The sequence below is a fragment of the Megalopta genalis genome, chromosome 1, assembly GCF_051020955.1.
Source record: "Megalopta genalis isolate 19385.01 chromosome 1, iyMegGena1_principal, whole genome shotgun sequence".
NCBI classification, from domain to species: Eukaryota; Metazoa; Arthropoda; class Insecta; order Hymenoptera; family Halictidae; genus Megalopta; species Megalopta genalis.
The window spans coordinates 37,060,889-37,202,801 of NC_135013.1; the positions used below are offsets into that span (position 1 = coordinate 37,060,889).

Sequence of the window (141,913 nt, forward strand, 5' to 3'; positions counted from 1 at the left end):
TATAATAATGTTTTTAGAATCTCCATTAAAGTTCCTAGTACATTTGTTACTAACTGGCAGATCAAAATGCGTTTGTCAGAAGCTCGCTTTTCAACAGAGGATGTTATTTACCCGGTACAAAATTGATAAAAACAGAAAATAAAGTCTATACGTGACACCAGCGCCTCAAAATTCATTGATAAGACTGGGAATTTGCATAAACGATTGACAGAAATGAATTTTATTTATAGAGCTTTCGAAAATCGCGAATATTTCATCGAAGGGCTAGTCGGAGGGCGGTTTTTGCAAATTATTCGAACATTGTTGGGAACGTCGAAGGCGTCGAGGTCTCGGCAAATTTTTCCGGTTGTTATCTTTACGAAGAAAATTACGATTATCGCGACAGCTTTGGCGATCTCAATCTCCACCGAAATTTCGTAAGGGCCTGATGTCTGTAAGTGTCCTTACGATCTTTGCTTTACCCAATATCTTCTTGGCTCCGCGTTCACCGGGTCCTTTCCACTGCGACGTTCAGCCATGCCTGGTGGGGGTACTTTTATTAAAACTCCCGTCAATAGTGCGGCGAGGAGGAGCAGGGAGGCTCCTACTACAGGACGAGGCTTGCGCTTTATACAATGCTACAGCACAGGCTAGAGTCCAGGGACCGAAAGGGAATATACCCCGAAACTGTCTCACAGTTCACCCGAGAACCACCCTGCAGCCGTGGCAATTCCTGCTTTAATTTCTTCTCGAAATCCCAAAATCATTTGCTCAGATCTGACGCCTCAATTGTGCTTCGCACCTTCTTAAGGGAGCCGAAGATTTTGTCTACAAAATCTGCTGCAAAATTTTCTACAAAATTTTCTACAAAATTTTCTACAAAATTTGCTACAAAATTTTCTACAAGATTTTCTCGATTGTTTTAGTGATAGAATTGGTAATTCAAAATTATCAAGCAGTCGCAGCAATTTATTCGATGATTTAAGGAAAAGTCCAAAAACACTGTTTGTTGATAATAATATTTGATGGTTAATATTAAACACAAAAATTAAAGCATTAACACAAATTTTGACACGCATTAACAACCTCTATCATCGCGCTCACTTTTTATTTATCATTCGCTCATTTAATTATATCAATTTAATAAAAATAATCCCACACTCACCCCCATTTGGTTTTATTGATTTGTTTATACATATAATAATCTCATAACAAGTATGGCTAATCTAATATTCACACACTTTAACGAATAAAAATAATGTCACATTCACACCATGAACCCTAGCGGATCGATCGAATATTGTTCTAAAAAAGTTGCTTTATGGTCTCAGTGAATGAAAGGGTTATTTCCGAATCACCAAGCAGAGTCACAGACTGGAAAGAACCTCTCGCACCAGTCTCGCATGCTTTTTAATAACCAATTTTCATTTCCCAGCGACGTTGATGAACAAATATCACGCTTTTCACAAGATCAAAGCGAGATCACGCTCCTCTGAGCAAGGTTCGAGAATCTTCGGAAGCGAGGAGACCTTCGACTCGTCTATCAAACGTAGTCAATGCCGGTAAAACGGAAGTGGAATTTAACAATCGTGCAATTTGGCTTAATAGAGGGCAAAAAGCGAAGAATGTCGCGCAATAAAAATAGTCAGGCTATTAAACAGGAAATATTAATCGCGAGAGAACGCTCGGGACATCGGACATTCCAGCGAGACGAAAAACGAGAGACGGCAGCGGGTCGTTCTCCTTTTTTTTTTTGTCGCAAATAGAGAATTAATTGAGGAACGAACCGGAAACTGGAACGAATTATTTGAAATATCCTCCTTCGGGATTGATTCGTTCCTCGAAAGGATTGCAAATAGATTGCCTTGGACCGGAAGGCATCTTTTTTTTATTATCCTTCTTGGTCTCGATATTACTATGAATTCGCGTTAGAATATTCATGATTCGATCGGAATTAAGCGAATCCGTCTGAAATTCTCATTTAATATTTAGCTTGCCGATCGCAGGCTGCCCGTAGAACTTCCAATTGCTGCGTGGAAAAAGTTTAATTAACGAATAGAAACTACCAGCTTCGCCGGAAATTGAAAGATTTCGCATGTTTTCGGAGCAAAATTCAATCGAACGTCTCTCGGCGAATTTCTCAGAACAAACGCAAGTTTCGGCGTTGTTAATCCACGAAACGTTGTTGGATCCTTTTGACGTTTTTATAGATAGATCATGCTAGTGTAGCGCTGGTAACTTAAACTGTGCTTCATTAAAGAATTCTTAACTGTAAATTATAGCTCTTAAAAATTATGAAATCATCGATTGTAGATAATATGGTAATAAGAAATGAGAAATATTTGAGAGTTTTCATTCGCAGAAAGATCTTCGCGAGTTTCTAGCCACCCGCGGGCTTGTCGGCTACAAAATCCCGTATTTAATTTAATTGTCTCGGGGGTGGTAGAGCGAAGGGGCAACACTTCCTTAGAAATCGTAAGAATGTACGCACAGCTCGGTAGGGGGTGGCTCTCGGAGGGTGGTAGTTGGAAACGTACACGTGACCAACCACCGTGGACCTCACGCATGCCCCGTTTAATACCACAGCTTGACGGCTTGGTCGGTATGCGGGGGTGCGGGGGTGGCTAGGTATATTGGCGCCTGCCGTTAAGCTCATGTTGATCCCTTGTACCAGGCTAGAGTCGCTCGATACGCAGAGACCGCGGCCTCTGAACCGCTGACGCCATTTTTCCGCCCTCCGAATTCTGAACCTCTTTTCTTAATAGCAACATTGAGGCATCGATCAAATTTATCGCACCGCAATTTAAAATTAATAATCCTAGAAGAAATTTTTACACGACCGAATCTGTTTGCATTAGGTTGGTGCATATAAACTGTCGGGTTTTTGTTACTTGTAAATGAACCGCTTTTGCAGTTTTATCCTGTATTGCCAAAAAGAATATTATCTATTTTGAGTGTTGTATGAGTATGAATATTCTGCGGATATTGCAATAGTTGTGCGTCTGGCAGACGTCAAAGCCTTAAATTGCGTATGAAACAAGCCAAGTTCCTCGGAAATCCTTGTTAATCTGTTCTATTATCCAAATGTTGATGTTTTTCTCACTAGTTCGGATAACCGAGGTTCTAGTGTAACTTAAAGTAATAATAATTAAATTTATTAGTGGAATAATTATCTTCCACACGTGAACAGATGTTTTCCTGCTTAACACTGTTCTCTGTTTAATTTAATAATTCTGTTTAATTTCTCTTTGGTTCTCGTACATTTTAACATTGTAAATAAAAATCAGCTTGACAAAATCATAACCAATTATGCCTAGGATTATTTATTATTTTTATATATTTTAATATATTTTATATAGTTTTATATATTTTATTTATTATTTTTATAATATTATTCACCAACTCTTTTCAACATATTTTTAAAAATACTCCCATTAGACACGGTTTTCTATAGTTAATGAAATATGTTAAAATTTTAATTATATGTCAAAAACTAGACAGTTAAATAATAAGGTATTTATACTTTGGATCCAAATGGACCCGAGACCCGCCATCCGAGCGTTAAACAGTATTGCAAAGTTCAGCCGGCGAAGTTCACGTGTTATTCGAAACTAGATTTCCAGCACGACGATCTCTCCCCTTCGATTTTATTGCAGTCTCATTAATCCCGGCACCGTCGGGCATATGTTAATGTTTTCAGACCGATAACGTGTAATCGTCATAATATATTTCATCTCCTGAGAACAGGAAAGCTGTCCATACATCGTTATCGTTCGTTTCCCGATTCGAACACGTGATACCGGATCGCGGAAGTGTTAATTAAATCTGGCCCCGGGTGAAATATATTCGATTACGTTGTCTGAAACAAAACTTTATTGATTCATTCAAAAAACTTCATTCGTCAACAAAAGTTCATTATTCTTCCGTGATCTCCCCCGTCCCCACCAATAACAAAATCCATCTCTGTAGAGAATCTCTATCATCATTTCATGGTTATTTTTACAAGTTATTTTTACGTTATTTGTAGAAAATTGTATTACTGCAATGTAACATATTTGGAAGTTAAACTATTGAAACCGTACTTACGAATATAGATTAATCAGTTTTCACGTTGATTACAATTAGTAAAATTTTATGGCAAAACAATAATTCTCTGCGTCTCGATGTTACCTTTTAATGACTTTAATGTGATCATTTGTCATAGCTTGCATAAGAAAAATCTACACTTTGATTACAATTACAGACGTTCATTTTTGTAGTTAATTATACCTGCTAATAGATTTGTATTATTGCAAATTCGAACTTTCTGGTTCCTTCGACAAATTGATAATTTTATTTAATACTTCTACTTAATAATTTTAATAAATCAATCTCTTTCACTGATTCATATTATATCATTTATCATAGATGCACAAGAAGAATCTACAATCTAACTAAAATTGCAAACGTTTAATGATCGAATGGTGAACGAGAATTGATTTCCAATGGAGACTGTCATTTATCGGGTGTGCCAGAATATCGTGCGTGAGGTTCGTGCGAATATTTTAATTTCGTGTTTAATACGATCGATGAAATTTGATCACCAACAGGTTTGTACTATCGCAACTTCGAACTTTCCAGTTTCTTGGATAAATTGACTTTGGTTTCCGTAGAGATCTTTGGATGATAATTTGGCAGCGAACGCGTTAGGAGGCTGGAAGGGTAAACGATTGCAGCCTGGGCAAAATGGAGGTCAAGGGGGCGTCACGGGAACCCGTGTACGGTATAATAAAGTCGTCGACGATGATTCCTCGACGATCAGAAGGTGCAAAGGTGGCGGACCCGCTAAAAGCTTCGACACGCGTCGCGATCGTTACGTCTCGCCGCACATAAATAATTAATGACCGTTTGGAAGGCCGCCCTCGCGGTGGGAATATTTCACGGGGATGAAATCCCGTGCGGTGGCACACCAGGCTCGTAAAAAATTCGCCTGTTTCGGTCACCGTCCAAAGACAAACGCGCGGAAACCAGAACTCGTATGTAATTTGTCCGAGGAGTCGTCGAAGCCTGTTGATCCCGAGGAGCAACATCGAATCCTTCGGCTCCTTTCGTTTCCCGGGGTGTGGTCAATTTATTCTGCCGTCTTTCCCGGAACGCCGCGGGAACTGTGGTTTTTTTGATTTTATGGGGCCCATGGGGAACACCGCTGTCGGGAAACGGAATCCTCCCTTTCAGTTCTCGACGGATTCTTCGAGCAAATTCTCAGGAATTACGGGCGGGGCCTCTCTGTTTATGGTTATTTTCGAGATGCAAGGGTGCGCTCGGCCGTTCGTCCTGTAATTAAAAGTTCTTTGCTGTTTACGGTTGCGAAGTCGCCGACCTGGAACGCAGAATGAGTGAGAGTTTGACAGCGGAAGCACGCTAATTTTTCATTTTATGACTGGCAATTAGACTGCGGATTTTGTTATACTCTTTAGAGCATTTAATTAAATACATTCTTCGCAGGATTTTCAGAATAATGTCTCTGGCAGTCTCTCCACTCGTCAAATTCGTTGAACGAAGACATATCTTCCGTTTCTCGCGATTCATGCACTTTCGTATCTTGCATGAAAATCTGAATAATAAAGTTCTGATTAAAATTTGGTGTAATTTTTATTATGCTATAAAATCACTTTTATACTTGTCGCTTTAAAGTGCTTTTCGTTGTCATTCGAAGTGAGAGCAAAATTAAAAACAGAGTATACTATAGGTAAACTAGCCTCTCGAACGTCTTCAGAAAAATTCAAGTCGTTTAGTCCAGTTTTGTAAAAGTTATTGCGTTTTGAAAGGTGTAACACATAGCATGACATTTAAATAACTTGTAGCTTCTTTTTGACGACAATTTTATCATATTCTATGAAAGGATACGATGCATTTAATACTATAAATACGCGAGCGTACATCTCAATAACCATGCGGGATATTTAAAAATTTCAAAGGGCACTCGAAAGCAGGCGCGTTTCCTGCAATATACTTCAAAAGTTGTCGAAAGTATCAACGCCCCGGGGCGGATAAAAAGATTCCTAGAAGCCGCCGATGCGTAATGAAATTTCTGAAGCCGATCGCCGACGACAGGCTTAATTGAACGGAATATCGCCGGGTGTATTTATGAACTAGGGTATTTAAAGATGCACGCGACCCGGAGTCTCCTATTCGGCCATCATCCCTTCCCGAGCTCCGTATCCCGCTGCATAACCGAAACCGCCCTTCTGGTCGAAGGTGTACGCCGTGCGAGCCGCAGTCACGTGCGCGTCACGTGCCAGGGATTACTAATTATGCCCCGAGAACGGTCATAATATCCTGAGCCCGGTGGCCACTGCATAGATACAGTTAATATCTGGGCAGGGCAAACACCGCCGCCATTCACCGTTCGCGATTTATGAATAAAGTTCCTTGCCGAAGGGCGGCGTCGATATTTGATTTTCACACATGAGGATCGGTCGTCCCGACTTGTCCCTCGAGGACCTCGTTCGACTTTCGACTGACGTCGACTTCCTGTTTGCGACCCGTATTTGACCGGCGGCCCGATCGAGCATTAGTTCAACAATAAATTCGAACGTTCGGTTGTTTATCGAGGCCGCGAGAGCTTCAGATTCGACAATTTCTGAACTTACGTATACTCAGGTTTTATTACATTTTTACTCGGATTCGAAACAATTTCTTTTTGACGTAGTTCCGTGAAATCGTTTCAGGAAATACAGTATATCCTCTTTTCGTACAATCTGTCTGCTGTTAGTAGATTCTTTAGTCGTTGTGCTGTTTCGGGAAGAAGCTGGACAATTCTTCTGTAGACATCAGTGCTGGAAAAGTTGATTAAATTACGTTGTTTAAACTAGTTCGTTGATGTACGTATAAAACTGTTCTCACTATTGTATACGGATCTTAGTTGCCTCGATTTTAAAGAACAATTAATAAGTCACCATTGATTGGTGCTATGTTAAGAAAATAAATGTCGGTTGCTCATTGGACACTTCAATTGTAGATAAATTAGAAAATTGCATAAATATCCAGTATTTGCTAGCAGTAGTCAGTAAATTGAACAATAAATTGCCAATAAAGGTAGTCAATACGTTGAATATTAAATTACGAGCAGGAATAGATCTCTATCGACTGAGAGAAGTCAATAGATCGAATAAAATTACGAATAATTAAAAAATATTATATATATTATTATATATATATATATATATATATATATTAATATATATTATATATATTATTATATATATATATATATATATATTAATATATATTATTATATATATATATATATATATATTAATATATATTATATATATTATTATATATATATATATATATTAATATATATTATTATATATATATATATATATATATATATATATATATATATATATATATAATTTACGAATAATTAAATTAATTACGAATAAAAGTAGCCAATAGATTAAACAATAAATTACACCCAAAAATAGCCAATAAATTGATCGATATGTTAAAAATAGAAATTCTCTTCCGCCTCTAATCGCCCCAAACGACAGACGCAGATATTTTTGGCGGAAGCAACGATTCCGCGGAAAATTATAAAATCGCGGGAACGTAGGATCGCACGCGAGCGATTGTTACGAGGATAGAGATCAATTTTTTATCCGGTCGCGGCCGCGGCCGCGCGAAAGATACGTTACACCGTATAAAACGAAAAACAATCAGGACAAAAGCACACGGTGGCGTCGCCGGTTGTTTGTATCGCGACCGTGACCGGCCGGATATGAATCCGCCGCTTTGCTCATGTGATTTTCCCGAAGAACAATATTTATTCATTGCTGGCCCCGTGTTTGAGCGCCGCCTTTGAAAATCCCGATCGCCCAGGCGCGCCGCGTTCCCGGTTTTATTCGCATAATACGTATCCATTGGCACATCGGACACGTTATTCCCCTTTTTGCTGACTTTCCCCGACACAACGAACGGCTCCGCGTTTATCACGCAGCTCGGTAATTGTATAGAAATTACATGGCCAGCCGAACAAGATGGCCGTCCCCGTGCATTCCTCTACACACATATTAATGCCATCGTTTGATTTAAACATCTTCCGTCTGGTCGGTTTAATGCGGACATGCATTCTAGCCATTTGGAAATTTGCTTCTCTTCTATTTTCATGTAAATTATAAGATCATTTAGCTCTGCAATGGTACCTTGAGGCCTTTCACGACTTCAGAAGAATGTTCTGTACACTTGATTTCCGGTAATCTATTGCAAATGTAAAGTTTCTTTCATTTATTTTGCATATATCGATTTTGTAGATTTAATTCATATGCTTCAAAGTATTTTAGGAAATTTTGCACAGTATTTTTACGATCATTCCACTAAGATACTTTAGCCTAAGGGATTAGGGTACCAGTTTGAGGTACCATTTTAAATTGTATCTTCATCTAGAACAATAATAGTACCTTCAGGTCTTTCTCGACTCCAGAAAAATGTTCCGTACACTGATCTTTGATGATCTACTGCAAGACAATTGCAACTATAAAGTTTCTTCGACGTCTTTTGTATAATCAGACTCTGTAGTCTTGGTCTATTTCAGTAAACTACAGTAGTTTTGGGAAGATCACAACGGGTCCAAGAAGAGAGGTACCATTTCTTTAGAAGTGTCACAACCGCATAGAACCTGCAATCTAGCGAACTAGTTCGACAATTGATATCGATTCAATCGACGGTCATCGCTTCAAAACTGGACAGATCGTCGGAATCCTTTCGGAAGAACAGTTCCCAGGTTTCTAGCAAACCCCTTGTTTTCGTAACGCCGGCGGTGCAGGCAATTTCGGGAAAACCCGGTCACTTTGCAAATAGTTGCTCTCGTTTGCGAACGCTCCGAAGAGATCTCGGCCCGATCGTTCTTCCTATTCAGCAAGCGCTAGGGGGGGCCCCATGAATGTATCGTATTGACAGACGTCACGTGTCGCGAGCGCATCACGTGCTCGCCTACGCCCATGGGAAACTGGATACGAGGCCGGGAACACGCCGAGTTCCCCGTTCCAGAAGTCAAACTCGCCGGGAACTGCGAACTTCAAACGTTTTCGTTTAGATCGATCTTCGCGATATTATCATGGCTCGCGAACCTACGTACCATTGTAAATTGTTCTCAGGGGTCCGGAATGTTCGCGCCTCCAAATCATCCGCTTCGTAGATGTCCTGAAGCTTTTGAAAAATTTTACAGAACGTCCTGGCAGCGTCCTTCGCACCTTGGAATCATCGGCTTCGTAGACGTCTTGGAAGTGTTCGAAGTATATCTATGGCAAACGGGCGCCTGCAGAATTCAACTTTCATTAGATTCAGCAAATTACACGCGAGAAATTCAACTACAGTCGAGTTCTAACGATAAGACAGATTCTACAAAGATGCGCGAATGTTCCAAGTCAACAAAATCTAGCTTCTAACGAAGATATCGTTACAGATGATCATATTATGTCATTATCAACGAAAACTACAGCTTTCCGGTCTGATCCAAAAGATTCTAGTCTGCGATAAAGACGCCTACTGCCTACTAGCACCGCCTTCATCCCTTAAATCCTTCGTGAAGGTACCATTAACGGAAAATAGAGATTCTCAGTCAATTTCAACGCTGACAAAGTGATCCAAAAAATTCTAATCTACATGCGGACGCCTACTGGTAATTCCTCGCAGAGATAGTAGGGGTCCGTTGTCGATCGCCAGCGATTTGGATCGGTCGAAGGACAATCTAAAAAGCACGATCGGTGTCCCGTGACGGCGACAAGTTGTTCCAGCGATCGGCAGTTCTGCAATCGTGTAAGGTCGCACGAGGGCCACGCGCCGGCACGTGTATCGTGCTCAAGCGCGCGTAAAATCGGCCTTTGAACTTCTGAGTTCGCTGTTAATCGCGATCTAACGCTCACCTTCGCCAACAGCCGACACAGGGATCTATTTTTCGGGGCCGGAAGTCGGCCCTCCCCCTTCTCCGGAGGGTGAATTCCAATCGCGCGCGAATCAAAATCGCTTCTCGCGGGGATCCGAACGAAACCGAGCGGATCGGAGCGAGTGAACGAGATGGAGAAACGCCGCCGGAGGGCCGGTTACAAGGGCTGCTCGGGGAGGGGCTGGTTGTTTGCAGATTGGCTATATTGTAAGTCCGGCCCGACGTCGAAACGCCGACTCGAATCTGTCCCTCGGTTTTTATTTACCCCTTGTTTTTATTGCGACCTGCGAACAGCGAAGACGGTTATGGGCGAATGGAGGATCATGATAGACAGCCTGCAATAGAGCTCGGTTGTTAGATGATGGTTTTCTGATAACTACGATAGAAGATAATATGGTGTTCGGCACCTTGAAGAATGTCACGCTTCTAGGACGTTGATTGTTTCATTTGGAAGCCGTGGATTTTAAGCATTCGTGAGTAGTGTTTAAAATCGTTGGAAGATTCAATGGATTTAAGAACAGTAATGTAATATAGTGTAGTATTCATAAATCATTGTTTGTTAATGCTCTGCAGTAATATTGCATTAATAGGTGCTTACGTTGCTGATTTACATTATATTCATGAACAATGCCACAATAGCCACAGTGTCACAGTATGCAAGAACAATTTCAGTATTTCTTGAGTGGTCTAAATAAATTGTTAAATCACACATACGAATATGGTTGATTTATATGTATATAATGTTATCGTTACGTTACAGATTTTTATGCAAAATAGATATTATCTAAATTACTTGTAAGAAGCTTATTGACAAAAATCAAATGCTTTGCTAAACGATGCAATATTTATATATACTCCTAATTTAAGAGATTGATAAAGGAAAGAAGTGAGCAGTACAGACTTTGAATAAATTACGGACGCCGAGGTAAGATTGTAAAATGGCGGCGGCAGGAGAGGAGGCTCGCTCGAAATGTCCGGAGGAAAGAACGAAGGGAAAATGTAAAAGATTTCGCGTGGAGCACGATTTGACTTCCAAAGAGATGAGAATGTATTCATAAGGAATATGAATAATTAAATAGTAGCCTTTTTTGAGATTATTCAATTGACAGAATTCTTTGCTTCCTATTCAAATCGCGTATCATAATAGCTGCTTGCACTCAGTCTCTTCGTTTCATATTTGTCAGAAGTTATAAATTCCATTCGTTCAATTTGTTCATTTTCGTAAACTGATATATTCCAACTATTTTGTCCACATTCCTATCCAGCATTACACGAATCTGTGTTCGATTCAATTACATTTTTCAAAACAAGAGAATTTTTATTTTTTGTTCTATCGTACATTAAACATTCTTAAATTTTGTGTTCAATTCAATTTAATTTTTCAATGCAAGACAATTTTAACTTCTGTTTTACATACAAATTTTATAGTCTGTGTTCCAGGCTTTTTGTTTGGTACATTGTTTTCTGTTTAAATATGTTTCGTAGCTACCCGTAGATTTTTTGTAAATGTTAAACTCTCTTAAACTCTCGTTTTAGCCTCTACTCTTTAGCTTGAATGTTACATTTTCACTCTTGTATCGTTGTTTCCACGAGTCGCAAACGGCGCTGACATTTGATTTCCCGTGGGCAGCGGAAGAGGATTTTAAATACGCTCGCGTTTCTGCATCAGTAACGCTACTCCGCTGCGATCCTCAAAGAATTCCCCGGGAAACACGAGGCGCCGAAAGAAAAGAAAGTATCGAGTGAATCGGAATCGCTCCTCCCGCTCCTCCCGTTTCCACGGCGTGTCCTTTATCGAACGACAAAGAGGAGCAGGATCAGGAGACACTGCGGGGGAGCTTTGCAGGGGTGGTGTGCACCGAAAGTCACGGATATCCGCCACCCTATCGGGAAACATCGAAAAATCTGCGAAACGTTCCTCTCCTAAACTGTAAAACGAGATAAAAGACGTTAATTTATTTATTTCCAAAAATATCAGCTTGTGTATTAATAATCTCAAATTGTTCACACCTTTTTACTGTTACTCTCACGTTTGTCATAGACATATAAAACCACAATTTCCTAATTACTTTATCTACTAGTAGTCAGTTGAACCTACAGCTACTGCTGTCACTGCTACATTAATTGTCTGAAATTTAAATTCCAGAAGATATAGACAATTTATAGGAAATAGATTCGTGTCTTCTCTCTCAATATTCTTCAAAGTTTTCAGACTTGATTTCTTTAGAGTGAATATCGCCGTCCAGCGAGAAGCTTCCTGTTGATTGGAAAGATTCAACAGTTCTCGATCGAGATAAAGAGCATCCTGGGTCCCGGTTTGCCCGTGGCACAGCTGTTTCCATCGGAGCGTCCCGACGCCGTCGTCCCGCGTATGGGCGCCGCTGCGCATTCCTGACAAAGTAGTCATCACGCATTCCTGGGACGCAATCGTGAGCCTCCACCCTCGTTAACGAAAGATGGATTCGTACGCGGCAGCCTGAAGAGGACGCGTTATTACATTTTATCTAGGGTCGACGTCAGGAATGCCGCGAAGACCAGGGTGGAACAGGTCCGAGGACACGTGCCGTTCGGATGGGTTCCTTTGAGCAATTGGACCCCCGGATTAAATAAAAAAATGTCTCGAAATTTTTCGAATTTCCAGGCTCGCAGGCGTCGATGTTGCTTCAACGACCTTTTCAATGATCTCCGTATCCTTTTGGTCCTTCGAGAATTTTCTTGCTGCCTCTTCTGGCCTAGATTTGTTCCAACTTTTTTTCTACACATTTTTGAATCTAAAATACAAAATGCTATTTTTATAGAATAATTCAGAGAATGTAAGAATTGCGAGACTGTTCACAGAGGTTTCGTTAATTTCTTCATTTTCTACTTACTTCTCCAGGGTTGAGAAGTTCTGTGCTCTTTCGAGGGTCAATTGTGATGGGAGCTAGTCTAGGGTAGCTTTACTAGTCCAGTATTTACATTCTCTTTGTTCAGGCGAAAATCGGATAAAAATTACTAAAATAAAAATTACCTGCTTATCGGCTACCCTTGATCAAGTTGTACAGCTCGGATCCGACAATTTATAATGAATGACGGTAATTTTAAATACGGATCACCCTTCCGTGAATCTCCATGCCGCAACCGGCTCCGAGGATCCTCTCCGCGCGTATTATGATGCAGAGACACCCCTTTTATGCGTGACCGATGGGTGCACAGCCAGCCACGTGCAGACGATTGAGAAAAGAACCTGTAAAAAATTTACGGTTAAGTAACTGTAAATTGTGTAAATAAAGTAAATCTTGTTGCAGTTCTTAAACGTTAAAATTATAAGTATAATTTACAGTTTAAGAACTGCAACAAGAATTTACACAATGATTTGCAGTTAAAGTAAATTGTTGACGCTATATTACTGAAGATATGTAAACTGTAGATCTTTTTATGCAAGTTCTTATTTACGTACGTCATTGTACAACAATTAGAATCAAAGAGAAAAATGCTAGTAGACCTTGTTAGTCACGTGCTTTGACGAGTCTAACTCGTTGATCAGAAAAATATTTAGAATTAATTCTCAGTGACACTTACTTAAGAACTATCTTAAAAGCAGCTTTCTGGCCGAAAGGAATCTTTCCCTTATCCTAATGTTATATAGATTCGGTAATATGTAATTCGATACATGGTCTAATAATAATTATTGAAATTCCACCAACATTTCAGCGACTCACTTTCCAGGATACGAAAGCAATAGGATAGCCCCCGAAAAATCGTCAGCATGAATTAGGATGCAGCGTCACCCCCTCGATGCGTGACCAAAGGGTGTTTAGAGGGTTGCTCGTCCTCCCCGGTCACGAAACAACGTCTGGAACCGTATCGGCATAATTACACGGATGGCGTTAGTGTCACATATCCCGGACAATGCCTCGAACGGGATCGGAGCTGGATGCATGGGGTGGATGCACCTGCAAGGAGGACCATATTTCATCCGCCGTTCGAGCGACTTTTGTGCCTTTATGCGCCATGAAATCGCTAGGGTCACCGGGTTTCCCTAATTTCTATTATGCGCAGATAAGACCGTGTTAGGCCGCGGCCACTCGAGGCTGCAGGGGTTCGCGAGGATTTTTCGGTGCACAATGCTTCCCTCTCGTCCGGGTGTTCCGTAACTGCAGATTGTTCTTTGTTTCGTTGTGTCTTCGTAATTTCTCAGTTTAAGCTACCGTGAAACCTGGCCACTCGCGTGCTTGCCGAATCATGACGTTTTCTGTGATCTAAACAAAAATAGTTCATTGTGGTATAGTTCATATTATCATTGGACTTTATATGCGAAAAGAATATAAGAACATTAATATATTGTCGTCAACTTCTTAAAGCTATAAAAAGGAGAAACAAATTGTTTTTTGGTTTTAGTAAATGACAATTCACGTATAGAATTATTATCTTTTTTGATACAAATTCGCAGTTTAATTAAATTTGTTTGCAACTTGAGGCATGATTAAAAGCAAGTTGTACTCATTGCTCACTTACATACCATATCAGCAGAGTTTAAAAGATCGCTTATGGTAAATATAAAATAACAATACTATTCATTTCTGTTAATGTAAAAAAATCGGGCACCGATGGTGATGCAGAAACCATAAGTCTCGGCTTCAATAGCCGGCACAACGTGATAGCTAGTATGAGGCCAATCAGGCAACTGAACAGACGTGGATCTCGAAAAACTGGCATATTGAGTGCGTCGATGTTTGCCGGGTTCATTGTCTACGTAGGAATCATATTTGTCAAATAAAAACCCTCCGGTTTCTTTGTCTCTGTCCATCAATCCCTGACAATCTGCCAAGTACTTCAGAATCGACATGTCTACCGTTTAGTCTAGCACCGAGTCAAAAATTATATTGGCTAGCGTCTTCGAGTGTATCGTCCAGAGTAAAATTGAAATTCTACAAGCAAGAACTATGTGTGTACATTATGAAACATTAAACTCTATATTAAAATCCGTTTTATTTGACCTACCTCTTGATCCAAAAAATACAATACTATCTATTCCTTTAATTTTGATCAATTTCTTTGACTGAAATTGCTTGTCGTATAATTAATAAGTAACTTCTGTTTGAACAACTGTTTGAGTAAACATTTTTGACAAAAATATTACTTTAACGAGACGTTATCTTTTTTTGGATTCTCCTATATGATCATCACGATTTTTCACGCATTAGCGTGAAACAAAAAGTTGTTCGGGAATTATATAACGACGATTTGCGATAATGAAATTGGTAAGTAATTCTTTATTTAATAAAAAATAGATTACGATTATTTAAACCTTTTTCAGTAAAATTGTATGTTTTCGTTCATCAATTGATAGATCTCCACATGCTTTTTAAAAACGTATTAACAAGGGTCTTACTAATTCGAAAATGAAATACTTCGACTACTAATTTCGATTAATACTAATTTAGTAGTATTAAATTTTAATACTAATTACTAATTTCGATTTTGAACACCGTGGAAAGACTCGAATCGACAGTTTCGATAGACCCAAAATAGATCGCAATGGAAAGACGCAGTATTTCCAAGAACAAGAATTAAAGTGCAAGAAGTTCGACGTCTAAGAAAAGGAAGATTCTGGAGCCATCGAAGAGGAGCGCTCATCTAAGAAACGAAGAGCGCTCGGCACGAAGCAATATCGCGATAGCGGATGCCAGCGGGTCGTGTATTTTGTCGCGAAAGTCTCCGGCGCATCGGAGTATTTGGCCGTTTGTCGGACCGCGTAAATACGCGACAATGCCGTCCTTTGTGGGGCTCGTCTATCAGCGATGTTTGCCAAATAAAAGCCTATATACGGGCCTCTTTGTCTCTGTCGAGCTCGTGGCGGGCCGAGAGCCCACCCCCGGCGCCGCACCACCCCCGCACGCCAATGATACGCCTAGTTGCCTATGAAACCCGGTATGCCCCCTCGGTGCGTGTACAAAGGGGCATCAAGTTAGCGGTGACGGTGATGCAAAGTATTTCCAGGGTGGAGAACACGTGCGGACCCGAGGGGTTCTGACGACCGGTGCCCCCCTAAATCGGGGACGACAGCCAGCATACGTTGGGCGAGGGGGCGAGGGGTGGCCTATTTGTGGGCCGAATTTGTTCGAAACATTAGCTGTCACCTAAGAGAATGCCCAGTTCCTGGAGACTACATTAGCTTCTCTGTAGTGGTGACTCTGAGGCGCCTTTACAAATTGTTAATTTAAAAACTGTCAAAAGTGCAACTGCTGTACGAGTCGCTCTAAGTCATTCGAAGTGAAAATACTTAGGTCGGAAAACTATTTTGGATATCAACTCTACAAATACAATATCGCAGGCATTTAATTAACACTAAATCGAGTATTAGAAGATTGAATTTACTTGTACTTATACTTACTTGTACTATGCAGTATACAAAAGAGTCTTTATAGAGAGTTTCAACGATTTAAAAATAAATATATGAAATCGTTTATTTTGACCGGTTCGATAAGTTTAGTGTTAACGAAATCGAAACTAGAATGATAAAATTTACCATGGGAAATATTAGATTGACTCTGCTATATTTAGAAAATCCTAGCTACGTTCAATTTGTTCAACATATTGCAATATAAATGAGCTTGAAAACCTGGTTAAAAATTAGTGTCACCTATATGTGACCGACGCGACACTCTCCGTGTTAACTCTTGAAGCGGAGGGTCGAAGACATCTCAGACCCTGAAATTATAAAGAATTTTTGTAGAAACTGTACAAAGAATCAGTGTTTTGTATATGCAGGTATTGCAGTCTAACTTTATTCTACAATTGGTATTATTGGATAAAGCAACTCTCTCTCTCTCTCTAGGCGACTGGGAAAATCCAGTATCCCCTGGGTATTACCAGACAAATCTACTTAGCTCCCAAGCTGATAAGATCTGAAAGAATACAGGAGGGTGTAAGGTTGTTAATAGCTTAAACGGCAGTCAGACTGACATCAGTCAAAGTAAGCATGTTTCTACGCGTATCTCTATCATTTCTAGAAATTTCCGAAAAGTCATCCCGTTGGTTTCGGCAGATTTTTATGCATACCGAGCACACAGCATATGGTAGTTCAACCGCAACCTTCTATTTTTCAGATTTATATTGAAATGATCGAAACACTGAACCATATTACATAGGCGTTAAAGTGTCCTTCCCCCAAGGCCTCCAAAAATTCTAGATACATTTCCAAAACTATAATTTATATATATATATATATATATATATATATATATATATATATATATATATCCTCCAAAGCTTCTAGATTCATTTGCGAAGAACCCGACGGGCAATTGCGACGAGATGAAACCTACAAACGACCCTTTGTCCCGAAAAAAAGAGCGCCCTCGCCAGCCAGCCATCTCATATTCAACAGCGGGATCCGCAGGCGGTCTTGATCGCCGAAAAAATCCTCAGGAGGTGAAACCGAAAGAAATTCGCACCCTAAATCCGGTGTACGTCACTGGCGTCGGCGTGATATTGATCTCCTCGGTTGAAACACAACCGGTTGAGCACCGCGACGCCTTCGCATCCCCTCCATATAGCTGGTGTTCTAAGGGCGGGTCCGGACGCCGCCAATCCCCCGTCGTGATCCGCGACTTCCTCGTCAAGGGATGGAGCTCCCGCCCCCGTTCACTCTCGTCGATCGGTCGTCTATCTCGCGGCGCCTCGGTTTGGAGGGGGTGGAGGTCGGCGTCGTCGTCTGTAGGGGGGTTGATTTTCACTGTCGATGCGGTGGCTCCCGTCAAAAAAGCTTCAGAGTCCGGCCGGCCGACACAGGTTCGAGCTGTCACGTATCGTGTCACGATTCCCTCGGTGTTCCTCGCAGGGAAAACCACCCCCGTCAGCCCCCGCGAAAGAAATCGGTTTCGGTTTCCAACCCTCAGGATGCTAAACGCCCGGTCCGTGACGGCTCGTCGAACCTCGATGCTCGTCAGGATACCTGCAGACGATCGGATCTTCCCTTGAGACTGGTCACCGGGCTCGAAGAACCCGAACAGGGTGAACTACCCCTCGCCTGGAACAGTGGAGCGAGGAATTCTCGTGTTACGGACGCTTCGAGTGCCTCTTTCGTGATACCTTGTTTTGTGGCTGCTCTTCTTTTCATTGGACTGTGACTCTGGACGCCGGGGGGTGGAAGAGGGTTGACAGTGATCGGGGGTGGTTGCAGAGGTTGATCGAGACGGTTCTTACGGATTTCGAAGGATATCGCGGACGAGGGTTTTCGAAGTGAGTGGAACAGTGTGATAAGAACTGAAGTATCAAGAGTTTTCGGATACTTGCAACCATGTTGGAATTCTACCCGCCGCTTCCCGGTACCCTGAACCGGCAGGCTGAATCAGGTCCGCCGACGATGGGCTCCGCGGCGCCGCCGATGCCGTTTAGACCTACGAATGATAATAACAATGGAGGTAAAAAGTAGTTCTCAATTTGTAGAATCGTAAAACTTCAGTTTGATAGTGTTTACGTTTGATTGAGTTATTAATTTTGGAGGAATTGAAGCTTGAGTGTGCTTTCTAGTTAGACAGAAGTAGTGGTAGGAATTTTGTAGTTCGGTGTGTAGCGAATGTTTGGTTTTCATTATTGTTTCGGGAGAAAGTATTCTTCTTTACTGTATCTAAAATATTAAGAAACAAGTCGGTGGAAGTGCTTACTAGTAGATAAATAATTAACTTCGATTTTGAGATGCGTTTCTCTTTAATACAATCAACACGATTGAGAAACAAGATATTTGTTCCATTTATAAAATGTGAAGATCAGTTTCTTAGTATTAGCATATGCTTAAACACTATTCTTCGACGTTGTATATGATGACTAATAAATTTTCTGGAATATTTGGAATTCTTTGAGTAGGCTATTTTATGCATCAATAACAAAAGAGAATTGCTCTGTTAATGAACCACAGTCTATTATTCTGTAAATCTTAATTTCATGCGCACGATGTCGTGTACAATGGAATGCTTATTAAAATATCTGCTGAAGAATATACAGTGTAAAAGTAGCGGTAATCTTCTTGTAGCTGTAGCTGTTTAGGAATAGTTACAGCGAACCGATCAAACACGAGATGACTGTCACAGAGAAACTTATCATATTCCGTCGTAGCATCGCTTTATCACTATCGGCAATCGATAAGCGACGGAATAAATTTCATGGGCCTCGCGATATTGCTTCGCTCCCAGAACGCTATCACATTTCTCAGTCCGACAGCGATATCAGTCAGAATAACTCCCCATGCATTTATTTCTATCGCGGCGGAACTGTTTCGCGGTTTCAAAACTCGATAGAAAACTGTTGCAATTCTTCTGTGAATAAACGCAGCCTACGATTTACCATTGAACGACTTTTGTAGCATGCACAATTTTCATTTCATGTCGAAGATTTCAGAGAAAAATGATTGAAAGACCATTTCGCATATCACGGATTGTTTTACATCAAAGATTTCAGACAGAAATTACTTCAAGAGTAAAAGTAGATTTGTTTTGTATTTATACTGTTGCATCGGAGTTTCTATTTGGCTCCTGAACCTTGCGATCGACGCAGACAATGTTTATTTTGCATGAAACTCCGCAATATCATATTCTGAAAGATTGAAGTACTTCGTCTTCAGCTTTCAACAAAACAAGCAATCTACTGTTTATATCCCGCTTTTTGTTTGCTCAGTCTATCAATTGCAAGCGTACGCCTGTTAGATAAATATTTGGAACCGCTTCCAACTGTGGACAACTAGTTACTTCAACTACAAATGTAATAAGACAACGAAGCATCGACTTGAGAGTAGTTCTTTGGTTTCAGAGCCGTCGGTGTCTGTGAAAACGGAGTCCGGCCTCTTGGAGACGATCTGTGCGGGCTGCGACCGTACGATAGCCGATAAATACGTGATGCAGGTCGCCGGAAGAAACTACCACGAGGAATGTCTTTCCTGCGCCGTCTGTGCCGTTCCTCTCACGCAGTCCTGCTTCATTCGCGAGCTGAAGTTTTACTGCAGGTCCGACTACGAGAGGATCTTCAGCGTGAAGTGCGCCAGGTGCATGGAGAAGATCAGCTGCTCGGACTTCGTCCTCAAGGCGCCCGGTCTGGTCTTCCACGTCGAGTGTTTCGCGTGTTGCGTCTGCGGCCAGCCTCTTCCACCGGGCACCCAATACTTCCTGAGACAGGGCCAGCCGATCTGCAAAAGGGATTACGAGAATGAGCTTTACCTGAACAGCCCCCAAGGTTCGTCTCGATCGCTCAATTAATCGTCTCCCTCCCCTCTCTACGATCCTCATCTCACCTGTATTATGTTCTGTATCGTGCAGCTTGAAATATACTCTCCTTTAACCACTGCTTGCTTTCGTTGTGTCGAGTCATAGCCAATGGACTAATTGCATCTAGTTTACACAAATTTCAGTTAATTATTAGTATAACTTTTTTTATCTTTTATACTTTCTCTTGTCTACCTTGAAGCTTAAGATTTTCTTTTCCTCGGTTGCTTTTATGTTGGAGCTTCTAGTTATCTGCTTTTGTTTCGTCTATCTAGAGTAGAATAATAGAAAAGTGAGTTCAAAAGTTCGAAGAACGCTGTACAACTTGCTGCCCTCTGTGCCACCGATTCCTTTCAACACAACCCAATGATTATTGCAATACCGTTTCAAGATGTGTGTTTTGGATATTTCTCTCTGTTGCTGTGCTTTGTCCCTTGTTTCGTTCATTTCAGCTTATCGTTTCCTCGAGCCCCGATACTTCAATTCGAAGGACAAATTTGTCGAACGCTTGGAGAACTATTTTTGTTGACCCTTCTAGACCCGCGTTTCCGTAAATTGTTAGGTAGACAAGAATTAATCCTTAGCACTCAGAGCTTCGACAGCAAACTGCTCGACCATCGTCGTTCCTTTATCGTTGCGTTGTCTCGAAGGAAGATTGGCGATCCGTGCGAGATGATTAACGAAAGACCGTTCTAGCTTGAAGTTCGTTTTCTTTACCGCGACGCGATCAGGCTCCTTCGGTTCACGCTGAAACGGAACATTTATTAAGAAAATAAACGACCCACGTGCGAGAACGTATTGTACATACCTTGTTGCATTGTTCGCAGGTTGTACTACTACAATCTAAAGACATCCAATGTAAATACCTACAGGAATTTCATATCGAGGCTGTCTCTTTTCAAGGTAACTACACTTAAACCAACCGTAATTAGATGCGGTCCGAGAGTCGATTACTTTGTACGCCAATCTGCGAAGGGAACTATAAAGAGTCGAGATACTGCGTTCGTGGGTTTCCATTTTCTCTTTGACGTTAGATCATAGAAGAGCAGTTTGTTAGTCAGGACTCCGTGCAGACTCGGTCAAACAGTTTCTATTCAACAAGATCTCTTGGGTTCAACAGTCGGCGAAATATTCTCCCCTAAATTCACTTACTCGTCTGTCTACTTGGATTGTTCTTGGAGCTGGCGATTGTCTCTTTTGTCCTCCTAGTTCGTCTCGTTTCTCGAGCTTAACGTGTTCGGGCTTGCTATTCGGAAGTTACAGTGATCGTTGCGAGGATCAGCAACATCCTCGAATTTGATTGAATGGAAACATGTCTGATTTTCGCCAGAGCTCGTCGACGTTCGACTAACTCCGACGATGTTTCAGAGTGCTTAACGATTCATTGCTCGACAGACTATGACCTGCTGGACGAAAGTCGGCCCCGCGATGGTCGTCGAGGTCCGAAACGGCCCCGGACCATCCTCACCTCAGCGCAGAGGCGTCAGTTCAAGGCCTCGTTCGAGGTCTCCCCGAAACCCTGTCGGAAAGTCCGCGAAGCACTGGCGAAGGACACTGGTCTCAGTGTTCGCGTGGTGCAGGTCTGGTTCCAGAACCAGCGGGCCAAGATGAAGAAGCTGCAGAGGAAAGCGAAGACCGAGCCTGGATCGGACAAGGAACCAAAGGAAGAACGCCGACCGGAAAGCCCTCACAGCGATCACAGTAAGCCATGTTCTTTCTGTCTTCTTGCTCCCACAACTTCCTCGACTCTTCAAACATCTCCATTATTTAGTAACTTTCTACTGTCTCAACTACTTCCTGCTCTCTAAATCTACTCTTCATCAATCCAAACATCTTCGTTATTTTAATTTTACATTATTATTTCATAACTTCCTACTGCTTCAATTATTTCCTGTTCTCTAAGTCTCCACTTCATCAATCAAAACGTCTTCATTATCTTTATTTCATTATTATTTAGTAACTTCTTATTGATTCAACTTATTCCTGTATTCATATAATTGCAAGTATCCTCTTCATCAATCAAAACATTTTCATGAAAGAGCGATCTTCGCACGTGGTTTGGTAAAAGCACTTGTATCTTCAACATCCTCGTCAATTGTTTCAATTGTTGTCAATGTTCTTCGTTCCTGAAACGAGAATAATTTTATCAAACCATGTATCATTGCAATCTGGAGTTAACAGAAAGTTGATTCGTGCTTGAATCATTCACCTCGCTTGTCCGCAATCATTCTGAGTAGACGAAGACGTTGATTCCTGCTTTGATCCTAATCTTCTCGCATCGCACTCACGAATCCGCACACACTATCAGCGAAGACTGGTTAATGGGGCTCTGCAAAAAGACACACTCGGTGCAAAATGCCAATCGTTTGATCTCGTTCGCAGGTCATTATTTGAACGCCATGAACATGCGCGACGGGGAATCGTCTAGCTTCTCCTCAGCCACGCAACCGCTCAACCCCAATAACCCGTACTCGCCCGACGGTAAGTCTCTTTCTCGCCGTAGAAACAATAGAACCGGGTGCATCTCCAAATTGTATTGTTCTTTGACTACCTGTTCTTCTATGACACCCTCGAAAACCCAGAACAATAGCTCCCTCCTTGATCCAAAGAAAAATCCGTGCCTTCTAACATTATAATATCAAAAAGTTCAAGGATAGCTGATCTATCAAGCATTTTAGAGTCAAAGAAGTGTGTCTAAGACTAATGAAGACCTTGACAAGGACCTGAAGAAATTTGTATCTAAACCTCAATTAAAAGTTCCAGGTTTTCTATCAATATAATGTTAATTAATCCAGAAGTAGCTGATAAAGATTTTAAGCTCCAAGAAAAGTGTCTAGGATCATTGGTATTCTTCATAAAGATCTAATTAAATCCGAATCAGAAACCTTCTGACACAATATAATATTAATAAATAAAATATTTGTAAAATATTAACACGTTCCGTGCCACGTGTACCATCGATGGTACACGCTTGCATGTTTACTTAGTGAACTGAACAAATTGTTTACAAGAAATTTAGAACCGAAGAATCAATTTCCACCGCAAGAATGGGCGTTGATAAGTTTTTGTTACGTTGTTATGTGTACGAGAATTAATAATTGCACGTAATACATCAAGTTTTAGTAAAATATCAAAGTGTGAAGATTCGAGTAAAAAAAGCTCGGCACGGAACGTGTTAATGAAATATATTAATAAAAGTGTCTAGGGATAATCAAGATCTTGCTAAGACCTTGAATTTTTCACAATCTCAAGCTCATTGGAAGCCCGATTTGAAACAATGATCCGACACATTGTCGAATTAGTGGGCGCGTTAGTCGAATTAGCAGAATCTAGAGAACCTATTATCAATTTTCAGACACATATCCTGGACATTCGGGAGAGAGTTTCTGTAGCAGCGATTTGTCGCTGGACGGAACGGAAGCTGGCTTCGACATAGGCGAAAACGAGGGCGGCGGCGGCCAAGATGGCGGCCATCAAGGTGGAGGATCCCACCCCCATCACGGGCCAACATCGCACGAGGCGCCATCCTTGTCGCAAAGTTTGCACGCCGCGATTCACAACCCCATCGACAAACTGTTCATGATGCAGAGTAGTTACTTCAGTGGTGACCACGCGTAATCCGAAACCCGTTTCCCCCATTGTTTCCTTTCGTTTGGTGCCGGATCGGTTCTCCGGACCCCATGACGTAGCTGGTCCCTGCGTCGAACAGCGTGAACCCCCATTTTCAGTTCCTTTCTTTCATCTTCTTTCTTTCTTTTTCATACATCTGTCATTTCCCAAATTTTGTTAGTGTTCAACTGGTGGTGTGATTCATGGTGCACCGTAACTTCTTCAGATAGCAATATTTTGATATTGAAATGAATTGAACGCGTTCGTGAAGTTGAAACTGTGATGTTTTTCTTGCAATTAACGCATTTTCGTTTTATTTTATGTAAAGATCAGCCTTTTGGCGAATCTTTGAATTAGTACAGACGTAGGTGATATTTATTTAAATAAATGCACAAGGTCGCTCCACTGGTTGACGATCGAACGTTTTATTTGTTTAGCGCAGAGTATTTTATATTCGCGGAGAGTAATAATTTATTTAACAATTGCTTGATTGTACCGGTGATTGCGGGAATGTTAACGAGACACTTCGTTCAATATTTTATAGAGAGATAGGGAAACTGCCTGCGTTTATTTATGTAATATTGTTAAGTTGATAGAGCGAGGTTAGAGTAAGCTACAGTAGGATATGTACAAAACGTTATCGAATCCATTTCCTTTTCATTCTTCATCGAACCTACCAATTCAAGAGGATTTATTTTCCATATTTTCGATTCGATATTGTTATTAGACTGCGGACGTTTATGTAACGATAAAGCAAGCACGTGTTAATTATTTAACATGATCGAGAAAGTCTCAGAGATTGATAATGCACGTACGAGAAATATCGAAAATCCGTAGTCTAATTATTCTACAAATTTTTGTTTATCAACGGAGTATCATTCCGTTCATTCTGTGATTCGTTCTAATTATTTCCCGTCTCATTATCGCGCGATTCTCGTTCGTAGAGCAATCATTAATTTCAATGACGGTCTCGATGTACCAAAGACAGCGAGGACACGATATAGCGCAAAGAATACCGCGGTTCGATTTACTATTAAGCGATGTATCCTTCGGTTTACACGTATAAAAAGATAAAAAAAAACATATATTTAAGCACCGACGAACGTTCGTACCTTATTTCTGTCCCGAATGATGGTCATCGACAGAGGAATCGATCGCACAGATCAGAATCCCTTTGTTAAAAATGATCCCTGGACGAAGAAAAGATATTAAATTAACGTTGAATCGCTGCGAAAGATTTCTTCAATTTGCATACCGATTGAAAGCAGAACAGATAATTAATTTTCTCCAGGCTCTTAAAAGAATTATGAATCGATTGAAATAATTGCAGTGAATTTTAACAGACACAGAATTCTTAATTTTATGTCAAAGCCGCACAAGTGAAATTATTTGTTGCAGATTTAAATGAATTAATAACAAGCTGAAAACTGCAATGAATCCTGGCAATCATAAAATGTTCAATTCCCATTCTTTTAATCCTAGAGTAAATATATTTAAACGTTTGATGCGAAAATGTTCGTTTCTACCTATGTGAAAAATGTAAGAAATGTTTCGCAACGAATGAGCTACGAAAGGATCGTTTAGTAAATGTGAGGTAACTGAGAGAAAGGAATTTTACCAAGGAGATGGATGAATGAACAATGTAAATGAAAGTCAGTCCGAAGCACACCCTCGAGCTCTAGGAAGATGGATATTCAGGAAGCGTTGACGTGTTGAATCGTAGCGTTGCAATCCGATTTACAGAGGAATAATAGCCCGGCTATGTCCGACGAAGCGATTAACTAGAAACTACGAATTAGTGAGAATTACAATACATTATATAAAAAAAAGACCGTCATATATTCATTCATTTACCCTAGCGCGTCTTGATCTTCGTTGCCTTTAACTTGATTCCACTTTATCTCGCTGAAAGACGTTCAAATCAAATTGATTAAAATTTCGAAACGATGTGAAAATTAATATTCAATTTAATTGTCTTGAAGATCGATTGAGTACACTGCGGATTGTCATGCATTCTTATTTTACCTCGACAATTTTTAGTTTAATTCCACATGAAAATCCACAGTTTGTTAATGAGTATGCTGAAGATGAATACATACCTACTTACGTGACACAGACGATGGAAGTAGAACACGCCGGAATAAGTCAGACGGCGCAGGTAAGAATAGAGAGTTTATTATATCAGAGGTATAATGACAAAAAAAAAACGAGCTGAAATTCAAAACATATACACAAAAATGCAGATCCCGTAAGAAACATCGCTTAGAAACGTACAAAACTCGACGACTGATCTTGAATAAGTTTCCCGTTCGTCGTAAGTACGATCTTCGATATTCGGTCCGGAGATTCTGCGAAATTCATCGGGTTTCCTTAAGCATCTAATTGAAACGATCACGTTCCATTACTTTCATAGTTCATTGATTTTCTTATCGTATAATTATGCGTTCCGTTTAAATGAGCCATCTGTTTGACAGTAGAACATAGCAGAAACTTGAAAAATAGAAATTCCCTTCGAAACACGGTACACACAGTTTTCAACGAGTTTATGCTTTTCTATTCGGATAACACGAATCAAGCAACCGAGGAATTTTTGTCTGTCAGATTAAGGAACGTTTCGTTAATGGAGACAATGTGGACGTTTATGCGAATTGAATTTCTACGAAAATCGAAAAAAATTCGTGCGTAGTTCGAGCGAGAACGGAAAGATTGACGGCAGAATCCACGGAGATGGTTGTGCGATCGTCGAAAACGCAAAAACAGGAAGATGGCTGAGCGATCGTCGACGAGATCGTTATTTCCTCCCTCTACGCTCGATGCACCAATAAATAATCCAGTCTTAATCATCATCAGACAATCATCAACAAACTTACAAATGGAGATACAATTAAACTAGACTTTATATTAAATCATTGAAACCAAATTGATTTGTAAAATTGGCAACTGCGTTCAAAGTGAAAATTGATCGCCATGGATCATTCATGGATGCATCGAACGTATTTCATCAAGCTCTGCTTCTCCTCTTCTCCTCTTTCCTGCGCGATGATCCGAGCGATTTCCCGGCAGTGAAAACACGAAGCACCGATAAATCTCGATTTCATCGTGTACTTCGAACTTTGTCTGGTTTACCCTGCGTTGCTTTTGCGACAGCAAGAATCGTTGTACAAGCTTCTCGATAGAAAATAAGGCATAACAATGTACTACGTGTATTGCTGGCATCTGTCATAGACTTTCTTCTTCTAGTTCCTGATTTCCCTGCGTCCTGGTGCACGGTTCCGATGGGAACCAGGCGTTGGAGAATGTCTCTGGACCCTTTGATGCTCAAGAACGTCTTCGAAACTGTCCTGCGAGTTTGCTTGCTTTGAGTTTCTCCTAGATGGTGGTTGTTGAGCAATCAGTGCCGACTAGTCTTGGTGCATATCTATCTAAACCAAAGTATTTTTAATCTTCATTAACTTGTGTTGTTCAAATTCGACATCTATGTTGGGACTGTGGGAACATCTCTGAGCTTCTATCATTGTCCTGGTTCTACATTTTCCTAGATAAATTTTCGTAACGAATCTTGGTCATCAATAGAGCCACTCTTGGGAAATGTAGTTCTAGATCTAGATTAATTGAAACTGGATCAGCCTCCACTGCCAGCTGTGGGGTCGATTCTCTTAATTCTCCTAGCTTAGCTTTAACAATAATCAATTCCTTTCCTAAGTATCTTAAGTCCTACAGCTGTCTGTCAACGCCTGTACGTAGTACTCGTAAGTACTCGTGTCACCGAGACGAAGGGAATAGCCCTTTGAACGATTGCGGACATCCGATCCGGAAGTTGGAGAACAATTAACGTCCATATACATCTGCAACTGGTCCAACAATTCAATAGAAATGCATCGCTCATTCCTGTATAAAATCTTCGATCACAGATTTCAGGTTTGTCGATCATTTACTTTCTGTACATATAGCTTTTTCCCGTTTCTTCATTCCATTTATCGAACATCGTTGGTTGCCCAGTGTTGGGCCCGATTGTTCGCTTTCATTTAACATATGCTAGACGATTGCATCTTCTTTTTAAAATTATTGTTCACGAGTGGAGCTGCTTTATGATCATATTCCATTTGGAAATGGCTAGGGAGTTTAAGGCGTCAAAATGATGAACCTGCTCGTTGGTAATTTCCTAAGTCATAGATCTCGGGATCCTCGCATCTCTTTTGCTCTAATTGACTACAACTTAACAACTAAAAGGCTTCTTCCGTTCTAGACTCTTAATCTCTAAACTTTGAAGTTCGGCGTCATCGACTCAATTGATTTCTTAAACTCCGAAACTTCCATACAATTGCAGGATCTTCAGCCCCACTCGTGGATAGTATCATAAAGATCGACGCCTCTCGCCCAGCACCGCGCGACTCCCACCTACGTCTTAAGAATCTAAAACAAACGGCCTAAGTGAGCTAACGGTGGTGACGGGATCGAAGCGTTCGTCCCGAATGCTCTCTGGCTGCTCGCATTCCCTAAAGATCATTGTGCCACTGCATTTACGGGGCACTGTCTACCTAAAGCGCTGCTCTTTAAGCTAAACTGGGAGAAGCTGCGGCCCACACCCTATGCAAACCATGTGTTCCTATCGAGCATCTCTCTCCCTCTCTCCCTCTTTTCCGTTTCATCTCTCCTTGCTCTCCATGATGGATACCTGCTGATCATCTTCTTGCTTCACTTGAATGAGTCGACGATATCGACGATGCTGACGTAGGTGCCAACCACCAGACCAACCAGACCGAAGACGATCAGAAAGATGTTCTTCAACACCATGAACATACAGGGACCGAATTCTTTCTCTGGCCAGATCACGCAGATCTCGATGATCGCTGGAAATGCGATGCCCACCGCGGAGAGACATAAAGCGCCGAAGAGGGAGATGAAGAGGCCCAGTCTGGGTACTGTGATCGCCAACGTGACTGCGAGAAGAAATAGATTAATTGTTGAAATAGATCTTTGAACGGCATGAAAAGTTGTGAACGCTTACAAGTGGACAGAGTTATGATCGTTCGACAGACGTATTCCCAGAAGAGTTTTCTCTTTTGCACTTTGTGGTCGAGGTAAGTGTACCATATAATTTCAACCGGAACGTATCCTTGGAGGGCGTGAGTTATAAAGATGGCGATGGCGAACATTATCTTGATGCTCTGAGCCATGCTGAAAAGAAAAATTATTTACTGGATTTGTATTACTACGATTAACAATTAGTAGAAGAAATATGTAGATTATAATGGTCTGCTTACATTTGATCAGGAGGCAGGTTGAAGGTGACACTACCACCAGCTTTAGGACCATACTTTATATATCCGAAGAACCCCATCAGAATGTAGAGAGCCACAATCACCGTCATTCCGATGTTCAGGACACCGCAGTATCCTCCAAAATATTGTGGAGTCTTCATGTTATTTTCCAGCGCGATGATCTACAAGAAAATTAATTATTGATAAGTATAAGGTCTAATTAATTGTTATCGATGTATTGTCCCCTTCAATATTTTCTTAGGGATTGAAAATTGACTGTAATTTTTACTTTATGTTTGGAGGGAGTAGATTAGATAATCCACGCTTTGAGGGCCACTGAGGATTATTCTTCGGGCTGAGAACAGCTGGGAAATAATAGCAGGGACTGCACTCTGACGCACTGACACAATCTGACAACGGCAATCTCAAACTTGCCCGTAAGTGGTCAGTTATTTGTTTATTAACGATGCGGCGGCGCCGTTAATCTATTCTAGTCGCAGGCTACTCGCCACCGCCGACAGTTGCGATCGACGAGATCTAAAGATAGATCGATCGAGATACGCGACTATAATTGAAGACGATACAAACTCTGTGATTCGAAGTTATCTTGCAACAAAATTGCTGCTGTATATTAATGCGACAATCATTTTTTGGAATTGCACTTCTTGGATTTCTCGAGCGTTTTGGAAAAACTTCCCTTACAGTAAATATTATGTATTAATAATATTCATAATTCATTTCTAGATCTATTGTAAGAAAGACTAGACTTGTTTGGACTTAGTTGTATAACTTGGAGTGCTATATTAATAACTTGTTAATGATGCTAATTAATTGAATACTAATCTGAACATAATTAGCAGATAAAACATATTGAAGGATAATTTTCTTGTTCAGAAAGGAAGAAGAATTGGAAGAATGGAAACTGGAACACTCACCACGCCCACAGCTTCTAACGCGAACAACGTTGTACCAAAATAAAGGGCGAAGTTTCTCAAGGTACCAAACATCTCCCTCTCGCTAGGAGATGGAAGGTCCTCGAACATGTAGACTAGGATCATGGCAAGGCCGACGAATGTGATCGCGTTCGCCAGGGTGGAGAACGGCGCCAGTAGCTTCAGATTCCTTACGTAATTGATTAAAATCAACGGTAGCAATAAAATGAGCATGTGCGTTTTAACATCCAACGGTTCCCAGTACTCGTCTGCCACCTGCATTTAGCAACAGAAAAATGGACAATGTTTAAGTATATACATCCGAATGATCCGTTTTGTGATAGAGTTGTTTCATTTTCTTTTTCTTTTAATCTTTTTTTTATCATTACATTATTTTGTTTTGATTTGGCACTTTTTCCTCTGCTTTTTGGGGTGACGAAGAGGGTTGGTATCTCTACACCTGTTATTTACCTGCTTTATATTCGACGCTACAAATACGATATAAACGCAGCATATTCCCAATTGATACGCTATCATGAACCCGTCTACGAGTCCTCTGGAAATAATAGCAACTTTCATGTTACAATTGAAGGAGAACTATGACGCCGCTGTGTGATTGATGATTGTGCGTGCGTGTATGAGAGACAGAGATATAGACAAATGGATAGAGGCAGAGAGAGAGAGAGAGAAAGAAAGAGAGAAAGAGAAAGAGAGAGAGTGGGAGGAGAGTCGATTTTCTGATGTGAAATAGATTGTTCGAAGTTAGTCTATCATTAGCGATCTCTGATCCGAGTGAAATGATTGCTCTGGCAATTTTCCAATTCTGACCAAAATTTGTCTACTCATATATGTAATGTTTGAAATTATGCAAAGTTATTTTTATCTGTCATTTGTAATACCAAATATTGTTCCTTCTACACGAGAAGACTATGAACCCACTTGTTTGTCTTTGGTAGAAGCTGAAAATAGAAACCAAGGCATACAGGACGTAAGTAGAATCGATCAATCATAACCAGACTATGTCCGTTTCAAGAAAATTACGCTAAAACTTCACGAAGCTACGTAAACTAATCTAGGTCGAATGTTTCAGTGAAATCGAATCTGTTTGACACACAGGTAGACTGCTATGCAAATTAAGAGGGCGATACATCTCGAAAAAGCAATTAGACGACACGCTGATCTATCTACAAGAACTGAAAATATTGATTATGTCAATTTCTACATTATTCTTGCTTCTTGTGATTGATCTATCAATTAATTTTGTATTCTAACATTATTTAGTAGTTCCTTTTTTTTATTATTATGTAGAAGTTCCAATGACTAGACTGCGGACGTTTATGAAAACATTGTAATTTGTAATAGCAATTACTCAATTCGACATCTAATCGTATAAAACATGATTGTGTCTACTAATAGAAAGGCTCAGAGAATTTTCAATTATCATTGCCTTGCACAAACATAAAATCCGCAGATGTTTACCCAACAGGTGACTTTATGCAAAACAGAAACTGCTTGTATTAATTGCAAGTTAACTGAGCTGTATAGACATTCATCTCATTTTTTGATAGTTGTGACTAGTTGAAATTAATACAGAATCATTCTTAAATTCCTAGAATGTCTCCGCTGCGTTTGATCTACTGATTTTCGTCATAAAATCCGCAGTCGATTAGGTTACAGTTCAAGCAATGATAAGCAAGAAGAAGACGAATGTTCTGTGCGTGTCTATGTGGCCGTGTCGAGTGCTCTTACTTACGGTGCGTAAGGTGCGAACCATCGGACACACTCCGGCCCTTCCTGCAAAGCGTACTTCATGCTCATCGGGTAACTCAATATAGGAACTCTTAACCGTTTACACAGTTTGTACTGAGCCTTCACCAATACGTGAAGGCAATAAGTGCATAACACTCCGATAATCACTGTCGCTATCACACCAGTCACCAGTCCACTGTTGCAGAACGCGTTCGGCATCGCCAAGATCCCTGTACCGAGACTCCCTTTCAACAAGTGGATCAACGTTTCCGCATTTCTGAAAGCAACCAATCATTCGCATCAATGATCGTCATTAATTTCGTCGATAATGCTTCAGTATACAAAGGAGAAACAGAATAAGAATTTCGATTACTCACGAGGTTGGATTCGGCCTATTTCGATGCTTATGGGGGTCATAGTCTTCTGCGTCTGCAGCCGGCGATATTGGGACTTCCGACGCGTTCAGGCCACTTCCGGCGATTTCATTGTTAACCCTGCAATCGCATCAATTTGCAAATGTAATCGGTATTTCCGAGTTTTGTCAGTGGAACTCGGGATAGCCCATGTGTGTATATGCGTGCGTGTGTATACTTAGCGAGCAGCAATTTGTAAATATATGATAATGCCATAATGCATACACCATTCCCTTCTAGTATTATTAACAGTGATGGACCTACGGTTTGCTTAATCAATTTCAATCCCGTTTAATTGTAACCAAGTTAAGGGTGGAAAATCGAAGTAGAATAGAACCTACTTGTACGGACTGTCGGGGCCGATCAATTGCATATTTATCGTCTCTTCCTTCGCGTTCTCCATCTTCCTTCGTCGCTCCTAGACCGTCAACAGAGAAAGCAGAATTTAACATAATCTGCTCGTAATTGTTACGCACAGATAGTACAATCGTGTTACAGCGCAAGACTATAAATTAGACTATAATCTAATAGCATGTAGTTTAAGAATGATATGCTGCTTTTGATTTAAGTGGAAACAATTTTTAACGTGCGCGTACTTCTAACGCTTCGTAAGTCTTCTACAAGAAAATGACCGCTTATCCAATTACATTACTTCCATTAGCCTGAGGTCACTGCGAAGTAATTTATCAAAATCATCATAGATCCGTAGATTAATTTTATCCTCATTAACATTGTACTCAATAACTAGACCGCAGATTTAATGCTTTTATGACAGTCATGGTTAGATAAACTTTCAGAATATTTATGTTATTTGCAGCTCATTGAAATTCTTGAAAGAAGAAGACTAGAAGACACAGTCCATCGCTAGCTATCAGCAGTCTCTACCTTTACAAGAGGATGGCCTCTGCACTTAGCATTGCTGGTTAGCATTGAGAAAGCAGAAACCTGAACAGGAGTTACTCAAAACGATCAGAATTGGTAGGAGGCAATTCGTCATGTATGTTGGAGCAATTAAAGTAACATAATGTCCGTTGAAGGGGACGTTTCCTACAGCTTAATCGATCGCGCCCACGAAAGTGCTATCGGATTCACGAGTCCAAGACGGTGAACCCGGAGAGTCTTCCGGCTGGCATGATCGTTTAAGGATCAGAGAATCGACCTAGATCTGGCCACAGGCTCGTGCATTAAGCCTCCTAATCAATTGGCGGATATGGAGCAACGGCGATGGTGGAAAAAAATGCCAATTCATCGTTACGAATCTCTTTCTTGTTCTGGCCGGGATGCGGGCGCGACGCGACGCATCACGTCGCAGGCTTTAGCACATTCTTTCACGAACTGATTGCTCTTAATTATTGCATTGAGGTCAAATGTAGTTAACTTACTGAAGGTTACACGATCTGTATTCTCACTTCTCCGTCGCCAATTGATCCACGGTTATTCCGCCGAACGAAAAGGTCTCTGCCGCGGTTTGTTACGTCTACGAGCACGGATACCGCCGCCAAGTCGGGGCTATGGAGGAACTATTCTTTGATCGACCCAATATACTTTGTCGAATCTAGGTGATCGCCAGGTGAACAGTGTATCGCACATATCTTTTTCCCGCCGCCGAAAACAAAAGAACGTACGGCTTTTCGAGGGATTTCTAGTTTCCCGTGCTCGAGATCGTTAACGGTGCAGAAAATCGTTAAAAAAAACGAGGAAACGATTATCTAATTAGTCGAAGAATCACGGTGAATGGAAACTGTTGGAACGCTCGACCGCACTCGCGGCTTCAATTTGATTGAATAATGATCATCTGCGGAGACACAATCGCTGGAACGAATGCAAACGAACAGCTGTCTCCACGCGGCAATTTGAAGAAAAATGAACCGGCCACGCTGTAGCAACCGTTTCTACGATTCTTGTGGCAATAGCGAGCCTATTGATTGCTAACTGTATTGATGTCAATTCTAATAGCCGCAGTAATTCCGGCGATCGAATCAGAAGCGCTGCTTTTAGGACAACAAGATAAATATGGAAAAAGTCTGAACGGTTTCCATTCTGTTACTTTTAGTTGAATTTCGATCATTAAATCAACCATTCACGAATCTGTTAAACTTCTGATTTCTTGCTAACGATGAAACGCATCTCGACAACTCTTTACATTTATAATAAATTTTTTGAATGAAGTCTAATGTTCTTAAGAATAATAGATTTCGCGTAGAGGTATTCTTAATCAGAGAACTCATGTTTCCGGAAATATCCAGCCCAACGACAAGCGTTTGAATCATTCACACCGCACCGAATCCTTGACAAAGCCTCATCTCGCACGACAGGCTAAATTCGGAGCTCATTTGTCTATGTCAATGGTGCTTATTATATCGTACAAAGCCCCGTTTAACTCGATGTAACACGGCCACAACAAGCAGCTTAACAATTTCATTTGGTCGTTGACATTGCGCGCGCCGTTTACTAACGCAGGACCAGACGATACATTTTTGTGCTCATCGGTTGCTAGAAAAAACTGTCCTCTGATTTCCTAATCCTTCCAAACAATCATTTCGTCCGATCTGCTCATCTTCTCACCTCTTAACGCTACAAATCGACGCGTTTTTTCCTCAAGCGGCGGGCACGTTCGCTGGTTTTCTTCGACGGACGGTGTCTTCTCCTGCAAGACATGAAAATCGTTAGGAGAAATACATAAATTATGGTTTCTTAGCAATATTAGAATATATCAAAATATAAAATTTATACAATTTATATAAAGTTTATACAATGTTTATATAAAACTTGTATAATTAATAAGCCCCATTAGAAGCTAGAAATTTCGCTCAACAGTCAAAATACCATTAAAAGATAAAGCTTTAACTTCAAAATGACACGTTCATGATCTTTTTATGTTTTTACTATTTCATATTTTATTATTTGAAGAAATGACTGCAGGAATAATTTTAAATATCGTAAAAATAGGGACAAATCTTATTGTTATTCAAATTCAAGGTACAAAGCTCTGTAGCTGTGTTTCGAATAAAGTTTAGAGGTAAATCACTTCTGAGTAGTTCGATGGGAGGGTACCCACAAGTATAGTAATCGATCTCCTAATTCTTACTTCCTCAGAGCGAACCAGGGGGGACACGTCAAACGGCTCATCATCGCGCAAACCCGAAACAATGTCACCAGGAACATATATTTAAGCGTCTGCTAATTTTAGACGTCGAAACAATCCCGCCACCTGGTTTAAAGAAACACGCGAAGACGTAACGGAGTCTTGTAGATCATCGAATTCTAGGCATCTCGATCCCATGCGAGTAAAAAATTTACGGATATCAACTTGGAACTTGGGTTCGATGGATCAAAAATGAACAATAGAAATACAAACAAACGAGATGCTAAGATTCTTTCAGCTGAAAAATTATACAGAGGAACAGAGTTATATACTTGAAAGTTAAGCGACAAATAAAATATCTCGACTATCGATTAATCGTCCCCGATTTTTCTAAGGATTATTTAAAAAATAATACAGTAGAGTATTTTCTGAAAAATCGGAGCCTTGGATTTTTGAGTAAAAAAAAATTATGATTGTAAAGTTTTAATCGATTTATCGATGCACGAGATATGGAGTTGCACACTTCGATGTTGCATAACAAACAAAATGTCTCAACATTCAATGAACCATCCTGGATGTTTCTCAGGTCAATTAAAATAGTGATACACGCTCAAGGATTGTTCGTTAAGTCGGAGCTTTGGGTTCCAGAAAATTGTAAGTGGAAGATTTTAATTGATCTGAGTTCTAATTGATCTAGCTTCTAATTCTTTTATAGGTCTACAAGAAATAGTGTTGCAGATTCCAGGGTTGCGTAACGAATAAAATATCTCGATTTTTAATTAACCGTCCCCTATTTTTCTTGGGAGCCGTACAGAGCGTTATTAAGATCGATGAGGGGACTGTTATGCAATAGCTGAACCGCTTGTACATTCCAATTGGCGTGACATCGTATCGGCGACCTGTTACCCATCTTTGAATAATCGTGCCTTATGGTTTCAAGCCTTGTCGCGCGTATCGTTCGCAATAACCGTGAATGAATTGACCGACGCTGCCATTTTTAGACTCGATGGCGTCTCTATCATCCAACAGAATGACCGTTCTCTACATGGTTCGAAGGACTAGAGCCGTTCGCCGATAAAAATCCTATTCTACATTCCGATGAAATCATGCAATTAACTTTAGTTGACCGTCGAAAATCGACACTGCAAGCGCAGCGTAGATGCAGTCCAGCCTGCTCTTCACTGAAGCCAAAGAATGCAACAACCTGTTAGAACCACGCTCTTTACTGGTAAACACAGAATGATCTTGGCATGAGTCAAGAATCAGTATATACATATTCTGATATGTTACACAAAAGCAACCGTGAAACAATTTCCTATGAATCTCCAAAGCACCCTGCATTCCTCAGTTCGTAGACTTCACTATAGTCTGAAAATTAGTCTTCTAACGAGCGCAAAAGATGCAAACAGACATCAGAGATCTCGAAAAGTTCTTTGACACTCTAACTAAAACTGGAAGACTTTCCATCATTACTGTGGATCTCGATTGATTATTATAGAACCATAATCATCTAAGAATATCTAATATTCTTTTCAGATGTATCTTTACGAACGACCTATGATCTCGATCACGTCATATGATCTTGATCCGAATGATTCTGTAAACATTAACTATTAATTTTTATCATTATAATCGTACTTCGAAGACTTACTAGAGTAAGTAACTGAATATGATCACTTTCAACCTCAAGCAATCAATTATATAACCCAGCCATAATTATCCCAAAATGCCTATATTTTGATCAAATCAATTTGAATTCACTGATAAGATGACAGAATCTTGATTCGACTGAGAAGACCAGGGTGTAAGTGTCGAATCGATTAAGAAGGAGCAATCTGCGCGATCTATGCGATCCAGAAGGCCTAGGAAAGATTGCGACCAACTATAAGGAAGGACGGCTAGGTGTTTAGCGGTGTCTAGACTTACCAGATTAAACACATCCGCAGCTGGGGACACCGAAATTCGCTTGTGCGGCCAGACAGACGTAACACGGTCCTTAAGAGGGAACTTCCTAACGCTAATGTTGCCGCGACAGAGGATGTCTAGCGACTGGGCAGCGCTAAACCATGGAACATTTCAATTTCCAACGAGACACCAGCTCACGTGGTACATGCAAGTTAGGAGACTACGCCTCCAGTACAGCCATCAGCGAAGCTGCACGAGATGTAAAGCCTCTGCGGCTGCAGTGCGTTGGAGACTATGCTTGGGGAAGAAGTGCGACAGTTCAACGTCAACGAGGAGTGAATAAGGTAGGATTGAATATCTTTACTTGAACGTTCTACCAAAAACATCGTTGATTGTTCAGTGGTAAAGAGCTCGATTGCTAGAGCTTGAAGAAATCGTTACACTACCCTCTTTTTGATACTAGCTGTGGTAGTAAAGAATTTAATCAGATCGGATCCAAGCATTCGTCAATGTTTGGAGTTAATTAAAAATTGATTTCTCGTCCACGAAGTTTCTCATTGTCCTCAAGTTCTTCTGAAATGGTTCCTTATGTTTTACACATAATTTAAATGCGTAAAGTCTAAAATTAAAATATTCCCAGATGTATAGATCGTATTCATAATTTTATTTTAATATCATCTGCCAGAATTGTAAATCAGCTTGGTCAATTTTGTGGTGAGAAGAAATCGTTTCAATAATTTAATATTCTTCTAATCGCGAGCGAGTGCATGTGTAAATTCACTGGCAATCGAATTACATTAAAGGGAGAAGTTCAAGGTATGTATATTTGTCTAAATTCTTGGCTCTCCCGACCGATGATTTAGCTTGTTTATTCCGTCCAGTAATTTCCGAGGATATCCATAAAACAAGAGTGAGTACGATCATTTGGCAATGGAAGTCACACAACCATGTACTAGAGTCAAGTTTGGAAGGGAAGTTATCGATTGACCCACAAAGGGAATAGCAACCGTGCGAAAGATCAAATTGCAAGTATAGAAGGTCAGTATTTAGCAAGAGGTAAGCAGTGAAGAATCCAGAAATCTAAAAAATACGTCTATGTAACACGGTGTTCACATTATCTATTTCTATTCCATTATATCATGTTCTACAATTTATTTTTTAGGGTGGCACGAAAATCCATTAATCTTCAGGCGACGCTGTGTCTAGACTATGTGGAAACCAGCTATGTAGCATACTAGATAGAGTAAACTACTAGACTATATAGCATATAGCTCTATTTAAAAGTGCTGAACGAAGAACTAGATTAAACAAAATCACTTGCAAATGCTGCGAAGTATGACGAGAAGTTTCAACAATATGTCTCTTGAGTTTTTCTTTATTAAGCGTGCTAATTTATTACGAGCTTGGAAAAGTAATTTGAAAAGAGTGGAAATTGCATAATCGTCTGCTTATTAGATGAGATTACTGTCCATTAAACTAAATTAAAAGAAGTGTCGCTCACGCGTTGCAATATTTCTGAATGAAACGTTCTGAATGAAAAATATGCGGATTGCATTTCACCTGTCTCGATAAAACATTCAACTCGTCTGCGATTGATCACCGAGTAAATGATACGTAAGAGATTGTCATCGCCGTGTTGTCGTTCATACAGGTGAAAGGAATCGAGCACACCCCCGCACGCGTATCAGTGAACAAGTTTAAAAGGGAATATATCGATCGTGACGTGTAAGGGATAATACGGTCACCAGAAGGCGGATCAATTTCTAGCAGACACTAATAGTTCTTTCAAAGCCATTGCTATCATAATTCTAATTACTCCATTGTCAACCTTTGATGTTTCGTAATTTATTTTAGGCCGAAATTTAATTAACTTCGTCGCGTTCCGATACTTTTGCATTGATTAAGATTAACGAGGAATTTGGAGACAATAGTTATTGGAGACAATATAATTTTGGAGACAATAGTTATTGCAATCACAAGACTTGCAATCACTGTACACATTTTCGATTTCTGGGTTACTTAAAGATGTTGTTAATTTTTGTCGTCATTAAGAAATTTTTAGTGATAGTTCGCTTCAATTATAAACAAAATTGAGGTTCTAAATATCACTGAAAGGTCAACCGAGCAGTTGTTCTACATATAGAATGCTGTGATCGGAGATAATTTCAAGTATCATCATGTAAAAATAAACTTCACAGTGGCGTACTACTTTTCTAGGTACATTTGGTTGCTAACAATGTTTACACCCTTGCTTCTCTGTCATATGAAAGCACTTAAGAGAATTCCAATTATCTAAACTTTGCTAAATATTTATAAATATGGCATTGACGAAGAACTGAATAAGGATGAGACTTTAAATTTCTCAAAAAGAATCACTTCTCTGTGCAATCGAGATCCGTTCAATAGCACCCAGTGTTACATAATCATTCGTCACCCTATCAACACAAAAACATAGAATCAAAATCTATCATCTTGCTATTTCCTCTGCAAGCAGAATTAAATGTTATCAGAGAACAAAGTTCAAATAAATGTATTACGAAATTATTTTTTAACAATTTCATTTGCTACATCCTGACACCATTGCAAACAATCCTGTCACACTATCCAAAAGCTGAGAAACTTTACCTCATCCCATAAGAACAATTTAACCAGAAAGACTAAACCAGCTATCTTCTAACACATTGTAAAATAAAAACAGCAATATACACTTGACACTAAATGGTATATTCACTAATCATTTAATCCTCGACATCCTGTGGGGATGCAACCCCCAGGCATTGTGCTCGACAGAGAAGGATTGTCGAAGCTCCAGCGTTGGATCTACTACCAGGGAGCATGGATTCTATCTGTTTGGTGCGGCGGTCGGTACGCAACTTACGTTCACTGGCGAGCAAACTGGATGGACGTGAAAGGGAGAGGCTCACAGGGTGCGCTAAGCCGAAGAGGAACACGAGGACGCGTGTGCGAGATGCACACACACGGACAGAGAACCAGTCGACATGGGCTCGCTTGCACACGTGAGACTGAAACTGCGTAAACCGCGCTCGAGACTGTCTGCAATGGTAGGGAGGGTGCGCAAGGGTTGGTTCGAGGTATGCGGGGGCAGCCACCCCGGCTGCGATCCATAAGCCTCTACGAACCGGCGACATCTCATGGCATCCGTGCGAAAAACGCTACCTCTGAACTCTGACCTCTGCGCTGCTGATCAGAACTAATCAAAAGTTACCCTCTGCGTTTCCTTAAAGATCTAACCCTAACGCAATAATCTAGTTCAAGATTTTGGAACTTATAATTTCTGTATTTTCTTGAAGAATAGAGGTCTTCAAATTGTGTATTCAGTAAATTAATTAAATCCCCAACGTAATTGTCCAGTTCAAAAGTTTGGGGAAACGTTCTCTTTGCATTTTGTTAAATAGTAGAGTTCCTCAAGTTGCATTTCATAAATTTCGGAATATTGGCTCAGAGTAAATTGAAAACCCAATGTTTGAGAAAGTCCTGTTGTTGAGGGTGTTTACTTCTTTCCTGCTATTGTGAAAGGGTAGACTTACCAATACATCTAAGATAAAGTTAGGTGTTGAGAATGATAAGTTTGGAAAAATGTTTCATTCACAAGGACCGGCAGGATGTATTTGGATTCAGATGTTCGGGATTCTGGTGCAGTCACATTCGAGGTATCTATATAAAACACTGAACAGATCGTTTTATTAAAATGAACATAATGGTGATTGGTACTAGTTATCATGTTAAGTCGAAATAGTCTGCAAATATTCATCCTTTGTTCACGGTAAGAAATCATTCCATAATATATGTACGTAACGGATTGCCATAGGCAAACGAAAGCCTCGTGCGAGGGACAAAATGGATGTTATAATGTTAGAAATTATCATAAATAAAATTGAAACGCGTTCAGAAAGCACTCGCCACTCGATCAAACTACAATAATGTCTTCGGTGCTTTCAATCTATGTTATTCCACCGACTAATCTCAAGAATCTCGCGCGCGCGTCTCTCAATCATTAGTTCTATCGTCCGCGATTCGAAAAATAAAATACAGCGGTAACGAACAAATAAAAACAGTTTCTGGTCAATAGGCGAACTACATCCTATAAAAAGAACGTGCTGATAGAGTCCACCAATCACGACACCGCTGGGCGGGTCATCTTTTTCGTCCCTTCCACTCCTAGATGAGATCATTCATTCTCACATCCCATCAACGTATTTATAAAATACATCTCCAAGAAGGGGGGGTCATCCTCGTCCAGGCTCGACCGTTCGGTATTCTTTTAGTCGTCGAAACCTTGCGTTCCCACGTTCGTCCATTGCGGCCGAACAACGCGGTACCCTCCTCCTCCCTCCTCCTCCCTGCTGCCATTCGTTCATGGTCCTTCATCACAGACTGTGCTTCAAGAGAAGCTGTGGATGATGTCGCGGAGACTCGTGTACGTTCCTACCACGAAACCCAGGAGACCGAACAGCACCAAGGACATGTTCTTGGCTACCATCACCAGTTTCCCAGTCCTACCGTAAACGTTCCAGAGGGTGCAGGTCTGGATAATGGCGGGGAAGGCCAGTCCAAGACCGGAGAGGCACAAAGCACCGAATAGAGAGATGAATAAGTCAAGTTGGGGTATGGCTATGGCCAGTAGGACTAAAAACAGAAAATAAAAATAAAATTAACAAACTACTTTTAGTAGAAAGAAAAATATTTGGAAGCTACAGTAAGGCTTGAATCAGAGACTTCTAAAAATCAGCAATTGATGTTAGTTCTACATCTCCTAACACAATCAAATATTTCTCTTACATGTAAGGAGAACAAGCAGAGTTCTCACGACGTACTCCCAAAAGAGTTTATGCGAGTTCTTCTCCAACCTGGGAGCAATATACTCGTTCCAGACTATATCAATGGCAACGTAACACTGAATGGGGTGCGTGAAGAAGATGGCGATAGCCAGGAGGATTTGTACAGCCTTGGCCAAGAGTATAGGCTCGGTTAGACTGATCGTAATGCTGCCTCCAACTGTGGCGCCGTAACGGATGTACCCGAAGAATCCCAGAGCTGCGTAGAGCGTCACTATGAATCCCATGCCGATATTCAACACTCCGAAGGTCTTGATAAAGGTCTTGGGTTTCTTCATCTCGTTCTCCAAGGGCATGATCTGAAATTAGATGACCTTAAGATTTTCTGAACCCTTATCGTATTCTGAAGAGTTTATTATTTAGAATTTAGAATTTAGAGTACTCACCACACCGATAGCTTCCAGAGCAAAGAGCACGGTACCAAAGTAAAGTGGGAAGTCTTCGACTTTGCCAATTGGCTCGCGGTTCTCAAAAGACAGGGGTTCCCTGAAGATGTAGTACAATATTATACTGAAACTGACGAGCGTGATGCCGTTCGCGATGGTCGAACAGGGAGCCAAGAACTTCAGGTTCCTGATCCAGTTAACGAGGACCAAGGGAAGCAGGATCATCAGCATATACAGTCTCAGGTCGATATCCGGGAAGTAATCAGCTAAAGCCTGAAATTAAAAGAATACTTATCATCATTGATGTTCTTAAATCATTTTGTCTTAATTGATTCTAAAAATTGAACAGAGTATAAAGATATAGCAAAATATTCTGCAAGCTAATATTGGCGTTTAACTGAGCCCTTATCGACTTCGTGTGAAGATTATGTGTTTACATAGGCACGATAACACGCCATCGATCCCTTCCTCGACGCACGTGCAGCGGAGATTCAATCATTTCCCCACGTGCCATTTTACACGCTTATTTGCCGTACGATTTGAACTCGTAGTTCGAATTAATTTCATAGATGCCACGCAGTTATTTTCAGTAGCTACGAGGAAACATATTTTAAGGAAGATTGCATAATCGCCCATTAAGATCACGCATTTTTAATTCGTGGATTCTGCGTAGAGCAGATGTCCTTTCGGCGCACACTCACGACCATAAACTTTCTATGGTTTATCGCGGCGCCAATATCGTAAATTAACCGTTATCGTATCGATGCAAATCAGCTGTCGTCATCGCGGAACGCCGCGCAAACAATAGCCTATCGCTGTTGCAGTCTGGGATCGCCGATATCGACGGATTCAAGGGCAACCGGAAACGAGCCCAGACGCAGCCTAACGCGTACTATTTTCGCGATCTCGTTGCGTTCAGCCTTCGTCTTTACGTAAGCCGACGCCGGTGACGTAACCGTTAACGCACGCATTCTCTTTTTTTTTTTATTCCCCGATTCCCATTCGCACGAATCGAATTTCTCTATGTTTCACGGAAGAAAGAACCGTTCTGCGGCGAACGCGTTGCATAAGTGACCGACACAAAGACGCGCTTCATATAGTAATTAGCGAAACGGAAACACGAATCGCTTTTCCGCAGTGGTGGACCCACTTGGAGAATTATCTAGACACCCGCACCCGTACGTCCGCGTCGCGTCATGTCAACTGCTGCAACACCGTGATTTCGTTAATTGCGTGGAGCACTCAGGATCATGTAATGCGTTCCAATCGATGCAATTCCCTCGGCATTATGCTGATTAAGCGGCCCGCTCTCGGGATCGTCGACAGCGCGTCTTGCGGAACGCAAGAATTTACGTAACCGTGTTTCTATTAGATGCTAAGCTCATCCTTGCGTCTGACGGATAATTACGGCGCTACACGAAGAAAATTAATTAGATTCGGTGCGACGCTGGAATCGATTGATGTACGAATCTATCGATCGTAGGAATCGTTAATGTAGAACATTATTTCAATGGAAAGTAGGTCGCCGGGCGTAATAATACGTCCTTAAGAGTGCTGAAATATCTAACGGGATAGTTTAATGCAAATAGTATTTCATCGGATGTAATAACACGTTTAATCTGCTAACAGTTTTACGAGTGCAGCGGTATTCAACGCGACGATCGCTCATAGTAACGTAATATTACGTCAGTCGTGCGTTGAACGACGAATCGAGCCAGACGTGATGTTACGTCGGACATAACACATTGATGGCAACGATGTGTCATCGACACATAATCGTCCTAATAATTCGTTCTAATCGCAGCAAAAATTTCAAATGAACATGATGCTTTCTCATCAGCGTAACTGAAAGAGATCGCGGACCGAGGAATTTGTATGAAATTACGCGTTGAGTTTCGCACACGGTCGGCTAATCACTGTGATGACTAACAAAGCGAGTTTCATCGAACAACAAGAATCGGATAACGCCGACTAGGTGTAATAGTTGAGTCGCCAGCCAGTCTCGCATAAGGTCTGCATCGTCGTTAAAGACGACCAGAAAAAGAAACTTGCGCTTCGGCGATGCGAACCGCCTTGGGACGTTCCATTTTCACTCGATCAAGTGTTTTCAATTCTAGTTTAACAACCGCGGTTCGTTCTCTCTCAAGAGTAATAAGGCGAAACAAGATAATTCCATCAAAATTGACCGAGAAAACTTGACACCTGTAAATGAACGTCTAGATTTTGAGGTCCTATAAACTGTGCCCCAGTGTCCGGGACCTAGGACACAGGTCACCGCGAAGCCGGTCGAGTCTCGATCGAGCTGACATATTCGGAAAAATTAGCCAGGAACTCTAGAGTTTTTGCGCCCGGCAGAAAATTACACCTTAGTTCCGGTCGCAGCCGGACCGAACCGATTCCGATCGGCGTGCACCGCATTATGCAACGGTCCGAGGGATTATATCGACCGCTTATAAATTCCGTTCGCAAATAGGGATCTGTCTAATCTTTTTACTATCGAAAATTACACGGGGATCGAGCTAATCGACGATTAATCGTTCGGAGAACCTGGGAACCGTGCAACCGGACGAATTGAATACCTCGCGGCATTACCGTAAACTGCGTCTGGGTACCAATTATCACATTCTTGCTCGTTCATTTTATGCAACTATGCAATTTGCTCGTTTATCCTCTATCTTTGGGTCGCCGAACAACTCTGTTCAGAGGATACAGGAGCAAACTACTTTTACAGCTTTCAAGAAAGATCATTTTTGTTTAGCTTTGGTCTAATTCTATTGTCTAATTCTAGTTGACTTTTGTGAAGCGGAGAAACGTACAAGGAACAACAATCGTTCCATTGGATAATCTGTGTCGAATATTTCGTCTCGCGATTCAAATCGTGCTCGGTCGAAAGGTCGCCGCAGGCATCTTGCATTTCATCTTCGTGCTACTTGGTGGAGTTCAAAGAAAAATCGGCGGTTTGAATGGGACAGGTGTTCATCCACTGTCAAACGAGTCGATTAATCAAACAACATTGTCTGCGGGTCACGGTTCTCTCTTCGACGGAGGCTCGCTCGCGAGAATCGAATATGCTCCTTCTAGCGCGGCCAACCGCGACAAGACTCAAGTTTTCACCATCGGTGCCCGTTGCATCCACATTCTATCCAGTCGGTGTAATAACGTGTCGCAACCGTGCCGCTAACTATCCATTACATTGCGTAGTAAGCGACACGTTACGCACCCTAGCTAAACCAACACCGACACGCTCGCCGTTCAGTTTTTCTCAGCACACCACGAAATCGAATATTGAGTCTCTAGCGTTTTTTACAGAACTCGCTGACTAAGTTACAGAAGCCTGACTTGTAATCGTCTTTTACTTATTTCGTCTATTACGCGTTTGTGACAAAGTTCAGCGAGTGAAATTTAATAGTAGTAGGAAGATTAAGAAATAAAAATGTATGTATGCACATACAGATCCGCAGCTGAATCATAATATTGCACAAAGTGTATGCTCTCTATATCAGAATTCGTTATTAATTAAAGTATGTTAGAGATTGTGTCTGTCAAGTCAACAGCTTTGAGACAAGCTGTTTCTAAAGTCATAGATCATTTTTACCTATTTGATCCTTCTCTTTAGAAGGATCCTCAAAATCTGTTCTCACATCAAACTGCATTCAATAACTTCACGTAATTGCGTATGTGAAATATAGAATTTAAGATCCCGTTAAAACGAATACAAAGGAAGATTGCTCCAATTAAATCGATACTGTTAGACAACTTGGAACGAAGGTGGAATCGCGTATAATTAATCGGATCGAGTTTCAAGAACGCTATAGACCACCGACCTAGCATGTAACACGGTCAGCTGTTCTATTGCCAGACTCTGCCGCGTTTAAAGAAGCTAATGAACCCAGAGGAATTAACAAACGGGGCGATTGAAATTTTTACGACGCCAGTGAACGTGAGCGGAATCGACTCGCAGTTGCACGACAAAGTACAGTGAAACGGAATCAAACCAGACTATCCGATGACCTCTCACACCGGATTCATGATAGTTCAGAGCCGGTCTCTTCCGATCCTCCTACCACCAGAATGATCCTACAATCGTCGAGCGACGTGCTGAATCCTTAAGCACTCCGGGAAGTACCGGCACAACCCACGGAATTTTTAATCCGACGTTCATCAAAAGAATGATGAGTAATCCTGTCTCGGACCTGTTAACCCTAGCGGACGGGTTCACTGTTCGGTTCTCTTGCTGCGGAATTGTTTGAGACTGTCTTATGCGTCCAATGAGTCTTCTGTTAATCCAGACCTAGCTCTATTGCATTTGGCTAGGCATTTCTAACTTTCTATCATCTTTTCAGTTCTATCTACAATATGAATTTCTGTATGAATTAATTTACTCGTATAATTTAGTGTCTACTAAAAGTAGTCCTCCAGATCTCTGTTACCAACAACCATCCAAATAAAGGCGCATGACTCTTTATTGTTGTAACGAATCAAGGTCTGTTTCATATCCAACTCATAGGATCTTGGAAGAATGACTCCTCGAAGGACTCGAACATGCAACGATCACTTTTCATTCAATGAGTGAGAAATGGTTAGGCAGAAATGGAGAGTCGAGGAAGTGTAATGAAACAACGACTCACGGTCAGAGTTAACATTCACCGGTTCTTCGGCTCGAGGAGCTTCCTGATCGTGCAGAAACGGCTGTTGTCCTCGTAAATAAGCGTTTAAACGGCGGCCACATCCTCCCCATCGCGAAATGTCAACGAACCTGTCCGTGTGCACGCGCATTATCACCTTGACTCCGACGCTCATTACTCGCCCGGCACCGTCTAATCGTTTATTCCTCGCGCCGTGTTTCCCTGACCTACATGCTCCTTTTTCTCGCTGCCCACACAACCGTCTCTCTCTCTTGAGAGAGAGAGAGAGAGAGAGACTGGCTCTCCGCGCGTGCTCTTTACGGTAAAAGCTGGATCGACGTGTACGCTCGTTTCTGTATTTACTATTTCTATACCGGATCACTGTGGTTCTAACGCTCCGACGTCCACAATCACAGCTGCGTGACTTCTCTCTGTCAAATTATTGCTATAACAGCAAAATTCAGCGCCTTCGAGCAAGCTTTTGGAAAATGTGTGGCCATCAAAACGTTAGATCAAGCAACCTCCAAAAGCCTTCTTTTGGTAAATTGATTACTAGACTGCAGATCTTTATGCAGAATAAAACTGGCCTGCGTCAGTAGCAGAAACCATAAGTAAAGTAGAAAGTCGCGTCTTCTCTGGACCCGATGACAACAACGCAGTATTCTTCGATTTTTCTGCTACGTTTACTGTCTCCTGTTTCATCTACCAATCCTCGCCATCACTACATCGCAGTTTATTAATTACTCTTTAAAGAAGCATGTGCCTCGAGCTACACCTTGCTTCTCCTGTAACAGATTAATTGAAAGAATTACACTAACCGCTTTCAAATTCGTGCCGATGAACACCGTGTAGACGCAGCAGCTGCCCAGCTGATAGATCATCAGGAACAAATTTATGACATGTCTGCAAATAAGAATACCTGCGTGTGTATCTGTTGTTGAATTGATTAATCTTCTAAATTTTATTTATAGATTCGGTTGAACGGTGTGTAGAATGTAGAATGTGTACTCACACTGACGATTTCGATAGTGGCCTGAACAACGTTGGACCCACGGACAACGCAGCTTCTGCTGTCGCGGGATATGTCAGCGATGGCACCTTCTTCCTCTTACAGAGCTCATACTGCGAGGTGACGAGGATTCGTATACAGTAAGTACAAAGTAGACCAATGATGATTGTTGCCACTAGACCCACTGCGTAGCCTGAATGGTGAAAGGCCTTCGGCATCGCGAGGATTCCGGTTCCCAAGCTTCCCTTTAGCAAGTGCAGCAGAGTCTCCCAGCTCCTGAAATGGTCATCCAGCTGTTACCATTTTTCTTAATATAAATACTCAATTTCTTAAGACTTTGCACAATCGGTAGGGACTCTAAGATGATAAATAATATTAATGTGGGTAGTAGTAGCATTTTGAAAGGGTCGATAGTGTTTACGCTAACTAAAAGATTGCTTCCAGCGTAAAGAATTAAGTAGGTAGCTTCTGTGGATTTTGGAGGCGACGGGATAGACAGAATTATTTGCTTAATGAGGCCCATTTACGGAAACGAGAGCACAATTTTCGAAAACGTGGCCGACATTAACGCACGCGTTTGCCGTTAAACGCGAGAACAAGGCTAGCAGCGTTTCTGTGTTCCTCGAAGCAGTTTCGCAGAGGACAATCTTATTCTTCCGCTTCATGACTAATCGCCGCAACAAATTACTGGGTAATTTGTATCTAGAGAAACGCGGTCGGAATAAACGATAAGGCTACAGCATGTGCACTAAGCCCGGTATTATGCAAATCCTCGCGATTTCGTTCAGTTAACTATCGTATCGATTTGCAAATTATTCTTTTTCCTCATCGATAGGGAAAGGATGACGGAGAAAATCCTGGATAACGCTTGCTCTCTAAAATAGTGCGACAAAATCAGCGTGTAATAATTAGACGAAAGGGAATGCAATTAAGCAAAGAAGTTAGATAAAAGGACCTCGAAAACTTACGTTGTTGGATGCTGAACTACCCTGTGCTCGTACGGATTATAATCTTCCTCATACTCTTGCACACTCTTCTTCTTGTCCTCCAACTCCAAAACGTAGACGTTGCTCTTATTATGTCCCTGGTCATAACTGAAACGCAAGTGACATTATTAGAAGTTGAAAATGGCATGAAGAGAAATAATATTTTAAGATTAATTGATATTATTGAGTTGCAGCTTACCCATTTTGATTATTCTGTGAGGTCCACTTTTTGGCGTCCAGACCATCCTGAAAAAAGAAGAGAAAACTCTCATTAATTATGATTTCCAAGCTTGCACACATAATGCATACGCAAAAGTCTTCGTCTTTCAACAATTTAAGAATATGCAAATACGTAGGCAGTTGGGTTAATCACCGATGCAGACATTAATCAATTCGAATTCAGTATGTCCGGTTATTAATCACATCTATCGTCTTCTCCATTGATTAATAAATTACTGACTGGCCATTATTCACACATTATTGACCAGTCGATGCGTTACCAAACGTATTATAAAACGTTTTGTTTGTCTAATAAATCGATGTCCCACTCATTTGTCAATCAGTTAGCCAAGTTCCGGTTTATCTGAAGTCCATTAAAATGCTAAAGAGTTATTCGAAGATCGTCAATAAATGCAATCATGCCCGACAAGCACAATTCGCCAAGGATCTCGCGTTTCTCTTCGATCACTCGACTTAGCATTCACTGGCTGTCTCGCTGATCCAACGCACAATCGAATCAGCGTCGAATCAACGCGTGTTAAATTCGCCGCATCGCGTCGATCACTGCGCGTCCGCACATGGGCCGATAAAGATCTGTCGACGCTTCCCGGTATTAGATTTACGATGATGTAAATTCGAACCGCGTTGATTAGGAAACTCTTTGTCAACTGAAATTCACGGTCGGGGATGAATAGCCGGTTGCAGCGGAATTGCGGAAGACCAAACAAAACAGAGATTAAAGATAAGAGTGTTTTGTGTGCTGCGGCGCACATAAATCGTGCCGCTGAAGACAACTAACATTTGTTTTTCAACGGTCAGTAAGCAATTAATTTTCACGCGCGCATCCCGAAAATCGTTTCGCTCAGTTCTCCTGAATATTTCGGAGATTTCATTTTCAATGAAAAAAATCAGACTCGCGACTTCAAGAACATTTCGAATATTCAAGTAAATTTTTCGACTAAAATTTGATTCGCCTAATGTATCGTATAAATTCTTCTAATAAAATTTTATTGGAATAATACAGGAGCGTTTAACGTGTGACACAAAGAACTGCTATCGAGGTTGCACAGTTTCGTTAAGGTTTATTTCTTCGTTAAGGTTTCCGTTAAGGTTTTTTCGTTTCGGTTTGAAAATAGTTACAGATACATTAATTATTGGTCGTTTTTATTGACTTTTCTGCTAGACGATATTCAATTGAACGATCGTAACATAAAATTAAGAAACAATTTCGCCTGTGCTGTGAACTGTAAACAAGCTTGTCGCACCATTATCTCTAGTTCCTTCCAACACGAAAAATACCAAAGTATGACGTCATAATTTGTCAGGAATGTTTTACACCGAGCAACTGGTATCGGTTTTTTTCTTTTATCAGGAAACGATTAATCGAATCTGATCCTATTCCATTTCGATTAGTTTCACAAGAACTTAAATCTGGATTAAGATATCGTTCTTTGGATTACAAAAGCTAGATTACGATGTTTGCGCACGACTGTCCAAGTACTAAGAGTTACATATAAATAGAGAGTAGATGCGCGTGCAGGTACTCTTGTCGTCGTATCAGTAATGACTATTCTTTGAAATCTGAACATTGTTACTTTGTAAGAAAAGAAAAGGTAAGGTAAGATAATCTCAGTGAATCATCCTAAATCGTCCGTTGTATCAAATTCGGTTTAAGCTGAATCACATGAATCCAAAGATCAGCTAACCTAAGGTCAACGTTTGTCGTTTATGAATCGCTTACATGGAACGAACGGTGAACAGAAATGAAATATGTAATCGTATGCGAACTATCGCGAGCGGTTTAAGCATAGTTTACCGGTCGAGTCACGTACCGTACATGACCGTCAAAACGTACAAGGGAACATCGTACTCTCAATGTTAATCTTCATCCGTGCAGATCCGGCCTTCGGCTAATCGGAAGTCGAACAACTTCCTTCGAATTTGAATTTACAATGGAATCGAAGTTTCCGTAGAAACGCGATTTTCGCGAGAAATAGTGCATTCTCTATCCACCGTGCATTCCCCACCATCTTTCTCGTTAAAAAGAGGGAAAATCTTAAAAACTGACTCAAAAAATTTATCTACTCAAGTTTTAAATAGTAAAAAAAAAAGTAAATCAAGTTTTCTTCGCAACATAGTAATTAATAGATATTCATTTCATAACTGTCCTGCAAAATCGCCTAAAGATAAATAATTCTATCTTAAAATAATGAACAGTAACAACGCTCTTGAATTTTCTCATTATTTTATCTCATATTTTCAATCGAACCAAACAATTCTTGCACATCTCTAATTATTGCAAAGCAGTGTAAAATCACAGCGAACCTACAATTTGAACGAAACTATGCATTTTTTCAATACATTCTTTAGATCTCTTTCCTAGATTTAAATCATTTAATCCAAGAAATTCCTCCAGCACCTTAACACTTTATATAACTCTAAACAAAAATCCAATCTTCTCTGACCACTTTTACCGGAGGAACTTCATGGAACAGTTGCTACAAACCGCGGCGATATTTTATTCCGGTGAACCATAAAAATGTCTGTCTGCGTAATCAGATGGTATTGTCTGTGTCCTGCTTAATTAGTATGTGCCGTAGCATCGTCGATCTTTTGCGTCCGCGTTAGAAATTCAGATTCACGTTGCACGCGGCTTGCTCGCAGTTTGTCGGATGCTGCGCCGATCGGCCGATCGATCGGCGTGTTACGATTCTAGTATCCGGCGCAGCGTGCGAACGTTACGTCATATGCGAAAGTATTACGAAAGCGGCGGCGTTTAATGAGCTCATACACGCAAATATTTCTATCCGGGAGCAACTAGCCTATTCGGGGAATCGGCCTATTTCAAACGGGATTTTCCGTTTACGATGATCGATTCACGATCGATTGAAAATCACCGTTGTTATCGTGATATAACGCGGCACGATTATCGCGTGGGCATCCTCGTGCCAGATTACAGAAAAATAACACGGTAACGAGAGAAACGGTAACGTCCGCCGTTACGTCAACGAAATGACTAATTGGGGAATCCTACTAATGTGGAAAGAAATTTTTTCTTCGGGTGTAATTAAAATATTTTTAAAAAATTGTAAAAGATCGATCGGCAACATTTGTACCGTTATTAATAGAGTGCGGATTGTTTGTCAAGATGAAAATTGTCTACATAAATTGCAAGATGCAGGAGTTGCGAATAATACAATAATGTTGTTACATTTCCTAAATGTTTTCGTTAGTTTGTGATTGATCTACACATGTTTGTTATAAATGCATAAAATATTGTAACAAATCAACACCCGAACGGCGGACTTCTCTGATAAAACTGTAACAAAGTATGCTTAGAATAATTTGCAATTTTATTCATGAAATTTGTTAAACAGAAATTCGTTGGACCTTTCGACAGACCTTTACGAAACATGTAATAAAAATGTAAATTTATTGTCGGAAACTGAAACAATGTTTATACTCGTGGTCCGAGCGGTTAAATGATATATAACTTGAGAGTTTTGTAATGTGAAAAGACGATGATCCTTTGTCGTTTCGATAGTGAAAAGCAAATGGCCTTTTCGTCTTCGCCAGCGTAATTCTCGTGTAAACAGTTCGATCGTGCTTGACCGAGAAGGAGGTGGAGAAATAAGCTCAGGAAAAAAAGAGCGGAATTTCTTCGAGTGCAACCTCGTTTTGGAGGAAATCGAGTTCGGAAACTCGCCGCGTCCACGTGCAGGTATTAATATTTGCGAGAAGTAGAGACACCGAGCCACGGACAGACGTGTAGAACGAGTTTCCAAACTCGATTTCCTCGGACCCGTAGCCCGGACGAAAGAGATTTCCTTATCCGACTTCTTTGCCGAGCTACAACATTATCTAACGGCGCAATGAAAAATATCACGAGCCAAAACGACCGTTCGATTCGATATGAAACATGACGAAGGAAATCGACAGCTGTTTCGTTTCTGTTCCTGTTACTTTACAGTTCCTTCGACAATTACAGTTAGGCGCGTTATTATATGCTGTAACTTTAATAATAATAACTTTTAATCATTGTTAATAGTTATCATTATTTATTATTAATTATAAATATTAATCATTATTAATAATTGTTCATAGTTATTATTATTTATGCGCCGTAACTTTAATAATAATAGCAATAATAACTTTATTCATATATATATATATATATATATATATATATTTCTTTTTTCTGCATTTATGACAGAACAGAAGATGTTTTTGCAACTTCTTCGGATGATTAAGGAAGGAAACCAATTTCTATAAAGCTTTTCTACGCGCGGTTTAATGACGTTGAATAAATAAATAACGATAAATTCCTTCGAGAATTGATAGGGAAGTATTCTGAGAAGTTTGTAAGGAAAAGTCACATGTAGGACAGTGTTTGCGGTATAAGGATAGTCGATCGAATGTGAAACATTAGGAGGAAAGTTATTAGATGTGGAACAGATGCATCGAAGACGTTCGTGCCAGATAGATGATACAGTTGCATCACTGAAGATGCAGAAGATAGCTGCATGTGTCTGACCAACGACGGCTGCATCTACTACTGATCCGACGAGCCGTTGCATCGGTCGATTCGTATACTCAGTGATTCAAAAATGTTCACAAACAACGAACACAAAAATCAGTAATCTAAAAAAGTCTTTAATGATTTAATTATTCAATAGCGCTGGACACACATAGCTCTAAAGTAATTTAGTTTTGGTCAGGTCTTTTCAGAAATCATATCTAATTATTATCAATATTGAAGCACATTCCAAATTACTATTACAATATATAAAATATACAATGAAAAGCTTCTTATTAAATTAAGATTCATCAGGATTTCATCAGGATTCGAAATGAAGATAGGAAAAATTCTAAATCTTTTCAGAAATCATACTTAATTATTATCAATATCCAAGCACGCCTAATTTCGAATTATTATTTCAATATACGATGAAAAGTTTCTTATGAAATTGATTGAGTTCTTATCAGGATCGAAATTTCAAGTCGGTTCGATCTAGAAATTAAAACTCACTTAAGGTTAAGCAATTAACAGATCCTTTTAATAGATTATAATCGGAACGAAAATGAATTGATATAGTACTGAAGTGCTGTAACAATAACATGGTGCGACTGGAGATCTGGACAATGACAGTCTCGGGTTTTCACTCCATTGATTGTCCACGGCGATTAAAACTCGAGACGCGATTATTAAAAGCTCTTCGATAACGCGTCGTTATTCATCATTCCCGATTTCACGTCTAAGGACGACCACGTCCGACGTGTTATCGCTGATCTCTAAGTTTCACGGAATCGATCATTTCGCGGGGATTTCGAAACCGCGGATATCCATTATTCATCTAAGGAAAATTGATCGACCACGCTGCGTCGCGTCTCGTCGAAGAATTCCAAACAGAATGAATCGACGCGGGACAGAATAAATCGTAAGTCGCCGAGAACGTCGTCATAGGATCATGATGAATCTATTCTGAATGAGAGAAGACCGCCGCCATCGGTATTCCGAACGCGAGCGTAATTTAATTCGCGTTTTAACGCGTCACTAATTAACGATTCCCAATGACAAGTCATTGAGATCTGTTAATCGGTGTCACACCAATTGAATTACAACAATTATCGTCTCACTAAATCGATGGAAAGGAGTCAACGACAGGAAAAAAAGAGTAATTCATCCGGACGAGTCGTTAATCAAATTATCCGATATGTATCGATCGATTTTCAGCAGTGTCCAAGGACCAGAAAAACTCCAAAACACGTTGGGTCCGAACACCTCGAAACGCTAATTATCGTCGGCGACGAGAACAAGGGGGGATAGTCAATTATGAAAGCAACGCTAACACGTGCGACCCGGCCGACAAACGCGACTCTAGGTCCCAGACTGTTTGCCAATTGTTAAATCATGCCGATATCATAAGGATTACAAACATTCGTCATCTAATTTGCCGTTGAATAGATACTGTCATCGGTATGATTTACGGCTGATTATGTTTGCTGAAACGGAATTCCACGCGACCAGTAATCTACGATCGCTTGACAGACTGCGATTAAAGCGAACAATCGACAGGAGCTTGATGACGCTACCAAAAGCTGTGAACATGTTTGCTTATATAAATCTTACGGTTGTACAACGGGATCGAGGCTCCCGATAATGTACAGATTTTCAGATCAAGATAACCATGGTCAACGGTCTAACAAGGATTAACCCATTTTTCTCCCGGGTATCAATTACGGAGAAACGAAAGGTTTGTAAACATTGACGGACTTGACAAGATATTGACGCGATCAAGGTAACGTTCGAGGTGATTCGCGAGAAAAATAATATCGGGCAGGTGCGACGTAAGCACGGCACGCTTCTTTGATTAATAGACCGTGGATTTTTAAGATAACAATTGTTTAACTTAATTGTAAGAATCGTAAGCCTAATGAAAATGTCTTTTATCTTTTAATAATTTTGGAAGAGTTGTATATAGTATGAAAATATTCTCAAACTTTTCTAATGTCTTTACAGCTTTTGTATTTGACCTGGACAATTTTTATCATAAGTGCATAAAATTCTGGCGATTAAAATTCGATTGAGACACCGAGACATTAGTTTGATTTTCTCTTTACCTTCATGGACCTTATAAATTCATCTTTAAATACATTCGAAACCATTATTTTGGTTCCCTTCTTCCTATTTTCCTGCAATATCTTTTTCTCTACTTTGTATCACATATCCCTTTTTACTCGTTGCATATAATATTTATAATTTGCTTGTAATGGAAAAACTGGTTTCCGTTAATTAAATGAAATAAAATAAAACTTAATGATTCACTGACCATGGAATGTAAAAAGTGTCGCTTATCTGGTTCCGAGAAATTCGCGTTTCATTGATAATCACCGTTGCGGTGGAAATCATTTGAGACGAACGTCAATGGGATTTTTTCGAAATTGAAATTTAATTAAAGCCCGATCAATCGTTTCTGTCATTTGACAAACGTAGCCAGCACAGTAATAATGGCCACTCAAAGTGGCGATGAAGCTGTTAATCCCAGTTTTTACTTGTGCTTCCGAGTCGTTGAACGGTAGATAAGATCGTTTATCGAGTCGCTCGATCATACTACTGGTCGAATATCTCTCGAATGCTATCTTAAGAATGAGCGCAGTTCAAATTAATCCCCTGATCGTCTGCGTTAAGCAACTTTCATCGAATTTCACAGATTTTTATAGCCGAAGAAACTCGTGGAAAGATTGTGCGGACAACTGATAAAAATGATTGTTCTACTGACATCCGAATTCCAATAATCAATATCGTTTGTTTATTTGTTTTCTTACGTCTTTCGTCATTTCTTCCTAACGTCTTATCTTGAAGGAATTTGTTGACTGCATTTTGCAGAGAAATTCTCGATTAGAACGTGACTTGTAAATAGATAATTTTAAATTATTAAAAGTGGTGAAATTATTAAATATGATTTAATTGTTAAATATATGATTAAATTATTAGATATTCTCTAATTACTAAATATTATTAAATTAGGATCGTACGGTGATAAAAACGGAATCTCCACGAACTTTTAGTTCGGGAAACAGCAAAGATAGATTCCAGAATGCTTGCAAAAGCGTTAATTGATCAGCAGCCGCCTGTAAGAAATCTGCCAGTGATTTCAACGCGATTTTCGCAAGCGAACCGCGGAAAACGGAGGTAACCGGTGGAAATCTATCCGCGAGGGTTTTTCTCTGTTCTCTGCGACAATGACGTCAGCACAAGAAGCCGCGCATTAACACACTCCTCTCGAAAATATCGTAGCAAGAGTGACGGCGTTGCGGGTTTAACAAGATTAGCCAGAAACACGAGAGGAGAACACCGGTAATTTAGCGTCAAGTAATCGCTGACTGTGACACCAGCCAGCCGGAAATCTCGTGGAATGAGCCAGCCTCGACTTAGAAGAATGTTCCAACGACCAGACGGCCGAGTTTCGAAATGGAAAAACGTGTGTACACGCTAATGTTCTCGAAGGAAACTATAACGCGAGGTTCATAGAAACATTTAGCCGAACGGTTCAAGTACGCATGAACAATTCCATACATAATTCTGGTCACGCGGATGAATTTCCAATGTAAACCTCTTATCTACCAGTCATAAATTATGAATATCTAAAATAACTGAAATTTGAAGAATTATTTTCTATTTGTTGATGTATTCTATTCTATTTGCTGTATAATATTATACTATATATACTATATACTATATAATAATATTTATATATATTATCGAGTATAATACTATTAATATTAATTATATTAATATCATACAATAGCATTATGCTACTAGTATACTTCAAGGTTAGAACGTTTCTTCCTCTTATTTGCAAGTCAAAACTTCTACGCCTGCTGCAAGTTATATAATACAGTATAATACTAGTATAAGAGACTAATAGTATAATAATATTACAGTATATGATAATATTATACTATAGTATTATGTGCTACTATAATATTATTGCACTATTAGTATAATGCTATAGCATTATACCATATTAATATATTCTACAACTTGCAGCAGACGTAGAAGTATCGACTTTCATATAAGGAGAAAAATTCTTTTGAAGCGCAGTGCAGCCGCACTCGAAGGGATCTTGATAACATAAAAACACAAAGATTCCAGGATTTATTTTGCCGCATAATAAATTCATTGTCGATTGGAATCGACACTCCTTCAATTTCTGTTTTACAAATCGGAGCTTTTTTAGAAGAATACTTAATAGTGGCAGTGTGACAACTTCCGTTGCAGGCGCGAAGAATGCAGAAGCGGATCTACAGAGTTTCATTAACAAACTGCAAATATTTTGCGGAGGTACAACCCGTTGCTATATTACTTACAATCTGTCAAGAAAGAAAATCAATTGCGATTATTCTCCAGCTTGCTGCGATTAAGACAGACAATTCAATTGACCATAAAATTCCGTTGTTTATTTATGAACGTACGTAACAATAATTACGGACATACGTAACGCTCAACCTTTTGTGCCGTGTGCAAGCAATTTGCAGCGCGGCGAAAAATAAAATAGCATTTTGCAGACTGAACTATCGGAGTCATAAACTTTCTCGTCATTATCGGACAGATAGCGTCAGAATAACGATAAAGAATGCATCGAAATGAGTGAACGATTCTAACTAGAACATTTCTACAATACGTACAAAAGTAGCACAAAATACAATATGGATTTATGATAAATTCGAAAGTAATACGTGTTATTATCATTGCAATGTTGCTACAATCTACATAGTAAAATAACTATGATAAATATTATAATAAGACACACCCTCGAGTTAACATAATTGCAGATAGAACAGTAAATGAAATAATAACGCATAGTCATTTTTGTTCCAAATATCATATGTTTCTATACGAGAAAGAATCCGAGGAACAATGTATTCGAGTGTTTATTACCGTACTACGTGATCCTATAATCTCGGGGTGTTCCACGATCAAACAACGATCGTGCTGACAAAATTGACGATGATCGCGCGATTCGTTCAGAGGCGATTTTTCATGAGCCACGGATCCGTCGACCTTGCGATAAAAAGCGCGAACAAACATTTCCCCGACGTAGCCGCGGGAATCAACGGTTCCTGTAAATATTGACTATCTCGACAGAGGAATTGCTACGTGTATATTTCCATTCGACAGATCCGTTCGAAATGATTCGGCTCGAGTAGGCTTTTTCGATGAATAGGCTCGGATAAATCACCGATAGATCATAATCGGCATAGAGACATGAAATTTACGAATTATCGCGATCTAATCTCGGTTCGATATCATTTTACTTGTATTACATTCACAGATTTATCGATATTAGAGTAATATCAGGAAGAAACCATTTTGAAGTATTTGCTGATAGACAATCGATGAAAGGAATTGTATCCTTTTGTTCAGATGATTTTTGTTGCTAAAAACCTGTTCGTTTTAATTCAACAGGTTTTGTTTGACTCGCAACTTCATCGAACTTGGATACAATCGGAAAGGAAACATTTTACAGTATTCAGTGGGAGACAATAACTAAATTTTCATCTGGAGAGAATTCAACCCCTTTGTGCAAACGATTCTTGCCACTACGAGTCTGTTCGTTTTATTTCAATAGGTTGTCTTTTATTCATAATTTCATTAAATACGCCAAATTAAACTACGATCGGAAATTTACACTGTTCAGTAGGAGACAGTAGATGAATTTTCACTCGACGACAACTCAACCCCTTTTGACGAATGATATTTTCGATCAATGAACAGTCTCCACTAAGAGATAATTAAAGTCTTCGCCCAATTTTTGACTGAAACGGTCCATTGCATCGCGACTGGCAAAACCGATTGCACCCTGTGTTCCTCAAGTGATGAAACTCATCGCTTCCACTGACGTTTCCGGAAATTCAAGTAAATTATCTGAACAGGGATAAAACCGATACGAGGAAGATCCAACACGCGATCGTCGCGATCTTTCTAGTGGAAAACTCACAGGTTTCAAATATTTCCATTATCAGTTATTCAGATATTGTCTAAAAAAAAAAAGTTCCACTACCAAAGCCGATCTGGCCGTGACATTATCAGGAAGCATGATCTTCGAAAACAACGACACAAGAACAGAACGGCGGGGCCTGGGCTAATCGGCACAGCAAACATTTGATATCGTTGGCCAGTCGCTTGTTACTCGGGTGTTTCTATTTTTCTCGCTTCCCAGATTACACGATCGACAGCGAGGCGTTTTCCAGTAAACAGGTGTCGTTTCCTATCGCTTTCGTTCGAGGCAATTCGCTGCGAAGAAAAATATCGAGGGATCAGAGTGACGAGTGTTTGATCTCTCGTTTTATCGATGGTGCAACTGTTAGGACAATCGACATTTTTTCGGGTATAACGCGTGTCGGTGGCAACGTAACACGATTTAGGCACGGTCTCTGGAATCGGGATCATCGTGTTACCATCTACCAAACGTATATCGATTACTTTTCTGCTGTGAGATACAATTCTGCGATTTTTTTTCTTTTATAGTTTCGGCAATGCTAAATTTCCTGTACTCGATTTTCGCAAGTAGTTTTCAACTCTCATTGTTTGACATTTTATTTCGTTTCAAGTTGCAAGTTCTCACATTCCAAAAGTTTTTCATATTTCAAATTTTCACATTTTAAATGTTCATATTACAAATTTCAAATTTCCACATTTTTTAATTTTCAATTTCGATGATTATTCGATTATTCAAGCGATAGCGTTACGTAAATACTTACACATCTAATTGTTCAATTATTTTGCAAACATTCAATTTCCCTGCGCCACATTTCAATAACATTCATTTATGTCAATACTCAATTTTCTCAGTACCTCCAAATTTCGCTGACTAAAATCTGTCAATTTTAAACTTTTATACTTGCAAATGTTTGACCTCATATTTTTTAATTATAAGTTGTTTAATTCTTGGATTACTGTAGTATGCAAACATAAATCTACAAAAATGCGTAGGTACCTAATTAGTAATTTAAATAGTTAAGTATTTGATCAATGATCTGCTATGTACGCAAAACCTCGAAATTCCTAAACATTTAAATGCCTACGCCAGTGGATTGTGCAACTTCCGTTGTAACGGACCTTCCGGTAATCTCCAACGCTATCTTTGTAATCACCGTCCAACCCCGCTGCATTTTTCCATAGAATTACGCACGATCTTCGTTACTTCTAAACAGTAAGTACCGTTACCAATTTACTTTCTCCCAGTGGTTCACTATTTTAAATCATTCACCGCAGGGATCATCGATCTCTAATGACGCCTGGTTTGTATTATTCGATCTGTTTACTGAGCTACAGAATTTCAACTTATCGTCGCATCGACACGTCGGCGATTACATCTGACTAGGGATTAAATGGAACAATGGCCGAAACGTTTCCCAAACCGAGTCAAAAAGTCACTCTAGTTAATTAAGTATTTCGATGACGACGAAGCAAACAATAACAGGATCAGAGCGAGACGAACTAATTCCGAAATTTCGCGAAATTTCAACTTAACAAGCCACCGACAAAAACTGAAACTACATAGCTAGCGAAAAAAAACGAGGGAACGAATTGTATGGCAGAGCCGCGGTAATCGCGATTCGAAGGACACGCAGTTTCACTAACAATTCGAAAAAACGGCGGTCCAGTTTTTTCTAGCGAATTTCACGACCTAATGACGTAGGACTATGGCATGGAAAAAGATGATTGGCTCTACGTTACCGTTCCTTTCCTTCATCGAACCGGAAAGGATTCGGTTCAACTCAAATGGGCCCCGTATTAACGTCACACAGCACGCGGTTCCAGCAGATATTGTCCTTCGACGAGAATTTTACGTTCGACGGCTCGCTTTCCTTTCCTTCTTGGTCTCGCGAGCAATCACCTCGCAGCGAATTCGAGGCAATAGGTAATCGAACCATTTGATTCCGAATAAAACGGATCGATTCACGGGTCGATCGACGGCCATCGATCATCTCAACCAATGGAGTCCAGATCGATCGACAGATTCCAGTATGGATCCATCATTGTACAATTGTCTCGAGAAATTCAATTTTCGAATTCCTTCATTATCTACATAGGTGTTCTCGAGATATTAGGAAACGAAATAATAACAACAATGAACGAATTCGTACGATGAAACAGCATCCGTGAACTACCCTCTTTCTCGGTTCGTACGTATCGAACGTCCTGAGGTGTTGCCATACGCGACGAGGCGTCTGGCGATCTGCGTCTCGATGGTACGTAATTAATGGAAATCGAATGGCAATTATCAAGCAGAACGCGGAAACTGGTCGTTAATTTATTCGAATCGTACTTGTATATTACAACTTCAATCATTTTTTTTCCTGTATCTATCCCGCGTTCTAATCACGTCTGTCACGCACAACGAACTCTAAACACAACAGGTTGTAACTGCTACCATGACAGAGGCTCGATAATGTTCGACCTGTTATTTCGATTCTCGAAGCTCCGCGATGTACCGGCGATGGTCTGTGATCTCACTTCAAATGCTATTTTACACGTTTATGACAGGCCGAATAAGCGGAACTTCCACAGAGTACACAAATGAAATAGTAAAATGAAAGGACTTCCTTGAAAATTATCCCCAGTGGGCAGGATTCTTTAAAATATTAACCCTTTACATACGAGTGGTGACTCTAAAGCATCGCTAAAAATTATCGTATAACGGTTCGAAATAATTTCAACATTACCGAATTCTTCTGCATTTCGAAAACTATGGAAAGCGTAACTGTTATATGAGTCACGAACTTTAATTTCATCTGTATAAAATGTACCAGTTTAAACATAGCAAAGGGTTAAGATAGATCAACCGATGTAATCAATCCAACGATCTCAGTCCTCGAAGGGTCAAGGGCTGTTCAAAAGAACGGAATAACCGAATATTTCGAACGGTTCGCGAGAACCGAACGAAACAACGGTGGTCGTACCTGGCTTGTTCGAAATGTTTGGAGCGGTGCACGTGCGGCGGGTGCGTGTAATCAAAAGACGAACGACAAAGAAGAGCGACGACAATCGGGTAAGAGACAATGACACTCACCGTGCTCGAGGTAAATCCGAAATTGTCGTGCGACATGGCTTGGTCGTCGGTCACTTCTCTGCACAGGAATGCCTTAATCTCGCGTGCGGGTCGTGGAAAATATTCGAACGGACACAGAGGCGCGGAACAAACAAGGTTAAGTCAAATGAGAACGCGTTGCGGCGATAGACGCGGAAAAAGGGCAACCGGTTCTCGTTCAGTTTGTTATGGTGCGATGCATTATATTGTGTCACGACAGGTACGGCCGCCGCAACTCGACTGATCACGGTTCGCGGCAAGTATTGTTTATATAGCATCGTGGCACACACGGCACACCGCACTCTTGCCATTTCGTTTGCTGGTCACTCGCGGACCGTGATTCGGACGCGACGATGCGGCTCGACTACCTTACGCGGCCTACTCGAGATCGAAATCTAACACACGCCGGTTCGTCGTGGAAACACTTTGCCTTTCGTAATTCCCCACTCGACAGGACGAACGAAAGGTATCCCGCCGTGAGAATCGCGCTCCAATTGCCGCCAATTTTCCTATTGAATCGAGAATCGAGTTCTTCGGCCAGTCGCGACCTCGTCGATCTCGATCGGGAAACGAGAGATCTGTTGCGATTCGATTTTAGCGCGCATCGAACTCGATATTTTGAACTTTCCTTTGCTTTCGCTGTAATTGAAAAATCAAAATCCATCGTCTTACTTGGATCATATACGTAGTATCATTAACACGTTAATTGTCAAGCCTGTTTTGTCATCGTTTCCGTATAACCTACACTATAACATTCCGTGAAACCTGCAAATACCGTATTTTTTTTAGTAACAAGTAACATTTAGATACATTCGTTTATGGTCTCGAAATTATGTAAAATTCATTCATACAGAAGAATATAATTTTTTGCGGACAATATAGTGTCAGTCAGTGACTTAGAATGACTTAGAAATCATTCTCTTTCTGTTCTTCCAGCTCATAGAACAACATTTGGCAAATATATAATTTCCTAAGTATGTTAAAAATATAATTGAACGATATGTGAAAATCACGTGACAAGGTTCGTAACGTAAAAATTGTCTGTTCTTCTTGCTTAAAGTGGTTTGTCTGTGCCGCAACAAAATGTGAAAAGTAGTACAAGTCAAGCTTTCGAGTTCCGAAGTAAACCTATACGGCTTTAAAAATTGGTTTTTAACAATTGTTTCTTAAAATACATACATCGAACTTAATCTTTCTGAAAATAGAGAAACAATGAAATCAGAAAATCTAATGTTTCGATGATAATGGTAAAGCCGAACTTTTGGTTACAAAATTCATCGAAATTTCGTTAACACGTGTAATTTTCCCTACCTACTGCACTTTACGACATACTTTTTCTTCACCCCTCTATTAAATACGTTAATTCATACCCTCCCGGGTTTCCTCCCTTCTCTCGTTCATCTGCTCCCCTCCTTACTAACTCTCCCCACCATAATATGAGTAACAGATTCGATATTATCTTGATTGTTTTCTTGGTACATACTCTTCTCGACTGAATAGAGTCTCGATAACTTATGCATGCAAAAATTGTACTAATAAAATTTGTATGATTACGGCGGTTCCTGAATACAATTACAGTCGAATATTTCCATTTAATAGTTAGAGTTATGCTGACAGGATTATTTAGATAATGTCATAGGAATTTTCCGGACTCTTGCACTTTCTGACGACGACATTCTATGACCAGATTCCGATCTTGGAAATATGCGGTTTTAGGTTTTACGTCACGGATTGTGGGTTTGCAAAGACGTCAGATAAAAAGTATAGAATTTACCATGATACTTGTTAAACTTCGTTTATGTACTAATATCGGTATCGCGATAATATTATGATTGCCAGGCATCTTGTGTTGTCTTGGTAAACATTGTACTGTAGAAATTATGGGTATCATGCTTGTATCATGTAACGATTATAATGTTATAAAATGTACTGGACGATGTATGTATATTACTGATAGCTGAAGTAATAATCTGTCCATTATACACTTACTACAAGTGAGAAAGCAATTGAATAATAATGTTATGGAAATTTTCTTTTCACCTTGGTTTGGCTACGACATTCTACAGGTTCATCTGAGATACCAATCTCGATGAATCTGTACGACGTACACGATAAAATTGCAAAGATTTTCAATACTTTTTATAACACAGCAATACTGATAAGCGTTTACCAACAAATGCAAATAATCAACGCAAATGAGGAATAAAATATGCTGTTGCGGTAAGATTTCATCTTTTGCGAGTCGTATTGAGATACATGGCTTCCGTCTAAATAGAAAATCTCTACGGCTAATTCATGTAATTTACGAAATAAAGCTGTTGTAATTTGTAGTGGTCGACACAGGAAAAGGAGGAGGATTTGGTACAAATTAATTAAAATTGAATTTTTAAATTTTGCATTTACCTTATGAACGATTACAAGAATTAGAAAGCGTGTATTAAAAATTTTTATTATATTTTGAGATGCTTGTTTTCATTGTAGTTTACATCTGATAGTAAATTAATAATTTATTTAATCTTGCAAACCGTCTAAGCTAGCATTCATTTAGTATGACAAACCTTAATGGAATTCTAATAGAAATGCGTTACAAGTCAATAACTTAAATCTGATAAACGGCACAATGCCGTCAATAGTTTTGTACAATGATTAAGTAATCTTTAAAGGAATGTTTGTGTACATTAATACCAAATATATATGTATATATATATTTATATATATATTTATATATATATTTATATATATATTTATATATATATTTATATATATATTTATATATATATTTATATATATACATATATATATATATATATATATATATATATATATATATATATATATTTCAATGCATTATTCACATTATGCGGCTATTTTTAATAGAAACATTTTGTTGTTCTTATTTCTTGATTTTTTCACTCGTTTTCCTGTATACATTGTGCAATTCTCAATATGTACTTGCCTAAACACATACTACATATATGTATAAATATTTGAACGTATGCACAAAACACAAAAGAAGTTACAATTAAAATTCTACCTAAATGTATACGTGTATAAATACAAGAATGGTTTTAAACGTGATATACAAAATAATATTAATAATCCATATAAACAATTTCTATGTGTAACTGATTCAAACTGTGTTCATGCAATTGCGAACAATATCTTATACGCATATTCTGAAAGAAATATGCGAGATAAATTTACAAGTCCGATATCGCTTATGCAATTGCAACAGTACTGTATCAAAAATTTGAAGATCACACTTACAAAATCGACGTTAAATTTTCAACTAGTACAAAATCTGTTTGAGTATAAAGATTACATTTAGAATTCTACGTCGCTCGCCCCTTCGTTGTTTAATGCTCCGTTGCTGGTTTTTGCATTCTTTGTTGGAGACAATGATAGAGATCTGTTGTGTTCTAGACCTAATGTCATTTTAAGTAGCTTTAGTACACTCTTCTTATCCTGGCTCTCATTTTCTGTAAGAAAATAGAATATTTAGCGAACTATATCACAGTGAAACAAATTAATGGTACTAACCTTCGTTACGTGTGATCTGTTCTTCAAGATGCAATTTATCCTGTGCTATCTCATACATGCCTTCTTCTATAGTGCCTTCGCTTAATAATCTAATTATATTAACGGGTCTGAAAATATAAACGTTATTATTTGTATAGTACATTCTAATCTATTATTTTATGACAGAATACCTTGTTTGGCCTACTCTATGGCAACGATCTTCCGCCTGCTTATCGTTATACGGATTGAAATCAATATCATGTATTATAACAGTATCCGCGGTTGTTAAATTGATCCCTAAGCCTCCAGCTTTCGTTGATAATAAAAATATAAATATACTTTCATCCTCCGTATACTGGTTTATTAAAAATTGTCTATCTGTTACCGGTGTACTTCCGTCTAATCTAGAATTCCAAAATCGAAACAATGAAATCTTAGCTTACCATCGGATTATAAATCAGGATCAATTGATGAAATATGACAGAAACCTTAAATATGTTTTTCCTCTGATTGTTAGGTACTCCTCTAAAATATCTAGTACCATTGTGAATTGGCTGAAAATTAACACTCTGTGGCCTTCTTCTTGGAATTTTGGCAATAATTCGTCCAACACTTTTAATTTGCCAGCCTCAGGAATGAGTTCTTGTGGTAAACCAAGTCCAGCTAAACTCTTATATGTTCTTGACAACTGATTTATCTGATAATCAGACATCCATAGTAGATCTTCGAATACGTACTCCGGATTCTTTTGTTTGTACCCATGCTCTTTTGCTAGTCTGCTTGCTATTACCTGAAAAAACATTACAAATGATTAAAATCATCTAAAGAAAATTTCTTTGATAAACGAGTACTTAAAAATTACTTTTAGCTTGGATTCGTTGAAATAATCTCGCACTAGTAACGGATGATTAGCCAATTTCCGTAGCTGCATCATCATCCCTATTCCATTCACTTCCGAGCTTTGATCCGCTTCCGCTGAAAATTCCGCTATCAAATTCCTATACATTTTTTGTTGTTTCTCCGTCATCGGAACTCTTATTACACGTTCACTCTTTTGAGGCAAATCTCGGAGAACTTCGGATTTTAATCGACGAAGTACAAAAGGTTTCATAATTTGTTTAGCATTTTTAACTTGCTCTTGCTCGAACAGCGGTTTTTCGCCGTTGTTTTTTACTGACGGTAGCTTCTGCAATGTAATAGACTGATCTACATAATATGTTCTTCTGATGATAAGTTATTGTACTATTTAATACCCACTGGATTTTTTGAAAATAAACTCTTTAAATCGGCTTGTTTTCCAGCAAATAACGATGGCATCACAAATATTAAAAGTGACATCAATTCTAATAAATTGTTTTGTAAGGGTGTTCCAGTTAACAAAATTCGATGTTTCGCCTGCAAACATGTTATTATATAGTTTGATCCATTGAAATACGTAAGTTAAGTGACTATTAATTTGAATATATACATTGATGCGGACGAGGTTTTCGTATCTGATAGTACTCATGTTTTTCAACATGTGTGCCTCGTCGAAGACAACATAATCAATCGGCATAACTCGGAATAGTCTCCGTTCTTCTGGCGTACTGCTAATTAAATTATACGTTGTTAATAGAACATCAACGTCATCTAGATCACCATTTCGCCAACCAAGTCTCATCTCCTTTCTCTCTTCTTGAGAACCATAGTATTGTATAACTTTCAAGCCAGGTGACCACCTCTCCAGCTCATTGTTCCAATTTTCTATAAATTGCACTAATATTATAAACTGAAAAATAAAGTTTAAAAAAACTCGTAATATATGTTTACCCATTGTTGAGCTAGGAACAACTATTAAATGGGGCCCATCTTTCTCATCTCTGAGACCAGTCTCTTTTAAATAAGTGAGGAAAGATATTACTTGTACTGTTTTACCCAAGCCCATCTCATCTGCTAGTATACCATTCACATTCTGTGCATGCATCACAGCCAACCAGTTCAAGCCAACCATTTGATAAGGAGCCAATGTTAAGCTTGGCGACAATTCTTTTGGCTGCTTTGTAATAGCTGAAACTCCTGCAGCTACAGCCTTTTCTAAGTTTGAAGACAAACGAAGGCATTTCTTCATCAAAGCTTCCACTGTATTCCTTGTAGCCAGTAATTCCTATTTTATTCAAGCAACGTTATGAACTATTAATAATAGATACAGATTGTTAATAAAGATGTACAAATAATTTCTTACTTGAGCTGAGTTCAATAGTTCTGTATCTAAATATCTATTATTTTGGAATTTTTGAACTATGTCTCTCCAATCTTCGAATGGTCTTGCTTCTATAATAGCATTTGCTTTCTTTTGAGAGCACTGTGACATCAAAAGCAGTTCTGATATATGAGAATTTTGCATAAATTCAAGAACTGCTTTTTTATCACCAGTGAGATCATTAGATATTTCCATATCAGAATCTTCATCGCTGCAAATAGTAACTTATTATAAGCAATAGTACTTGTTATTTTGTTAAACACATACCTATCAAATACTTTTTCTTTGTTAAAACTTTCTTCATCAGAATCAATATCTACATCTTCATCTCTGTTAATTTTTCTTTTCTTTTTCTTCATGCCCCTAGGAGTGCCTTTCAAACTTCTCTTTCTCTTATTCTTAACAACTTCTTCCCCATCATCGCTATTCCATTTTGAGTTGGTATGCATTTCCTGTTTAAATAAATACTTTTATATTCACCCATTTGTAAATGAATTAACATATACTCAAATAAATGTACCTTATTTTTGCGTACTGTAGAATGTGTAGTTTTAGAAGCACTGCCTACGTCACTATCACTATCCTCAATTACATTGACTGCTTTGCGTCGAAATTGTATGTCAGATCCTACATGATTACTGTCATCATCCGCTAAACAAAAATAATATTTCTGTTTATAACCGTGTTACTGCAAAATTATCTATGTAACATTACTACTAATAATAATAATGATAATAATTTTTTAATCGAATAATGCATTTATTGTTCATTTTATATTTCGATACGATTAATGAAATGCGTATATAACGTACGAAATCTTACGCATTAAGAAAAAAATAACAGTCACGTAAGTTAGTTACAATGGAACAACAACAAAAGATAGACACTACTTGTAATAAGTCAAAAATTGAAAATCAAAATTAAACGGATTCTTACACATGTTTAATGGTTTCAGTTGTTTCTTTTGGAATCGGAATTGTCGCAAATTTCCTGAGAGGCTTGGGCTGCTCGCATCTGTTTTCGGCGAATTCGAATCCGACATCTCGTTAAACGATTGAGAGACGCTGCCGGAAACACATTTTTCTAGATAAAGGTAGCTTTTAAAACACGTTTGACAGGTGCATTCGGAAAAGCTCCGGACTAGGGAGAAAGACAGATGTCCAACAGGTTAATATAGTTACTGATAGTAACATGTACCTACATATTTACCAATTAACTTGGAATATCCCGATTTAGAATTTTTAACAACTTAGCAATCATCCAACGCCATCCACCGCGATCTCTTCATATATTTCATGAAATTTATGAAGGGGGAAAAAAAAGGAAATCGTAGGTTATCTGTTTTTCCTACGATATCGTTTCTACGTACCTTTATATTTATTTGTCGGCGTGGAGTTCAACAATATTTAATGAGATTAATGTTTTAATGTGATTAATAATCAATTGAATGTACCTACTCATCCATTGGATTATTGATTAAAATCATTATTTAATCATAAATTGAATTAATGACTAATTATTAAAATTCTTTCAATCAAGTAATAAATATTTGTTTATATAATTATTAGATACATTACATTATATCACTGTTATAAATAAACATCTTTCTACTAAAATATATTTTCATTACTTTGTTATTGTTACTATTAAAATTTTACAGTATACAAATCGTAATTCCTTGTTCGTCCGTTTAAATTTGTCGTATTTCATTTCACATACCTAGATATAATACAATAAGGTAAAAGAAAGCACACAAAAGAACTTATACGGTATTTTCATGTATGCGCGGCAAATATTTGAATCAAAAATGAGAATGGCTCGTGCGATTCCACCCGTAGGATTCCACATTTGTTGATATTCAGAGCACATTGGAATAGACGTCAAAATAAATTTAACCACCATCATGTAGTCTGAAATTTATAAAATTTTCCTGTTGTATTTACATAAAGATAACAGCTTTGTTAAGAAATAATGACTTGCTATAACACATTGTGCCAGTGAACAGTAATTGAGCGTAAAATGTTGCTGTACACATTAATCGGAGGTTACGTGTTAACATCGATGATACTTTTTAAATATCCTACGTTATTGCACAAAAAAAAAGTTGTGAAATTTCGTTGTCAACATATAAGTCACAGAGGAGGTATGTTCGCTTTTTTTTTAGGTGATTAAGCTGCCATAAAAATGTGAATACATCTCTAAAAATTTTGTTTTCAGGGGCTGGGGAAGGATATGAAAATACTATGTATGCATTTAAAAGGTTAGTAAAAATGCTTATTCATTGTTTAAAGATTATCTAATATAATAAATGGGAGAGCAATTGTCTTATATTTCTTACTATACATTTATTTTAGGGCTGTAGGAATCGGAACACAAATGTTAGAATTGGATTGTCATCTCACAAAAGATGGAGAGGTGGTTGTGTCTCATGATCAAAATCTTCTCCGTAGCACTGGCATAAACAAAAATATATCAGAATTAAATTATAAAGAATTACCACTTTTGAAACAATGTCTTCCGATTGATTTTGAACCAGGTAGCTTCAAATATTTATTGTAAAGGCATACCATATAAACAAAATTACTTAAAATTTATAGTTTTACAGATGTAGAATACATTGGCCCAGACAAAAAAGAAGACAGGCAAGTTCCATTGTTAAAAGAAGTATTTGAAGCATTCCCTGATATGCCAGTGAATATTGACATCAAAATTAATGATGACCAGCTTATAGAGAAAGTGTCTAACTTAATAAAAATGTACAGTAGAGAGGAATATACTGTATGGGGAAACTTTAGTGATGAAATAACACAGAAATGCTACAGAACGGTAATTAACATATATTCAAAATAGTTCAGTGGCAGTAAATAACGTTAATTTCCTTGCAGAATCCAAATGTAAATTTATTATTTTCTATGCGGCGTGTGTCCCTGTTGTTACTTCTAATGTATACAGGATTATTACCATTTGTACCTCTGAAGGAAACACATTTGGAAGTATTTTTACCTTCCATTTATTTACGGTATGTCACATCATTTACTTTATACTAAAATAATTTAAATTAATAAGTAAAAACGCTTAAAATAACGAATAAATAAGTTAATTAAATGTTATTAATTTGAAACTGCAACCATAGACGCACACAACCAAAACATACATTTATACGTGCAGAAAGATTATTTATACGCGCCGTCAATGTATTATTAATGAGGCCATGCTTATTTAATCATTTAAAAGCCCGTGGAATACACGTAAGTTAAAATTATATATAATTATGAGTCACGAATTAATAACTACATATTAACACAATTTTTGCAGATATACTTTTGGGTATTGAATAACGAAGAGGATTTTCAGAAAGCCTTCAATCTAGGCGCAACTGGTATAATAACAGATTATCCAACAAGACTAAAACTATTTTTAAAAAATTATACATTTGACTAGAAGATTACGAATAGGGAATTTTTTAAGAACAGCAATAATAAATGTTAGATGCTAAATATTTTATTACTCCAGAGTTATATGGATTGTTATACACAAGTACATGTACAGCTATTATCAAGCAACCAGATCTTGTTCACAAAGAATAAGAGTAGCTCACTTGCAAAAATGTATGCACAGAATATCGAAATAAAATTGATTGTTAGCTTGCAAGATACACACAAGTTTAAGTAAAAAGAGCTTTAATTATTCAATCTAGTCAGAATAATAATAGAATAACGATAGAATGTTTCTTGAGAGAAATTATATTCTCGTCAGACATCTTGTTAAATTTATGAATACATATTATGTGGTATTTCGATTACATTATAAATTAATCTAGAGTTTGATTGTTTGAATTTATAAATGAAGAGCATTATTTACGTTACACATGAAATGAAATTTATCATTTTGTTCATATTACTGCTGCACCTTTACACTTTAAACAATGAGTGATAGATGTTACTTATAATAGTTGCATTTTACTATTGTTTACTGAATACTGTTATCTAAAATTGGTTGCAACATATATTTAAGTATGAAAAGTGATTACTAAATGAGATAGTAATAAATTATTTTTTTATTGTATTTATATATTTATATTCGTTATTCCAATACAATATTTTGTTAAAATATATATAAGGTTTTATGAAGTGCAGTAATGTACAAGGTTGGCACAAATTGGTAAAAGATAGTTGTAATGCTAAATTGCATCAAACAACTAACAAATAAATAATATTATTCTGTTACTTCACTAACAGTAATTACGTTTATGAATTATGTTCCTTTTTATAATTTAATGTTGTACAAAAAATTGATTACTAAAATACACTGCGTACAGTATAAAGATATCTAACTAATATTAAATTATTGTGTATTTTATGAATCTGTCTTAGATATATCAAAGGCAGTATAAACATTTTTTACACAAAATTATAAGAACATAACGCTTACACTATGTACAAATGTATGTATCTTTGTATTTGGAATAAATTTTAACATACATCTTTCAACTGCGTTTTGGGATTTTATAATAATGTTACTATCTTATCTCAGTAACACATTTCCTTTTTCTTTATACCCATATTTATTGAGATTAATAAAAGCATCTTATAAGAAATATATCTTATTCATAAATATAAATATATAAAAATGTTCTGTATTTCTTTCATGCTAAAGTACTATCGAGTATTGCTCAAGTATTATTGCACTTATGGTAAATAATCCTTCTTGGCTCTTCATTGGAGCTGTCAACGGGTATCTGCATATAAGCAAATACTTTTCCTTTACAGTAATAGCAATATTCCTTAGAGGGATGAGAGCTGCTGAAATGCCTCTTTATCTCAGAATGGTTTCCAACAAAATCCAAATTACAGATTTCACAGTGTACTTGGATTTGTCGAAATCTTCCATGCACAGAGTCTGTAACAACTCTACCAACATTGCTGTTATTGTTGCTATTGTTAGGTATATCTTCCGATGACATTTTATTTCTGTAACAAACAAATTGTTACTATAATGCAAGATCAGATCAAACTTTACAGTATTAAACTTTAAAATAATTACATTATAAAAAAGACTGCATACAAACAATGTTTGAGTGCAGAATGAGAAGAATTGTTTATGTAATTTAAAATATTATGTTTGCACATTATAATACAATATAGAATATAAACTATATTTAAATCATGGAAGAATAGATTGAGGTACTCAAATTGTTTGAAACTGACATAGGGGTTAGAAAATTATATTATAACCTATATGTACTACTTACGTATGGATGTAGAAGTTATTGCTGCAATGGCAGTGTCCGTTTTTTCCAATTGTACAGACTCCTTCTAATGTCAGTTACAATAAAGCATTCTCGTTTCTGCGTTCATTTTATACCTGTTACCACAAATTTTTTTAAGAGAGTACAAAACATTGTATAAACTACTATTTCAGAATCATTAAATAAAGCAAACAGTATGATTAGAGTTTGATTCATTTTATTCTACTTCTATTAGTTTCCTTATCACCTGATGACTAACATTTACTAATGCAATAGGAGGTAAAATAATAAGTATAAAATTAATTAAAAATTATCATGTATTTCCTTATAGTCAAGTAATTACATTACATTTACTTAAAGTATAAACGTAAAATTACATGTGCTTATATAGGTTTTATTTTGAAGTGCAGACCTATAAGGGAAAGTACTAAGCATTTTAAGTCCTGTACCAAATAATAAAAGCAACGTAATCCTTCTGGATCGCGTGACTGATTAACATCCAACAGAGAACCAGTTTTTGAAGTGGTGAATGATATGTGTTCATCTCCAATTACAATCTCTAATTCTTGACGGCCAATTCGATCAGGTTGTGGCCACAAAGAATCGTCTTCTTGCATGATTTCTGAGTCCTGGATGATCCTTTTTAGTTCTTCCATTACACATTGATGTACATAAGCTTCTTTTCGAATCATAGTGTCATTCTTGTAATTTGAATTGTTTGCATATCGTAGTTTACCATCAGGTCTAAATTCAAACTCTAGAAACTCGTGACCAAATTTCCCTTTATGACCGATATAGTAACGTATATAGAAATCTGTTGACATTGTATGATCTTGGCCGAACCTTGGACTTGATTCAAAGATTCCTGAATGATGAAAGAATTAACTGAAAAAGATATAAATATTTCTGAAATCGAATCATCGATGCCGCGTCAAGTAGTGAGAGGTTATTCACGTACCGTTATCTTACTTCTTTCAATCCGTTATCTTTCTTCTTTATTGACTTTATATGTATTCTATACTATATTACATACTTTCTTGATTATTTCAGGCTGAATTACATAGAATGTTTATTATACACGCCGATTTGTGTTTGTATTAGAATATAACTCCGTTAACTGTCAGTGATAATATAGACTATAGAGTTTCCTCTGTCATAGAGCCTTTGATGATGTTTGAACACTAAGGTGGTTCGCAAGTAATAAATTTGATCACTTTAGGCTGGCTGCGACCAAATCTATCGAGTTATGTTCTTTATAATTATCAATTACAAGTTTTAGTGATTCTACTGTTTAATGAACAAATATTCAATAACATTATTTAATATATTCGAGTTCATACATAAGATTGTAGTTGAAAAAGTTTACGTAGATGGCGTTATAAGATTTTTTGACTAGTTTTTATGTACTTAAAAATTATGTATTAATTTAATAAGCAATTATTTATATCAACTAATAAAACAAACAATCTGATACAATTAGGAAAATACTGTATTTTAATCTCTATAGTATTTTTTGTATTCTCTAATCTATACCATTGACTATCTCGGCATGAAAAGGAACTCATATCGATTAATAATTCTTGAATTGGAATGCGGGTGAAGAATTACACTCTTATCTTTTAAAATACTCTAAACGAGAAGTTGTAGATCATTTTCATTTTTATCTTATATGTAATCTATATTTTTAACGTTATGTATTCAATGATTTAATGACCAATCATTTTATTCGTCTCCTGACTTAGAAGTTTTGAAAAACATATGTGGTATGTTAGAGTAAAAATTGAAAGTAATATAACTACTATTTGAAAAAATATCGATTGGACATTATATATTTTATAAAATGAATTTCAACTTAGAAAACAATAACAAATATGGTTTTATTAACAGTTAAATATAGTAGCTTTCAAAATTAACATCATATTGGATCATGAATCATCTTGAATCTTAATTTCGAACAAACTCTGTCGCACTTGTCGTCAATTAGCCTTCGTAAGAGAACGTTGTCCAGTGGTCATCCGTTGACATCTGAATTGTCAAGTTCTGTGCCACGCAGTTGTTTCGGGAGGAAATAATTTCGGTTACAGTGTATAATCAAAATCTGTAACCGTATTTTCAGATACTGTTCACGATGAGAATTGTCCACGGTGGATTCAACGGCGGGTGACACGCGCGAATGTCGAAAGATCCACTTGTAAATCAGTGAAATGTTTACAGTGTTAACGTTGATGTATGTACCAAGGTAATAAGCTGAAGGATGAAATTATCCTCCTCGACGAGTTCACGTAATTTAAGCTCGTCATAGCGATCACTCGGCCAAGGATTACTGATCGATCATGAATAAAGCTCACATGGACAAAAGACTGAATCAATTGCCGACTTGGCTGTGGACTAACTCCACTACTTTACCACCGATCTATAAGATGGTATGGGAAGCAGTGCGAGAAGAGAAGGTCAGGTCCAATGGAATGCAAACTGAGCTTCTTGTCGATACCAACAAAGTATTTCCCTTGTTGCTCACTAGTCAGCTACCTACAGAAGTTCTTGGGCACATATGGAACTTGGCAAATCAAAAATATGCTGGTCAGCTTACAGAGCAGGAACTATATATTGTTCTTGCTCTAGTTGCAGCTGCACAGGCTTCTTATACTTTCAATAATCTGGATATATTACATTTACTTCCATTTCCACCTACTCCATATTTAAATATAGAATGTTTAATGAATCTACAGCCTGTAACACAATTGAATTCTGCAGCTAAATTTCAAAGCCTTAATGATAGCACAGAAGTCAGCTTCATTGGTTCAGATGGGAAATATCCTTCAGAAGTTAAAGGAAAGACAAAATTTCATCAACACGGTGTCATATCTTCCGATTTAAATATGCAAATGATGAATAATGTACCTGGGAAAGTTTCTTCTTTTGATAATAAATCTCACATGTCTTCTACCACTGTTTGGGATACAAATAATACATTTAAAGAAACAAAGCAAGCAACGAACCGGTTCCAGTTGGATTCTAAGCATTCGTCCGTGACAGATCCATGCGATGATTTCTCTGAATTTCAGAGTGCTCCGATTCCTAACATTCCAAGTGTTCCCATATGGGATACAAAACAAGGTTCTGCAATTGGTAGCAGGCTGGCAAATCATAATTTAGGTGTTAAAAAACCAGTAGAAAAGCCCAAGAAAAATAATATAAATGCTAAGTCTGTACACAGTGCTGTTCATTCAAAAATTCCAACTGCACCTTTAAATTTAACACTTCAGAACAAAGATCAGCCTACTATGGAATGTATGCCAGAACTATTTCCTAAATGTACAATAAAGAATCAATCTAAGACAGTAATTCTTAAGGATACAGTGATAAGAAACAATGATCCGCCCAAGGACCATAGTGAAAATGTTAAAGATCATGTAAAAAGCACAGAAGTTGTAAATTTCAATAGTGACAAAGATGTTCCAACTAAAGTAGAATGGTCAGAGAAGGTAATGTATTTTTTGGATACCATTTCATTTATAATTGTATAATTTATTTTGCTAATATTTAAAACTTTGTAGGTTTCATCGGGGAAATCTGGGTCTAATCCACAGGACCTAATGAATCTCCAACTTACTGATGATAAGTATAGTGCCTTGCGTGCATTGGTTCAGGAAACAACTGTGCCAGTAGAATCAGATTTAAACGCAAGCCACAGCAATCAATCAACAGATGAGTTCGGAGAATTTGTATCTGCAGAACAACCTGCTAACAATGCTTCTGTCTCAAACATTACAGATACTGAAAATTATACCGACATCTTTACAGATTTTGAGTTAAAATCTAACAGTAATACAAATACAACAGATTTCAATATTATTCCGGAGATCTCTGAATCATTTGACAATCTGAAATTCGAGGATACTGTAGAAGAACGTTCATTAGAAATCGGTAAATAATATTTTCTTAATTATAACATTGTTTTCGATCATGTACAGAAGATGGTGATAATAATGATAATGCTTGATTTTAAGGGAAAGCTCTTCAAAAGGAAGATGCCATATCAATTAATAGTGTAGAATTCATCAATGGCGCACCAAACGTGCTAACTCGATCAGGATCTGTGCCTAGTTTAGATCTTAAGTCTTTCTTACCTTCAAATGCAGAAGATGAACCAGTAGTTGAAGCTACACATCAGGTAATTACAATTTTCGTTATAATTAAAAATTTTGTGAATAATAGTAGAAGCTGCGCAGTTTTTTAATCTATGTGCTTCTATAGTCAGAATACTGGGAATGGAAGCAATACATGGAAAGCTGTGTACTATTGTTACAAGTAGCAGCAAATATATTTACAAATATTAGCTCGGAACTTGTTTTGCACGAAGTACTAAATTCAGCACAGGGATATAATTTTCTCTGCAGTAAGCATCGTATTAAAAGCATAAGAATAGTACAGAATATTGCGTAATATTTTTTTGTTCTTTCTCGATAGACTTAGCCGAAGTTGCAGCGGTTTGTAGACGCGTTAATTTTTCATACAAAGAAATGGATATTAATATAATAGGATTTGATGAGTTGCTAATGGATATTGATCGGATTTGGGCAGAGATGGAACCATTTTACACAAACATACCGGTTAGTGAGAATACTATTGAGAAAAATATATATTTTATTCACTATTATACTTTGTATAAAAATTTACAAGTTAATTACAATTATTCCAGATTGTTACAGAATTACCAGCTTGGCCTTTGCATCAAGGAGAAGCCATTTGTTGTTCTCTTTGCTTAACAGTTATTACTAGTGGGAGGGTAGTGTATAATGAAAATAATTATCATGTAACTTGTGCAAACTTATGGCTTAACTGCGTCAACAGCCATCTACCGGTAATGCGACATCCGTCTTTCTATATCCACTCAAACATTTGTCCAGGTAACAATCACATTTGATACTGATCTGCGGAAAAACAAGAACTTAAGTTCAGAAATTTTTAAATGTACACTTAGCCAGTTATTACATGAGGAATTTGTAGAAAATAACAGACTAATAGTAGAAAAAATAATGGATTCCTTACGAACTGTATATATTCTTAAAATCTGAAAATTTTCAAGACCTTACAGACTAGTCTATTAAAGATATTATTGTACAGGCAGTGATAAGACTAGAAGGATATATTAATATGCATATATAATATTCCTTTTGAATAGATAAAAAAAGTCTCGGAAACGTCTTATAAAGTTATAAGTGTAGTCAAAAGAAGGTTAAGCTCTTAAAACCTGAACAAAAGTTCATATCAATCAAATCGAGTTAATATTTTCGAGAGAGTATTATTGAATTCTTAGTGAATTTCGAAGGAACGATATTAAAATTAAAATATTATTCTATTATATAATATTACACAGTAAAAATATAGTAGTGATCTTACATTTACAAGTTCAAAATTATCGTTGACTCGTATCGCGTGGTCTATATACTATTCCCCTGCTTTTCATCTCTCTAATAACACCTGCTGGCAATCGTCCTGATACCGATATTGCATATACTCCTTTGCAGAATCGATCTGTAAAAATACAAAGAATCTCAGTTGCAAGAACAAGCTTTTGTAATTAGCAAGGGGTTCTATTGATCAAGTCATTTTAATTTAATTATAAAACAAAAAAAAGCAATGTGTAAAGAAAGAAACAAGATTGAGGAATATACATTAATACACATTAAAAATAGAATCAGGTGTACGCACATGGGCATGTTCCTTAATAACTATACATATTGTCATACATATTAGCAAAATTCTGTATAAATGTACAATAGTATTTAACATTAAGAATCTCAAAAGCAAAGGAACTTATTCAATTATGAATATGCGTATTGCATTGTTTTGTATTAGCTACATTGTTTATATCAAAAATATTGGCTTTGAAACTTGTACAAAATGCTGCCTTCAAATACATACACAAACTTAATGAAAACATGGTTTACTATTGTTGTAATTTGCACTGCCAAAGTGGATAATTAGAGAACAAGAGAAATTCAACACATTAAGGGCTTAAATGTTAAACACAAAATTTTGAATGTCAAAATAATGTAGGATGAAAGAGATAACAGTTTATATTGATTTACTATAAGGCAATGTAACTGTTATAATTTTATAAAGGTGTACAAGAATAAAGAGTAACAATATTTCTCTCGCTTAAACATAATTTAATGTATATGGATATGAATTTGTTGCTTACTTATTCTTTGCCATTTGCATACCCAACTGTCTTCCGGACTCATACCAGCTATCATGCTGAAAATAACGTGTAACGAATATTAAAAAATTAGTACATTGTGACAAAGTATTGATTGCAATCATTATTTATTGTATGACATACCCATCGAAATTAGAGCTTGTACAGTCGAAAACATTGTCCTTATTATTTTTCATTCGTAAGAACTCATCACAGTTATCACAACCATCAAATTCGAATTGATCGAACGTCTACAATGGAATCGTAATATTATTACATTTTATTAAATGTACTAAAGAGTGTAACTAAAGAGTGTAACTAAAGAGTGTACTGTAAAATTGTAGACGTACCTTAATCAAAGAGCAAACCAAACATGCTCTTAACCCTCGTAAGTCTTTCGGAACGGTCTCCATTGATGTAAAAAATATACAACCAACGTAATTTTGAAATAATAGATTTCAAGAAAGTCGTTTCGCACTGACTTATAACTTATTTTTTAAATTAAGAGCCGTGTAAAAAGTAAACAACGAGACGTGTTGAATTCAGCTAACAATTCAAAAACGCGTTTACGTCTTCTCTGGCACTGCACAGCAACGCGACTGATGTATCTTCACATTTAGAATCCACTTTTTATGTACATACAATCATGCGTCACCATAGTAAGCACTTTTATCCCCACCATTTTACTGCGCATCCAGGTTCGCGCAGTTGCTTTAGAAGGAGTACGGGCGATAATCGAGAGAGACAGAATTAAACCAGCGGATTCTATGTGTGAGTGTTTACACGAGAAACGTAGGCCGGCTCGCTTTATCGTGCTTGCGTTCTCACTCTTTTCGCGCATCCATATGTCTGATGCTTCATCTGAAACACGTGACGCGATATTCGAATTGCACTTTTCGTTCTATATGATTCTCGTCCACACAGACCAGCGTATTTGCGAACGTCTTGAAACGACGATCATTTCTACAATTATTAAAATTTTGGAAAACCTGTAAGCTACATTTTAGCTAATGATTTCTACTTTATAAACCAACAAAATTTTTTTAATTCAGCTATCCCAGTACTTTTTAACTGAGACGATCAGCAATCAATATTCTACTGTACGAATATTCTATTGTTGATTTTCGAAACCAATGAATAATTTCGCAATTTTATACGATTTTTACTGTTAAAAATTTGAAAAACAAAGCTGAAACTTGCATCCATATCTTCTTAGAAAGACTATATATTTAATGTAGTAATTACCTACAAAAAATGTTCAAACTCAGAGTTTTGTAGAATTAGAGTTAAGAATTATTTATTAAGTATATTATAATTATTAAAATTTTTGAAAACCCGTAAGTTACATTCACAGCTAATGGTTTTTAATGTATGAATCTACAGAATTTTTTAGATTAAGCCATCCCGGCCAACAGTCAATATTATACTCTACGAGTAAGAGCTTCGTAAGCAACAGATAATTTCGTATATATCGAAGCTATGAACGAAACTGGGAATATAATTAAGTCGTAAAAGTGAATGGGTCAATTAGCATACATTGATGGAAATAAGAAAGGGGAAAGAAAAGGTACCGAACCCGTAACGAGGGAGAGGAGACATTAAGCATCATTAAGACGAATCGTAAAATTGAAAAAGCAATTAAGCCCTACTTTTATGACCTGTCCTTGATACCTGGAAAGCATTTTCTTTACCTGCTCGAAAGGTAAATCGTACTAATACTTCTATCAAGTCGTTCCTTGTTCAGAAATGTCTACAGAATTCAATTAAGCCCTACTTTTATGACCTGTCCTTGATACCTGGAAAGCATTTTCTTTACCTGCTCGAAAGGTAAATCGTACTAATACTTCTATCAAGTCGTTCCTTGTTCAGAAATGTCTACAGAATTCAATTAAGCCCTACTTTTATGACCTGTCCTTGATACCTGGAAAGCATTTTCTTTACCTGCTCGAAAGGTAAATCGTACCAACACTTCTATCAAGTCGTTTCTTATTCAGAAATGTCTACAGGATTCGATCATGTGTAGAGTTTTCGTGCTGGACAAAGAATTTTGCGTAAAAATACAAAAATATTGTGGAGAAACTACGTCCGTCAACACTTTTTTAAACTTTTACATTAATTTATAGCTATGTATTTGGGACTAAAAACAATTAACAAATTGTATACCACTACATTCGGAAAACTCTCCTCTATCTTTTAAGACGGATTACTAGAACTTTCTAATGTTTTTACTTTTCATGCAATATCTCATTAGCTAAAATGTAGCTTACGGGTTTTCCAAAATTTTAATAATTGTAGAAATGATCGTCGTTCCAAGATGTTCGTAAATACGCTTGACTGTGTGGTCGAGAATCGTATAGAGCGAAAAGTGCAAGTAGAATATCGCGTCACGTGTTTCAGATGGTGCATCAGCCATATGGATGCGCGAAAAGAGTGAGAACGCAAGCACGATAAAGTGAGATAAACTATATTTGTCGTTGGTGTGACTTGTTTTGCTTGTGTTGTGCTGATATCGTACTCTTTTGCTCACTCATCACTTCCTCTCTTTATCTAGAACCGTGAATGCAGCCCTATTTAGCTGTGAAGCATCAACCAATCAGATTTCTCTACCTGCTTCATGCTATTGAGCTGGCTGCCTCCGCTTCGTTCACTAAAGTGAACTATAAGCATGGACGAGGTATCAGAGTAGACTGGACTCTATATGAGGTTCCGTGCCACATGTTCTGAAATACCGACATTCCTAAAACCAAAATTTTCTTGCGCCCTCTGCTAAAGAGAACTACATAAGCTACAGTATAGGCCTCGTCTGTAATATAAGATCTATGACTCAAATGTCAGGTGGCGCTTGAAACGAAGAAGTGCATGCACAAAAAATACGATTAACATTTTGCGCCATTGCTTTGTAAATTGAATACAAGTAACGTTAAAAGATAGTAAAAAAGTGGATCGATATAATAATTAATACTTATTCTAGTTTGAGCGCAGTGTAGTGGATAGCTAGTAACGTTGGTGTGTAAAAATGTCAGTTTTGAAATTGGATGCAACAAGCTGGTGACGTTGGCTCTCTTATTGTGGCAGCGCCGGTGATTATATGTAATCTAACCTTGATATTCTGACGTTTGGGAATTTGATGGCAGTGTTATTGTAAAAGATGTAATGCTCGGTGAATAATTGATTGTTCTTATTTGCTCTACACAAAAGAACAGCACGTTCTAGCGGAATGCGCGATGGGACACGCTTAGGTTACTTTTGCAATAATTTATTTTTAGCACAACAAGAATTTCTTCGGAGACGAAGCTCTGTTCTTCCGACAAACTATATTATTTTTTCAACAATATAAACACAGCTGCAGCGACACACAATATTCGCTATATTTGAATAGTTATGTTACGCGACGATAAGAGCAGGTAACTTATAACGTTTTTCATGTGAATTTTTTACATTTCCCATCGGGCAAAGGTTACAAATCATTTTTCGAAGTACATATATTTAGAAATCCTTAAAGATTTGTAATGTGTTTGTACGAAAATTCGAACGGCTAGATCGGATTTCAAACAATTTTTAATTGGATGAATTTGAAATTTGGTATTTGTAGATCACATGGAATTAAATATTATATGTGTTGTGTTACAGGTAGTTTTTGGATAGATCAGTTGCCACAAGCATAATGATTTCAGAAGTAGGAACTGAGGGCTATCAGCCAATGACAAGTTTAAATGAAGAAAGCCTGTTCAAGTTGCAATGTTTGATGAAAGCAACAGAAATACAGCAGAGTGCTCAATGTGAATATGGAAAGAAATTATTTTTGGCATTTACGACTGGCAATGCAGAAATTTTTTTGTACTACAAGAAAGACTCTGCTTCTAATCCAATAATTAAAAGGATTCCTTGGTTCCAAGGCTCTCATAAGCAGATCTCAGCTTTATGTTTTCATTCTTTGGGAACATGGTTGCTTTGTACAAGTGTCGATGGATCTGTATATATAATTCCTGCTTTGTGTTTGGTTGAGGAGATTTGTGACACAGATAAAAGATGGACCAGTGATGATATAACATCTTTCCCTTCGATTAGCTCACAATCATCTCATTCAAAGTATATATCTATAATGAATATATAATTTGATGTAGCATCTGTTTCAGTATGTTAATTATTTGATCTGTTTAGACCTACTGCTATAGTGTGGTGGCAGGATGCTGTAACACCTGCTGAAATTGGAATTATTGGCACTGAATATGGAGAGATAATATTCATCAATCTTGAGACTGGTTATCAAGCAAATGTTACTCATATTAATGGGAATATCATTAGTCTTCATATATGTCATGACAAAAGTAATGATAGCGTTTCTCTTTTAATAACAAGTCAGTCTAAACGGCAGTGGAGACTGTTTTTGGAACAGCACACATATAGCTGTTTGAGCCACTTAGAAATTAGAGACTCCTACAATACATTGCACACAAATGATACGATCTATGACAATACAAGATCATTTGCTGCTACGAGATCTAGATTGCAAGGACTTAAACAGTTGTCAGTGGAGAAAATTGCATTACTTAGGCAGAAGATACTTGAAACAAAAAATCAGACTTTAGGTGAACATTTATAATTTCATTTTTGGTTGGTTCAGAAAGCAAGGAATATTCGATTTACCCACCCTCTTCATTTTACAGATATCACAAGCAATCGACATAATCACAATGCAAATATTGACACATCCATAGAAGTAAATCAGAATCAAATGACTCCAGAACCAATATCAAGGGAAACTTTTCTCATGTCCCAGTCTGATAGGGAGGGCCAACAGCTGTACACGTGTTACCATTCTATCACAAATCACATAACAGTAAGAGATCACTGATAAAAATTTGTAATTTGATATGTATGATAAGCAGTATATTCGAACAACTGTTTGATTACAGATACATGGACCTGACTTTTCTACTGTACCTTTATCAGTGCATAAAGTATTTGAATCTTGTAGAAATGTTTTATTAACTCAACGCTTTTTCTTTATTACTGACGTCAGTCAGCGTGTAATGTATGTAATATCAGACAGGTTATCTGAAACACGTACAAATGATAATTGTAAATTTAATCCGGAGTGCATTGTTGGTCACTTTTCTTTAGTGAATAGTAAAGAAGTGATACTTGCTGTGTACAGAGCTATTGATTATACAAATAAACCAACCACTCGGGATACTAGAAACAAATACACGTTACCAAAGGGTGTAAAAGATATTGAAATCGAATTACCTCATGTGGATACTTGCATAATTGTAACAAATCATTCTGTGTACAAAGTTGTTCTGAGGTTGGTATCGACTTGTTTGTGTACGTTATTTTTCTGATAGAAAATTCTAAATGAATGTATTTTTACAGGAAGTCGATTTTATCGGTTTTTATGGAATTAGTTCTGAAAGATAATGATCCCGAAAAAGCGATAAAATTGGCAATAGTGTTTGGTATTAATGCACAGCTGCTATTAGAGCAAGCCGGCGATATTTTGCTATCGAACAAACAATCGTCGCGAGCTGTAGCTTGCTACAAATTGTCTAAAGTAAGTATATACATATAATGCAAATCATATTGGGAGAAGAAAATGATTAATTTACAAATTTATTTTTTTTTTTAGTGCAGACTATTGAAGAGCGTTCTAAAATGTGCATCTGCTGGCTACACAGCTGACCTATTAAGTTGCCTTACACACTGTTTAGCATCTCCAACAAGCAGTAAATTGCCTGTTACAACGAGAATTCACCTTTCTAATTTATGTGTTCTTGCCTTTATTGAAATGACGCTCAGAGTTCCAGCTCAAAAGTCTAGAATTATTTATAAAGAATTTTTGTAAGTTTTACATTAATCTATACGTATATTGTTCCGGTCAGTGTATCTAAAAAGAACCTATTTGAAATGCAGGTATTTCCTGTCGACGAATTCCTTCTACGATGAATTGTTGGCAATTAATATTGCCGGTCAAACATGTTTATGGGAGGTGTTGCATCACTTAGCAACGCAGAAGTGTCTTTATGGACAAATGTTGGAAGTGCTCATGAAGACAATACATTCTTTCAGTGCAAACAATTTTCATCCAACATCATGTAATGTATATTATAATATATTATTATTCACTTTAGACACAGTCTGCATGGCTGTATACTTATGTTTATTATTTTTAGATGGTTTATTAATATGCGTAAGTGAACCGAGTTTGATGCAAGCCATGTTAGTAAATCCCGAGTTAGCTAGAAGTCACATGTCCTTTATTCTTGATAATCTTCAAGACTCTCAAATTTTTGTACTTCAGGTAAATATTTGATTATTTATATATTCGTCCTCGATAATTTTTATTTGACTTTTTATTAATATTTCATCACTTATTGTTAACTATTAGAGATTAGTGACACTATATGATCCAACGAATCCAGTGATAAGACCTAGAATAGTACACTGCAGACTGCGACATAGAACCACCTCACACAGCTCACAATCTAGTCAATGTGATTCTATTGATCTCGTAGAAAATGTAAGTATAATATTGTCTTTAAAATTATGTACAATAATTACATGTACTTTTATCCTTTCATAGGAAGAGGCTGATGCATTGGTAGAGGAAATCATAGAAACTTTTTTACTCATTTTATTGACTTTAATCTGTAAAAAGTCCATTCTGCATCAGGAGCCGTTCGTCACGTGCAACACAGAACTGCTACTACACAAGAAGGTAGGTAAGCTTAAGAATGTAGCACACTATTGAAGCTTTAAAACTTAATATTTTTTTTGAAAACAGGATCAAAACAGATCTAATTGCATCGCGGATTTCAAGAGAAGGTCGCTCTGCGCTGGATTTTGTCACGTTGGTCTCATTAGAAACGGGAATGTGTATACATGGGGTAGTTCCGTACAGGGATGTTTAGGTAAATTCTCATTTATTGTTGATGTAACTGACGCACTCTGTATATTACATTTTTATCTTTTACGTGTATTAGGAACCGGTCCATCTTTGTTGAGGTATGGTACACCTCAGTCAATACCTTTTTTCCGAAGCATGGAACTAGAGGTGTTTAGTGTTTCCTGTGGCCACTGCCATACACTGGCAGTAACCAATAATGGTGTTTACGCTTGGGGATCAAGTCAGTTCGGACAGTTAGGATTAGGGAAAATTCTGCAGTCTTCGAATCCGGAATTGGTCACAACCTTAGCTCAAGAGATCATTGTCGACGCAGTTGCCGGACAATACCACTCTGTGGCGTTAACCTCTGATGGCAGAGTGTTCACATGGGGTTGGGGTGTCCATGGACAACTGGGGCACGGCGCAACCGATGAGAAATTGACCCCCACGTTGGTGACAGCATTACTTGGTGTAGTTGTACGCAGTATTAGCGCTGGCCATGCGCATACATTGGCACTTTCGACGGAGAGTGTCGTGTATGCTTTTGGTTGCAATGTGTTTGGACAATTAGGCGTAGGGAGTAATATTAAAAGTTCTGTGCCAATGAAAGTTTTGTTACCAGAGAAGATATCTCTCATTGCGACTGGGTACTTTCACAATGTAAGCCGCATCTGATGTGAAACAATTTTATGAATGCATTATTTTACATATTGAATTTTTTAGCTTGCCGTTAGTCATACAAATAGATTGTACATATGGGGCGCAAGTCCTCAAGTTCTTCGTCTGCAAGCACAAACGCAAAAGAGAACTCGGATATTGGAGCAACGAAATGCGATCGTGAAGCAATTTGAAAGCATCGATGAGTTTGAAAAAGTAGATCATGGAGGTGACACCAATGAGGATGCTTTGGACAGTAATGCACAAAATAAAAATGCACAACCAAGGAGCACCATGGATTCTAGAATGAAACAGTTAGATATGTGTTTGAAAAACGTCGATATGGGGTCATTGGAGGAGAACCAAGCGCATTTAAAGCCGACTGTAGTAGATACCAGTTTAGTGAGAGGAGATATTGTGCAGGTCGGTATACCTTAGTAAATAAATAATTAGCAGTTAAAGGAGAATAATACTATTTTATTACAATAGATATCGACTGGTTGTCATCACAACGCTCTTGTGACAAAGGATGGTTCCCTGTACGCATGGGGTAGAAATTTGGATGGTCAGATAGGCAATGGCACCAAAAGAGAAGTGCTGATCCCAACTCCTCTTTCTTACAACCCTGCTTCTATCTTCGCACAAGTACCTCCTAGACATAATGCTTACGAACGAAGAGATGAAGATCAAGAATTAGTGGAAGCAAGCAACGATAGAAATGGAAATATGAATGGCGAGGTTAAATCGTATCAATCAGAGAGTAACGAATCTAAAGAGAGAGAGAATCCCGTGATTAAAACTGTAGGAGTCTGTTGCGGATATGATTATACTGTTGCAATTCAACCAGGTAAAAAACTTCTACACATTTTACATTTTGTAGAATGAGACTTATTGTACATTTAAGTATTATACTGAGTATGGTTTTCAGGAGGCACAGTTCTGGCTTGGGGCAACAATAGAAGAGCACAGTTAGGTCGCCTTCCACCAAAAGATACTCGTGACAACGACGATAAGCTTGTTTTAATCAAGAAGAGGGTTGTGAGGGTTCCTAATACCACGCATGTTGCATTGGACGTGCCTAGTCAAGTTCCTAGTATCCCTGCTCCCATAATCTCCTACCAGAGTTACGACTTGCCCTCTCTTGCGGGTATGGTTCGCCCTTTGAGTGTTATTGAAAGATCACTGGGTGAACAGACACTGCATTATGCGTTAGAATATTTTTGTGGTCTGTACGACTCTTCTAAAATTATGGACAAGGTTGGTCTTTTAGTTTACATAATTTTCCGGACATATCCAGCTGAATTCCTAAAATTTGATTTTCAGTCCATAGAGTTGGGAAATTATCAGGCTTGTTCAAAGATAGCCATGCTTCAGCACAACATTTCCGATGCACTTTCATTTCAATTAAAAATACTGCATACGTTGAACTTGCAGTCTTGCTCAAGAGAAAAGTCGTGTGACAGTATATGCAACAAGTCTGAGGATAGGACTGAAGAGAGCTCCGACAGAAAAAGAAAGTCTTCATTGAATCGCCACGTTAAGAAGAACACTGAACTCTTTAATAAACAGGTGGAGAAGAATTTAATTGATTCCGTGGAGGACTGTGCTGCTAAAGACAAGATGAAAATTCCCGCGAGTAAATCTCTGAATAGTCTACAGTTATTGCAGCAAGAATTGTACACTTTTGATTGCCAGGGTGGTTCGGAAGAATTATGCAGGGAAATGAAATGTGATAATGCACCTATAGGTATCTTCGAGGACACTTATGGCTCGGATGTTGGTTCTGACTCTGAGGAATGGATGGAGAATATTATTTCTAAAGGGGAGGAAACTGGATCCATGAGAGATTCTTCGTTACCATCTACACCTGCTCGAGAAAATGTTGATCAAGATCAAATGTGTCAGAAAAACAGAAAAGAAAATGATCATGAAAAGAAGACGTCCAGTTCTAGACTAGATAATGTAACCAACGAAGCTGTGAAAGTAGTCAAATTCTTCTTGAACGAAATGGAGAACGAGACAGATACATTGAAATGTAAACTACTACAGGATATCCTTGATTTCTGGATAGAACATGAATTGCCGATACACTGCATAGAAAACGTTTTCTTGGATCATATCGACTCAATCTTTTATTCGCTTGGATTGTTGTTGTTCTGGTAGGAATAGTAAGATGCAAATAATTTTCATAATATTCTGATACTCTTATTAATAATTCAAAATGCTTTGACAGTCAAGAGGTAATGGAAAAATACTTGGATACTAACAAGAACGACACGGAAGTTAAGGGCTTCACAGTAATGAATTACTTCTCTTCTAAATTCTGTCTCCAAGTGTGTTCCTTGTTATTACATCATATCGGTCAAGGTAAATCGAAGAAAATAAAAACGAAAGTTAGTTTCAGTTTGACCTAATATGCCTTACATTGCAGATCAACCTACTCCCGAGTTCATTAAGCTATTGTCTTCATTAACGGCTGATCATTACGGACCTCCACTGACTGGATACCCCGGCTCAAGCGCAAACAACACGTCGAAGCAGATGATGGAAGGTGTTATAAGCACTATGTCCTTTGAAACTCATGACTCTAGGTCATTTGTACACATAAAGGTGACTGAGAAAGATTTATCCGTTCTTCAAGGTCATGCTAAGGTCATCTCACAATTCTTAAATAGAATGCGATATTTTCATTTTAATATCATAAATGTATAAGTTTAATATTTGTCTTTGAAATGACCTTGCGACTTTATTACTTTAATCCATATACTATTTTTCATCAATCTACAACTATCTATAAATGAAGATTTTTGAATCAGGACCCGGAAGGTGTGTACAGATTCCTAGCAACAGAAGAAGATACAATGATATTCACGTGTGGTCATCATTTTCCAATGGCCACGTACGAAGCAGAAGTGATTCCGACGATGGAAACAGAGTTGCTCACGTCCGACTCGATGGTTCTTCCATGTACAGCACAGTACTTAGGAAAAATGTTGTCTCAGACCTCGAAACCGGAAATATTATGCCCGCTGTGCTTACCACGGGTACTAGGAACGTTGGTAAAGAAGAACAATGGCTGAGAAGTATGTACCTGAAGATTTTATGTAACGTAAATTCATGTATAGATTTATGCTTAGCTCGAAAGACTCGAATTATACAAATGTACTTCTTTTCAATCAATTGAATTTACTTGTAGAAATAGTATTTCATTGGAATCTTGGAATATTGTACTCCAGAAACATAGTAGAAACAAAATCTGAGCTCTCTATGACTTCTAAATAATACTTTTTACATTATTTACGAGCATAGACAGTTTTGTAGTGTGATAGTTTTTTTATTGCTTATGACTCTGAAGTCTCTCATGCAGCATCCAGCGGATCTACTATATTACGCACACTGAAACTGAACATACTCACTGTAGAAACAGACTTTCATGTGTTCAAGTATTCTTAAACAAATCGTTTTTTTTTTTATCATAGAAACGAACGACGCTGCGCTTTGACATTTTCAGATTTAATTTTTGGAACATCACAGATTTATAACGATTCTAATGAATCCTACTTTTGATTGGTAGAGGTAGTTAGTACTACACATACAACGATTACTACTGAAAAAAGAACGGAACGAAATAATTATCTGCATAGATCTTATCTAAGGTCATTGAATTTAGATGGTGGATGAATTTGAAATTTGATACTATATCTAAAACACGGTTAAACAGAGTCATACACTATTTAGTCCTTTTAAAATTCCTTGTCAATTATCTGAAATGATACAACGCAATTCATGTTAATTAACACATTTTTATGACTTCACGTTTTACAAAAAATTGATAATCGTTTTAAGGATCACGTTACTTTTTTTGCGTAGACATTTCTGTTTTGTCAAACAGATAAACAATTTTTAATTCAGCAGGGATATTATGATATCGGATCGAAAACGGCTATAAGAAAATATGTTATTCATGTACGAAGTCTACAAATGTATTTGTCAATCAACTATACCACGATTGGTCTGAAAAATATAAGATGTACAGTAGGTATTATAATAATGATGTAAAATAGGGAATAAATTAAAATTAGGGAATGATTATGATCGATTGCGAATCGCGATTATTAAACGAAATTGGTGCAAAATAAGAAAATGACTGATGGCAAGTCTATCGATCTAGTCTTCGAAGTATACATATACTAGAATTGTATATTGAATAGCTGATCTCGTTGAAGATTGGAATCAACATCTTGGTAATTAGAAATACAAATTCTGATTCTTCATGGATTTGTATCTAATTTTTAATTAGACGATCAATGTAACGATACATTAGAGAACTTGCATCGAAATTGAACACAATGTAGTTGAGAAACAATTGATACTGAAATTTGAATGGTTCACTTGAACAGATTCCAACAACTGATCGATACAGATAGTGGAAGTAAATTGTACAAATATACATAGATATACATACATATATATATATATATGTAATTGTTATTATTGAAATTGTATGATTACTACGAATTAAATGGAGATGGAAAACGGAAAGTTGAAGTTCATAATGAAATCATAAAAAAATAAATCATTTAGAGTATTGTTAATCAACTATTATCAAATTAAAACAAATTAATCTTGTAGATTTCACTTTTGTATTTTGGGTTGTAATTTTATTTCGAATCTATCTTCATATAGATCGTAATGATCCTTTTATTTGTAAATTACTACTGCCGAGTGTTTTAACTTCCTATTTTGTAATAGGATCTAGCCTAATTTTGTTGAAAATGCTCGTATTATATATTTTAAATGATTATTGCATAGTGTACCTCTTTTTGCACTAGTTTAAATTCCGGAAAAGGAAACAACCGTTCTAGGAAGTGCAATATTTTATAGAAATTGAGTTACCTTTTATTCGATAACACAATTTTTAAAAAGTGCAACATTATAAAGCGACTGCAGCAATTTTCTTCTCAATAATTAACGCCTAGATAAATTGAACAGAAATAATAAGATAGAATTTTGATCTTTGACTAGCAATGTCTACAGATTTTGGAAATTGTTGTTAAGTTCATTCTAAAACAAACATTTTATTGTACATGTATACGAACTGCAATAACTCTGTAACATACCTACAAATGTACAGTTCTGAATGTCCCTATATATGAAGTCTTTCACTGATAGTACTTAGATGATTGAAGTATTGGGTCAATAAATGTAATTAGCGAAACAAATCATTGATGTTTTATTAAAAAAGAAAACATTTAAATTGGTTCTGTCGTATCATGAACTATTTGTTTGCGATTCTAGCAATAAAAATCGTCAGGAAGTCCATTTTATTTTCCATAGTGTTTTATTGAAAAAATAATGTTTAAAAATACATATCTCTTGGTACATAATCATTTTTCCCTTGTATACTATTTTAAGGAGTGTGAATACTTGTCCTAATGAAGATGAAAATGAAGATGGAATCTGAAGAAAATAATTTCGAAAAACCAGTATCAGCGTGACCGGTATCAAATGATAATGCTACAAATGTTTGGACAATAAGCATTGTAATACATTCATGGTTTTAAACAGCAATCCGATAATCATTCTTTGATAAAAAAAAACAATTATTATCTAGTACGTCTAGAGTACTATGTCCACCATAAAACCTTCGATCCTGGACCTCACATAGGTCCCCCCAAAAATAATAAAAGTCGTGAGATAGAAGCAACAGTTTTCCTCGAAAAAGGATATTAGGAGTGCTCAATTAGAGCTTGTTTACCTTACTGGCTAGAAAATCGAGCTCAGAGAGAATGGCCTCGGGCAAATCATCGCCAACTTGTGCATCGAAGTAATGCCTGAGCTGTTCGACTTCCTTCTGCCAGAAGTTTCTTGGTAATCTGAACAACTCATCCATGTTCACCTCGTTCTTCATGTTGTCCAAGTTGAAAGAATCTAATTTAGGCAGAAGACCGATGGGAGATTCTACAGCGATGTCCTCACCGTCGACCCTGCGAAGGATCCAGTCTAGGACACGAGAATTCTCGCCGAATCCTGGCCAAAGGAACTTCCCATCGTTCCCTTTCCTGAACCAGTTCACGTGGAATATAGCCGGAAGTTTCGCGTTCTCCACGTTTTCCATGCTAAGCCAGTGGCTGAGATAGTGGCCGAAGTTGTAGCCGAAAAATGGCCTCATTGCGAACGGATCGTGCATGATCACCTTGCTCTGATCATCAAAGACAGTTAATTACAACATTCATATCAGCAGATGTTTGATATCTAGACTTTTAGATTAGATTTCTCAGTATTCTTACCTTGTGCTCGGCAGCAGCAGTAGCCTCAGATCTCATCGAGGCTCCAATGAAGACGCCATGCTGCCAGTTTCGAGCCTGATAAATTAGAGGAACACCTTCTGGTCGACGACCTCCAAAGAGGATGGCATCTATAGGGACACCGATTGGATCTTCCCAGGCTGGATCAATTATGGGACATTGTCTTGCAGGGCTGCAGAATCTAGAGTTAGGGTGTGCAGCAGGTGTCTTCGACTCCCTGGTCCATTTTTTCCCACGCCAATCGGTGATCTACAATAATTTAATTCGAAGTAATTAATCTTTACTTTCTATACTCCATTGGAGGAAGCATACTACGTTCTTCTTTGAAACAAAATTGTATTTCCTATTTTCCGTATATAATACTTGAACTGAGGATCCTGATCAAATCCCTGATTCCCTGACCGGATTTTACCTCCACGTTTTCACTGATCTCTTTCTCCAGACCCTCCCAGAAGACTCCACCATCGCTGGTAGCGGCGACGTTGGTGAACACGGTGTCCTTGAAGATGGTCTTCATGGCGTTTGGGTTCGTAGCGAAGCTGGTGCCCGGTGCGACCCCGAAGAATCCATTCTCTGGATTGATGGCGCGCAGTTTACCTTCTCTGTCAAATCTCATCCAGGCAATATCGTCGCCCACGCATTCGACCTTGTATCCTGGTAAGGTCGGCTGCATCATGGCCAAGTTCGTTTTGCCACAGGCGCTGGGGAACGCAGCAGCAATGTAACGCTTTTTACCCGTCGGGCTCGTGATACCCAGTATCTACAAATGGTAACTGCTGGAAATTTTACTGGGTTCGTGAAAGACCCCGAGACACCATAAAAGGGTTAATAGACTCTCGATGGTTAACATGTTAAAAGGACCAATATATTGTTCTTCTACATTGACTACCATCTCTAGAACTGTTTCAGTTTCATTACGTACAAGCATGTGTTCGGCTAGCCAACCCTCTCTCTTAGCAATGGTCGAGCCAATCCGCAAAGCAAGACACTTCTTGCCCAGCAACGAATTTCCTCCATAACCGCTTCCATAAGAGACGATCTCGTTCACAGCTGGTCTGTGGAGGATGATGGTCCTTTCTGGATCACATGGCCACGATGACACCACGGTGACTTTGGTGTCCAGCTTTGGGGCACCGACAGAGTGTAGACACTTGACGAAATCATTCTCCCCCAGGCTCTCCAGGACCTTGCTTCCCATTCTAGTCATTATCCTCATCGAGCAGACCACGTAAGGGGAGTCTGTGATCTCTATCCCAATTTTGGAGAGCGGAGACCCTACTGGACCCATGCTGAACGGGATCACGTACATCGTTCGACCTAAAATGAGATTGTTACTTAGAAGATCTGTTGTTAACCAAGTTGGACCAAGTTAACCATGATCTGTTGTTAAACCTTTCATGCATCCTGGAAATCGTTCCAGAATGGCTTGGTCCATGTTTGAAGGAGAGATCCAGTTGCCTAGTTCTCCAGTGACGCCTTCACGAGGAGTGGGAATGGTTTCTCGTTTCGTTTCGGTGCTGATGAACGTGCGATTCTCTACCCTGGCCACGTCTGCGGGATTCGTTCTGGCCAGCCAGCTGAGAATTTAGCGTCATGAGTAAAAGATTATCTCGAAATTGAAATTAGTAGCATTGCAAAAATTTTTCGGCACTTTAAAGATCGGGCCTTTATAATGTATCTATCGTAATATTTGGCTTTCAATATCGATCACGTTGTTCAATGATAGATTAATCACTATAGTAAATCAGATGGAAATTAAAATATGCTTTTCCGGATGGTAAAGAGAACTTATAGATCTCGTTCTATATCGCTAAAACCTTATAAAGACAGAGTTATTTAAAGAAATTCTGGAAAAATGTCAATAAATTTGAAAATAAGAACGGTCACATACGCGAGTGACTTCCTGAGCATGCTATACGGTGCAAGTTATTCTGTAGATGATTCTATTGACGCGTGCACATCATTCTGTGCAATCTGAGGAACTTTACCATTTCGTAGATCTATTCTGCAGCGATGAAAATTATTCTAGATCATTACCTACCAATTTTTATACTTCGGCAGTGGTGAAATGGTGCCATTTTTCTCCAGCAGCTGCAACAAATGGCTGTATTCCGCCTCGCTGCCATCACAGATGTATATGTCCTTTGGGTTGCAGAGGGTGACGCATTCCTCGATGTAGGAACGAATTTTGGGAGCTAGAGGCTCCGCGGGGCTGTTCAGCAAGGGTGTTTTTCCAATTAACTCATAGTTGTTGTTCACAGCCGGGATTTTGGCTGCGTGAGTTACCAGCAGCCTCGGCACCCTGCAAAAAAAAAACAATTTGTTAAATCATTCAAGTAAGATATCTCTTCTAGCAAAGATCACTGTTCTCGTAATTATACACAATCGAGAAAATATTTATATTGAATTATTTTAGCGATTCTGCGAGTTTCACCACGAAATAAATTTGCCGAGTTCTTGCGGGAGCTTCTCGGCACGTCGATCCGCTAAGCAAAAGTGCATTAGATCGAGCACCAAGCATTAGACTGCATCGTTGATTGTGTAACAGGTTGCTCGATCGATCCACTCTCACTTCGTCAAAGACCTTGTCCAGGTAAAAAATGAATTTTCACGTTTCTAGCGTGCCGCATGGAAGTCGGTACCTCTGGTTCACCGTGTCAGTGACTTTTACGCTAAATTATCCTCAATCATAGTGTTCGTTATGTTATGTGATGCAATTCAGTGTACGAACTCGCTTGTTAAATATCATGTCTATTTTCTTGAACCAATCGGCGAAGGAAATTTATCGCATTATGAAACAAAATTGCAAAATTATTTTGCGGAGAGGACAGCGAAGATTATTATGTAAGGATCAAAGTCTTGAGATGCTCCGAACACTCAGGAAGTTCATTTAGTAATTAGAATTCTGGGTAAAATTTATAATTCGTCGTGATAACGCATATCGGATTGTTTGTTATCGAAGAAACATATTGATTCTGCGATAAGGAAACTGATGAATAAATGTTTCGAAATAAATTAAAATATCTGATTTGTTTTCGCAAGAGCTGGAAAGTGGCAAAAGTTTAAAGTCCAGGTTGCTTCTAATAAAAGTTAGATCCGAACGATCCTTACTAAGTTGCTGATCGTTAAACGAGATCAATATTTCCTGAAGAAACGGTGAGAAGAAAGTGTCTACTAGACATGTTTTCTCCTAATCCTTTACACAATTTCAAAATTCTCCTAACATTTGCAGTCTCTAATTCCAACGAATCCTCTTCTCTACTTACTGTGGGTAGCAAACGTCGACAGCGTGAGGCATTCCGCAGCTGTTGGGAATGATTCGATGGCTCAAGATCGCGAACCGCACGGTCTGCTGACCGGTTCTGGATGCATTGACTGTTCCCAGTGATCCCGAACAGCAAACCCTGTGTCCAAGGGTTGATCCAGTAAGAGTGGAGAACCGTCTGGAAGTCTTGAGACTGGTGGCTAGGCTTGACCACCGAATAAGATCGATTCGCAGAGACATGTCGCTCGATGAACTCTTTTATAGGATCGACAAAGGTAATGACGAGCCCTAGCTCTTCGTTCCGGGGATTGGTGGTGTCGCACACTTCCGGTGGATAGTGGGGAGACCGATGAGGCTGATGCGTGAACGATCGCTGAATCAGTCGCGCGTTAGGAGCGCTGGACTCTATGGATCTTTCGCTAGTCGGGGATAATGCGAAACGCTGGTCGTGCAGAGATCGTTTGTTGGACCAGCGGATAATTAAATGGAGAATTTAACAGAGTTTTTAGCGTAATGACACCGGATGACAATTGACAGAGCTTTCCACCGCGAACACGGCCGATCACACGGCTACTGACAGACTGCGGCTAACCCGGACCGGTCACGATATAGAAGTAAAAGCAATCGCCGGACGATTAGTCGGCCCACGCTCGACAAGCATTAACACGAAATTGCCGCTGGTCGAGTTTTACACTGAAAGCTTGTTACCGACACTTGCTCTTCTATTTTTGCGCGAACGCTTTCCCTTGCACGCTATCTGGTTCGCCGCGCGACGCTTGTTCGTCAACTGACAAGCCTGCTCGAACACCGCGAATTATCGCTGGGTTTTAGGCAGGTGACATGTCGGTCCGCGTGTACAGATTGTTTTTACTTTTGTGACGCGACAGTTAATTGCGGGGGAGAGCAGAGATTCGGATTGAGATCTTCGCGATTGGACCGCTTAGTTAGTACAACAGTGAAAAAGAGTTTTGAGCGGTGGTTCGTATCCTTTGACAGTTCTGATGCAAGAACTGTTGCATCATGATTAACCCTTATGTCAATACACAGAATGTTCAATAGTGTTGCAGTCGTTAGACTTCGTAGTTGCAGTCATTAGACTTCCTAGTAGCAGTCATTAGACTTCATAGTTTTCAGCGCATATTTTTATGTAAAACGATTTTCATCAGTAACGTTATTTCCTGTTCGTTGCTAGTTTATATACAGCTTTTTCAAGTGAAATTAAAAGTACAGCTACTTAGGTGTCGACGTAAGAGTTAAGTAGCAGCAGATTGCGGATTTTTATGCATAATAAAAATGTTCAGAAAGAGAGAGATTAAATAAAAATATGTAGAACAATGTTCTTAAACTCTTCTATTATATCTTCACAGCTTTATATTTCATCTATTCATTTTTATCACAAATGCATAAACTACGCAACCTAATAATAAACAAGCGCAATTCGTGTATGTTAGGACATCGAATTAACGAGCAAACATGTTTATGCGTTGATAAAGTGTAGAATAAATTGTAGAGACTAGGAAAAAGATTTCTTCAGGAGTGCTGTAAATGCGCAGAATCCACGGCGTTAGTACTTTCTAATTAATGACTTGGAACCGCGTTTCCGTTCGCGAGCCAATTTCACCATCAATCTGTTGTCAATCCATCGGTAATCAAAGAACTGTACTCTTCTTCTGCGTACCGCTTGTCTACTTCCTCTTGCATTGCTGAAAAGAATTCCGCTTTTGAAAGTTGTTGATGGAAATATCGCAGGACAATGGAGGTGGTCAAGTGTTGGTAGTATAATACAATACCAAGAAGCGGAATGTTAGTTCGCGAGGAAGACATCAGCAGGAAGTCGGTGTTTTGGAAATATCTGCGACGATTCTACCTGAAACGTAACAGCTAGTCAGATATCGATCGAAGTTATAAAATAATTATTTCTAGCGGTTGCTGACCTAGATCATTGTGCAGATGCTATTCAAGTTTATAAATTCGAGAGAGTGTTTTCAAATTCGTTAAAAAATGTTCAGAATCAATCATTATCGAACGGAGTCGATATCTAATCAATGAGCCTACTTATACATATAGTTCAAAGTATAATTCCTAAGTCACCATCGAGACAGAATCAATTCTTTCAAGATAAAGAGAACAAGCAATTTTTTTCAGGAGTACTTTACTTGAATCGTCAACGTGCATGATTAATTGTTTGCAGATATCGGAGGAGATAAGAGACCAACTGTTTTTTAATCTTTTCGATGATGCCTGGTTAGGTATGTATGTAAATCGATTTTCTCGGAGATGAAATAAAATGTAACCGATATTAACCATTAAATGTTATTGATGTAACTATTTGCATTCTGAGGTGGTGCAGTTCTTTCGCAAGTCATTCGAATAGGCTCATCGATCCGTCCTTATTCCGAGAAATGTGGGATCCGTAAATTATCGCAGCTAGACAGTGAACCACGGACCAGGCCAGTAGCGGATTTCATTGACGAGATGCATTGTTGTAAGCTGCGGTGTAATGAGATCCGTAAGTGCATTGCAGTAGAATTTCGAGCACGATGATCGAGATTGTCCAACATTCTATGATTGGACCGTGCGGATCTTTATGCAAAACAAAAATTTTTTTGGATAAATTGCGACTGTTTGATTCCTTAATAATGACTCTGTTCACGTAAATTTTCCAAAGCTAAGTTTCAATCATGATGCAGCTCCGAGCATGAGAAAATCGCCAAAAAAACGTTATCGCGTTAATTCAATAGCATTAAAGAACAATATCTTTCCGTTTGCAAATCGACGATAACGATTCTCGAAATAAGTGCAGTATCTGACAGTGAAAATCCTGGTGATATCAATAATGAATTATCTAACGTTCGCAATTATTAAGGCACAGAAATTCGCTTGCAAACACGACGAGTAAAAAAGCGTAAATTGTTGAGACGTGATTGCTCAGAGGAAGAAACTGTGTGTTCGCATATTGTACTTTGATCTAAGTTGGTCAATACGCAACTCATACAATTTTATTGTTCATCGAGATCTCTCGCGGTTCGAGATCTTCGAACTTTGTTTGGGGTCCAGAGTCGTTTGTCTTTAATCGTAGTGATTAATTTCCTGGAAAATTTCTGCGATCCGCTCGAACATTTCTTGACAGACAGTTTCTTCCGATTTGATCCAGCAATCAAAAGTATTTGATAAATTTTAATTAATTCCTAAATATTTATTTCATACTCAGTTCGTGTTAAAACATAATTCAAGTAACTGACTCAATTACAGTTGCCGATGTTTCTCGTGACCCTGATAAAATGTTTTTGCACCAATTTTCAATCTGCGTCGCAGAATATTGCAAATATTGCAAATATTTTAATTCTTTTGTTTCTTCCGAAAATTTGAATTTTGCAATCTTAATTTATGTGCTTGGATGAAGCACATAAAGAAAATTGCTTCACATGAAGAGATTGCACAGAAAGATTAACTTTCTAAGTTGCTGTTTGTGTGCAGAGATCGGTTGTTCCTAAGTACATTGTGGCAATTTATTCGTGTCTAGTCCAAGGCAATGTTCCCTGACGGATTTATCAGCGTTTACCATTTTTCATTACCCCTGGCATTTAATTACAATGATATCCGGCGCGACTGCGTTGCAGACGATAAAATACAACGTGAAAAATCTGCCGAGATTTCTCCTAAACAGATAACAGTTTGGTGTTTCAAAATGTCCACGAGTGTCTTCGTCTAAACAATTTCGAATCCCGTGTAATAATAAATCGATGTTGGATTATTTAAACAAAATTCTACGTGTAAAATGATTTGTCTCGGTGGAAAGTATAGTTTTCTTAATCATGAATTTATACAGCAGCGCACATTTGTCTTATTGCGTTTCTTTACTGATTCAAATTTTGTTTAAAGAAACTGTTCTCAAATCGCTGAACAGAAACTTTTATTATTATTTTCACCGATGATCGATAGCATGGATGCCGCATATTTTTTTTAACTCGTTGGTTCACGAAGTCATTGGGCCACGTTATCGCTTATTTTTTTCTACTCTGATATTTCGGGTAATCCCATGAATTTGTTTCAGCAAAGGTGTCAAATGTCATCGTGGTATCCAGTTTCTTGGAAAGAATACATTCCGTGATAATGATCGAAAACTTGTATATCATCGTATGTAAACCCGAACCCTTTGAATTTATTAGCGTTAAAATTTGGATCTGTGGATTTTGTCCTGATCAACGATCACGCCAATCGATTCAAGTTAATTTGCCGCTTCTTGACTTTTTTTTCTTCGCGTTTGGATTATCTATAATGTCGACCCAATGTCTGCAAGCTTTGCAAATACCCTCTGCACAAATAGTTGCGACGCACACGCAACAATCAACTAGAGTTGCGCGTGTTTGACGTATCTGGAGGCTCGACTGTATGTTCGACGATGCGGTTATCATTATTGATTGCATAATGTGAGTAGGCACGGCGGCGCGATTTGTATATATCAACAACGATTTCATAAGGCGAGACTATTTTAGTCAATACCATTATTTTATCGATTCAAGCCACTCTCTTGGCCAATTTGTTTTCCTCGGATCTTCATCCCTCCTCAGCAGCAACGATTCCATTCTGAATATCACTCCTTCATCTTCAACCCTGGAGGAAATATAACAGTAATTAATATAATATTAATTTAAAAATCAATATTTATTCAGTGTGAAATCGATATATATATATATATATTGTAAATTTTAGTCTCGTTTTCAGCTGTTAGATAACTTGATTACTTTTATCTACTATTTCGTTTGACAAATAACGATAAGAATTCCCGTCAGAAATAGCATGCAAAATTGATTCTTGTCGATTTTGTGATTTTTGGCAGGTTTATTTTAGGATCTAGCATGATTTCCAAATCGATCTCGCAGTTTTTCATCTCATCAGACAGTTGCCTCACATATTCCTGATTAAAGGACCCCCGCGACGCTTGGGCAGAAAGCCAGACAGACGATTATCTATGATCTTTAACCCTCGCAATAATGAGCAGTATTATCGTTGCCATTGTTATACGATTTTCCCCTTTTCCCTGTTAGTTGAAATACGAGACAATTTCAACTGCCTATTGTTTGTTTATCAAATTGTTCCATTAAAAAAGTCCTGACGTCTGGCGATTCTCTTGCCTCACTAGTATATCTTCATTTCAAATAAAAAAAAAAGTATCTTCATCAAAGTCCACTAGTTTCTTCATGCATATTTATATTCTGATTAGAAAAAGATATTGTTTTCATCATTTGCTCTTTGATCGCTATTTATCCACCGCAGTGCGTGTGTTTTTGTATATGTTTGTATATATGCTCATACAGGGTGTTCCAAAATTATGGTATAAATAATTATTATAAAATTATATTTCAAGAAATGAGGGGCTGCTGAGGCCATTTGAAGTGACTTTTCCTTTAGCGAAAATGCAATCCGCGGCTTTATTTACGAGTTATTAACAAAAAACAGCGACCAATGAGAGGCGGATATCTCTCCTGGCGTGAGGCGGCCGAGCTAATGAATGGAACTGCGCTCGCCTCTCATTGGTCACTCATTGGAAAATTGATTTTTCGTTAATAATCCGTAAATAAATCCGCGGATTACATTTTCATTAAGGAAAAAGTTGCTTCAAATGATCTCAGGAACCCCTTATTTCTCGGAAATACTATACTTTTGGGACACCCTGTATATTTTTTGCCTGTAAGTGATTTTTGTATATATTTTCGATTATTTTTGTCTCCGCCTTAAGGCCGGTACACATCTGGCCCATGTCAGAATTTTCATTCCATCAATTGCAAACTAACCTTTTTTTCTCTTTTACAAATGAAACGGGTCAAAAACGCCTCAGCACTGCTCGTCTAGCAGAATGTTCCTAACAAGCGCTATCCTGAAAACAAGAGATAAAATTTCAAATTACAAAATTTGTATGAAATTTAATAGTTCGTTCACTTGTTTCTATATCTACTGTAATAAACATTGTATTACATGAAGATTATATTCTTACAATTTTTATGAGAAATTGAAAATGTTTCTGATACTTTTGGAATTACAAATTCGGCAGAGTGGAGCGACGACTTGTTCAATCGAGACCATTATGATGCGGGTATCCAGCGCCATCTAGCAAAGTTGCAGCGAAGTTTGTCGTGTGAACAAAATGGCCAGTTTGGTTGGTCGGTAATATGGTTTGATTTTACATGTTCCGCGGTACGTATCAGCTGTTCGGGTGACAGTTTGCCAGCCGTGAGCAGTGCGTCGAGGCTTATTGTTTGGGAAGCAATATGGCTATCTGGTGATTAGTAACAGTGCGATACGTAGACAAAGGGGCAACACGCAGTTCTCATGGTAGTTGGAGACGCGTTGTGCGTGCCGTTCTACCTTGTTTAAGTAAATCCAACCCAGGGGGAAGTCTGTAGAATGTTGGAGCTGGAGGTGGTGCCCGAGAGATCCCTCGGCTGCGACCAGTGGGAATTTATTTTAGGCAAGTGACGAAACCACTCATAATGTATCGCGGCCTATTCCGTATTACGCGTAATTTTCAAACGTGTCAATCTTGATCCGAATCGATCCGCGGGACCACGAAATGATCAACGAAATCCCACGGGCGTCTCTTTGGCCCGTAGTACGTCTTTATTGATGCTGGCTGTCGTACACCAACGAGTTCGTACACTCGCACAACCGTAATTCAGTTCTATTTGTAAACACCTCCGCTGACAATCGTATGCGCGTAAACAAAGAAAATGGAGATCGCTAATAAATATTTTGTTGCACATTATGTAATTGTTGACAACCATCGTCACTTCGTTGAGCCTCCTCTGGGGTGGGAATCCATTCTTGGACTGATAATTTAGCAGAAATAGACGCTCGCGGTTGTGCCACCCGTTGAAAAATACAGAAACGTTCCGTCGAGAGTCGATTAGTCATGCCAGCAGTTTATTTATGCGTATTTAATATGGAATAATGCGTAACTGGCAGAAATGAAATTGTTGTTGGACATACGTTCACACCGCACACTTGTCGGACCATCCTTTTTTTCTCACTTTGGTTGTCATTCTAGGTATGCATTTTTCCCAGTCTGTGTCAATAATACAATCCCAAGTGGGCATTATAAGGGGAGTACAAGTACTTTATAGCGATAGTGTAAGTATATACGTTTATGTAAATTAATCCGAAGACCCCTCGCAGAGGTCTATCAATTACTCTTACGCATTGGTCTGATTTTCAGAATCCTTTAGATGTAGACTTAGTGATAAATTTACCTCACGACGGCGTTCGGCTTATATTTGACCCAGTAGTACAAAGATTAAAAATAATTGAAATTTATAATATGAAGCTAGTGAAACTTAAGTACTGTGGTCTACCATTCAACTCACCAGAGGTATTGCCATCTATCGAACAGATTGAGCATTCGTTTGGGGCTACCCATCCTGGCGTATACGATAGTGATAAACAGGTACAACGTCTCCATGTTATTAATTAATCAGAGAATATCAGACAATTTACTTATCGCTTGACAATATGTGTTCTGTTTGTAGGTGTTTGTTTTAAACTTCCGAGGGTTGTCATTTTACTTCCCTATCGACTCAAAGTTTCAGCCTGGGTATGCTCATGGACTTGGGTCATTACAATTTCCAAATGGAACTTCCCCTCTTGTCGCTAAAACGGCTATATATGTTGGTAACATGGCTGCTGGAAGTGGAAGTGACGAGCATAATCTAAAGACACCACCACCTCCCCTACCACTTGTAATTATTGTTTGTTAGTGTTGTGATCTAAGGTGCACATTAGTCATAACAACTTCAATATCATCCATCTATTTTTTGGTAGGTATGTTATCATAACAATCTATATCTGGAGAAGGCAGACGTTATGCGAGATAAGACTCGTACCCGAGGTCTTAGGCTGCATCTCTTCACAGAAGGCAGTTCTGTTACCAGGGTATTACTGGAGCCGAAGAAACACTGCTTGACCAAGGAGGTAGTCTATCATAATTCGGCTAGATGAATGAAACGAGCAGTTGCAAATATTCTGCGTTTTCAGGTATTATTTGGCGATACCTGTGAAGATGTGTTGAGCGCCTTAGGCGCACCGTCACGTGTGTTCTTCAAAGCAGAGGACAAAATGCGGATTCACAGTCCACATGCGCACAAACGCGATAAAATAAGACGATCTGATTTTTTCTATAATTATTTTACCTTAGGATTGGTAAGTTCCAACAAGAAACATCTATCTTCTGTATAATGGGAACAGAACGTTTCTAATATGTCACATTTCCAGGACGTTTTATTTGATGCGAAAACTCAGTGTGTTAAAAAATTTGTTTTACATACGAATTATCCGGGACATTATAACTTTAATATGTATCACCGTTGTGAATTTTCACTTTCCTTGCCACCAGAGAGTAATTCCACTGAATCGGGAAAGCTTATTGATGTTTCCCCTTCTCCAGTTATGGTGAGACATCGAATTTATTTGACTTCTACTCTCTTATCATGTGCACTATTTTATCATTCGAGATCAACCAGAAAGAATGTTATAAATTATATTTTTCTGACTTTCTACATGCTCACATCACAATTACAGCATCCAAATTACTACCTAAGCGTGACACCTGAGATAAAAAAGAAGTGTTAATTAGTGTTTGTTTTTCAGATCACTGCCTACACCAAATGGGATAGAATAAGTGAGCAACTGAAGGCGAGTGCAAGACCAGTGGTCCTGAATCGAGCGTCTTCGACGAACACAACAAATCCGTTCGGATGCACGTTTTGTTACGGGATCCGCGATGCAATCGTCGAAGTCATGGCGAATCAGCACATCGCAAGCGTAACTTTGTACAGAGCCGCGTGACCTTGATCATTCGTGCAACGTGGTGCATTATCGAGTGCTCTGTGAAGAGCTAACAGAAAGAAATGGCGTTGGAAAGATGCAGCAAAAAAAAAACAAAGCAAACATGTAAAATGAAATAGAAAGATTCTAACGTTGGCAATCGCAGAATAACAGTTACTCTAAAAGGCTGCGTGGGAAGTGATAAGAGCAACACGTTGTCAGATAGCGACGCAGCTTTTGTAACAGTAATTGTAACGTTAAATGCATGTACGAGGATGTTAGGAAACCAGTTAAACGATTTTATCGATTGCTGAGGAAAGGCGATGCAGCGCGAAGCTCAGGAACCAGGCGATATCAGTTTGAATATCATGTATTGTTGCTTATAAATATTTTACATTCTTCCTTGGATTGTATCCACCTGGGGAAAATAAAAAGGAGAGAAAAAAGCGCGTGAGAAAAGCAAAAAGAACATCAACTAAAGGGTACAAGTGTCCGCAATATTCGATAATATCATATTTAATATACCGTTTTTATCTTTTGGTTATAAGTATTAAATATAGCTGACAAAAAAAAGTGGTTTTGTGTGAGCGATCAATACTGTAACATTTGAGCTCGATAAATTGAAAAGAACAAAAAAAAAGGGAGAGGAAGAAAGAGGGAAGTAGTTCTACAGGATAATAAGACTTTTGATAGTTGATGAGTCTACCGCGACTAATAACAACAATAACGATTCAATGATCGTAAAATTATAATAATGTGCTTAGTGCAAGCGCGAAAAAACTGAAGATACCCGTGTTTCATAAATGGAAATTTTGTAACGTATGCTACCAGGTAACAAGCAACAAAACAAATAAAATGAACGGAACAACCAGAAAATCACAGCGTTCGGGTGTTGGAGACCGTGTTGGTACCAACCTGGAGACAGTCTCTGTACAGAATTGTGAATTATAGTATTCTGAATATACTATACGATAATTTCTTAAGATAGCAATGACTTCTCTTTTAAAAAAAGAAGTACGACGCAAATTATCTGCTAACCGGAAAATAAAAACGTATGTTTTGTGCAAGAGGAATTAAAACAGAGATGGCCTGTTTTTTACACTCCTATCTATGTACACTCTTGAACATTGTGATACGACAGACTTTAAGATTTGACAAATTACATTGACTACTCTTGTTTGCATTAACACACATACGTACATACATACGTACACACACTCAGATAAGAAAAACGCAAAAAAAGAAAAATAACAAAAACAATTAAGAAAAGGAGATGAATATTTAGTTGATAATATACTTTTCTTATATTTCTCTCTGTGCAGTTAGGTAAATATTGCGGTATGAATGTATAACGCAGAGCCCGGTTAGATCATTAGTGTTTTTTAGTATTTAAATGTAACAATGGATTCCTCTGTAAATCTGACGCGATCCAGCGACTAACGGAAAGTTCGTTTTTCGTTTCTTTTTTCTACGAATTTCGATTCACTTGGATGTTAAATTGCACAATCGTATAAAGATACCCTATATTCCGAGTTGTTCCCAGTAAACTGTATATAGGGTACGCGAGAACAGAGCTATGTTTTATGTATCGTGTAAACCTCGATATAATTGATATAATCTACAGTGATTATAAGATCTGTAACGAATAATAATCGTGAAATATAATAACGAAGACCATTTCAATGGACACGTGAAATATTGTACGATATATATATGATTACTTTGATTAACACTTTTGAAAATCGCACAGACATTGCGACTGCTTTATTGTCTTGTTCACTTCGGGCTAGGGAAATATCGAGCATGTATGTCTCTCGTTTTGAATTTTTATAAAATTTTTGTTCGAATTCTGCGCCTCTCTCATTGAAAATGTTTATTCGAATTCGAATTCGAAAACGAATTGATCTCATTGCGTCTATCCACTGAGCGGGAAACGAGGAAACAACTAAAAACAAAGTGTTAATCGATGCATAATTGTTTAGGCTATAGACAATTTGGGAGACGCGGACAGTGTTTAAAGCAAAACAAACGTGACTGTCCTTGTTTCTCAAATTCTGTTTCGAATACCTCCTATTTTGTCAACGCTACGTCGAGCTATTTTTGCGTGGAAATGATCTCCGAGCGAGTATATAGAGTAATAGAATTTTTGTGCGTTGCGATCACCGATGCAGACATCGGTGAGAATAAAGAAAATCAATGTTGAATCAGTGAAACGTTCGGAAATTGCGTTCTCTATATACAGACTTCGAGCAGATCTCCCAGAGAAGTCTCTCTATTTACTTTATACGAGAAAAAGAAATCATTTTGTATCGAATGGACTATAAAAAATCGTGTAAAACCATTTTTCTATTGAATCATTTTTCTCTTGCCGCGATATCTGACTTCGACAATCCTTCGATGTACGTAATTACTTTTGAGGAAGATCGTTCTGCTGACAAATCGAGGACGATCGATTGTGTGCCGATAATATTCGTTTCGGTCGTGTTTTCGAACGCAATAAAACAGAAAATTTTTGTTCATCGTTTACCTGTTTTATTTCCTTTTATGTGGGCTTCGGGCACCATCTTGCTCGTAGGTCTGGCAATTCTTCTGTGACTCCGAACTTCGAGGCTGCTTGTATCTGCTCATTTTGATCGCGTTCAATCGGTCTCCTTGTGTCATGCTGCGTGTACTTTGTGATTCCCTTTCCGAATCATCTGCTCCTCGAATGTTCCTTAATCTTCCTGCAATAAAAACGTAACGAAAAATCATTTCCCAAGATCATACTCAATGCGTTTACCACTATACCACTAATTACAAAATTGAAATCAATTATTTAACGAAACGAAACCTACGAAATGAAGATTCAGTATGTTGTTACTTTTATCTGTTTAGAGCTCGGAGGACTTCACCAAATTTGGTATAGGTAATATGGTAATGCAATTTTCAACTACTACATGTTAAGGCTGGAAAAAACAGATGAATGATTGAATTGTTTATGGGCATCTATTTATTCGCTACTCATGCGGATTTAAGATTCACCCAGTGCATAATTCAAAAATCAGTGGGAGAAAATTACAATAGTGGATTTAGATAGTTTCCTATTCAAACGGTCGTTTCCAGAAAGAGATGCGCACGCATCTAGCAGATAGATTTTCAATTTGAATTTGGCTGCGCACGTAGTCAACGATATATCGATCGATATTTGGCACGTACATGAATATTTTTAAACGTTTTACAAGCAAAACTACCGTAATTTTGAGAAATGAGCGATAAGGTGCGTTCTAAATTGAATAGTTATATTGTTATATTGTTATAATTATAATAATATTATAATTATATTAATTATAATATTATATTAATATTGTTACAGCGACTTGTATAATTATATTCGATATAATTATATAGTTATATTGATCTTCTGCTTGTAAATACTCTGTTAAAAGAGAACAACGTAGAATTGTTATTATGGCGAGAACATATGTACCTAGAATTCGAGTGAATTTTGCCTTGGTCGATTTTTCTGGAGGCGCATCGTCGTATCTCGTTGGCTCTAAAATGTTGGAAAATACTTTTTATGTCTATTTATAGTACAAATAGAAATTGGTCACCTGTGCCTTCAATCCGCGGTAATCCATGTTTGTTTCTTTCTATCTTGTCCAACATTGAATATATTCCTCTTTTGTGGTGCATATTACCAAAATACTTTAATCTGTAACAAAAACATTATAGTACTTGAATGTAGTCTGTTTTCCGCAGACTATTATTAAGTTTATGTTTACAGATCATTCAATTAGAACACTTCAAGCATAAAATAAATTTAATTTCGCTTAATATTGCACAGATAAATCTTTTCGTTTACTTGTACTGTTCGCCAGCGATCAACAAATTTTTCTCCACATTCTCCAGCCACGTTTGCTGATGCCCGATAACAGAACCGGGTCGACAAATCCTTATCCAAGCGATGGCTTCTCTTGCAGACATTTTGTAATGTTTTATCAAGTAGGCCGCAATTAGGGAACCAGTTCTGCCGAGTCCAGCCTGCGATACCGACGTATAAGCAACAAAATTAATCTGGCGAACACGAGGAGGCTATCTGCAAAATGGGACTCTCGTCAATTACCTTACAGTGGACTGCTATCGGTCCGGTGGTGTTTTCGCTCAGCGTAAGGAATTGATGTAGAACCCTTTTTGGTGGAACGGTGCCGTCTGGCATGAACATGTCATAGTGAGAAATGCCTGCAGTCGTGAACCTATTTAAAAAAATATTATTATACTTTCACTTTATTAACTTGTAGATGAAATTAATAGAGAAATGGAGAATACCTCGATGCATCGTATACTTTCTTGTTCAATCTAACCACAGCGGTGACTCCATTTTGTAAAAAGAAATCGATGTAACATTCAGGGGGATGGTATGGGGTTCCCGGTTCGGTACTGGGACCCACAAATGCCAGGAACTTCTGCGGTACCAACCAGTTTATGTTACCATTCCTCATGTCCTCGTACTTTTCGTATTCGAAGAGATCGAAGTCGTCGAAATAAAAAAACCCAAAAGAGGATGCCATTTGGAGTGCGTTTAAACAATCTAAAAATAAATGTTTGCAGAACAAATTTTTGGGAGCATTCTCCTCTTAACATCTGGATGGTACTCTTACCGAGTATGTGGATGTGGTAAATAGAAGAGCCCATTGAAGCGTCTTGGAACGGTGCTATTGCTAAATCACTACCAATGAAGAGAATGTTGTAAGCCTCCTTGGGGCTTTTGTTCAAGTACAACACAGCATACGAAGCTGCCAAATAAGCAGCGTTCGCTCTCTTATCTTCTCTTTGCGAAGTATAGTGCACTATTTGATTGTGCTTGTTAGATGGGCTCTGCAGCTTCTTCTTCACCATGCAGCAATATCTGTTATAAATTTATGTATAAAAACGTGCAAATTTCAGATCTTGTTCATTTGAATTACATTACTAGATTGCGGATTGTACGCATTTCATATTAAAAAGGACAGGCGAAATTTAAAACAATAACAATGTTACAAGAATTTTAGGACGTATATGTACTATTTTCATGAAATTATTAAGAAAGAAAGCTTGCATTTAACTCTTGTTTGTTGCAATCGATGTAGATAACTTCACTGAAAAGAAATATATTAAAAAATATTAAAATTTATGTTTGGAAAACACCGAGCTGGGAAGATGAAATAATTTAAGTTGAACTCGCTTGTAGAGACAGGCGAGATTGAGCGGTCCAAAGTCATTGTAAAAATTATTGTAGACCAGTTCATCGTCGGTGGTGAAACAGTGAATGTTCGGTGTGTTTCTCGCATAATTCCGCCCATTGGCTAGCGTCGCGAAATAAAACCGGTCCTTTATGTATTCGCAGATGTAGACGAGGTCCGGATGTTTGTAAACCGTAGTGATATCTGAAGAATCGAAAGAATGAGATTATTGTAAAATGATAGGAACACTGAACAACTTTACCTTCCACGTCGACGAATCTATCGTCGCGAACGTTGCGATAGTTTCTTAAGAATTTGGAGTTCTTCGGCTCGTACATCTTGAAGCAATCTCGTAACGTGGAAGATAGTAATCGGCGAATATCCAGTTGCTAAAATTTTCTTCATTTCATTCGTCAACTTTCTTCACATCTTGCGCGGAATTTAATTAAACACGATTCAATTAATCGTCGAATTGTATCACAAAGTACGAAACTTCTCATCGGTTCAAACCTACTTTCCTCGTCGTCACAGGACCCTGATGGCACTGAGATAGTTATTCTCTAACGAGTGCATCATTTTCTGGTCCTACAGTGCAGAAATAAAAATATTTGTATTTTTTAAAGATTACTCTAGCGTTCGCTGGCAGTGCTCACTTACCCCCCAGCAATTTTCATGTTATAACAAAGAGAATATTATGTTTAAGATCACTGCAATTTATTGTGCCAAATTCATCATTTCATGTTTGACAAATCGGTTCGACCAAGAAAACGTTTTTCAGAGCACCGCGCTCCTCAGTTTTTTCTGCCACGAATACCAATTGCGTAAATTCGGTTCAAAGAAAAATTTGAACAGTCAACTTTTACGTAATGTTGCCGCGTATAACTTCAAAGTTCTGAATTTGCCAGTTTAGGGAATAAAGAAGTATTCTGAGAATATAGAAATGATCAGGAGGCTCTCTCTGGATCATCGAATCGAAGAAATCTGTGCGGATCTTCGTGTAGAGGAATATTATTCGGATCTACGAAATCTTTTCGGACCTATTTCTTGCCATAGCGTTCACGTATCCTGTACACAGCCCTCGGCGCATCTTCACTCACCCGTGGGTGAACCAATCTACGTCATCGTCGGGAGCCTTGTCTATAGCAATAAGTCTTTTACATTCAAATAAACTTAAGCCTTTTGTTATGATTCGTCGGCTCCTGAAAAATGAAAAACAGCGCCATTTGGACAAGTGGCGTTCTTTGCGGTGAAATCTCGAAGCTCGTACAGCGCCAATTGGTACAATGGCAAAACGCTCAAACTGTTAGCATTCGTTAATATGTAATATGTAAATTCATTAATTATGGTAAAATCGGACAACCAAAAAGTAAATTAAAGGCACAGAATAAAAGGCACAACACAAAACATAATTAGTTGACATAATAGTTAACCAAATTTCAAAGTGCAATTAATTATGTTACGCAATGTTATCATTTGTTTTCTTATATGATATCGATGCAGGAGATTCTCTAAAATTATTCTGTAGCCTTCGTTCAGTTTTTTACTCACTAATTTTGCCATAATTAATGTTTTTAGGCGATCCCGCATTGTGCAAATGGAAACGACAGCAGCGCCTCTGCTGGAAAAACACCGAGGATCAGTACGGGTTCCGTACAGCGCCAATTCATGGAGTAGTGGCAAAACGCTCAAACTATTAGCAAAATCATCAACGGTCGACCTTAGCTAACAGTTTGAGCATTTTGCCGCTGCATCAATTAGCGCTGCACGGACCCCGAATTAAGCTTCAATTTTTCTCCGCAAGAGGCGCCACAATTGACAAGTGTGCAGAATGCCGGGTCGCTTAAAAACATTCATTATAGCAAAATTAGGGCATAATAAAATAAATCAAGGGTACAGAATTGTTTAGAAGAAATTTTTCTGTCGTCATCATAGAAATAAATAAATAACGTGAACGGATCCCACCAAGTATGTCGTATTAATATAAATTCTGTGCAACTGTTGAACGCATATATAATTCGTTTCTTTCTTTTTCTGATTTTAACAAGAATCTTTGCACGCCCAGAGAATTGGCAAACTTCGTGTTATTAATTTTCAGCTTTTAATAAACGTTCTAATATCAACGAATGTTGTCCCCATGAAAGTCCATCGAAATGAAGTTTATTCGAAATCATTTATCGAGGTATTCGTGCGTCGATAGGTTCTCTATACCCCGAGTTCCATCAGTTATTTTTACCGAGGGGATGCTTAAATGTATCGATCGGACGCGACGTTCGTCCGAACAAGATTTCACCGGCAACGAGCGATCGAAGATTTCGAAATCGGCGACCGATCGATCGGCCCCGCAGCCACGTTCCACGTTTCCGGTCGGGCTCGATTTTCCACGGTGTTCTGCCACGCATCGGTAGCGTCACTTCGCGACGTTTACCTGTTCGATAAGCGGTGCTCCCCTCGAGGGGAGGACTGAAATCGGGCGGACTGACGCGGATGCGTTCCTTATCCAGGTTGCATAAACTGCAGACGGCTGTCCTCCTCTGGTACAATTTGTACCGGGAAGTACTTGAACATGCAACGTGTAGAACCACGGCCAGCCAGGGGAGACCGACTTAGGCCTATGTCGCTGTTGGAACATCGTTCGGCCCGTGGGCCCGATCGGTATTTACGATTCAAGAGAAATCTTCTCTCGCGGGACAGGAGGCGGCACAACAGCCCATCCGTCTGTGCATCCATTCCTGCGTCCGTCAATCCGTTATAATTTCTCCGTTAATAGAATCCGAGATTTCGTAGCGAATCGTGCGACGCATTCGAAAACCTCCCGTGCCGGGAGCCACCGTTCTCGACCGTCTTCCTCTCGTTCCCTCTTTCTCCTTTTCCCCACCAGAACCATTCTTTCTCTGCCCTGTGCACTTCTTTTCCTCCGGCGGCCTCTGACTTCCTCGTCGGCCACCTTCTTACCCCGATTCTCACCGATATTTTACGTTCATCGCCGATTTTTACGGATTCTTACCGACTTTTATAGGTCTTTCGCGGATTCTTATCGATACTGTCGCCGATTTTCTTTGGAAAGCTTCTAACGGAGCCGCGAAGATGAGAAACGACAGCTGCCTCGAAACGATCGCATATTACCTAAACTCGGTACAATTTCACTCGCTTTTCAGACAAAGATAGTTTCGAATACAATTACAAGGCATAAAAGAGGAAAACTCCTAGAAAAACTCTTTTATAATTTCATGAGTTGTAAAAGAAAAAATCAGAAACCAGTCGGTTTGACCGGTTTGGTAATTCTCTAGTGTTAACACTGAAGATACCATTGATTCTTGCAGCGTTCGATGCGTCAAAAGTTCACGAAATTTTAGCCATAGATTCGTTCTGTAATTACCGTTCTGTAACAATGGTAATATTGGCTTCATTTAAACTTCGTGCGATTTCTACGATAATATGTGCTTGGATTAAGAAGCGTATTTAAATATTTCTCCTAGAAAAACTCTTTTATAATATCATGAACTGTAAAAGAAAAAATCAGAAACCAGTCGGTTTGACCGGTTTGGTAATTCTCTAGTGTTAACACTGAAGATACCATTGATTCTTGCAGCGTTCGATGCGTCAAAAGTCCACGAAATTTTAGCCATAGATTCTTACGCTCGTGGACCAGATCACGCGATAGTTAAAATTTATCGAAAATCTTTGGAAAGCTTCTAACGGAGCCGCGAAGATGAGAAACGACACCTGCCTCGAAACGATCGCATATTACCTAAACTCGGTACAATTTCACTCGCTTTTCAGACAAGGATAGTCTCAAATACAATTACACGGCATCAAAGAGCATCTTTCCACCTATAAGTATGCTTAATATAAGGAATGCGAATCTACCAGAACCCCTGAAAAAACACTCCTCAACGTTAACACTTCGACGGCCGGAGTCGCGTGCGCGTGACTTCGCGACAATTTGAATGATAAAAATCGACTCAGCGCAGTCTTTTCAAAAATGTATCATGGTTATAATATTAACAAAATTTATGCCATTTATATTATCAATAAAGTACATCGTAATTACGCTATTGAAAAAGTGTATCACGATCACGCTATCAACACCCTGACAGCCATACCGATCGTGCATGGGCGACCCAGTTTTTTTAACAAACTTCGAACTCGATTTGTAATACAGTCTGTTAAGTAAATCAAAATCGGTTAGCATTTACAAGATTCAAGAGCGTTGCACGAGTAATTTCGATAATAAATCTTGTCTCCTTAATTCTTAAATTTTCAATTACCCCGATTCTCACCGATATTTTACGTTTATCACCGATTTTTACGGATTCTTACCGACTTCTATAGATCTTTCGCGGATTCTTATCGATACTGTCGCCGATCTTTACCGATTATTAAGCACGTCGCTGGATTACCATTGCGTTTCATAAACTGGTGCCAGACTTGAACCTGTATTTCGAATGTTGTCAGTGCTTCGTTAACCTAGACGTAGAGGTGCAAATAAAATACAAGTTCGTACCAACGGCTGCGAATGCTTGGAAACGGAACAAAATATATGCATTCCTAAACATCGCTCGATAAGTATGTTATAAAATGCTACGAGACAATTATGCGCTTGGGCGATATCGCAGTCTAAAAAAGATGGCACGTAAAGCGAGCGACAGAAATAAATAATTTTATGACAACAACGATGAAATAATTTTATATATAAATATATAATTGCTGTTCTTCTAAAACGAAATGAAATTTGATCTATGACGAATGAAGAAAACGAAAATCTGTGACGAATGAAAGCAAGTGAACACATAAAATAGACTAAGAAGGTAGAAATGCTAATTAACGCAGTTGTGAAAGAGATCGCAGTGCAATCGGTTAAGAAAAACGAAAAGAAGGCTCGAATCACTTGCAATTTACGCGGAAAACTGTGCAGAGAGATCCGCGGTTACGATGACACGAACCCCGTTTCCTCATCCCTTTCGTCAACGAGAAATTTCTTCGGGAAAATATCTTCGAACAAGCCTGAACGGAGACGTTTCGCGAATCGGAGCAAGGTCGTCTGCGCAGAGGCGGAGGAAAAGGACAATGTAGACTTTCCGTGGAATGCCAGGCGTGTAATCGGGGCCTGCTAATTACGCTTTCCAGCCGGTATCGCTCGCGGAGATCTATTTTAAGCGCGCTCGTATCTCGGGTAACGTTACGGACGAGCCCTGGTGAATCCCGATTTTTCTTCGTTCCCGCTTCCGCGCAGTCTCCGTGAAATATTTCGTTGCCGATCGATCGTCGGGACGGGCGAGGCATCTTTATGAAGACGGCCGGCATTGTGCGTGGGTGGGTCCGCCGAATATGGTGGCCGCCTCGATGCCAAGATGAACGCAGCCGCGACCGCCCGGTGTCTCCGCTTGGCGAATAAGGACGTGACGTAGTTATATCCTCGCCTATAAGGAAAACGGATCTGCTGTTAATAGTCAATATGCATTAGAGAGACAATGAGCGGATCTTCGTGCCGCACACGACGAGACCGCAGAAGAGGATGTTGCCCGCGATTCGGCCTCTAGACACCTTCTTCGCGGTTTTAACGAGCCGGTTCGTCGCTCGGCACGCAGCACAGAGCGGCTATCAAACAGTTTCGCTCGTAAACAATTTCAGAAGATGATCTAATCAAGATACGAGGGTTTGCGTCTGTCCGAAAAAAGAGAACTCCGCAGGAAATTGTTATATCTTCTAAAAAAAGAAATGGATCTTACAAGCTGGAAATTTTTGCATCCCTCGAAGCACGGATTAGACGTTCCAAAAATAAAAATAAGATATGCTTTCAACCACTTGCTTATAAAAAAAAGCCAGAGAGAGAACGCGACCAAACCAAAATGAACGTTCGCACTTGTCTGAAAAGTGACGAACTTGGGAGAAATTGTTGTGGTTTAAATGAATCGTGCAAGCTGAAGATTTTATAACATCTTTCTCGAGATATTTACTGAACACGGTCGAAATGTAAAACATTGATCTGCAGCCATTCAGGTTTTTTCAGAAATATTCCTCGCGACGATGGTTGCGGAGCGTGCATTTCGAAGCGGACTTCTCGGTGCTGCTTCTGGCTCATCGACCGTGCAACGTCCAAATTATCGAGCCGGGGGCGGAGGAGACAAGCCGATGCTTTCGCGGCGTGCATTCCATGCCCCCGTGTCTCCGTTCGACGCGACTTCCAGGTGAAAAGATGGCTCTCCCGGCTCGTTTCGCTCTCCTGGCGATACCAGCGGCTCTCACAATGCTCGAAATTCTTGGACGCTAGAGCTACCGAGCTCTTAACGAGACTAATGTATACCGTTTTGTAACAATGGTAATATTGGCTTCATTTAAACTTCGTGCGATTTCTACGATAATATGTGCTTGGATTAAGAAGCGTATATAAATATTTCTCCTAGAAAAACTCTTTTATAATTTCATGAATTGTAAAAACAAAAATCAGAAACCAGTCGGTTTGACCGGTTTGGTAATTCTCTAGTGTTAATACTGAAGATACCAGTGATTCTCGCAGCGTTCGATGCGTCAAAAGTCCACGAAATTTTAGCCATAGATTCGTTCTGTAATTACCGTTCTGTAACAATGGTAATATTGGCTTCATTTAAACTGCGTGCGATTTCTACGATAATATGTGCTTGGATTAAGAAGCGTATTTAAATATTTATCCTAGAAAAACTCTTTTATAATTTCATGAATTGTAAAAGCAAAAATCAGAAACCAGTCAGTTTGACCGGTTTGGTAATTCTCTAGTGTTAACACTGAAGATACCAGTGATTCTCGCAGCGTTCGATGCGTCAAAAGTCCACGAAATTTTAGCCATAGATTCTTACGCTCGTGGACCAGATTATGCGATAGTTAAAATTTATCAAAAATTTTTGGAAAGCTTCTAACGGAGCCGCGAAGATGAGAAACGACACCTGCCTCGAAACGATCGCATATTACCTAAACTCGGTACAATTTCACTCGCTTTTCAGACAAGGATAGTCTCAAATACAATTACATGGCATCAAAGAGCATCTTTCCACCTATAAGTACGCTTAATATAAGGAATGCGAATCTACCAGAACCCCTGAAAAAATACTCCTCAACGTTAACACTTCGACGGCCGGAGTCGCGTGCGCGTGACTTCGCGACAATTTGAATGATAAAAATCGATTCAGCGCAGTCTTTTCAAAAATGTGTCATGGTTATAATATTAACATAATTTATGCCATTTATATTATCAATAAAGTACATCGTAATTGCGCTATTGAAAAAGTGTATCACGATCACGCTATCAACACCCTGACAGCCATGCCGATCGTACATGGGCGACCCAGTTTTCTTAACAAACTTCGAACTCGATTTGTAATACAGTCTATTAAATAAATCAAAATCGGCTAGCATTTTCAAGATTCAAGAGCGTTGCACGAGTAATTTCGATGATAAATCTTGTCTCCTCTATTCTTAAATTTTCAGATAACTTGTTCCGTCTTCGTGTGATTTTTACAGACATGTTGCTGCGACAGTTGATCGAAACAAAAGCATTAATTAGCGTAAAAATTCCGTATAACTTCCGTACAATTCCGTGCCGAATACACAGATGAGTCGTTCCCGAGTGATTTCAGAGTGGATGCATCGATGCGACGCGTAATATTTGATAGTCCGGACTGGCAGCAGCCGGGGAACAAGTTGATAAGCGGACGCACGCGCGCGCTACCAAAATGCCGGCCGTGGAATAGCGCCGAGTGCCGAGGAACGTGTACGGGGACACGAGGTGTACGTGTTCTGCGAGTGAGAGGCGATCGATGGAGGATAGATGCTCGCTGGCTCCGCTTCCGCGTGGACGGACAATCGCCTTTGACGAGCGTGTTGCTCGCCAGCCTGTGCACACGCGCTCTCTAACCGCACGGATGGATTTCTTCGAGTTCTCGACGCGGCGCGACGCGACGCGACGCGACGCGACGATCGCGCGCGCGAGAGTGCTCTGTCGGCCGTGTCGTTTCGCGTCGCACGCTGTTAGAAAACGGCGATTTAGACGCGCAAAAATCCACATTTTTCATCATCCTCGATCCTTTAATATCTCATGTCATTCTTTTAGTATCGATAGATCCACTAACAAGCTCGTTAAGATTGAAGAAAGAAAATAAGATATCTGAGTCATTTACGTCAGAAGCGTTAGTTGGTAAAAGCCTGAGATACATTTACAAGCGATAGTAATGCAGATTCATTTATTCTAAGAATATGTATTGTCCTTTTATTATTTTGTTTCTTTTTTCCATCTTTTTCGTTAAATCCATTTTTGCGGTATTCGTGTACACTGTGTGATTACATAAAAATGTTATGTAACATTGATACATTTACCAATAAATTTGTGATCAAATTTATAAATATATTTCTGTTGTTTTCACACGTTGAATAACTTAGTCTCCGTTCAACGTAAAATAAACGTTGATCATCGTTGGAATATTTGTTTGCACGGATTTATCGAGGTTGGCGGTGAAATATAGCTTATCGCGTGTAAATCGCCGTTTTCGAACGCTCTGTGTCGTCACCCTCTGCTCGGGTGTGCGAGTCCACGCACACCCACCCGGAGAGCACGGTCGCACGCACCCACACCACCCGGACGAAGTTCTCCGGCGCGTACACGCGCTCGAAGAAAGCTTCTTCTGGGCTGAGCCACGCCACGGAAACTCTCCTCCTTCGGCGTTGTCTCTCCTCTCGTCGCTGGATGACCGCGACCGATACGCATGAGCATTCGGATCACGACGACCGGACCGGGCACGTAACAATTTCTGTTCCCGGGACTGGAGCCACTGGATGGATCGTCGATCCTTCACAGTTCGCTGTCTCCAGCCCTCTCCACCTTGCCGCCGATCCTCTCGCACCGGTAATCAGGCTCCTGCGGAAGACTCTGGCTTATGCAACTATTCAAGGGTTTCCGGCATCGGGCTCTCTCGTTTTTAATTGTCTCGATAGATCCGACTCGTCCAACTACTCTTCGCATCTACGGGAGCTGGGTGGAGCTGTGACTTGTGAGATGCCCACCGTGGCCGAAATAATGACAGATTTGTCTGATTTTTGTGATGCAACAGTGTGCTTTATGTAACATGTCTGAAACACAACGAAATACAGAATTATTTATATAATATAATTTTTATTAACGCGATACGCGGTCCGGGATAAAACTTCTGCCTGTAGTCGGCATATTTGAAGGTTGTTACATCACTTTTCAAAGATGGATATAAGTTATGAGCTATAAGTTGTAAGTTACAAGTTGCAAATTGTAAGTTGTAAGTTGTAAGTTGTAAGTTGTAAGTTGTAAGTTGTAAGTTGTAAGTTGTAAGTTGTAAGTCGTAAGTCGTAAGTCGTAAGTTGTAAGTTGCAAATTGTAAGTTGTAAGTTGTAAGTTGTAAGTTGTAAGTTGTAAGTTGCAAATTGTAAGTTGTAAGTTGCAAATTGTAAGTTGTAAGTTGCAAATTGTAAGTTGTAAGTTGCAAATTGTAAGTTGTAAGTTGTAAGTTACAAGTTACAAGTTACAAGTTACAAGTTACAAATTACAAGTTACAATTTATAAGTTGTAAGTTGTAAGTTGTAAGTTATATTGCTTCGTTGAAGGTATAAGATACATGCCACTGTGAAGATATACACTACAATGTTTGCAGATATAAGTAGTTCTGCTTCGTCCGAACGGTAATGCGTTGATACGGTTGTTATATTGATATTACAAAATTCGTGAATTTTTCGCGAAATAAGTACGATTTCACTTAATATGCCTGCACTTGTATTGCAGAAATGATCATAAATACAATTAGAAATCGATTAATTATCTTCGAGTTACTTCGTCTAATCTCGTGGACGATGGACCATCTTGAGAAAACTATTAACCGAGTTAGGGTCGTTAACGAGCCCGCCGCCGGGCGATCGCTGGATCTTCCTAGCAGGTGGATCGGCTCAAAGAAAACCGTCCGAAGTTCCAGATACTCCAAGGTCGCGGTCCGACGTCGACCCGATATCACCGTTTCCCAATGAGAAAGCCCGATAAAGGCCCGGCTAGCGGCGATCACGATCTCACCGCATCTAAAATCACCCGGCGGTCCTCGTGATTGTATTAATTCACTTGACAGAATACAGAATACAGGACGCAGAGTGTATACAGATGCCGGGGCGGACGGGGGCCCCGTGTGGATGTGGACGTATTGTCTTCTCGGCTCCTTTCTCGCATTAGCATAAGAATTCAGCGTGTACCTGAGCAGCGTATCAATGGCCGTCCCGGTGAATCAAGACTTAAATCTTGCACCATGATCACCCGCCGACAGTCGAATGTTGAAATATCGTCATCAACCGATTGGAAACCTGGAACGCTGCTGACCCAACCCCACCTCTCGGCACCGACGCCGAGAGAAGAGGACGTGTTTCTCGGAAGGGAGCAAACGATGGCCGCGAAAGTCCGGAGAAAACCGATGGCAACACCTTCGAAAATCTTCCGAAACCCATCGCTGTGCTCGCTAGATCACGCGTGGGGACTTTCTTTTCAGCACCGGCGTCCGGTGCGACACCCAGCATTTTCGAGATCCCGTTCGGAATATGTACTCTCAGGAGGGTAGCTGAGTTTCGATCGGCGACACTTAATTTCACTGATAACCAGACCGCGGATTTCATGCGTTTACGAGAAAAATGAACAAATTGAATAAAAGAATTTACGACTATTGTTACATTATTTTTAATTTGTTACAACTGTTGAAAGACGAAGCACATTTTCGCTCGGCTTATGTTTCTTGCGATTAACTGTGATTTTTAACTGTGCATAAAGAGCTGCAGTCTACTAATTACACTTAACTAATTATGGTTCCGGCTCTGAAGATTACGGATTTTGGTTTCGGGAAATTTGAGTTGTAGCGACCCGATCGCTATCAAGGCCCGAGAAATTTCGAGGACCATTATTCTCGATGATGTCGTTACTTAGTCCCGTTGCGAGCTGATTTATGATGGTTCCGGTAACAGATCTCGGACTGACTGACAGATCCTGGACTTGCCAGGACCGATATCGTCCTGGCAGTTTGTGTTGGCAGGCTATCCTGATGAAAGTATAGTAATTTCTTCCTAATTGATGCTCCGCTCGTACGCAAAAATGGACAATTTGAGAAGAGGAGATGCGATTATTCGAGCCATGCGGCTCGTTTTTATAATTACCGATTGTCAACAATTATAAAAACGAGCCGCAAGGCTGGAATAATCGTACCTCCTCTTTCCAAATTGTAAATTTTTGTTTCCAAGCTGAGCGTCAATTAGGGAGAATTTACTGTATAGTGGTATCGTACAATTGTATTTAGTTAAGGTAGTGTTGCGAATAAACTTGTTTCAATTAAAACAGAGAGAGAGGATAGGTATCGTAAGTTTGTAATCCCTATCTACGATTAATCTCTTCTCAGTGTAAATACAATACCAATATAATACTAATTTATAATGCTAATGCCAAATTCTATGCGAGCCCTTGCGCCACGATTTCTTTTGAAATGATCAATAATTTTCATTTACTCCGTGTGCCAACCATTACTTCAATGTTTAACACTAGATTTACGGAGCACGAAAAGCAGCTGTTTTATATTAGTTTATAAAATTAACAATAAGACATTTTTATTCTGATTTTTGATAGGTGTTATTGCAACATTTGCCGTAAGTAAGTAACATATAAGTTGAATAAATAACTCATAAATGTATCTTTACGATATGAATAATCGTAAATTAAAAGATTAGTGACCCGTCATTTTGACGGGTTCCGTAAATCTAGTGTTAACACTATTTACTGTTAACACTATTTACTGTAAACACTACTTAGTGTTAACAATATTTATATATTCAATATTTAAATATTGATAACAAATGGATAGAATTCGATTTAAATTCGAAAGGCGAGATTAGGCATCATTAGGCATCGCGTTCCAAATCTTCGCAACGACCCTGACACAATATCATATCGCAACTGGTTAAAAAGAGCAACCATTTTTGTAGCTCGGAAATTTTATATTACACCAATACTGCTCGAGCCTTTCACAGGTACAAGAGTTTAATCGATCGCCATCGCGCCAAAGGTCCACAGGGTTTACCACCTGTTCCCTTTGGGCCTTTCGTTTACGCGTGGTTGTCATCGTGACTATAGAAGAATTGATATCTTCTTCTTCCTCTTACAGCGAAACAGGAGGAGATCCGAACCTGTTCCGTACAGTTATTGATTCCGATACCGGGGCCACGGTTATTGATCACTTTCTTCCCGAAGGCTGCAGGAACCACCTGTACTTAAACCGTGCTGCGTCGTGACACCATGAAACATCGGAACACATTTCGAAGTTACGTACGCGTGTCCCAATTACCTGGATAAACCGATTGCAAATTACACTTCAACGAATTGTCGCACGCGCCACGGGATCGTCGTTCTTCCGGACACGCAATTTCGGCGGAGCGCGGATAAGAAAAATTGTTGGAAGAAAGAGAAACGCTGAAGGTGCCTCGGACACCGATGAAAGTACCCGTTGAACTCGTTCACAATCGATATTTAATTAAATAAATTTAATTTTTATTCGGATTTATTTGACATGTTCGAATCACATTGTTGCAGATGGACATTTATTCAGGAAAGATTATAATTCTTATTGGACAAGAGACATTAATTTCGTAAAGGACATAGCCTTTGTTAGACAAGAAAAATTTATTTAATGAAGGACATAATATCTGACAAGAAAAATTAATTTAATAAAGGATATAGCTTCTGTTAATTTAATAAAGGATATAGCTTTTGTTAATTTAGTAAAGGACATAGCTCTTTCGTTAGACGCGAACAATTAATTTAATAAAGGACATAGCTTTCGTTAAATAAGAAAAATTAATTTAATGAAGGATGTAATTTTTGTTAGACAATAAAAATTAATTTAGTGAAGGACATAGCTTTCGTTAAACACGAACAATTAATTTAATAAAGGACATAGCTTTCGTTAAATAAGAAAAATTAATTTAATGAAGGATGTAATTTTTGTTAGACAATAAAAATTAATTTAGTGAAGGACATAGCTTTCGTTAGACACGAACAATTAATTTAATAAAGGACATAGCTTATGTTAGATAAGAAAAATTAATTTAACGAAGAAACACAACTTTTGTTAGACAAGAAAAATTAATTTAATAAAAAATAATAGCTTTCGTCATACAAGAAAAATTAATTAAGCGATCAGTCAGGTAATAACATGCAAGTGGGACTCCTGAACGTATCAACTATCGATTTATCAAATACAAATGTCACGATCCACGGATCGACAACGGATCTCGCCGCAGCAAGCGAGACAACAGTGTTCTCCGAGACAATTAACCGGCAGACGCCGGATCTTTTAATAACCGATCATACATATGCGAAAACCATTGCGCATAAACGTTTCTTTTACGTGATTGATTTGTTGAGTTGTTCGTTAAGAAAGTCGGCGTCGTGCACAGCCAGTCTCCTCGACGCCTGTCGGCCTCCGCTGTAGCCCACGATACCACACGTGGGACCCGCTTCCGGTTGGCTTGGTACCCCGAACGTTACGGTATCGACAACTTCCGGTCATCGGGCGGTACCTCGAAACCATCCGGCGATCTCCTGAACCGAATACATATCTATTCCACACGTCGCGGCGAGAGATAAGCCGACGCGACGTGTCGAAAAACTGGACGATAACAACGCTGGGAAACGTGTCCCCGAGCGAACATGTTCCACACCTGTCTTCGCTGTTCGAAAAATGTTTCAGTCGAATGTGCACGTTGGAGTGGTCCTTGGAGGTCAAGCATGATTTTGGAGACTTTCATTCGTCTTATAAAATCGAAACATTTGAACGCTAAACTTACCGAGATACGTATTAATTTTTTAACAAATACGTGGTTTTATGGGAAACCAGACCGTTCTTCATAAATATAATACTCAATTTAAAATTAAAAAATACGATTCTGATTTTTATATTGTTTAATGAATGTTTCTTAATGTGACCAAAGTGTGACCAAATTTTGTTAAGAAATCAATATGTACTTACGGTTTATATTAATAACGTTACTTATAAAAAACATTTAGACTATATTGATTGAATTATAACTATATACTGATTTCTTAACAAATATAAAGCTCGATTTAAAGGAACGATGAGACTGAATTTATTTAGATTTAGAATTTAAGACTCTGGATTTAAAATTCAGAATTGTGTTTCGTTATTTTACAAATATTGTTAAACATTTTAGACTTTGTCTTAATGAATAACGTTGAGCTTTATGTATTACTTATAGATAGACAGTTGGCCATATTTCAAAGTAACAATAAAAATTGTCGGCGTTTATGGCAAGCTCCAGGAGCTACACACGCATTTATTTCTTTTCTGAATCATTTAAACGAGTTCAAATTAATACAACAGCATTTCTAAATTCTTTAAGTGTATCTAACGTTTCCACGGATCTATTTAATTGATTTTGCGCGTCCGTGAATTTTCGTGGATTCGGATGTCGGATTTTTGCTCAGCAAAGGTGCGATGGTTCATACCTGCGCAGAATAACGTTGATTAGCGATCGTTCGCCTCGTTCCCAATTTTCTGTGTCATCGATTCGATTGTCCGAGCCGACGACGTCTGGACTAGATTTTCTTTTTTGTTCCATGATCGAGCATTCGCTCAGAAGAGAGAACATCGGTGAGAGCACACGATGTAACGGTCGTTCTGCCTGGCCAGGGTGGATGAGTGCAGCATTTCCCGTATTGTCATCGTAACTCGCGACCACTATCCGCGAAATGACAACTGCTGAACATCGAGCAGAGGTTCTCGGCTGTTCGGACACGCTTTCGAGCGATTTCGGTGGCAGTCGCACAGATTTTTCCTCCGGCGAACAGAAATGTTGTCCTTTGAAACCGTGTTGAAGTGTTCAAATAATTGTAGCGAACCAGTATGTTATAGCATGGACTCGATTTATCCACAAAAGGTGCACAGTTTTCACGATTGTAACGTTCATCTTTATTTAGACAGTCGTTTATTAATTATTCTTGAAGATATTTTATTTAAACTCATGGACGATGGACCTCCTTGAGAAAAATATAACTGAGTTAGGATCATTTACATTTTTACTCACCAATTTTTATAAATTTTTATGAATTTTCGTAAATTTTTATGAATATTTGGTGAATTTTTATCAATTCATTTTTTAAGATACGTTCTTTAGTCACGTTACTTTTATTGTAGACCTTATAATGAAAGATGTGAACACTGAAATTAATTGTCAGAAACAAGGTAATCAAATAGCAATATCTATTCTGTAATGGAATAATTGATAACAAATGAGAAACAGTGGGAAAGAAATGATAATCATTTTTTGTAGGATATTTTCGGAGAATTCAATGCCTGGTACAGCCAGTACAGTTCGCTATTCTGTCTACAATAAGACGTGTTTTAGTATGAATTAATGCAGGCTAAATATAATAATCACTTTAATTTGTGGTTTCTGCTGTCGTGACAATTTTTAAGTGAACAGGCTTCTGCGATATCTGTTTTTGAATTGATTATTAAGGGAATTTCGCAATGTTCCACTTTTCAATTAAGTGGAGAACCACTGGATCGTTCGAAGAACGAGCTGAGATGGCAATACTAAATTCTGGACAATGTTAATGGACTCGATACAATTACAATAATAATGAAAATTATGTTAATTGATATATATTCAATTATGAGGAAGCAACGAGGAAAATCGTGAAAGTAAAATATTTATCCTTCAACATTATATCATGATTTTCGCAAAAATGACTGCTATAATAGGGTCATGATAGACCCCAAGTAAAAAGTGCTGAAATTAAAAATTATGTAATTCTAAATAAACGCTCTATCGATATTTCACTCTCAGTTAGAGAATACAAATGGGAAACCATGAAAAATCAAATTTTTGCTACAAAATGAAATGGATATACAGTATGGGGGTCACTTGTGACCCCATTATACAATTCGAAGGTTAATAACTTATCCATAGAATTGAGGATATTAATTTGCAAAATAAACAAGGGGATCTCTGATCGTTAATTAAACCAAAAATATTGATTAAACCATAAAATTCCATAATTAAAAATCCGATCTGATTAAAAATCTATCTTTCTAAGTTGTAGTTTCCAAACCTAATCAATTTATCATTAAGCTTTATTAGCGTTCCTAGTTGCGACGATCGAAGTTTTATGAATATATCTTCAAGTTTTCGATTTCATCAAATTGCAATCAGAATGCCGGAAGCTCCGTCTTCTTTCTCATTTATCAGCCAAGTATTCGCCATTTTGCCGGGTCCCCGACAGATGTCGCGTGGTTTCAGCGAACTCGCGCGAACCGTTCGGAACAGTTATGAACAAAGCAGTGACACGTTCTGACTCACGGGCGGAGAGACGATTTATATTCAGCGCCGGACGTTATATTGTCTGCGTCCATTATCTCGTCATCGATTTCGTCTGACGTTACGTCCTAACGTTACTAGACCGATAACGCAACGAGCCCGCGTTACACGTCCTTAATCGACGATTTATCGAATTGTAAATAATATTTAAAAATTTGTACGACCGTTCCTCGCAAGATCGCTTCCGCGATCTTCGTGGTCCACGGCTTCTTTTCTTTCCAGGGAACGAACGTAACCGTCGTTGGCGTAACCTCCGCGTCGATGGGCGCGCGCAATCTTATGGATCGAGACGGGAATTTCATAATGAGATTTTGTTGTAAGCATCGAGCCTCTCTTCTTCGCGTCAGCACTTAAGCCGCCAAATCGTGTCGTGGCTTTCGTTGCTTCATTCATCCGTTCTAAGCCGGCTTGAGCGGACAGATCCACGGAATTCGATCGGCAATTCGCCATCTTTTCGGATAACCATCATTAATTCTCAATGGCTATTTTTTCCTTTCTTTCTTCTATTATGCAACTACTTGGGATGTTGATTTAGAATCATCTTTAATTTTTTTTCCTATTCTTCGTTTAGTTTTTCTTTTATTTTTTGTTTATTTTTTCTTTTATTTTTTGTTTATTTTTTCTTTCATCTTTTTATTTATTTTTTCTTTTGTCTTTTTGTTCAGTTTTTCTTTTTTTGGTTATCTTTTTGTTTATTTTTTCTTTTATTTTTTGTTATTTTTCTTTTCTTTCGTATCTTTTATGTTCTTTTTACACACCTACACTTTGATTCCCTTATCTATTCTATGCTACATATTATCAACTTCTAATCTATACATAAGAAATTCTATCTCTATATAAATGACTTATAGCCAAATGATCGTGGCTCGAAAACGGAAGGAATGCCAGCGGGCATCGCGATTACCAGAGTCACCTTGCGTTAATTATTATCGATTGATTAGGAGAGCGCGAGCCGAGCCGCTGGAATCGAGGCTCTCGCGGCTTGTTACGTTAATTGACCGGGCGAGCGAGTATCGCGAAACGAAATCATTATCATCCCTGAACGGTGGAGGAAGAGTGGCCGGCGGCGGCCACGTCGTGCTGTCTAGAAGAGGGAAACCGTAGAAGGTGGGAAACCTCTCGGAGTCTCCCAACTCCAAGCTAGGAATTAGCATTGCTTCTCCGGCATCTCCTCTCGTCTCTCTTCTCTCGCGTCTCTCGTCTCTTTTCTCTCTCCTCTCTCTTCTTTCTTCTCCTCTCTTCCTCGTTTTTTCTGTCTCCTTACTCTTGCCTCTCGTCTTTTTATCTCTTTTCTCGCGTCTCGATTCTATCTTCTTGGTCGTCTCTTTTCTTTCTTCTCTGGCGTCTCTTTTCTCTTCATTCTCCCGTCTCTCTTCTCTCTCTTGTCTTCCGCGACTGATTTCCCTCTTCTTTTTTCTCTCTTGTCTCTCGCTACTGATTTCTCTCTTCTCTTTTCTCTCTCACCTCTCTTCTTTCGTCTCTCGCGTCTTTTTTCTCTCTTTTCTCTCATCTCTCGTCTCTCTTCTCTCTCTTGTCTTCTGCGACTGATTTCCCTCTTCTTTTTTCTCTCTCGTCTCTCGCTACTGATTTCTCTCTTCTCTTTTCTCTCTCACCTCTCTTCTTTCGTCTCTCGCGTCTTTTTTCTCTCTTTTCTCTTCATTCTCCCGTCTCTCTTCTCTCTCTTGTCTTCCGCGACTGATTTCCCTCTTCTTTTTTCTCTCTTGTCTCTCGCTACTGATTTCTCTCTTCTCTTTTCTCTCTCACCTCTCTTCTTTCGTCTCTCGCGTCTTTTTTCTCTCTTTTCTCTCATCTCTCGTCTCTCTTCTCTCTCTTGTCTTCCGCGACTGATTTCCCTCTTCTTTTTTCTCTCTCGTCTCTCGCTACTGATTTCTCTCTTCTCTTTTCTCTCTCACCTCTCTTCTTTCGTCTCTCTCGTCTTTTTTCTCTCTTTTCTCTCATCTCTCGTCTCTCGCGTCTCTTTTCTCACTTCTCTCACGTTTACCACCGGAGCTCTTCTCGTCTCTCGCGTCTCTTTTCTCTCATCTCTCGTCCCTCGCGTTTCTTTTCTCACTTCTCTCACGTTTACCACCGGAGCTCTTCTCGCCGCTCCGCTTCCTCTCCTCCGCGAACAGAAAAAACGCTCCCTCTCGAAAAACCCTGCTTCCCGCGATTACCTCGTCCGTCCCCCTTCCTCTTTTTCCTCTTCTTGTTGTTCTTCTTCTTCCTGGCTGGTCACGGTCGCCTTCCCCCGACAAACGTTTCGAATGCCGGGCGTTAATCGTTGATTACAGACTTCGTTAGCCTGCGACGTTTCGGTTACTTTTCGGGTAACTTCCGAGGACTGATGATAGATTGGCCATGCTTCGAGAATCTCAACGATATACTGCTTCTGAACAATTTATTACCGACGGTTCTCTAAATCTTCTAAAATCGGACAATCAGTTTCATTTTCAAGAACGATTGCAACATTAGGCGACAGCAGGAAATTAACCGATGTTTTCAGTTGCTTATTTGCTTTGCTGAAAAATTTGAACTCAATATACCTAATAGTAGAGATATTCGTCATCGTGAACTGCTGCATGTCGAACATCATCGCAGTTGTTATGGATTCTTTAACTGTTACAACCGTTTATTTATGCTTGCCAACCAACGTTCATATGTATGCTAATCTTTCCGATAATTCCTCCTTCCGTGCTCGAATCCCCTCTACGTAATGTTTTAGTCTGTCACCGTAATATGTTCTGCTTAATTAATAGAGGTTTCTTTTACTTGGAATTAAATAAACATTCGAAATGCCCTCGTAAAGTTCTTTTATACGGGTGTATTTTATACGGGAATAGAGGAATTGTATTTAAGATGCAATGACATTAAAAACAATTGATATTACGGCGAAATGAGATTTAGTACAAGTGAAATTAAAATGAAACAAGGTTGAGAGGAATTGAAGTTAAGACGAAACGAAATTAAGCAGAATTGAAACGAAGACGAAATGAGATAAAAAATACTGAAATTTAAGTGAAATAAAATTGAAAAAAATTGAGGTTGAGAAGACATGAAATGAAGGGGAATTGAAATTAAGATGAAATGAAATTAAGCATAATCGAAATGAAGACGAAATGAAATTGAGAAAAATTGAAGTTAAGATGAAATGAGATTTAAAAGAATTGAACTTAAAATGAAACGAGACTGACAAGAATTGAGGTTAAGACGAAACGAAATAAAGAGGAATTGGAATGAAAAAGAATTCAAATTAAGTCGAAATGAAACTAAGCAGAATTGAAATGAAAGCGGAGTGAGATTTAAAATAACTTTAAATTAAATGAAATAAAATTGAAAAAAAATTGAGGTTGAGACGATATAATATAATATAATGTAATAAATGATATTAAGCAGAATTGAAATGTAGATGACATGAAATTGAGCAGAATTGAAATGTAGACGAAATGAAATTGAGCAGAATTGAAATGTAGACGAAATGAAATTGAGCAGAATTGAAGTAAAAACGATGAAATGAAGAGAAATTGAAAAGAATAGAAATTAAGATGAAATGAAATTAGAAAGCATTGAAATTAAGAATGAAATGAAATGAAATGAAATGAAATTAATTAAAAATGAAATCGAGAAGAATTGAGATGAAAACGAAATGAAATTGAGAAAAATTGAAATGAACATAATACGAAATTAAACAGACTTGGAATTAAGTCAAAATCACAAAATCACACATAATTGAAACTAGGGCGATATAAAATCAAGCAGAATTGAAATTAAGACGAAACACAATTAAAATTCAACAATATCGAAACGAGGCTTTTGAAATTAGCTACGGACGCTACCATCTTTCAGCACCAGCATCGTTGTAACTCAGGTGCCAAGTGGTAACACGAAATTGATTAAGAACCGATGTCGGAGGCGTCTCGATTTCCCGATTAATCCATCGAAAACGACACCCGATTCCCGGCGAATTAAGGAGACACGTGAAATGCAACCTTAAACAGAGGAAAGAAGAAAGTCGCGTGGCGCCGCCGACATATAGACGCGCAATGTGTGCACCACCTGCTGTGCAGTGTGTGCACACCGGTGTATAACTGTTCGATCCTGCACTGGGCACGAAGCAATTCCGTTCCTCGCTGCTGAAAAATGGGAAACTGAATTTTTCAACGGCCGCCAGACTGCTGGGAACCTCTATAACAATTCTATTATCCGGGACATCCGAACGGGAATAGAAAACTGGCTGCCATTCCGCCAATACCGCGGAACCTGCATTCACGATGTGCAATGCTGCACCCAGCCCTCGAAAATGCAACGGTCACGATTCCCTATCATACGATTTATTGTGCCGGTAGAATTTATTGCGCTGATCTTTCTCAAGAAAAAGTTGACACATTTCCTGACAAATTATATTATATATACAAATTATAGAAATATATTATTATATAATATAATTGTATTATGCAAATATATTCTTATATAATATATTTGTATTTATATATTCTTATATAATATAATTATATTATATAATTATAGAATCGAAGCAACTTTTATATTTTTACCGTTATCTAAACGATAACTTAATAAAATACTATATTTGTATAATTTCTATTAAGTTTTTTCTTAAATGTACAGGATGGCTCAGCTAAATAAGAGCACCTACGGTGCTGTGAATAATTACAAACTCAAAGTAACTTTTATTTTTTTACTGATATCTAAACGAAGACCGAGAAGAAAATTATATTTGTATATTTCTTTCTCTTCTATTATTTTCAATATAGTTTATTTCGTGAAATAAACGTGAAATAAAGTTCACGTATTTCTAATATAATAAAATATGATGTTCTGTTAAGTCTTTGATGAAATTAAACTAAAAATGTAACTGTTATTTCGAGTCTATAATTATTCACAGCACTGTACATATATGGCAGGACCTCGATTATTCGAGCTTAAGTTTCACGTGTAAATAATTCAACGAGGTGATTCAAGGTAATTCAAATGCAACGGCATTTATTCTGGAGATCAATGACGATTTAATCTAGCACTGTATCCAAGTCAATGTTCTACTATCCGAACGTTCAGTTCCCTATGATCAGTCGAGGTTCTAGTCGTGATTAGTGGGTGTTTCCTTCTAAGAAGTTTAATGAGTCGAAAAACCTGAAAGAATTCTTCAAATAACTTAATAAAAATGGAATGGAACGTTCTGGAACTGAATCTTCGAAACTTCCAACTGAATCTTCGAAGAAAAAAGGCGTTTCTTACTCTCGAATTTCACGAACAATCGGCAATGGAAGTCGATCTAGAAGGCGATATCGTTCGATTTTCAATAGAGCACCTTGTCGATGCTCGATGCGTCGTGTCCAGGGCCGTATCACACTGGCCCGCAAGACTTCTCCACCTGTATATCCAATTTGCCACCCACTTGGGTATTGAATTACTTTGCCGAATTATCCTTCGCTTCACTCTATCGACTTCAAAATTATTTTCGCAGTTTTTAATCGGTTTTGGATGGCATCGTAATTATTTTGCGAGCGCTGTACGTCGCGTCGAAAACGCATACGGGATGGCACGGTGCTGGCAATGAATTCTCGGCTCTGAAACCGGCACAAAGGAGACACGGGACCCGGTGAAATTCGCATTACGTGTTACATAGCGATGATTCCGATGCGTCTTCGAAAGGTGAACGGGCGGCGCGGCGCGCAGGTGTGCTGCCAAACGAAAATGATTGGACTGTTACCCGATTAGACGCATTTCTCGCGTTTCGTAAGGCCGCGGTTACAGTGGATGCGTTTTCTGACCAACCAACGTCGGAACGGCCCAACAAATGCATTCTGATGCGAACGGTTGCGTCGCGTTCCTTTCTGCAGCAGTTGCGCCGGTTTTATGGAACACGGTTGCAGATCTTCTGCGGATCGGTTGCAGAACTACGGTGGTCGGGAGAATTGATCACTAGACCGTGGCCTCTGATGGAAAATGACGATTGCCTGCATTAACCCAGTGCAGGCGAGTGACGACTTTAAGGCATCGCTAAAATTGTCGTATCGTTTCAAAACAATTTTAATAATTACTTTAAAGTAAACCTTGCATTATGTAGATAACGCCGCGAGAAATCATCGTGCTGTAACTTTGCGAAGAAAACGCAGCCAAGTTCCTTTTGGCATCGAAGCACGAACAAGGTTCGTGCATTTAGTTAAACATGATAATTTTCAATATGACAAACATGGCCTAACATTTAAAAGATTGCAGTGGTGAGACTGTATCGAATTTAAGATTCAAAAAGATTGTCTTAGAGTAGAGGTTTCAAGCTTTAATTTAAAAAAAAGACATCATTCTACGATGGTTTTTGCGGAGTTATCGTCAGTCAAATTCGGCCAATTTTTATTCAACATTTTTCTATACTATAATCTTTTGGAGTACTTAAAAAATCTGATAAAAGTGTAACTGTTGCCTGAGTCACAAAATTCAATTTCATACGTATAAAATGAAAATACTATAGGTCAGAGAAACTGTTTTGGATTTTGAGTTAAAATGGCTCCGACAGCGAAGGGGTTACTTGCAAGATGCAGGAACGACAGGAACATTTCTTTCTTTCCATAATAATCTTAATGAGTCGCGAATAATGTAATATAACGTTCTTAAATTCTCTAAATGTTTTTAAAAACATGTAGAAAATAAAGATTGATTTCGAAAAATTCGAACGAACGAAAAGTATCCTCCGTTAACTGAAGGATTACTCGCAGTAAAAAGAAAATGAAAATTCAATTAAGTCCTCGTTAAATCCTATGTTTCCTTGCGCTTTAACAATCCCCAGATGCCATAAACGTGCCCCGATCCGCAGTCTAGTTTCAACTAATTACGAGTTGACGAACGTTTATGGTTTTTTTTCAGAGATTGGCGCCTGGTTCGCCAGAAAACGCACCCACTGTAACCGTAGCGTTCTCTTTAATTTCATAACCCGGTTCTCCGTTACGTCTATCTCGATCGAACGAAGTACCATAACCCCGGAGCACACACGATTATGCCGGATAAAAGTAAAGGCAAAATTCTTTCGACAAGGCGCGTTAATTATTTGCACACGCTGGAATACCCTTTGTTCGGAGTCATCCTCCTTGACTGCATTCTTCTCCATTACCGTGGCCGGGGATCTCTATTTATGGCCGGTAAGATCGTCAATTGAAGGACAGCCAAGGCGTTTTCGAAAAATCACCGCAGAAGCGAGTCGGAGAAGAGAAAATGGCGGCGAGCCTGATGAAACAACAGAGCCAACGGAGATGGAACAGCGGGGCGGAATGGTCGAGGCTCGGTGGGGCTTAATCGGATGAAGAGATCGACAAACTGGACGTCCTCTTCGGCTTTAGAAGCTTCGGCTTATGTGGCACAAAGCGTGCTGTACTCGTCGCTAATTTGGTTACTTAACTTAGAACGTGGCCAGACGTGGAAACGATGCTTCTGGAACGAGAGAGTCGCTATAGCATCGCTAAAACGCCGATTAGTTCCGTTCGAAGACTTTCTAAAGCCTGTTAAACGAAATCCAGACGCGCGTTACAACTTTATGAATATCATAATTAGTTCGAACGATTCGGAAAATAATATATCATCGCGCAACGGCTTTATGTTACGTTTATCCATCTTCGATTTGGTCAGCGGATTTAATTGAACGACTGGCTTATGGAGGATAGGCTACTGGACCGGTTAAATTAGCTGGTTTTTGATCTCTGCTTTTACAATTCCTGATATTATAAATAATGGCTTTGAGAGAAATTTTTAGTCGATATATTATATTACGATGTAAATCGTACGAAGTTCAAATAAATCCAATTTTACCATTGTTATAAAACAATATACATCAGTCACATTTAGCAACACGTTTGACACGTGTATTGTTTACTGATCAAATTTATCGTTAGGATAATTTAGAGTCAAGTTAATTCGTAGTAATTTTACAATTTACTTCACTTGATCTCTCAACATTTCGGCATGTATTGATTACAATCGAGGACATGAGTAAAAATTCTCGAAAATGCGACTTACGCCATTACGATTATAATTCATATGTTGGTCTTTTTACGTCGTCATCGTTACGGTTGTTTGACGCTTCAAAATCAAATCATAGCTATATAATTCTCTGTAAAATCCCAAAACAGTTATGCCTCTTAGCGCGTCGCTTAGAAGCCTGTACTCGGGTCAACGAGACAAGTCAGCGAAGAGAAACAAAGTGTACGCGTGATATTCACGCGGTTGATGCTGCGGCTGCAGTCATTCGCGTTCACGCTCGATCCCGTGCACCTGTTTACATCCGATGACTCGTTTCGTTGGCTCGAGTAGGTATAAACCTGCCAATCTCCCAACCATGCGCCATCCCCACAATTTTCCCAAGCCCTCGCTAAATTCCCTGTCCTCGTTACTTCATCGTAACAAACTCCACCGACGCAACGCCGCCATTTCAGCCTCCCCCAAAACCCATCCCCATCTCGACCAACCCTCGAATTCGTCGTCCACCGTATCGTCCGTCCGATCAAATATTCCATACACCCTTCTAATTACACCAGGCTAAGAGAATAACCCTCTCGATGTCCGGTGAACACAAGGGAGGGGAGATAGAGAGAGATAGAAAGAGAGAGAGAGAGAGAGAGAGAGAGAGACAGAGAGAGAGAAGGGGAGAGAGTGCAATATAGGGAGGAAAAGAGAGAGGGAGAGGGAGAGAGATACAGGAGGAGATAGATACAGAGGAAAATAGAGAAAGTGAGACAGATATAAAGAGTTAGGGTGAACCAAGGAGAGGGAGGTAGAGAGAGAAAAAGGGAGAGAGAAAGACAGAGAGAGAGAGAGAGAGAGAGAGAGAGAGAAATAGAGAAAGAGAGAGAATGAGAGAAAGGGAGAGAGAGATAAAGAGTTAGTAACATAAGAGCAAAGAGAGAGAAAGAGAGAAAGAGAGCGAGAGAGACTCAGAGGTACAAAAGGAGTGTAAGATCGAGAGATAGAGAGAGGGAGAAAGAAAGAAAAAAAAGAGAGAAACAGAGAGAGGGAGAGAGAAAGAGAGAGAGACTCAGAGATAAAAAGGGAATGTATGATCGAGTGAGAGAGAGAGAGAGAGAGAGAGAGAGAGAAATAGAGAAAGAGAGAGAATGAGAGAAAGGGAGAGAGAGATAAAGAGTTAGTAACATAAGAGCAAAGAGAGAGAAAGAGAGAAAGAGAGAGAGAGAGACTCAGAGATAAAAAGGGAATGTATGATCGAGTGAGAGAGAGAGAGAGAGAGAGAGAGAGAGCAAGGGAGGGAGTTGAACCCCCTGGAAGTTCAGGGCACCGATCGGGCTGCGGAAAGTGCAGGGTCCCGCGGATCCACCGTTTGGTCGATAGCAGGTTTCGTACAATCGAAAATTTCGGTTAATCGAGCGTCGGTACGGTGGCCGTTGCACGTCCAGCCGTGGTAGTCCGACGCAGGCGAGCTGGCAGGCAGGCGGGCACGCACGCGCGTATGCACGCACGCACGCATGCACGAACGAACGAGCGAACGAACGCACGCACGCACGGTGGTACGGGCGAGGGGACAGACCGACAGAGATAAAGAGCACTTCCGGAGGTGCACGGGGAGACCAAGGTCCGCGTATCTGTTGCTGCTGGCAAGGAGAGGCAGAGAACCCGCGGGAGAGTCACACCTGAGTGCCCACGCTTCCTCTTATCCGTTCCCTCCCCTTCTCTCTCCCATGTTCTCCAGTTGTCTCCCCCGCTCGGACCCTTTCTCTCTCTCTCTCTCTCTCTCTCTCTTTTCGTTCTTCTCCCTCTGGTTTTATCGAAGCCCGGCTCTCTCGGACCCTCTTCGTCGTTTCACGGGCTACTCCCCGTCCCTGGGGCACCACTATCTCTCCCTTTTTTTCCCTCGCTCCTCTTCCTCTTGCACGGCCGCCGTGTCTCTCCCCTTTGCAAATGCCGCTCGTCTCTATCTCGTTCTACCCGGCATCCTGCGCAGACCAACCAGCTAGCTGTGCACGATGGTACGTTGGAAATTGGTCACCGTGAACGACGGATTATCTGCCGAACGGAATCGCCGCCACCTTTCTCCGTGATCCTGCGCGGTGTTCTTGCATGATTTTCGACGTTTCGAGCAAAGGGTTTCTCCGCTGCAGCACGGCCGGTGGCTTACGGGGTGGCGGCTTATGGGGCTTCTTCGGCCGTGGGAGATCGCGGCGGCACTCGCGGTCCCTGCATCTTCGACGATCGCTCGGAAACTCTGACGATGTAAGGAGAAATGGGGCAACTGACAATTTCGAAAAATGTCAGTTAAATGCATTAAGCACTCGCGGTGTAACAACGTGTCGGATTAGTGACGAATATTTCGTACACGATCTTCTAAATGAGAATGCTTATTCGTTCCTTGTAAATTCAAGCGAAATTTGATTCATCTGTTATCGAAGCTCAGGGATGACGGTGAATGAAAACATGGGAGGAATTGAAATTGTCTAGTTCTATCAGAGAAATTATGTGGACGAAGAACCACTAATTCAAACGAATTAGTGTCATTATGTCATTGTATTAGCAGAATTACTCATAATTCCCTTTGAGAACTGATCGTAATTAAAAGTCGTTAGAAAAAAAGCAGTCGTGAAAAAGCAGTCGTAATGCAACGGGTTAATTGAACTGTAGCATATATTATAATAGTATTTATCAGAAAGAAGATCGTGGAAGCAAATTCTATATCTCGAAGGTTATTTCAAATATCGAAATCGATCACTTTTGTCCCTCAATGTCCCGGGATTTCGTTTAAACTAAAATATGATCTAGTCCATGCGATATCAAGGGAGGTTTAAGTCATCGTTTTACCAATATCGAATTTGTTTAAAAAATACGGGACTCTGAAATTTACGATTTTTGCCCATTTTTCCGAAAATGAGTTGCACTTAGGAATTTTTATCTCGGGAACTATTGGTCGTATCGAAATGTACCTTTTTTAGTTTTACTTGTGAACGAACCAGCTTTCTAATAAATTTTGATCTAACCGAGAATATTGTTTTCATCACGTTGAAAATGATAAATGTCGACAACGACCGAATTAATGCGAGTCAAGGTATTGCGTGGCGAGCTCGCATGTCTTTGCGTACATCACGCAATCTTATTGAGTGGAGCTGCTATCGGTTCCGTTTTGGCAGAGCGACACGACAATATGCGGTTCGATAGATCGCTGACAAATCGTTGATGGCTGTTCGTTATCCTCGTTCGTGATTTTTGTTTACCTTTTTATGGAGGAAATAATTCTTCGAAGACATCCGAGTGCCGATAAAGACATCCGAGTGCCGATGAGGACATTCAACGTGTCCACCAGAAGCATAAAGGTAGTAATGAGGATGAGATCGTGCCATTTATCAGAGGCGAGACGCGAGAACCGTAATAATTCCATGATTCGTCACGGTTACTTCTCACGATTCACTTTCTACGCTCTTCTCACGCCCGACACGTTCGAAGTCCGTTGCTCGTGCAAACGGCACCCGAAAACAGCGTAGATCCGAACTACCGATGCCCCTGGATCCGAAGATCTTCTCGCCGTGTTTCAGGAACACGAAAGAAACGAATGAAGATGCATAAATGAGCATTTTTAAGGATCATGTCCGATTAACGATCTCTACGAATTTTTATTTATAACAGAGTCGATAGATTTTTCTCTAAAGTGTGCTCCTTAGCCAAAAGTTCACGTATCGAAGCATCTATCTGAATTTTTCTACTGCAAGGTCTTGCCAAATGTCTGAGCAACGGGATTCCCTTATCAAACTCTCTCGTCTTATAGAAATAACACGACTGAATTGAATCGAAATTTTGTACAATTTTTATTTGGGAGACATCAATTATTTGAGGTGCATCGATCACGAGACATAGGAGAGCCAAGTACAATTTTTACTTTCTCTTTAGTCATTTAAAAAACATTCTCTTATTTGTTTTTTAATATTTTCACTGTTTCAACCCTTCACATCCGAGGCTATTTTAAGTCTGAATCCAAAATAGTTCCTCTCACTTCTGTCTTATAGAACTCAGTGCATTTAGTGCATGTGAATTTGAGTCTCGTGACTCACACAATATGGTTGTAGTTTTAACCGTTTTCTATTGGATATAAATACATTCGATAATGTATAAATGTTTTTGAAACGCAATATAATAGTATTGTAATATATTGTGATAATCAAGGAGTATTATTGTTCACTAGCGAGTGTATTGTTTACTGACCAAATTTATTGCTAAGATAATTTAATTAAGATAAGCAAACTTAGAGTCAATTTAATTTAGAGACAAATTAATTTAGACTTGAGTTAATTTAGAGTTAAGTTAATTTAAAGTCAAATTAATTTAGAGTTAAGTTGATTTAAAGTCAAGTTAATTTAGAGTCAATTTAATTTAGACTTAAGTTAATTTAGAATCAAGTTAATTTAAAGTCAAGTTAAATTAGAGTCAAGTTAATTCAGGCTTAAGTTAATTTGGAGTCAAGTTAATTTAGAGTCAAGTTAATTTAAAGTCAAGATAATTTAGACTTAAGTTAATTTAGAGTCAAGTTAATTTAAAGTGAAGTGAATTTAGAGTCAAGTTAATGTAGAGCCAGGTTAACTCGTAGTAATCTTACAATTTATTTCGCATGTCTCTTTAACATTATGGCGCGCAGACGAAGACATACATCGAAATTGTCGAAAATGTCATTTATTACGATTCCAGCCCACTGAATTATATTATCGTCAGAGCGTTTTCCATCCCGGCACGAAAGACAGTCGCCGAGGTCGCTGTTCCGAATCCTCGTCCTCCTCCGAGGAAGACAAAGGAAGAGGATCGCGGGAGCGTGTAACCGATGACGGGCTACGGGGCCCCGTAGGCCATGGAAAAACAATTTGACGGTGTACGTATAAAGTCCCCATCCTCCGTTCTCCAACTTCTCCGGACGTAGTTCTCCTTAATCGAAGGAGGATGTGGAGTCGGTTAAGCCGAAGTCAGTCAGTCAGTTTCATTTGAACGTCAGCTGCCCGGATGTCTCCCCCATCTGTGGGACTCGTGTTGCAGGGAACAGAGGCACCCATGTGAGACACCTTCTCCTCCGTGCTCACTCACTCGTCTGCTCGCTCAGGTGGACCCTGCACCGCTGGCTCTGCTCTGCGAGCGAACGCGTCGCGTCGAGTCGCGTTGCATCGCGTCGCTTTTTGCACGCGTGTATGTGTGACCGGGTAATGCGTGCCTATCTCTCCACGGACGTGGATACATCTGGACGAGAAACGCATCTGCGAATCGCGCCCCTCGATCAAAATACTCCTGATAGGGCCACGGCTGTCTATAGTAACCACCTTCTTAGCCTAACGCAGCAACGGCGACTCCTATGACCTGTCTGACCTTCTACTTTGCCCGTTTGCAATCCCCTCGCCATCGCGGCTTCTGCTCACTAAAACCGTTTTACTGCCGTTTATCATCTACTCTTTTAGTTCTAGGTTGAAGCAAACACACGATAGAAGCTAGATGGTGTCCCAGTTCTGAATTAAACATACAATAAAAGCTAAAATATGTCTCAACATTAAGGTACACACAATATAAGTCTGATAGTGTCCCAATTATGAAGTGCACAAGATAGAAACCTTATATTGCCTCAATCTTGAACTAAGCTCAGTAAAAGCTAGAATTGAAATAAACACAAAATAGAAGCATAATAATGTCTTAATTCCGAAGTAAACGCAATAAAAGCTAGAATATTTCCCAACTCTGAAGTAAACATACAATAGACAATTTTCCAATTTCAATTATGCGTTTACTCGAAAGCTTTCTTAGGTCTCCCGACTTGGTTCTCAAGATGTTCCCGAGTGGATACACAGCAGAATGGCTGCCTCCGTCGTCTCCACTTCCGATGGTCGTAAAGGAAACGCGTTTCTGTCGTTCCCGTATACATTAGCCGCGTGGTATCAGGAAGACGTCGTCGTTGCGGCGACAGTTGACGGGTTTTTAGGATGCGCGCGAGGACAATGAATAATTCAGGCGCGGCTGGCGCAAGGGTGAAAAGGTCAGTAATCAAGGTTCATCCCGTCGCATAATTAGCTCGCTTATTTATTCGATCTCGGGACCGTATCTGCCGGTCATTATCTATCGAATGCATACGCATTTGCACACGATTACCGAAAAACCATCGCGAGATCTGGCAGCCTGACCCCGAGACGGTGACCTAATCTTGCATCTTCGGAACATGAATTGTCACTTTGTGATCTTTGTACGAAATCCTGTACGAATTCAAGGGGACGCTTCTAGCCGTAGGAGACAAAGTTGCAAATAAAAATGTTGAAAATTAGGCGAGGGAATTACGTGCCGGCAATTCATAGTTGTGGGACAGAGGCGGAAGTCGGTAAACTTTAACTGGGATTGCGAGAGATTATGAGACACCATAATGCGGTGA

At 38.8% G+C, this 141,913-nt stretch overlaps 13 protein-coding genes and 2 long non-coding RNA genes across 26 annotated transcripts; 7 read left to right on the forward strand and 8 right to left on the reverse strand.

The window, feature by feature from the left end:
* Positions 1-17,224: 17,224 nt before the first annotated feature.
* Lmx1a (LIM homeobox transcription factor 1 alpha) lies at positions 17,225-25,586 on the forward strand. Of its 2 annotated transcripts, XM_033467210.2 has the most exons (5): positions 17,230-18,315; positions 19,697-20,116; positions 21,541-21,846; positions 22,528-22,626; positions 23,501-25,586. In XM_033467210.2, the coding sequence occupies exons 1-5, from the start codon at positions 18,192-18,194 to the stop codon at positions 23,761-23,763; spliced, it is 1,212 nt and encodes a 403-aa protein (XP_033323101.1). In that variant the 5' UTR covers positions 17,230-18,191; the 3' UTR covers positions 23,764-25,586. The 2 variants fall into 2 exon arrangements, with proteins under 2 accessions (XP_033323102.1, XP_033323101.1); XM_033467211.2 differs by lacking the exon at positions 22,528-22,626 and having other exon boundaries at positions 17,225-18,315.
* LOC117218666 (uncharacterized) lies at positions 18,583-21,668 on the reverse strand. Its single transcript, XR_004489817.2, has 4 exons — positions 20,528-21,668; positions 20,341-20,416; positions 20,175-20,271; positions 18,583-20,069 (listed from the first exon to the last, which is right to left on the reverse strand). It is a non-coding gene; the product is annotated as an uncharacterized LOC117218666 (long non-coding RNA).
* Positions 25,587-25,913: 327 nt separating the features above from the next.
* On the reverse strand, positions 25,914-40,117 carry LOC117218662 (proton-coupled amino acid transporter-like protein acs). Of its 2 annotated transcripts, none has more exons than XM_033467209.2 (10): positions 39,978-40,117; positions 34,675-34,756; positions 32,451-32,527; positions 32,074-32,190; positions 31,701-31,973; positions 30,419-30,503; positions 29,951-30,223; positions 29,019-29,197; positions 28,763-28,932; positions 25,914-28,694 (listed from the first exon to the last, which is right to left on the reverse strand). In XM_033467209.2, exons 3-10 carry the CDS (start codon positions 32,510-32,512, stop codon positions 28,450-28,452), a joined length of 1,404 nt encoding a protein of 467 aa, XP_033323100.1. In that variant the 5' UTR covers positions 32,513-32,527; positions 34,675-34,756; positions 39,978-40,117; the 3' UTR covers positions 25,914-28,449. The 2 variants fall into 2 exon arrangements, with proteins under 2 accessions (XP_033323100.1, XP_033323099.1); XM_033467208.2 differs by lacking the exon at positions 39,978-40,117 and adding an exon at positions 37,121-37,245.
* Positions 29,523-30,192, forward strand: LOC117218665 (uncharacterized). The gene is made up of 2 exons (XR_004489816.2): positions 29,523-29,718; positions 29,910-30,192. It is a non-coding gene; the product is annotated as an uncharacterized LOC117218665 (long non-coding RNA).
* Positions 37,261-40,431, forward strand: LOC117218664 (uncharacterized). Its single transcript, XM_033467212.2, has 2 exons — positions 37,261-37,443; positions 39,874-40,431. The coding sequence occupies exons 1-2, from the start codon at positions 37,261-37,263 to the stop codon at positions 40,006-40,008; spliced, it is 318 nt and encodes a 105-aa protein (XP_033323103.1). The 3' UTR covers positions 40,009-40,431.
* A 344-nt stretch (positions 40,432-40,775) lies between these two features.
* On the reverse strand, positions 40,776-63,142 carry LOC117218661 (proton-coupled amino acid transporter-like protein acs). Of its 2 annotated transcripts, none has more exons than XM_033467205.2 (8): positions 62,761-63,142; positions 49,161-49,207; positions 48,944-49,069; positions 47,979-48,251; positions 47,785-47,869; positions 42,342-42,614; positions 41,900-42,254; positions 40,776-41,746 (listed from the first exon to the last, which is right to left on the reverse strand). In XM_033467205.2, exons 1-8 carry the CDS (start codon positions 62,794-62,796, stop codon positions 41,502-41,504), a joined length of 1,440 nt encoding a protein of 479 aa, XP_033323096.1. In that variant the 5' UTR covers positions 62,797-63,142; the 3' UTR covers positions 40,776-41,501. The 2 variants fall into 2 exon arrangements, with proteins under 2 accessions (XP_033323096.1, XP_033323097.1); XM_033467206.2 differs by lacking the exon at positions 62,761-63,142 and adding an exon at positions 49,335-49,717.
* A 2,069-nt stretch (positions 63,143-65,211) lies between these two features.
* Etl1 (SWI/SNF-related, matrix-associated actin-dependent regulator of chromatin, subfamily a, containing DEAD/H box 1) lies at positions 65,212-69,893 on the reverse strand. Its single transcript, XM_033467270.2, has 12 exons — positions 69,473-69,893; positions 69,057-69,187; positions 68,804-68,988; positions 68,519-68,747; positions 68,107-68,440; positions 67,766-68,040; positions 67,555-67,692; positions 67,160-67,483; positions 66,786-67,087; positions 66,489-66,701; positions 66,319-66,425; positions 65,212-66,257 (listed from the first exon to the last, which is right to left on the reverse strand). The coding sequence occupies exons 1-12, from the start codon at positions 69,576-69,578 to the stop codon at positions 66,103-66,105; spliced, it is 2,499 nt and encodes an 832-aa protein (XP_033323161.2). The 5' UTR covers positions 69,579-69,893; the 3' UTR covers positions 65,212-66,102.
* Positions 69,894-70,360: 467 nt separating this feature from the next.
* Positions 70,361-73,026, forward strand: LOC117218707 (lysophospholipase D GDPD1). Its single transcript, XM_033467271.2, has 7 exons — positions 70,361-70,679; positions 70,754-70,796; positions 70,891-71,072; positions 71,142-71,362; positions 71,422-71,555; positions 71,670-71,784; positions 71,852-73,026. The coding sequence occupies exons 1-7, from the start codon at positions 70,556-70,558 to the stop codon at positions 71,975-71,977; spliced, it is 945 nt and encodes a 314-aa protein (XP_033323162.1). The 5' UTR covers positions 70,361-70,555; the 3' UTR covers positions 71,978-73,026.
* A 1,057-nt stretch (positions 73,027-74,083) lies between these two features.
* Positions 74,084-74,928, reverse strand: mago (mago, exon junction complex subunit). Of its 2 annotated transcripts, none has more exons than XM_076527450.1 (2): positions 74,754-74,928; positions 74,084-74,669 (listed from the first exon to the last, which is right to left on the reverse strand). In XM_076527450.1, exon 2 carries the CDS (start codon positions 74,606-74,608, stop codon positions 74,168-74,170), a length of 441 nt encoding a protein of 146 aa, XP_076383565.1. In that variant the 5' UTR covers positions 74,609-74,669; positions 74,754-74,928; the 3' UTR covers positions 74,084-74,167. The 2 variants fall into 2 exon arrangements, with proteins under 2 accessions (XP_076383565.1, XP_033323119.1); XM_033467228.2 differs by having other exon boundaries at positions 74,743-74,927.
* An 804-nt stretch (positions 74,929-75,732) lies between these two features.
* On the forward strand, positions 75,733-79,959 carry LOC117218659 (uncharacterized). The gene is made up of 6 exons (XM_033467203.2): positions 75,733-77,269; positions 77,342-77,711; positions 77,795-77,958; positions 78,042-78,183; positions 78,255-78,397; positions 78,487-79,959. The coding sequence occupies exons 1-6, from the start codon at positions 76,118-76,120 to the stop codon at positions 78,709-78,711; spliced, it is 2,196 nt and encodes a 731-aa protein (XP_033323094.2). The 5' UTR covers positions 75,733-76,117; the 3' UTR covers positions 78,712-79,959.
* On the reverse strand, positions 78,414-80,893 carry spt4 (Transcription elongation factor subunit spt4). The gene is made up of 5 exons (XM_033467204.2): positions 80,340-80,893; positions 80,134-80,240; positions 79,993-80,048; positions 79,188-79,322; positions 78,414-78,718 (listed from the first exon to the last, which is right to left on the reverse strand). The coding sequence occupies exons 1-4, from the start codon at positions 80,400-80,402 to the stop codon at positions 79,204-79,206; spliced, it is 345 nt and encodes a 114-aa protein (XP_033323095.1). The 5' UTR covers positions 80,403-80,893; the 3' UTR covers positions 78,414-78,718; positions 79,188-79,203.
* Positions 80,894-82,825: 1,932 nt separating this feature from the next.
* ca (RCC1 and BTB domain containing protein claret) lies at positions 82,826-92,754 on the forward strand. Its single transcript, XM_033467202.2, has 20 exons — positions 82,826-83,393; positions 83,620-84,078; positions 84,151-84,578; positions 84,657-84,829; positions 84,906-85,297; positions 85,366-85,543; positions 85,619-85,830; positions 85,903-86,084; positions 86,163-86,290; positions 86,378-86,509; positions 86,573-86,707; positions 86,774-86,900; positions 86,973-87,535; positions 87,599-87,955; positions 88,022-88,379; positions 88,461-88,789; positions 88,856-89,691; positions 89,766-89,899; positions 89,964-90,142; positions 90,349-92,754. Exons 2-20 carry the CDS (start codon positions 83,654-83,656, stop codon positions 90,610-90,612), a joined length of 5,532 nt encoding a protein of 1,843 aa, XP_033323093.2. The 5' UTR covers positions 82,826-83,393; positions 83,620-83,653; the 3' UTR covers positions 90,613-92,754.
* Positions 92,755-92,854: 100 nt separating this feature from the next.
* LOC117218648 (phosphoenolpyruvate carboxykinase [GTP]) lies at positions 92,855-98,028 on the reverse strand. Its single transcript, XM_033467195.2, has 7 exons — positions 97,107-98,028; positions 95,882-96,142; positions 95,233-95,417; positions 94,763-95,157; positions 94,253-94,600; positions 93,823-94,089; positions 92,855-93,734 (listed from the first exon to the last, which is right to left on the reverse strand). Exons 1-7 carry the CDS (start codon positions 97,343-97,345, stop codon positions 93,276-93,278), a joined length of 2,154 nt encoding a protein of 717 aa, XP_033323086.1. The 5' UTR covers positions 97,346-98,028; the 3' UTR covers positions 92,855-93,275.
* A 412-nt stretch (positions 98,029-98,440) lies between these two features.
* On the reverse strand, positions 98,441-111,954 carry LOC117218649 (dual specificity protein phosphatase CDC14A). 8 transcript variants are annotated; one of them, XR_013035125.1, is made up of 16 exons: positions 111,778-111,953; positions 111,635-111,705; positions 111,383-111,549; positions 111,123-111,324; positions 110,560-110,807; positions 110,228-110,489; positions 110,025-110,154; positions 109,764-109,942; positions 109,513-109,613; positions 109,389-109,454; positions 108,450-108,645; positions 102,901-102,983; positions 101,609-101,719; positions 99,410-99,595; positions 98,896-98,972; positions 98,441-98,808 (listed from the first exon to the last, which is right to left on the reverse strand). XR_013035125.1 is itself a non-coding variant. In XM_033467196.2 (12 exons), the coding sequence occupies exons 3-11, from the start codon at positions 111,456-111,458 to the stop codon at positions 108,455-108,457; spliced, it is 1,455 nt and encodes a 484-aa protein (XP_033323087.2). In that variant the 5' UTR covers positions 111,459-111,549; positions 111,635-111,705; positions 111,778-111,953; the 3' UTR covers positions 105,348-105,704; positions 108,450-108,454. The 8 variants fall into 8 exon arrangements, 2 of the variants coding, with proteins under 2 accessions (XP_033323087.2, XP_076383567.1); XR_013035131.1 differs by lacking the exon at positions 109,389-109,454 and having other exon boundaries at positions 111,778-111,954; XR_013035130.1 differs by lacking the exon at positions 98,441-98,808 and having other exon boundaries at positions 98,826-98,968.
* Positions 103,069-108,441, forward strand: LOC117218650 (PHAF1 protein CG7083). The gene is made up of 8 exons (XM_033467198.2): positions 103,069-103,574; positions 104,151-104,233; positions 104,319-104,546; positions 104,629-104,838; positions 104,921-105,070; positions 105,134-105,298; positions 105,371-105,547; positions 105,746-108,441. The coding sequence occupies exons 1-8, from the start codon at positions 103,511-103,513 to the stop codon at positions 105,941-105,943; spliced, it is 1,275 nt and encodes a 424-aa protein (XP_033323089.1). The 5' UTR covers positions 103,069-103,510; the 3' UTR covers positions 105,944-108,441.
* Positions 111,955-141,913: the final 29,959 nt, after the last annotated feature.

Bases quoted from the DNA above. Each gene is read 5' to 3' on its own strand.
- Lmx1a (XM_033467210.2), top strand. From the start codon at position 18,192: ATGTTGGAATTCTACCCGCCGCTTCCCGGTACCCTGAACCGGCAGGCT. The intron at 20,117-21,540 runs GTTCGTCTCGAT...ATTGCTCGACAG, and splicing joins TTACCTGAACAGCCCCCAAG to ACTATGACCTGCTGGACGAA. The intron at 21,847-22,527 runs GTAAGCCATGTT...TCTCGTTCGCAG, and splicing joins AAGCCCTCACAGCGATCACA to GTCATTATTTGAACGCCATG.
- LOC117218662 (XM_033467209.2), bottom strand. From the start codon at position 32,512: ATGGAGAACGCGAAGGAAGAGACGATAAATATGCAATTGATCGGCCCC. The intron at 31,974-32,073 runs GTGAGTAATCGA...GGTTGCTTTCAG, and splicing joins AATAGGCCGAATCCAACCTC to AAATGCGGAAACGTTGATCC. The intron at 29,198-29,950 runs GTGAGTGTTCCA...ATTTTCTTGTAG, and splicing joins CGTTAGAAGCTGTGGGCGTG to ATCATCGCGCTGGAAAATAA.
- LOC117218664 (XM_033467212.2), top strand. From the start codon at position 37,261: ATGGAACATTTCAATTTCCAACGAGACACCAGCTCACGTGGTACATGC. The intron at 37,444-39,873 runs GTAGGATTGAAT...TGCAACCCCCAG, and splicing joins GTCAACGAGGAGTGAATAAG to GCATTGTGCTCGACAGAGAA.
- LOC117218661 (XM_033467205.2), bottom strand. From the start codon at position 62,796: ATGTCGCACGACAATTTCGGATTTACCTCGAGCACG. The intron at 42,255-42,341 runs GTGAGTACTCTA...ATCTAATTTCAG, and splicing joins CTCTGGAAGCTATCGGTGTG to ATCATGCCCTTGGAGAACGA. The intron at 41,747-41,899 runs GTAAGAGAAATA...TTCTGTTTTTAG, and splicing joins TCTGCTTGTTCTCCTTACAT to TCCTACTGGCCATAGCCATA.
- Etl1 (XM_033467270.2), bottom strand. From the start codon at position 69,578: ATGTCGGATTCGAATTCGCCGAAAACAGATGCGAGCAGCCCAAGCCTC. The intron at 68,989-69,056 runs GTACATTTATTT...TTATTTAAACAG, and splicing joins CTACAGTACGCAAAAATAAG to GAAATGCATACCAACTCAAA. The intron at 67,088-67,159 runs GTAATTTTTAAG...ATGTTTTTTCAG, and splicing joins TCAACGAATCCAAGCTAAAA to GTAATAGCAAGCAGACTAGC.
- LOC117218707 (XM_033467271.2), top strand. From the start codon at position 70,556: ATGTTGCTGTACACATTAATCGGAGGTTACGTGTTAACATCGATGATA. The intron at 70,680-70,753 runs GTATGTTCGCTT...TTTTGTTTTCAG, and splicing joins ACATATAAGTCACAGAGGAG to GGGCTGGGGAAGGATATGAA. The intron at 70,797-70,890 runs GTTAGTAAAAAT...CATTTATTTTAG, and splicing joins ACTATGTATGCATTTAAAAG to GGCTGTAGGAATCGGAACAC.
- mago (XM_076527450.1), bottom strand. From the start codon at position 74,608: ATGTCAACAGATTTCTATATACGTTACTATATCGGTCATAAAGGGAAA.
- LOC117218659 (XM_033467203.2), top strand. From the start codon at position 76,118: ATGAATAAAGCTCACATGGACAAAAGACTGAATCAATTGCCGACTTGG. The intron at 77,712-77,794 runs GTAAATAATATT...CTTGATTTTAAG, and splicing joins AGAACGTTCATTAGAAATCG to GGAAAGCTCTTCAAAAGGAA. The intron at 78,184-78,254 runs GTAAGCATCGTA...CTTTCTCGATAG, and splicing joins GGGATATAATTTTCTCTGCA to ACTTAGCCGAAGTTGCAGCG.
- spt4 (XM_033467204.2), bottom strand. From the start codon at position 80,402: ATGGAGACCGTTCCGAAAGACTTACGAGGGTTAAGAGCATGTTTGGTT. The intron at 80,241-80,339 runs GTACGTCTACAA...ATTCCATTGTAG, and splicing joins TGGTTTGCTCTTTGATTAAG to ACGTTCGATCAATTCGAATT. The intron at 80,049-80,133 runs GTATGTCATACA...CGTTATTTTCAG, and splicing joins ACAAGCTCTAATTTCGATGG to CATGATAGCTGGTATGAGTC.
- ca (XM_033467202.2), top strand. From the start codon at position 83,654: ATGATTTCAGAAGTAGGAACTGAGGGCTATCAGCCAATGACAAGTTTA. The intron at 84,579-84,656 runs GTGAACATTTAT...TTCATTTTACAG, and splicing joins AACAAAAAATCAGACTTTAG to ATATCACAAGCAATCGACAT. The intron at 84,830-84,905 runs GTAAGAGATCAC...GTTTGATTACAG, and splicing joins CTATCACAAATCACATAACA to ATACATGGACCTGACTTTTC.
- LOC117218648 (XM_033467195.2), bottom strand. From the start codon at position 97,345: ATGTCTCTGCGAATCGATCTTATTCGGTGGTCAAGCCTAGCCACCAGT. The intron at 95,418-95,881 runs GTAGGTAATGAT...CTAAATTCTCAG, and splicing joins CTGCCGAAGTATAAAAATTG to CTGGCTGGCCAGAACGAATC. The intron at 93,735-93,822 runs GTAAGAATACTG...TTTGATGATCAG, and splicing joins CTGCTGCTGCCGAGCACAAG to AGCAAGGTGATCATGCACGA.
- LOC117218650 (XM_033467198.2), top strand. From the start codon at position 103,511: ATGTTGGAGCTGGAGGTGGTGCCCGAGAGATCCCTCGGCTGCGACCAG. The intron at 104,547-104,628 runs GTACAACGTCTC...TTCTGTTTGTAG, and splicing joins TATACGATAGTGATAAACAG to GTGTTTGTTTTAAACTTCCG. The intron at 105,299-105,370 runs GTAAGTTCCAAC...TCACATTTCCAG, and splicing joins ATTATTTTACCTTAGGATTG to GACGTTTTATTTGATGCGAA.
- LOC117218649 (XM_033467196.2), bottom strand. From the start codon at position 111,458: ATGTACGAGCCGAAGAACTCCAAATTCTTAAGAAACTATCGCAACGTT. The intron at 109,943-110,024 runs GTAATTGACGAG...TCGGTATCGCAG, and splicing joins CGATAGCAGTCCACTGTAAG to GCTGGACTCGGCAGAACTGG. The intron at 109,455-109,512 runs GTGACCAATTTC...CCAACATTTTAG, and splicing joins ACCGCGGATTGAAGGCACAG to AGCCAACGAGATACGACGAT.